This window comes from Sceloporus occidentalis, unplaced genomic scaffold (assembly GCF_023333645.1).
Source record: "Sceloporus occidentalis isolate IW3139 unplaced genomic scaffold, rSceOcc1.0.p SCAF_6, whole genome shotgun sequence".
Taxonomy (NCBI): Eukaryota; Metazoa; Chordata; class Lepidosauria; order Squamata; family Phrynosomatidae; genus Sceloporus; species Sceloporus occidentalis.
Window position 1 is genome coordinate 68,253,758 of NW_028316986.1, and position 144,179 is coordinate 68,397,936.

The 144,179-nt window shown below is 39.8% G+C and overlaps 1 protein-coding gene across 5 annotated transcripts; it reads left to right on the forward strand.

The window, feature by feature from the left end:
- The first annotated feature begins 24,675 nt into the window (after positions 1-24,675).
- On the forward strand, positions 24,676-112,493 carry GALNT2 (polypeptide N-acetylgalactosaminyltransferase 2). 5 transcript variants are annotated; one of them, XM_089529947.1, is made up of 18 exons: positions 24,754-24,820; positions 62,399-62,527; positions 74,237-74,327; positions 81,962-82,115; positions 90,331-90,429; positions 90,543-90,610; positions 91,164-91,229; positions 92,587-92,708; positions 93,787-93,906; positions 95,825-95,912; positions 99,740-99,827; positions 100,499-100,602; positions 101,573-101,699; positions 103,385-103,477; positions 103,908-103,991; positions 105,647-105,773; positions 108,196-108,315; positions 109,761-112,493. In XM_089529947.1, exons 2-18 carry the CDS (start codon positions 62,489-62,491, stop codon positions 109,914-109,916), a joined length of 1,746 nt encoding a protein of 581 aa, XP_089386073.1. In that variant the 5' UTR covers positions 24,754-24,820; positions 62,399-62,488; the 3' UTR covers positions 109,917-112,493. The 5 variants fall into 5 exon arrangements, 4 of the variants coding, with proteins under 4 accessions (XP_089386075.1, XP_089386072.1, XP_089386074.1 ...); XR_016281736.1 differs by lacking the exons at positions 62,399-62,527; positions 109,761-112,493 and adding an exon at positions 106,983-107,135 and having other exon boundaries at positions 24,676-24,820; positions 108,196-108,280; XM_089529946.1 differs by lacking the exon at positions 62,399-62,527 and having other exon boundaries at positions 24,681-24,820.
- The last annotated feature ends 31,686 nt before the right edge of the window (positions 112,494-144,179 follow it).

Below are 144,179 nucleotides of genomic sequence, written 5' to 3' on the forward strand. Positions count from 1 at the left end.
CACATGCACAAGCACACACTGGTTGGTTTTAAGTGGGCTCCAAATACTTGGCTGTGTTTGTTATTGACAAGTCAGCTTCAACTTGGCTATGTACATCTACTTTTAATTGACAATGATGCTGAATGTATGGTCTTTCACACCATACAATTATAGCACTTGAATACCACTTTGATTGCCATGATCGTACTGTATGGAATCCTGGGATTTGTAATTTGGTGAACCACTACAGGTCTGTGGCACAGATGTCTAAACATTTCATGAAACTACATATGTCAGCATTATACAGGGTAGAGCTATGGCTGTTAAAAGTGGAATCAAAGAGCTATAATTGTGTCGTGTGAAAGAAACCTATCAATTTAGCCATTGTTTCTATCTATCTGCTGGTTTTCAAATGAATAAGCTTTAGGTGGGTTTTACTGTGAATTTTCTATTTGACTTTGAATATGTTCTGTGATGATTCTGTGTTGTTAGCCCTCTTAAGAAGGCTGTTTTGGGTGTAAAATGTGGTATACATTTAAAATAAATAAATAAACGAGGCTTTTGAGGCAGAAGATGGATGGAAAATTATGAAAGGGCACTAAGATAACTGCTCATGAAGTTTGGCAGTGGGCCACATGGAGCCCACTCCCTGTGCTACCAAAATATTAATATTGGGGGGGGACACAGTGATAGGGTAGATGAACAAGAATGCATACAATGCAAGCAGTGCTGTCTAGGACTCATCCCTTTGCCACAACCATCCCCCTTGGTGCCTTGGTGTAGAGATCCTTACAAAGACTGCCCAGCAAACAATGATGCCATTGGAAAGAAGGATGGAGAGAATGCAACAAAGTAGAGTAAAGCTGCAGTACAAAATTAGTATTTAAGATTCCATGGAACAAGTTGATTTCAAGACTTGTTTGTGGTAGCAATGTTTTATTTAATGTCTGGAAAAATACCAAATTCCATTTTATATAAAAAAAAAAAAGGTCAGGATTCTCTCGCCGCTTGATGCAGGAGGAAAAAAGCAATCACATTATTGCTAGCATCTCTCCATTATATGTTGTCTAACCACCACCTTTGCTTCTGCTGCTACTTACCCCTGGCTTGCTTTTTTTCTCCCTCTTCCTCTGCCCCTTGTTTTGTAGCCTTCACATACCTCCTTACCTGCCCTCTGTTTATAGTACTAGGAGCTTTTGTATCCACTGCTGCTTTAGAAGGCAGGTAGGCAAGCAGGCAGGGAGGTAAACAGGCAGGCATCAATATAAGTGAAGTCAACGAAGAGGAGGGTTGGCATTGCAGTTGTGGCTGCAAGGCTAGGAAACCTGGCACAGGGGCAAGGTGAAGCAACCAGGGGCAAAAAAGGAGGTATGACAGTGGATGCAACATGTCAAAGAAGGGAGGTAGAGCAGCAATGAGGTGAGGAGAAATGGGAGCAGAAGGAACACAGGAATGGTGAGGCACTGAAGTGGCAAACTGTAGTGTGGGAGGGAGGGTTGGCAAAAATGTGAGGTAAGTCTGGGGAAAGGAAGTAAATGAAAGTGAGGAGTGTGGTGGCAGGCTGTAAGGAGCAGAATGATATAATCTTAGAGTTGGAAGAGACCACAAGGACTGTCCAGTCCAACCATTTCAACCTCCTGCCATGCAAGAATGCACAAGCAAAGGACCCCCACAGATGGCTATCCAGCCTCTGTTTAAAAACCTCCAAAGAAGGAGATGTTACCAGGATTCCACCAGGATTCTCCAAGGCAGCCTATGTCGCAGCTGAACTGTTATTGCCATCAGGCAGTTATTTGTAATGTTTAGGTGGAATCCATTGCTGTGTGTCTTAGGAGATTGCTACACATGGCTTTTACATTGTGATTATAGTACAAAATAGGGCCTTTAATGATACTTATTAGATGACATTGCCTCCAACTCATTGCTGCCATGTGGTTAGGGCATCCTCTTTCATTGATGGGGGAAATCTGTCAATAACTCCAAATGTGTGGCAATCCCAGGACTCCTGAAGTATAATACCCCAGAGGACAGGATCAAGATTCAAAATGACCTTGATAGATTGGAAAGCTAACAAAATGAATTTCAACATGGAGAAATGTAAGGTACTGCACTTAGGGCAGAAAAATGAAATGCACAGGTATAGGATGGGTGTCACCTGGATGAATGAAACTACGTGTGAAAGGGATCTGGGAGTCCAAGTAGACCACAAATTGAATACGAGTCAACAGTGCAATGCAGCAGCTAACAAGGCCAATGTGGTTTTAGGTTGCATCAATAGAAGTATAGTGTCTAGATCAAGGGAAGTAATAGTCCCACTCTATTCTGCTCTGGTCAGGCCCCACCTGGAATACTGTGTTCTGTTCTGGGCACCACAATTTAAAAAGGATGTTGAAAAACTGGACCGTGTCCAAAGGAGGGCGACTAAAATGGTGAAGGGTCTGGAAACCATGCCCTATGAGGAATGACTTATGGAGCTGGGTATGTTTAGCCTGGAGAAGAGAAGGTTAAGAGGTGATATGATAGCCCTGTTTAAATATTTGAAGGGATGTCATATTGAGGAGGGAGCAAGCTTGTTTTCTGCTGCTCTAAGGCCCGGAGCAATGGATGCAAGCTCCAGGAAAAGAGATTCCACCTCAACATTAGGAGGAACCTAATTTTTCAGCTTGAATAACTAGAATGCAAATTACTAATATGCATAATTATAATATATGTATAGTATATAATATAGATGACTGGATTTGAGGGGCTGGAATATGGCAACCCTACTTAACACCCATTTAGGACAGAACACCCTCCCTTGGTCTCTGGCTGGTGGTATAGGCTAAAGCATGCTTCTGTTTGGCTCGCCAGTTCCTCTCTTTGCCAATTCCAATACAAACTGGAATCAGAACTAATTGGACTGATGGGTAGATGGGAATATAATTATAAATTTTCATTTTGCAGTTCACCAGATTTCTTCCCCTTCTTGCAGTGTTCTTCCTGGGAATCAGGCAATGCAAAATCCAAGTTGCCCATGGCCACTTACGTGCATCCCTTCTGCTCTGCTATCTCAGGGCAATAGCATATTTGCTTTTTTAATGCATGAAAATGATGTTTATACTTGACAGTGTTGGAACTACAGATGTTACATCTCAGTGCTTGAGTTATGCAATTACTTGAGAGATGGAACCATTACAAATGCACAGATAAACAAGATGATCTGCCCCAAGAGGCCCTTGGAAAGTACTGTCCTTCATGCTTTGCAAACATATTTGCTAGAGAACTTGAAAATATTTAGGGCCTCACTCAAAAGAAAAATATCTAGATGCAACTATGAAAAATAGTGCACCACTTGTGAGATAGCAGGAGTAGGGGGAGAAACTAAAACATGACAATTATACTATGTTTCATGTTTTCGTAGACAAGCAGTCCTCTAAACAGGCCCAAAATGTAATAATTTGTTCCAGAAACTCACTAATACCAGATAATTGCAGCTACTTTTGGAACTAGCAAATAACTATATGTAGTACAATAAGATAGCCTGTCACAGTTAACAAACATACCTGGAAAGGAAAGGAAGCTAGGGGGTCCTGAATACTACAAGGTTGATCAGTTTTATTAACTGAAGTGTATCATTTAAGTCTCAAATATATTTTCATTAGACAAGAGTACCTAATAATGGTTGCGAATCTAAAGCAGCTTTTATTACCTTGGCGCTTTAACAATATTTGGATTACACTGGGCTAAAATGTGATCACATTTTTGCTAAGTGTCTTTAGGAATTTGTGTAGAAGTCTTATCATACCACTGTGATAGCAATGCATTGCTTCGATCTTATTGCATGATGCTGTTGCTCTTCTATAGTTCTCCTGTGGGAGAGCATTTGAAAACCATTTCTTTTTATTTACACAAAAAAATCAGTTAATGTTAATGTGAAGATTTTTATTGTTAGGTTTTAATTGATTCTTTTTGCAAGCTGTCTTGGATTTCACTCCAGGAGAAAGGTGGCATAAAAATTAACTAATCAATTAGTCAGTCTTCTACACTTCGAACTCAGTTTGTGCCAGAGGAAAAATGTGAGGAGCACAGAGAAAGTGGGACATTTTAAAAGCAGCTGGAAAAAGCGGGATGACAGAAGGGTTCATTGGGACTGTCCCTGCCAAATTGGTACATTTGAAAGATATCCTAGAAATGAGGTGTCTGAGGAAAAGTCTTAAAGTGGTAGAATTTGGGGGAGAGAAAAGAGGCAGGTTTCACTTCCATTGTTTCCCCCTCCATTCTGCTGTTTAGAATTGTGTGTGTATATGCCTTCAAGTTGCCTGTTGATGTAAGGTGACCTCTTGAAGTCACATGTTTTTCTTTGACAAGGAATACTCAGAGGTGATTTTGCCAGTTCCATCCTCTGAAATGTAGCCTACAGCACCTGGCGTTCATTAGCAGTCTTCCATTCAAGAACTAACCATGGCTATCCTTGCTTTGCTTCCAAGATCATATGAGATCTGATGGCTTTAGTGAATTTAGAGAATGTTTAGACCAGTGCTATTCAAAGTGGTATTTTTTGAACTTGTTCTATTTCATGAGCCATTGACTGCCAATCTACAGAGAGTTTCCAGGAAAGAAAGGAAAAGTTGTGACAAATATGGCACTAGTCTCTGACATGTTGGGGGTGGGTGGGTGGTACTGCTGGTTCCTCACATGAAATAGATACAAGAAACACTATTTCATGCTATTTTAAATTGTTGTTTTGCTGTCTGACCTCTATCCTGAGATCTTTTGATATAAGGGTAAGATATAAATATCAATAGATAAATAAAATAACCACCCCACCAGCTCCTTTTAGTGTTAAAAGTTAATCCTCTTTCTCTGACAAACCAGTGAGTGGATGTTTAATAAACAATTGTGCATTCTGGTTTGGCTCCTAGTGCTAGGTTGCAAAATCATGCTTTTAAAGAGCTATCCAGATGGTACTTTCCTCTGGTAAAGGGGAAATAATTCAACTACAGATGAAATAAGTGCTTAAGAGTTACCTGGAAGCTTTTGTTCATATTGCTACTCATTACGAAGAGTAACCATGCATAGTCCTGCTCTCCACAAATGGATCAAATCCCACATTAAAACCATCCAATTTGTTGATCCTGATCTCCAAGGAACAAATTTCATAATTTAATGACTAGATATGCTAGGGAAATTTGCCACAGAATTGGCTGGTAAGTGGATTTTCCATATTGCAAATGGGCAGCATCATTGCGATGCCAGACTGCCTTGTCTCAACCAAATCTGTGTCAGTAAGGCAGGGTCTGCTGCCCTCAAAATTTACAGAAATTTTTACTTATATGCCTATGAAAAATATTGCATTCAAAAGTGATGGGGATGATGAGGAAAGAAATATAAATAACAGGGAAGGGACAAACTTTTTGTGTATACAAATTTGTACCTTACAGAAAAATGCATATTATATTGTGCATTATTTTCCATCCCAAATCCAGCAGTGTGGGTAGCAAAAATTCAGAAAAAGCATTACAACTTGGATGTCAGCACAGTACTTGCTGAGACACTTGGAGGAAAGACTGTGATTCATTTCTACACCACAATTAATGTTGCCCCATGTGGAGAGGTGCTTTCTTTTATCTGTCCTGAATCTTGCACCATTCAGCTTGGCTCCAGGTTCTATTGTTTTGCAAGTGAAAGGAAGAATTCTCCCTGTCCGTATACTCCAAGGTATAATTTTATACACTTTTATCACCCACACCATTACAACTGTTTTTCTAAGCTAAACTGACCCTGACATTGCAACCTTTCCTCCAAAGGGAATTTCTCTAGTCTTTCCATCATTTTGGTTGCTCTTTGCTACACTGTCTTCAAACTTGCAATATCCTTCTTGAAGTTTAGACATTCAGAACTATTCATAGCATACCAAGTGTGGTCCACTTCTAGCAGGGACTCATGTTTGCTTAAGCTAGAGGTTGGTGATGATGAGCCAAAGAAAAGGAAAACAAAACAAAACAAAACAAGGACAGCTGGACCATATAACACAAAGGGAAAGTTTTGCATCAAGTGACAAATTTGAGGTGTAACTTGGAATCCAAAAATGTTGGACAGGGACAGTACCAAAACATATTGAGTCTTGCAGCATTGGTGACAGAAGAGAAATCCAAGATGGAATAGGATATGTATACTAACTGTGTCAGGAGTTGCTATAGCTAGAAATGGGAACGCTTCAACCCATTTGTGTGCACATACATGTATATGTGCATCTGTTCTCTGTGTTAGTTATCATTATTTTAGCTTGGATGAGCAAGGCGGTAAAGTACTCACAACTTTGGACTGTTCCTGTCCACCCTGGCTGCCTTGCCCTTGGACTTTTCTAGACAAGATGAAATACAAATGTTCTCCTCTTTGGACTGTGGTTGTGGTATATTTCTTTTATTTGTCATCTGTTACTTTTTGCAGTTTGTGATTAATCTCTGACAGTAGCGTATAAATCATCCATGACAGCCCAAGTTATTTCAGAACACTTAGTCTAGGGCTCTGTCATAAACAAGAAGTTTATTTTATTAATTAATTAATTAATTATTCATTAATTCATTAATTTATTCATTGATTCATTTATATACCCCCTTTATCCCAATTGTGGGACACAAGATGGCTAACAACATCTTTAAAAACAATGCAAATTAAAACTATACAAATATATATATATACACACACACACACATATATATATAGAGAGAGAGCTTTTTAAAAAGTAAATAAACAGTTGATCAAGCTGACACATTAAAATTTATTAAAATACCATATACAAACCTTAAAGACAGCACTGCACAGCACTAAAACCCCAGCACAATGGCCTGGTGTCAATATACTTGAAAACCATTGTCTGATGCAGCAACTCAAAGCACAGCTCACCAGGCTTGCCCATCTCGCTAAACAAATCTTGTTTTAGGAGTTTATCACACGGGGAAAAATTGGAAATTTAAAATGGTAAGAACCCATTATTAATTCACAATCGCACAAATGGTTTTCACATGCAAAGAACTGTTATCTTGTGCAGAATCCAAGATTAACCCACACTTGCACGCAAATACATGAATGGTTTTCATGACGGGACCAAATGTGTCTCCATCCCGATAATGATTAAAACACGTGCATCCCACAAAATCGAGCAAAAGCGCAAATGATTTTCACCGCATGTGAAAATCTCTCCTTCTTGCTCTCTCTCTGTGTCCCTGCTTTCCCTCAGCATCTGTTCCTTTAAGAGCCCTGGCTATGGGGGCTGAAGCTGGAGACAAATAGACATAAACAGGGAAAAGCGAGGGGGAACTCAGCCTTTTCTCTTTCTTGCTTGCTCTGTCCCTACCTTTGCCTCAGTAGCTGTTTCTTTAAGAGCTCTGGCTTGGAGGGAAGGCTGAAGCGATCCCCAAACTGTGCCCTTTAAGGGATTTTGGATTTCAGCTCTCAGAATCCTCAGCCATGTTGGACAATAGTCTGGGATTCTGGGAGCTGAAGTCCAAAATCCCTTAAAGGGGATTGCTGCGCTCTAGCTAGGAGAGAAGACTGAAGCAGGAGACAGAGAGGGCGGTGAGCAGACCGGAAGGCAAGCATTCATTCACTTTCCTCACTCTTTCTCTCTGCCCTTGCTGTTTGTTTTAAGAGTTCTGGCTACAAAGAAAGGTGAGTATTTATTTTAGGAACTTTCTAAGCGGTATTACAGTATTGCCCTGTATTGCCCCGCAGCACTGGAAGTAAATTTGCCCCAAAGAACCATGGGAAATCTGGCAACAAATACAAAAACAGGGTGAATGCTGTGAATAAACTGCAAATAGCTTTCACACTACAGCAATTGTGCAAAAAAAAAAAAACAAATTCATGAATGAAACGGAAATTCATGATATTTTCCCCAAAATGTCTATTGGCTGGCTTATGTCACTTTCCTGTTGGATTCTATGTGATTTGCGCTCAACATCATGTGAAAACCATTCGCACATTTGTGCCTAATATGCTGGATAATCACAGGTTCTTACCCATTTAAACTTCCAATTTTCTCCATGTGATAAACTTCATAGTACTATAGTGGAGTGAGGTTAAGGGGAAAACATTGACCTGTTGAAATATCACCCTCTAACACCCATTTTAAAGATATAGGAGCCTTTTTTTTCCTTTGAGGTCTGGTCACCATAATCTTAAGCTTCATTTGTACTGTAGAAATAATGCAGTTTGATACTGCATTAACTGCCATGGCTCAGTGCTATAGAATCCTAGGGTTTGTAGTTTATTGTGGCATCAGTGTAGACTGACAGAAAAGGATAAATATCTCACAAACTTATATTTTTTCCCATAGCATTGAACTATGGCAGTTTAAGTGGTGTCAAACTGCATTATTTCTGCAGTGTGGATGAGGCATTAATATTTTCTGCATTAGGGTCAGTGATAGTTGATGGCTTCCATGTTAAAGGGGTGATTATTCCACTCTAGGTTTTGGTCAGAATTTTAGACTTATCCATAATATTGGAGTGTGGTGTAGTGGTTTGAGCACTGCACTAAGACTCTGGAGGCTAGAGTTCAAATCCCCACTCAGCCATGAAAACCCACTGGATGATATTGGGCAAGTCACACTCTCTCAGCCTCAGAGCAGGCAAAGGCAAACCCCCTCTGGACAAATCTTGCCATGAAAATCCCATGACAGGTTTGTCTTAGGGTGGCCATATTTTGGAAATGACTTGAAGAGACAGAACAATGGTAGTGAACTGTCCCACCACCACCACCAAAAGGATTCACAGTTTGCATAGTTCTTCTAAAATTCAGGCTACAACCACACCACTGATGCAAGGAAGCACCAGTTGCCACTACTAAGGACTTGCATATGAGGTTCTACTTCTGAAGTTTCCAGTTTCATAGAATTTTTGATACTGTGAGCTATTTGTAATCAGAACATTAAAATCTAGAAAAGAGGGGAAGACTAAATCTGTATTTTTATTTTTATTTTGGATGGGTGTAGACAGAAACAACTCCATCGGGCCTACCCTTAAGAAGAAGCAGAGCCCTCCCTCCAGTCGATCTGCCTTGGTCCAGGCTTCAGAGGGAGATGAAATGCTGGACATAATACCCTTCCCCACCACCAATCCCTTCTCCTTTTGTGTCATGTCTTTTTAGATTGTAAGCCTGAGGGCAGGGAACCATCTTATTAAAAAGATTATATGTACAGCACTGTGTAAATGTACAGTGCTATATAAATAAAGCTTAATAATAATAATAATAATAATAATAATAATAATAATAATAATAGCAATAGCAAGCAATAGCAGGTACAGTGGACCTTTGTTATACGCTGGGGTTTGGTTCCAAGATCCCCCATGTATAACAAAATCCATGTATGCTCAAGTCCCATTAAATACAATGACATAGCAAAATGGTGCCCCTTATAAAAAATGAAAAATCAAGGTTTGATATTTGAAATTTATACTTTTTTTGAACATTTTCAAACCGTGGATGCTTGAATCCATGTATAAAAATCTGTGTATAAGAAGGGCCGACTGTACATTTCTATACCGCTTATCAGTGCACTTAAACACCCCCTAAGCGGTTTACAATGTGTAAGCTAATTTTCCCCAACAAGCTGAGTATTCAATTTAACAACTTCGGAAGGATGCAAGGCTGAGTTGGCCTTAAGCCCCTGGCTGGTATTGAATTCACAATATATTGAACTCTTATTTAAAATGGCTTTTTAAAATTCTGCTCCAGGAGACCTTATCCCAGTGGAAGGTAGATGGATGTCCCTCTTCTCTAGTGCTTCCCGTGTGTTTCTCTGGTCAGTCATTTTATGGCCTGGGAAAGAGGTCCTTTCGATTCTTGCAAGACTTGTCCCAGCTTGCAAAGCATGAAGTAATGCCACTGAACGCAGCAATACTTACTTCTGAGTAAACTTCTCTAGGATCTGCCAGTAAAGGCTGCAATCTTTTTATTCCTTCTATTGTTGTTGTTGCTATTCCTTCTATGATGAAGGTGATGGTGATGATTTAAAATCACTATGCTGGAAAAAGGAAATTGAATTTGTGGAAGAAAAACAGAAAACTAAATCTAGCAATCAAACAAGTGTAACTTTTATGAGTTACTGGTTTGGCCCAGTGGGTGGGGATACCCTAGGGAAAGAGGCTGTACTTGCCATTTGGGGTCAGGAAAAGAGGGAGGACACTAAGCAGGACAAGCAGAGGAATCCTGCAATCAAGTCCTGAACTGGCACCTCATTGGATGTATGGAACTTTTGTGACAGTGAATAGTTGTAAAATTCAACACACAATTTGTTATATTGTTGCTAATTATCCCCCTTATCTGAAATGCTCAGGACCAGAAGTGTTTTGTATTTTGGATTATTTTATTTTGGAATATTTGCATATATATATATAATGAAATATTTTGGAGATGGGACCGAATTCTAAACAAGAAATTCATTTATGTTTTATGTACACTTTATACACAGAGCCTGAAGTAATTTTATAATGATACACAATGATTTAAATAATTTTGTTCATGAAACAAAGTTTATGTACACTGAGCTATCAGCAAGCAAAGGTGTCACTATCCCAGCCATCCATGTGGACAATTTGGGGATGTTTTGTATTTTGGAATTCCAGATAAGGGAGACTCAACCTGTATAGGGACTTAAATTGTTATTGTGTTTGCGGTATTCAATTATAGTTGGTCCCACAGAACTCAGAAAGAAGCACACGCAAACCAAGATGCAAGTAAGTAAGCAGATAGGGAAGCAAAAGTGACACTTGGCTGACCCTGTCAATTTCAACCACAGCTCTCCATTTCCCTTTGAAGAAACAGCTTTTTGGAAATAGTGCACCAAAGGATGAGGATATGCAGAAATGTTTCATTTTTCTGTTCTGGTTGTGAAACTGATCAGATAAAGGATGGGTTGGGTTTGCAAATGACTGTAAAAATCAAGGAGGGATGTTTCTTAGAGAGGTTGTTAAAAGTGGGCAGAAAAACCAAAGGATGAATTTGAAAAAGGCATTCACATTGCACATTTATTGTAATGTTTGATCTCACTTTAACTGCTAAGTGCTATAGCTCTCTAACAGAATTCTGAATACCTTTTCCCAGGATGCAGCTATGACAGTGGGATGAAAGTGTTTTAATTATATAGTGCGGATACACCCTACAAAAAGCAAACAGGGAAGTTTTCCAGACAAGTAGTAAAACTCACCAGACATTGGCATCCCACCAAACAACTGCCATTCAGAATGCAAACAACAATGGTAAAGCCATTGTTCGCTTCTTTTATACTAAAGGTGGGCAACTGATACCAGCTGCATTGAAATTATTCCAGGCCAAGGTTCCTCACAATTATTGTGTGGTATCCCAGTGTGTATCTTAGCTTTCTCGTCAATAGTAGAATGAGCCCTTTCAGCATTCCTTAGAAAATTGTTTGCAGTGCCTAACTGTGTTCCAGCAATAGCTCTACTTCTTGAGGAAGGATGCCCATCATTTGAATGCACTGCATGGAAATAGACACTAGGGTACTGGTTGAGACTTATTTTTGTGGAGCCGGAGGCTAGATATGTTTATTTGATGCAAAGGGATACTTATACTACTCATCTTTTTACAGCCATAAAGGAAAAATTGCAGCTATTAGGTCTCTCAGATAAATTTCTCCTCACACTCAATTGGCCTAGATCAATGCTGATCTTTGCTCAACAGATTAAAGATATTGACACCCAACACTCAATTTCTGCAGCATGCACCACTTGCTCCCCCATAAGTTTGGGCCTGGGGTTCAATTCAAACAAGAGTGCAAATTATCTAAAATTCTAACAGTCCCTAAATATATAATGCCATTCAGCAAAGCCAGATTCAATGTGATACCATTGGCTGTATTAGAGGGATGTTTCCAGCAAATTGAGTACAAGGACCACATATGCCCTTGTGAGGAGGGACTAGTAGAATCTTTATCCCATATATAGTACTCCTTTTCTGTACATTTTATAAAGATGACAGATTAAGACTACTTACACCTCTTTTAAGTAAGTTCCCATGTAGAGCAGACTAGTTACATCTCTTTTAAGTAAGTTCCCATGTAGAATTTCAGAATGACATCTTATATATTTGCTAGAAGATACCATGGAGAAAAAATAACAGAAGAGATTGCAAAGTTCTTTTTTTCTGCAACCAAAACCTGAAGGACCATGCTCCATAAACATTAATAATTTAAGGATGGCCTTCTGGCCCAAACTATATGAGGTGCTAAATAGGAGTCATAGCCCCAGGAGTAAGAGGGATATCTAAGGTTTGCTTACTTTGCCATATTCTCTCTCTCTCTCTCTCTCTCTCTCTGCCTGTCTCGTATGTTAAAATATGTGTGTGTGTGTGTGTGTGTGTGTATTATAACACACACACACACACATATAGACTAAATATTTTATGTTTTCATTATATCTGCTTTGTCACAAATTTTAAATATATTTCACTAAGTTGTTTTTAAAATGCATTTATTTGCACTTAATTATACTGCACTATTCTATTTTAATATGGCTTGTTCTTATTCTTCAATATGGAGTGCCTATATTTTTGTGTTTAGGGTATAAGATGTATATAAGTGATGGGATGTTTTGGTTGATTTTGTTGTAGCTGTGTTGTCATCATTTTGCCTTATGGTTTAACTGTAATAAATGCTTTGATTGATTGATTGCTCTCTTAGAGCCTATGCAGACCAGCTTTAAAGGCCAGCTTGGGGGTGGAGTCTGGCTGTGGCGTCTACATGATGCATGCTCTGACTGCGCCTTCAGGGCGGTGTGATGCTGCATGCTTCTCCACATGGCCCATGGTGTCACGGCACTCCTTTAGTGCTGCATGCCAAAGGTGCACCTTAAAGCTGTGGTGCCGCAGCTATCATGCCCTTTCCAGATTGGGGCCACAGTGTGCGGTTGCCACAGCCCCAATCTGATTATAAATGGGGCAGCTGGAGGCCACCCCTTAAAGACTGTCTGCACAGTCCTTGAGAACATGTAGACACACAGTGCTAGGGAGCACCTTCTTTAAAATGACAATGGAAATGAATGTGGTCTTCACGACAGCTTAGGAAAGGAAGGAGACAAAACTGCCCACTCAGCCATATCCAGCTGCTACAATGTGGAAGATAAGTTATATGCACACACCAAAAAGTGCAAAAGCTCTGAAACCTGGGCAGTAAGTGGGAACTCCACTTTTAGCTTACAACAGAAGATTGCTATTGTTAGAAGCTGTCTGTCTGCATTGCACTGTGTATTTCATTATTGTACATCTCTTGCACTTTTGTTATTGTCACAAAAGAACATGACATGCTTGCAAGCAGCCTAGCCAGGAACACACACACACACATACACAACTACAGAAACACTACACTGATCCAGCAATGAGTACAGTGATCTCACTTGCAAAACCTCCAGTCCAGCTTAAAAAAAAATTAATTAACATATTGTTTTGCACAGATTTATTTTGCCATTCCAGCTAGTCCTGAACTCTAGGCAGCTCTTCCATACTTAAGATCAGTGAGTTAAACACTCCAAATTGACTGGCAAGAGAAAAGAATAACAGCCTGATTTACTAGTCAGGTCCTGGCTCTGACTTTTAGATGCATCACTCCAGGGCATAGACTCGTTACAAAAACATTAAAATCCAGGGCAGCTAATCACAGCACATGTCTCATTCTTTTCTAAACACTGTACTCTCTTAGGTGCTAGCCAAATTAATGGAGGGTGTAACCACTGGAAAATGTGTATTTTGAAGCCAAGTTCTGCCCCGATCATGCAGAAAGCTGGGATAGGGCCTGATTTAAACAACAAAAGAAATGCACAGCAAAGACGTACTAGAACACACCCCCACACAGTGGTGAAGTAGAACAAGGGCTTGTAAGGTGGAAGCAACAGGATGTTTAAGTTAGTAGGGCCTAGATACCCTAAGGGCATCAAATCCCATCTAACCTTGGAAGCTACGCAGGGTCAGTCCTAGTTAGTACTTGAATGAATAGTAGACTAAGGGGCTCCACATACTGCCCCTTCCCTGGTCAGATCGGGGCCACAGCAGCTTCAACGCTGCAGCCCAAATCTGGCCTTTGGAGGACACAAAAAGGAGCCACAAAAAGCAGCTCCATTTTGAACCCTCCAAATGATGCCATAGTCATGCCAGTGCAGCTGTATAGTGCCCCTTTGGTGCTGTGTCATCTGGATGCAGTGTTAGAGGTGCACCATGATGCCGCACACTGTCTGGTGCCATGGGGCAGAGTCAGGATGCTGCTCCTCAACTCCACCCACAGGCCGGTTTCGGGCCAATCTGTATAGGGCCTATATTTCAGAGAAAGGAACTGGCAAAATCACCTCTAAGTATTCCTTGCCTAAGGAATTCTTGGGGTCATCATAAATCAACAGGGAACCTGAAGGCCCATATATGCACAAGGGCAATTATGATATCTGACACCCCACTCAAAATTTCCTGTTCATGTTGATCTTGGTGGGAATTCTTATGGTTGCAAGATGGAGTGCAGCCAGTGTTGGATTGTCTCTTGAGCTATGTAGGCTTGGTGTCTGTCCTGGAAAACCAGGAAAATCCTGGATCGAAGCATCTGAAAAATGTCCCAGCCAGATGGGCCAGCTGAAATAGCAGATCCAGAACTCCTAAAGGCAGGAGTGCAATTTCATGAAAAGCCTCATCACCCCACCCTTGAGGCTCTGGGTGGTACTCCCAAGTATGCCAGACCCAAAGCCCAAAAGGTAGGAAGGGAAATGAAAGGAGATGAGTAGAAGACAGCTTGTGTTGTGTGCTGGTAGTGTGTAGTGACACTGCTTGAGGTAGTGGAACTTTCTTTCCAAGGGGGTACCATAGTAGGAAGGAATCACTCTTACTATGGTGGTTGCTTGGGAGCATCTGTCCTTCCCGAAAGGGGTGTGTGAAAAAGAGGGGAAGCCTTTGCTAAATTCCCTTCCAAGAGGATAGAATTCAGACACATAGCTGCTTTATCACACTAGGGGGCAAACAGAACTTAAATGAGAGTTAAATGAGAGTTAAACAGGAAATATCATGTGATAAACATCAGGCATTTCCTGTTTAACTCTTGTTTAAATCCTGTTTGCCCCCTAGTGTGATAAAGCAGATAGGTTTAATTTGCAATGCAGAAATAATGCAGTTTGACACTGCTTTAATTACCATGACTCAGTGCTATGGAATTCTGGAATTTGTAGTGTTTTGAGCCTCTGTCAGAGAGCTCTGGTGCAACAATAAACTACAAATGTATGACAATATATAATTAAACGACAACAATAACAACTGAAATGTGCAATAAAACAATGTTAAATGTTAAAATGTCTTGTGTATGAGTTTTTTGGGGTGGAGGTTGTCGATAAGCTGTCCAGTCCATATACTTTTTTCCCAGTTTTGTGGAAGAGAATTAACCTTATATTCATATTGCAAAGTGAAGTGCTGTATGACAGCTTGTTCTTGAAAAACAATTGAGACTCATTACAAAAGACCGGCTCCTCAAGAGAAAACCAGCTACAATTGGTTTGTTGACTTTGATGGAAAATGTTTCTCCTTACTGCTGGGAAAATAAACTCCTGGAACATCTTGTTCTGATGGTCTTATGCTGTTTGAGGATGACCATGTGGCCCTGGCCCTGCATGAACTGCACTGGCTTCCAATTTGCTTCAGAGCTCAATTCAAAGTTGCTGGTGTTGACCTTCAAAGCCTTAGGCAGCTTGGGGCCAAGATATCAGAAAGACTGCCTCTTCCTTTATGAGCCTGTCAGAAATTTGAGATCTTCACAGGAGGCCCTGTTGCATATCCCAACACCTCATGAGGTGAGTTTGGTGGGTTCATGTGACAGGGTTCTCTGTAGTAGCGCTCAACTATGGACATCCCTACCCAAGGAAGTTAGGCTGGCCACATCTGTTTTAAGCTTCAGCAGGCAGCCAAAACAGGGCTGTTCTGCATGGCATTCTGCGTTTGAAATTGCTGTTTTAACTGTTTCAGAACTGGATTCTAGGATTATTTTAGACTGCTTTTAGCACTTTTTAAAGAGTATTTTATTGTGTTTTAAAATGTTTTTATCTTTGTATTGTTTTAATTGGTTTTTATTTGTTTATCTCTTTGGGAACCCCTGTGGACTGGGAAACAATACATAAATGCTTAATTTTAAAAAAAAAATGTTACATCTCTCTCTTTTATTTTTCTTGTGCAATCTCAGCTTTCTTTACCGAAAGTCCAGCACACTGTCCTCAGTCAGTGCTCCTCTCCCTTAACACATTGTGTTATGATTCTCTGCTGATCTTAATAAATTGAATACTATGCCATCTACTGCTGCTTTTTGGTGGTAGTGGGGTTTGTGGATGTGTATATATGCTGTGTATGTTTTTGTGTACATGTGTAAGTCTGCCTATGCAGAGATGTTGTTATGTGCCTTCAAGTTGACTCTGAGTTATGGTGATCATTTCATAAAGCTTTCTTGGCAAGATTTATTCAGTTTTGTCATTGCCTCTCACTAAAGCTGAAGGAATGGGACTTGGCCAAGGTCACCCAGTAAGTTTCCATAGCTGAACAGGAATTTGAACCCTGGTGTCTCAAGAATCTAAGTCCAACACACAAATGACTACACCAATCTGTCTCATAGACTTTTTCTTTTGCTAAAAAAAAAGATGTCAAAGATATAGAACAAATATTTATATGTGCATCACTAACATCCCCGTGAGGATTTTGGGGCATTCTGTGGTGGCATGACTATGCAGCTATCATGATGAAGTCCTGAACTACTTTATTTTCCATTATGCTACTATTCTCATAATTTATTCCTATGCACTCTTATCACCAAGATGATTTTTCTCTATCTTCCTTCCAATACTGAAAGTAAGTTTGTCTGGAAGAAAATCACTCTCAGCACAGATTGCAGGAGGGTGATGTATGACTGAAGAACCTGCCCATCCATTTTGCTGTCTAAATTGTCCACTACTGCCTTTTTCATATAAATGCACAATGATCTGGGCTTGAAACACAAAGTACTGCTTCTGTCACATCTGGGTTGACCCCTGTTTATTTTGAAACCTATTAAAGAATTAAGTTCCCAGGTGAGAAAAAAAATGCTTACATCCCTAAAGTGTACACAGTGAGAAAAGATCACCAACATGATAGGGCTTGTGCCCTATAATTAAGTAGTCTGAAGGTGTGTACAATTATTTTTTAAAAACCAATTTTGGTTTAAAGAAGGAAAAAAAAACTGTCCAGACTATATTGCTGCCAAGTGGTGTTTAGGCTTTCTGCAAGACACACTAATTTTGACTGTCAAATTTACCTCCTGTTGGAATGCTAACATGCAATGCACTGTGGCAACAAGAGAAACATGTCTACCTCTCCTTTTTCCACTTCTGTGTGGATGAGTCAGTGAGTCAGAGAGACAGCCAGCCAATGTGTTGAGACAGGGCTGTTCCTGATGTTCAAGTCATATTCTGACTTACATACTCCTTCAACAGGAATGTTTTTAACTAAAATGAGCCAGGGCAGTGTAATGCGTTGAATTGGAAGCTCTCAGATTTTCTGTTTTGCATAAGCAATTGAGCAAACATCCCCAAATTGCTGGCACACACATGAATTAGACTATTGAAAAGAAAAGTGCAATGAAAAAAGGGAGTATTGGTCAGTTGACAACAGAGACATGTTTTGTTTCTCCCTTCAGCATGAAGACAATGAGAATTACTTGTTTGCTTAAGTGATGTAACCATCCAGCTAAATTTTAACTGATGGTCAGTGTGGTTGCATCTTATGTGGCTTTATTGTAGTACAAAGACTTATATTCCAGAACTGGAAAGAAAACTACTCACTATCCATCTTTCAGTGACTGAAAGATCTTACCTATATCTTCTAAAAGTTTTCAATCAATTTTTTTACATATGATCAGTTTATACACAGTATATACACATAACATACTATATAGTCATAGGCTAATTGTATAAATATCCTATATACTTCCAGTCTCTCTCTCCCATTACATAAAATGAAGTTAATGTATTTTTAAAATATTGGCTATGATATGGTTATCTGATGTCATTATGTCATCTTGCTCATAATATGATTTGCAACTGTTTAACATAATATGATGATGATCATAGAGAAATCCTGATTTTTGAATAACGGTACCAAATAAACAACAGGAAAAAAATCTCCTCCCCAACATGATATGTGGAAACTGACCTGAGATTAGAAAAAAGACAAAAGTAAGAAAATGATTAGGGAACACAGACCTTGGAAGAATCACAAGCAGAGAGACAGAAGTATAGAAAAGCCTATCTTTATTCTATATGTTGGCCTTCATTCAAAGTCCCACTGGGGTATGATGCACTCATCTCCAAAAATGTACCCATGCCTCTCTGTACGTTCTGGAAAATTTGCATTCAGCTATGACTCCATATGGGGCATGTGGGAATCTCTTCATTCATAAACAGAGCAGTCATTGTGTGTACTAGTGCTCCCACATCTTCTATGTACTAGTCAATGCACAATGATGCCAAGCAATACTAGGTCACCCAATCACCTCCCCTTCATGCAGAAAGCACAACTAGACAGCCAGAGAATAACTGCACTATCTCTCTTTCTACTTAACATATTGAGGGTCAGCTGTGTTGGCCATATAGGAAAGTACAATAACATCCAAAATCCACAAACCAGTGATACCTTTAGTGGACGAAACCAAAATGCACAATATACAAGTTGCAAGCTTATATATATACCCACTTTTTCCAGGCAAGCATTCTCTGAAGATGCTAGCCACAGATGCTGGTGAAAAGTCAGGAAGAAACTCTTCTAGAACATGGCCACATAGCCCGAAAAACCCACAAAAAGCTTTGCAAGCTTACTGAATATTTACATCTTTGCCTGATGAAGAAGCCAGTGTAGCTTCGAAAACCTGCAACATGTATATTGTTCATTTTGGTTTGCCCCATAAAGATTTCACTGTTTTGTGGATTTTGACTGTTTATTGTCTCTTTTTACTTGATACTATGAAAAAACAGGAAATCTGCATGAAAAATATAAACACAGTACTTCTGAAGAAAAGGTTTGAGCCTGTATGCAGTTAATTCCCATAACAAAGCACGTAGCATGTTTATTATATTTAGCACTGGTCCTCCTTCAAGGAAGCATTCATATCCTGACTTTTTTTTTTAAAGATTCAGTAGGAGCATGGAAGGGGAGTTTAAAAAAAAATCTCTTATTTCGTGTGGCCAGGGGCGATTTACTATATGAGGCTGCAGAGGGTTGAAGGCTTCTTCTTAAAAGTAGAAAAGAATCTTTGCTGTCACTAGCACTGACCTCATTCAGCAGACTGAGGCTACTGCCTCAGGTAGCAGATTTGGCACGTCATGAAAGAGCAGTAGATCATTTAGTTATTAAAATTGCATTTTGACTATCAGAGACAAGAACAGTTAGGTGTCCATGGGCTCCTCACTCTCTTAAAATGCTAAAATCATTTGTCTGTTTAGACACTAGTCACTTTGGCCTGAGTGTCTAGACATAAGCTGGCTCATTGTCTGCTCTGCTTCAGGCAGCCAAATGTCATGGGATGGCTCTGACCACAACTTCCAGGGCCAGCTGAGTTGTAATAATAAATATTAGCAGCAAATTAGCAGCACTCTTCATCAAGAATGGCCTCTGATGTGTCATGATGTAAGGTCATTCCTATGGTTGTTCCCTAAAGATGGCTGTTTCAACTCTCCAATAAGACCAAATCTCTGCTTTCTTGCTCAAGAAAGAGATCCCTGACCACATACAGGCAATTGATGTGGTATTTTTGATCTCCTAGGGATTTATCCCAAGAAGCACTACCATGTCCCCTATATAGAAGCTATCAGTCTGTGGAGCAGTAGAAGGGTGTATAACCTGGGCTAGATCTCTCTGGAAAGAGGCACTGATACACGGAGGACAGTATGATGAATGAAAAGCATATGAGAGTACAGTATGACAATTACAGTAGAAGAGGTGATGGGTGGGATGATGAATACAGAAAGTTTCTGACTTATGGTGACTCTAAAGTGAATTTACCATTGGATTTTCTTGGCACGATTTGTTCAGAGGTTCTTTTGAGGGTGAGAGAGTGGGACTTGCCCAAAGTTACCCAGCAGGTTTCCATGGCCCAGTGGGGATTCCAACCCTGCTTTCCCAAGGTCCTCATCCAGCACTCAAACCACTAAACCACGTTGGGTCCTTCTTTTTGGAAAGGATCAGTTCCACCAAATTTTGGACAGGACAAAGGATTCTATTTTGTAGACATCATTTCAGAAGTGTCAGTTTCTTTGCTCTGCTCTTCCCGTTTCTAACCTTTCTGTATAGGGAATGTAGTTCTTAGCTGTTTCAATTTTTCATCCCAATAGCAACTAATGAAAAATTAATCAAATGAATCTAATGAGAGCATTTTTATTCAGTACTTGAATGACTGTTGATTTCCATAAAAACAACAAATGTGTGTCATGGCATTCATTCATTTCTTTTTCTGTTCATTTTAAAAGTAGATAGCTGTCAACCCATACCACCGGAAACCTCTCATTCTGTCCAGCCCACTCATCCATCTAGGTACATACACCCATTTTCAGCTTGCTATGGATACATGTCATCCCATGGCACGGTAAGACCTCTTGCATTGTTTATGTGATTCTGGGATGGTGAATATCCTTGTCTTGGTGTATTCCCTACTGCTGGTACAAGGGTGTTACTAGTGTATATATAGCTCTTTACCACCATCATGCTCCACTCGCACAGAAGGGTTTATGAGTGTTCCTTTCTCCACTATCAGGGTAAGATTGTTCTGTTCCAAGTTTTAGAAATATTATCCTTGAAAATAAAACTTGCAAACGTTTTAAATCAGAGCTTAGAAACATTATTTTAAAGAGCAATGTATTTTTCACCAGACATTAATTCTTGAAAGCAATATGTTTTTATTAAATGTATTCATAAGGATGTTGACAAGCTGGAGTGTGTTCAGAGGATGGCATCCAAAATAGTGAAAGGTCTGAAAATCATAATGTATGAAGGAGCTGGGTATGTAGAGCCTAGGGAAGAGAAGTTTAAGAGGTGACATGACAGCCTTGTTTAAATAACTGAAGGGATGTCATACTGAAGATGAAGCACACTTGTTTTTTGCAGCTCCAGAGAACAGGACCTAGGCAATGGATTCAAACTATAGGAAAAGAGATTCCACCCAAGCGTTAGGGAGAACGTCCCGACAGTAACAGCTGTTCAGTAGTGGAATACACTGCCTGAGAGTGTGGTAGAGTTTCCTTTCTTTGGAGCCTTTTAAACAGAGGATGGATGGCCATCTGTCAAGAGTGCTTTGACTATGTCTTGGCAGATAGTTGGACTGGATCGCCTTTCCAACTCTATAGTTCTATTACTGCCATTATTTTATTTACAGTGATAAACTAAATTTTAAACTAATAAACTAAAAATGGCCTACCTGCCCCCAAATCCCACCAAAATGAATGATTCTGCATTGATAGATAAACATTACTTGGTATGTAAAACATCCTAACACTAACATCACTGTTCTAACACTTAAATGTAACATCTTGCCCCTTTAAAAAACACACACACACACAATGATTTATTTATTTATTTCATTTGCACGCTGCCTTTCGCCCAGAATGGGTAAATTAAAAAAAAACCCTTCACAATAAAGATTTTAAAACAATTAAAATCACCACACAAAAAAGGTTTAAAATCATTTAAAAGACATAAAGGCAAAGGCAAAGGTTTCCGCTTTGACGTCTGTCTAGTCATGCCCAATTATAAGACATGCAAAAGTTTTAAAAGATAAATAAAACATCTCAGTAAGGAGCTCCCCTGCTTGAACAAAAAGACCTTTGCTGGCCTGTGAAAGGAAAGCAGGGAGGGGGCCAGCATAGCCTTCTGTGGAAGGGCGTTTCAGAAGTTGGGAGCAGATGCTGAGAAGTTCCTCTTTCTTTCTTGTGTCCTCACCAAGTCAGCCAGTGATAGTGCTGGGACTAAAAGAAAGCCTTCCCCTGTAGATACTTCAAATGTGCCATCTACAACAATCCAAGGTATACTCCTGATATAGACAGAGTCTACTGAGATCAAGCCAAAGATATTTTACGGTTGTAAAAAAACAAGGTGGAGTCTCCCTCCAGCATACAAACAGAAACCCACTAGACTGGCAATTGAAACTTATTTCGATACTGACAATGGGATAAGGCAGCAAGGCACATCTCAAGGCAATGGACTGGTTTATATGGTGCAGGACTGGTGCTGTGGTCCCCACAGCTCTGTCCTTCAGGTGAAGGGAATGGACAGAGCCGGTCTCCCCAGTGTGCTTAATGGTGGGGCCAGGGATGTTTTTTAATAAAGTATTCATTACATTTATCAGGCTATTTCTGTTTGTTGTGAAGAAACAGGCACATCATCAAGTAAGTAATAACCAGATCAGCTAAGACAACACACCAGCTGAGAGGTTTGATAACGCATAATAATGCACAAGATTGAAGGAACAACTAAAAACCAGAATCAGGTATGCGAAAGCCTTTTGAAATCAAATCAAATAGCTAATAGCAATTAAATTAAATAATTTGTAAAACTCTACAAAGAATTGGGCTGCCAAAGCTCTAGTTAAAAAAAAACACCCAACTTCCTCCCCATCAGACCTACCTTTCCTACGCAGGCTACAATTAAAAGGATTATTAACTGTACCATCCTATAAATGTTTACTTCCAAGTGTTCAGTGTAGCTTCTCCTTAGGCAAGTATGACAGAATTCAAAGACTTTAACAGTATTAGTCTGGAAATGAGTCTGCAAAGGGATCTTGTAGCACCTTTGAGACGAACTGAAAGGGAGAAGTTGGTAGCATGAGCTTTCATAGACTTGAATCTATTTCCTCAGTTTCATCTGAGGAAGTGGACTCTAAACTGTCAGTCTAGTCAGTTTCTGTTTATATGCTGGAGGGAGGCTCCACCTTGTTCTTTACAACCGCAAAATATATTTGGCCTGGTCTCAGTAGACTCTGTCTATATAAGAAATATACCTTGAATCATTGAATTGTAGAATATAAATTTCCTAATTGCTCTAGGAAAGTTCATGCTATCAGCTTCTTTCTTTCCATTAGTATCAAAGGTGATACAAGATCCCTTTGCATTCAGTTACGTGCGGCAAGAAAGCCAGCATGTTGTAGTGGTTTGAGCATTGGATTGCGACTCTAGAGACCAGGGTTTGACTCCTGCTTGGCGATGAAAGCCACTAGGAGACCTTGGGCAACTCACACTCTATCAGCCTCAGAGGAAGGCAATGGCAAAACTCCTCTGAAGAAACCTTGCCAAGAAGATCCCATGAAAGGTTTGCCTTAGGGTTGCCACGAGTTGGAAATGACTTGGAGGCATACTTCACCACCAGAGATGCAGGCTGCACTCATATCCCCCTTTACACAGGACTAAATGCATCTGAGGAAGTAGACTGAAGTCTACAAAAGCTCATGCTGCCATCTAAGAAGTTATGTCTCAAAAGGTGCTACCAGATCTCTCTACAGATCATTTACACAGGAGTAAAGGCTCCCTCGAACTCAAGCCCTGAGAAAAGAGGGTTGGTGGACTGCGACGCATGCAGTTGACCTCTCTTGGAAGGGAGGCCACCACCAAGGCGACCAGACATCCTCCTTTTCCAGGACATGTCCTCCATTCCAGCCTTCTTTTGTCCAGGAGGAATTGCAAAAACGACCTCCATTTTGAGCATGACCAAGAAGCATGAAATTATATATATATATATATATATATATATATATATATATGAATTTTTTTTGAGCTTCTTGAACGTCCAACATTTTGCTGCACCTTGTCCTCCTTTGTGGTTATGAGGACACCTGGTCAGCCTAGGCACTACCAATTCTCATTCCTTTTGGAAGATTCGTCCAGGCCTCTTCTGCCTCTTGAAGGCACAGGCCTAACTCCAGCCCTTGTTGTTGTTGTTGTGCGCCTTCAACTCATTTCTGACTCATGGCCGCCCTGAGGCAACCCCATCATGGGCTTTTCTTGGCAAGACTTGTTCAGAGGAGAGGCTTGCCTTGACCTTCCCCTGAGGAGGCTGAGAGAGAGTGAGTTGCTTAAGGTCACCCAATGGGTTTTTATGGCTGAGCTGGGATTTGAACCCTGGTCCCCAGAGTCTCTGACCCATATTTATTTAGTACCCTGTACTTGGGACTCTTTCTTCACAGGGGCGCATCCATACTGGAGAAATAACCCGGTTTGGTACCACTTTAACTCTTTGTCTGACTCTTTGCTATGGAATTCTGGGAATTGGAGTTTGTTGTGGAGCCCAGAACGGAGCTTTGCTTTGCTCCGCTCTGGGCCCCACAACAAACTCCAACTCCCAGAATTCCATAGCCTTCAGACAGAAAGAGTTAAAGCGGTGCCAAACCGGGTTATCTCTCCAGTGTGGATGCGCCCCTGTGAAGAAAGAGCCCCAAGTCCCCGGATGTTCCCCTCCCTGCCCCTCCTCCTCCTCCTGGGAGGGACCCCTGGAGGCTCAGCGTGCTGCAACCATGGCGACGCGCCTGGCCCCGCCCCCCGAGGGGCTTGGCGCCCTGCGATTGGCCAAGGGGTGGGCGCGCGCCCTCTGCCCTCTGACCCTGCGCGGCGGCGGCGGCGGCGGAGGAGGAGGAGGAGGCAGCGGCAGCGGCTGCCGCCCGTTTCCTGGTGGCCTGTCGGCTGCTGCAGCGGCGGGCGGACGGACGGACGGAGGGAGGATGCGGCGCAAGTCCCGGCTGCTGCTGTGCTTCGCCTTCCTCTGGGTCCTGGGCATCGCCTACTACATGTACTCCGGGGGCAGCGCCGCGCTGGCCGGCGGAGCCAGGAAGGTGAGCGAGCTCAGCCCGCTGCCTCCGTCCCAGGCTCTCGCTTCCCCTGCCGCCTTGGCTCCTCACTCTCCCGGGAGAGGAAGGAACAGCTCCGGGGCCCGCGGTGGCAGCCTTCCCGCCGCGTGGAACCCGGGCCAGGCTGTTGCGCCTCCCTCCCTCCTTCCCTCCTTCGGTCGGGGAGCCAGGAACAGACCCCGACGCCCTCCCTCCTGCTTCTCCTTCCTCTCTTTCCTGCCTCCCTCCCTCCCTCTCTTCTTTCTTTCTTCCATTCCTTCCTCCTTTCTTTTCTGCCTGCCTTCCTTCCTGTCTGCCTTCGTTCTTCCCTCCAGCTCTCCCTTCCTTCCCCCTTGCCGCCCTCTGCCTTCCTTCCTCTTCCCTTCCTTTTTCCTCCCTCCCTTTCTCCCTTTTTCCTTCCCTCCTTTCCTTCCCTCCCTTTCTTCTTCTCTCCCTCCCTCCCTCCCTCCTTTCCTTCCTCTTTCCTCCTCTCCTTCCTTCCCCCGTGCCCCCTTTCCTTTCCTCCCTCCCTCCTTTTCTGCCTGCCTGCCTTCCCCTCCTTTCCTCCCTTCCTCCTGAGTAGATGCGGGGGATCTCCCCTTGCCCTCTCCTCCCCTCTCCGCCTGGAAGAGCCCAAAATCTCTCCCTGGCTCCGCTTCCGCCTCCTTCAGACACGAGGTCAGGCTGCGGCGGTGCCTCCCTCCCTCTCCCTCTCCCTCCTTTCCCGAGGAGCCAAAGCCTCCCCCCACATTGGAGGCTCCTTTCCTCCCCTGGGCTGCTCCAGAGAGACCGGGGGGGGGGGTCTGTTGAGATGCCTCTTCCTCCTCCAGAGCCTCTCCTTTCCTTCCTATCCGAAAGGCAGAGGATGGTGGCTCCTTTGTGGACTTGGGACTGAATCAACAGGATCCAGCCACGTCGCAGCCTCTGCCTTCTTCGGGGAGGTTCAAGCGTGGCTCCATCCATACTGGAGGGATAACCCGGTTTGGCACTGCTTTAACTCTTTGTCTGACTCTTAGCTATGGAATTCTGGGAGCTGGAGTTTGTTGTGGGCCCAGAGCGGAGCTAAGAGTCAGACAAAGAGTTAGTCCCTAGTCTACAAAAGCAATAGGCCACGGAAAGCCATGATAGAGTCGCCTTAGGGTCATGATAAGCCGGAATGGATTTGAATTCGCACCACCACCGCCAACAAATTAGAAGCATTAGCAATCCTTTATTCATCTTTATGCATCTGAGGAAGTAGGCTGAAGTCTAGGAAAGCTCATGCTGCCACTTCCTTTCCAAGGTGCTACAAGATCTCTCTACGAACTGATTGTACAGACTAACACGGCTATATCTTTGAACCCTTTATTCAGTGATGGACGTCCAAAATGGCCATTGATAGTCTTCTTCAGTTTCTTTGAGAATCAGGGTACTTATTCAATGAAGGGTTTAACAAAGGAATACTGGCTCATGCCCATGAACGCTGTTGTAGGCATTTTCATTCTTTGGAGAGTTGCCATATGACTGGGTTCTCTAAAGTGAAGAAATGGTAAAGTAATAGCCCTGTGGGGTTGAAAACGTGAGACCCCAAGTAGGGGAGATTAACAGCTACACATGTGTTGGCGATGCAGGATTTCTGGTTGCTATCGGGGAAGCATAACATTTAATCCCAACCTTCCAGAATGGTTGACTAATGGAAAGGAGAGGAAGAGGTGTGTAAATGTAATAGCTTTTGAAATTGTTGTAAGAGGCTGATTAACGTCGGACGTCAGACCTGGAAATAAAAATTGGGGCACTGTATACGTTGCAAATAGAAACCCTGCTGTTGGGAAATCAGGAAGTTAACCGATTAAGTTAACTGTTACTCTAATTACATATCAGGCAAATGGTTGCAACATTGAAATTTCAAATTTAGTTGATTGAAGTTTGGACCTTATGTTACAGGGCATGAAAATAAATTGCCATTTCAATGAATGTTAAGTTTGCAAATGTCTCTTTAATTCAGGAGAAGGTGTTTTAGAGTTCTGGCCCATTAAATTGCAAACTTCCGCCTGTTTGCTGCTGCTATTCCCCCTCCTTCCTTTTGATGTCAACTGCCTTCACTCTTGCCTCAGTTTTGACTGTTGATTTCTTATATTATTGTGCATACATGCAAAAATATCCTCAGGGTATGTGTAGACTGGCTGCCACTTGAAGCCATAAGGAGTAATAGGAAGGGGATAGTTTGCTGGTCTCTAGTTAGGAATGAGCTGCACAAAATTGAAAATGGTGGAATAAGTATTGATTACCTTTCTTTTCGGAGTGATTTTTGGATAGCATGCCATCCAAAAGGCATGACAGTTTTTGTCATCTGTCAAACCTCCCCAGTGCCTCCCCCTCACCCCCAGGTTTTGGCTGCAAATTGCAACTGTAAGTGACAGAGGTGTCTGAGGAGGTGCCAGTGTGGCTGCATGAGGGTGGGATAGGCCCTTACTAGCCATGCAGTTGGCCATGGTTGGCCTAGAATCACAAGTGAACTTTATGCCTGAGGTGGGATTTCAAAACATTTTGGTCCTCTTAGATCATGGGCTTAATTCTCTAAATTTCTACATCGTAGCTACTTACTAAAACCTTTTGTTGGAGTGGGGAACATGTATTCCTCCAGAAATTGGAGTACAGCTTCCAGCATTCCTCGTCATCACCTATGCTAGCTAAGGCTTCTTGGAGTTAGAGGTCTAATGATATCTACAGAGCCACAGGTTGCCCTCACTTGCCATAGTTCATAGAATCATAGAGTTGGAAGAGACCACAAGGGCCAGTCCAACCCCATTATGCCATGCAGGAACTCTCAATCAAAGCATGCCCAACAGATGGCCATCCAGCCTCTGCTTAAAGACCTCCAAAGAAGGAGACTGCACCACACTCCGAGGAAGGAGTTTGTTCCACTGTTGAACAGCCCTTACTGTCAGGAAGTTCTTCCTAATGTTGAGGTGGAATCTCTTTTTCTGTAGCTTGCATCCATTGTTCTGGGTCCTGTTCTCTGGAGCAGCAGAAAACAAGCTTGCTCCCTCCTCAATATGACATCCCTTCAAATATTTAAACAGGGGCTATCATATCACCTTTTATCCTTCTCTTCTCCAGGCTAAACATACCCAGTTCCCTAAGGCGTTCCTCATAGGGCATGGTTTCCAGACCCTTCATCATTTTAGTCACCCTCCTTTGGACCCACTCCTTCCTTATCCACGGATTCTTTATCCACAGGTTTAACCATCCACAGCTTGAAAGTATTCAAAAATATAAATTCTAAAAAGCAAACCATAAAATAAGGAGCACCATTTTACTATGCCATTGTATTTAATGGGACTTGAACATCCATGGATTTTGTTGTCCTTGGGTGGGGGGTTTCTGAAGCCAAACCACAGCGCATACCAAGGGCCCACTGTATTATATAATTAATTCATATTGAGAAGTTAAAGACATTGCATGTTTCTCCAGTGAAAACAACTTCACTGCATTTTTTTTAAATGAAAGACTAATTTAATTGATACAGATTGTACTTGTGGATAATGACTACTATTACATTAATATATCGTGCTGTCTTAATGGGGAAAATGAGTAATAATCTTACTTTTTCCTGTAGTGTTTATGCCAAATAAAACAGATTTATTTTGTTTCTATTAGTTTTACTTATTTTTCTTTAGATTTTTAAAAACTTTTGTACTGTCTTTCTGCCACAAATGGTATTCTGGGTAGCAAATGGTAAAAGTAAATAAAACAAATGCATTACTATAAAACGTATTAAAATATGATTAAAACATATCAGTACAAAAGAGTGCCCATTTAGATATAACCCAGTTTAGAGGCAGCTTAAACTGCTGCATTCAGATAACCATTCAGATATGATAAAGCATTTAGGCCATAGAAACATATCAACCACATGGAACCCTTTATGATAGTAGGAGAAATTACAGTGGATAGAGAGTAGTCATTCTGCCACATTACTATGATGAAACTTAAGATTTTTTTCCTTCTTTGCCTTGGGTAAGACAGTTGAACCCTTGATTCTGTGGCTCTTCTCTTGAAACTTTAAGATGAGAAGAAACAATCAAGTTTGAAAATAACTTTCAGTATCCATTAACTTGTCAGTGCCTTGTCTCATTGGAGTGGCAGTTCTGCAGGCAAGGGAGTGCATCTGATTTTTTTTTAATGTATGTGAGATCACTTGCACAATAGACCTTTTACATTTTCCTCTCCCCCTTTCCCCCCTCTGTTTTTCACTCCTTCAGAACAGATTTTGGAAGGTTTGGGAGGCTGCAGGTTGGAGAAAGAATCTGCTTTACCGGCAGATGCTGAGTCCATCAGTGGACAGACAGAACTGAATTTTGTCCAAGATTAAGAATGGTAGAATGCCTCTAAACTGGTTGTTTGGTTTTTGAATAAAGATAACTGTAGAGTACTTTTAAACATTTAAAAGACTTCAGGTGCAATGCAGGAAGGACTTCTTACAACCATGTAAAACAAGATGATGTTATTCCTCATAGGCGAGGTTACTGTGATTGAGAATGACTTTTTTAGTGAGTTCCACATCAAGGTGAATTTGGAACTAGGAATTTCCTGAATCACATTTCTGTCTCTTATCTGCATGTGTTAAGTAACTCTCTAAGATTCTTGGTGGCTATTCCATTCTTCAGGTAGTAGTAGCCTTGGGCCAAGATGTATAAGTTGCTGCCCAAATTCACTTCATGGTATCTACGTACAACATATGTTAGGGAAGGGCAACTTCTGATGGTCTGGGGGACAGTTTCCCTTCCTATGGACCTTAGTAGATTGCAATTCTCAAAGAAGCTGGGTGAATTGTGCCTCATAGCCCCTTTTCCAAAAAGTTTCTGGAGGATTGAAAGTACAGTACTTTGTTTATTTATTTAGGCTCTTCTTGGCTCACCCCCAATCTGTATCTGCAAACATACACATGAAATATGCCAGATCTGTGAAGGCATAGATCACCAGCCCTTATGTACTACAAGTCTGTCACTTAAAGCAAGCAGCTTTAGAATTATGGAGAATATGCATTTTCTTATGGCTTGACCATTAAATACAAAAGCCAGAGATATGTAACGGCATAGTACGTCAACTTCTACTTTTTTTTCTTGTATGACTGAAGGTATTGACAAAATATCAGACTTTGCTTTAAAACTTTAGGACCATCAAGGCCTAAATTTGTTTCAGGGCTGGTTTTATCTCACAGGCAATAAGTTAGTAGTCCCTATCTTTGTTTATATTGTGCTGTTGGGAACTTTCATGTAGTTTTAAACAGTTAACACAGTAGTTTCCACTTTGGTTTTCCTGCTTTTTGCCTTAAGTGTATTAATGCTTTCTTTAGTGTTGTGCTGTCATTTGAATTTGTTCTTAACGTTCTGTGTTTGAGAGAGTGCATTGGAATAATAGATTAGACAACTCTAGGATTGTTTGGTATAGGTAATAACTTATGCATGAATGAACTCAAAGAGAAATGGTTTAGTTTGAATCATATAATGGGAAAAATGCAACATGTAGAAGAGCAAAGATGTGAGAACAAGTTTGGAGTCAAGGTATTTAAAATAAAATATTGCTTAGATGAATGTTTATGTACCATGTAAAGACTGAGTTTACAGATATGTCTGTTTTAAAATACAATACTAGATATGTAATTTCTGGATATTTTGAAGCCATATGAAAATATTTCCCTCCAGTTTATCAATTAAATCAACACAATTTTGGAAAAAATAGTGGTATTAGTATCTTTTTCAGATTAAAGATTGCTTTGTTACTGTAAGAAATAAAATTGTTGCATACATTATATGATACAGTTACACAATTTTGTTTGACATAAAATTATAATGTTATTAAAAACACAGTTCAGGCAATAGTTACAAATTAAATCTCCTTTGTCTTAAAAATGTTACAAATAAAGCTACAGTACATGGCTCTGAACCTGTGAAGACCCTCTTTGGCCTTGCCACTTTATTAGAAGCAGACCCAAAAACTCAAAATGAAACAAAAACAACAAGAATTAAAAAAGGAAAGCATGAACACTAGTAAAACAGATAAAAATGATTTTGTATCCTTTAGTTTTTTGTAGTGTAAGAACATATAAATACTTATTGCAGAATACAAAACCAAAACAGTTGAAAAAGGAATATCAAGGCCAGGCATTCTCATGATTAGATACTGTACATTGTCTTACATTTTGTTCATCATTCTAACATTTATTCATCGTTCTGAAATAAAATATTCCTTAATCCATTTTCCTCCATTAAAAAAAAATTCTGAGGAAAAAAGGCTTTGGAAAAAATAGTGTATGACAGTACATGATCACACTTACAGCACAATCCTATCCAGCTTACCTTGGTAAAATAAAGAGCATGGTTGACTAACTGAAGTTCCTAGCAATATGAGATGTTGCTGTATGGGTGATATTACATCTTATGCCTTGGCTACTGCTAACTGAAGGCCCCAGCCATCCACATATTGATATTCAGCAAATTAATGAGATGTTAGGTTTTCTCCTTTTTGAAGGGCATGGAGTAATGTATGCACTGTGATATATTCTTGTTGAGCTTCCCACAAAATGGAATAATGTCCTCATACTGAACAGATAGCTGTCACTAAATATGATGCTAAAAATAAGTGGGCAAGTTGCAGATTGATGTACTATGTGTGTGCAAAACTTAGATTACTTAATTAACCAAAGATGAATCACTTGTCGCCACTGCAGCACGCAGGTGACTTATTTAGCTCTTGTACATGGATGTTTGCCAGGCAGGTGAATGGAGGCTTATCGAATGAGGCAGTTCTGGCATTTTTCCAGTGACCTGAAAAAATGGGTGAATTATTTCTCCCTTTTTTCAGCCTCTCTTATCAGAATAATTTTAAACATGCCACGGGTTTTTTTTTTGGGGGGGGGAATTCTTCAACTTTAATTTTGAATTAATTTATTGGTTAGGCTTGTTTAACAACGTGATAAAATTTAATTACCGGTGGTAATTTTCTAGTAATAGTTTGTTTTCATAGGATATTCCAGTTAATTTTTTGGTTACATTTGATACTTCCACAGCATGCAGTTCTTTTTGAACCTATTTTATAAGCAAATGGATGAGAATGTATTAGTTAAAATGATATCAAAGTAATTTAGTACATGTTATCCATACACTGTTATTCATTAAGAAATAGAAAAATGACTTATTCCTCCCCTTCCCCCCCCAGTTTTCTGCTAATCCATGAAGGAAAACTCTGACTTGTGGTAAATCTATTCAAGGGTAGCAGTGATACCTTTGAGGTGTTGATTAGAGGACCAGAAGTGATAGTTAATCTAAACTTTATGTGTAGGCAGGGGCCATATTCCAAAGAAGACAATAGTTTTCCAGGATAAATATATTTTGTGTCTAAATTATCACAGTTTGAGGGAAACATTATCAAAGGAGTGCTGACAATAGATAACATATCTTGATTATTTCTTGATCCACAGTTGGTCAACACCTTTATTAGAATCAACCAAAATGTAACAAAATAGTGGGCAAGCATTCAGGTTTTCCAGCATCCTTAAATCAGGCTGGATATTAAGTGAAGAAGTCAAGAGAAGAGGCTGGGTTGATACTGTAGCAACAGTGTCTGCATTTAGTCACAGTTTTAGGAGGTTACAGTTGGATGAAGCTCTACTAGCTACTCTGTAGGTTTTGTTTCACACCTTGGACTGCTAGGGAAAAAAGCACAGGATGACATGATCTTCCATCTTTGAATGTATAAAATCGAACATTAGCCTGAATCAGTATCCAGCTTTAAACAAAATACACAAGTTACTAAGTACCAGTGATGGATCGAAGAACAGAAGAAACATAAGAAGCAGCATACAGAATCAACTCAAAGGCTTGTTTTGTCCAGTGCTGTTCCATGTGGCAACCAGATAGCTGTGAGAAGCTCACAAGTAGAAAATAAGAATGTACATAAAGAGGAAAATGTCAGTTTTTATATTAGTGAAGATGGAAATTAATGGTAGGTGATATACAAGGTTTTTAAAAAGCAATTAAAAGTTGAATTAAATAGTGTAGCCAGGATTTGGGAAAAATGGGGAGCCTGCCTCCAGAGTCACTATACCTGGGAGGAGATGAGGAAAAGCAAATGGACTGAGTGAGGGTGAAGCAAGATGTTTTAAGGGGGGGCAACAGGTGGAGGGAGGATGACCTCAAAAGACACAGAGGTAAAAGGCATGGAGAACAGCACTTGAGAAGAGCGTTCAGAAGGAGCTGATGATAGAGGAGAAACACTTTGAGTTGCTAGTGAGCCAATTGACGTGCCCTGTGTGGCCATGAAAGTGGGTGACAGCCCAGTGCTGTGTGGCAGAAACCCAGATGGATTCTCCAACAGGAGTGAAGGATCTAATGCAGTGGTTCCCAACCTGTGGGTCGGGACCCCTTAGGGGGTCGAATGACCCTTTCATGGGGGTCGCCTAAGACCATTGGAAAACACCTATTTAATTACAGTTATGAAGTAGCAACGAAAATAATTTCATGGGTTTGGGTCACCACAACATGAGGACCTGTATTAAAGGGTCGCGGCATTAGGAAGATTGGGAACCACTGCTCTAATGTCAGCTTCCTCCTCTTTTTCTTTGATGGGAGCTAGGCCTGCCAGAGATGGATTAGGAGGAGGGACAGGTTGGCAAAGTGCCTCAGTGGCAGAAAACATGTGAGGTTGTGGTTGGGGCTGAGGGCTATTGATAGAGAAGCGTGAGTAGATGGAGAATAAGAAGGGTGTCCAGCTAATGACTGAAAGGAGCTGAGATGGAAGTGGCATTGAGCATGTAGACTTACTGGCTTTGAAGAGGAGGGTGGAGGAAGCAACCACTTAACTTTCCCCTAAGGGAAGAGCTCAATTTTCTATTGGGAAGGAACATTTAGGCTCTTTCTCTGCAACAGGTATGTCTGTCTCTAACCCTGAGCCCCCAACTAGGTACTTGTCATTTTTTTTGTTGCCTTAATAAAGTCTTCACCACTACTTACCAGTTGTCCTCATGATGGAAGCACAAGCAGGTGCAACATTCCCAAAAGGCCTGTCATAGCGAGCATTACCCAGCAGTTTGAAGGAATGTAACACCTAAAGCAGCCTTTTTGATCTTCCTTGTGAACTGCTAAAGTGAATATGTATTAAGTCCCACAGCACTGTATTTAAGCATTGAAGGACACCAGTGTTAGCAGTTCTAACTAGAATAGACCGCTGAATCAGTAGAACTCAAGTGTTGACTTACACAGTTCCAGCTGACTCAATATGTCTATTTTACTTGAAACTAACAATTGGATAAATGTATGATATCCACAAAGTAAAGTATACTAAAGCCTGCATACCACTTGGTACAGATTAATCCAATCAAGTCAGTAATCCCCACTGACTTTGTGGACGTAACAAGCTGGAGTAATTTGCCCTTTCTCTTTCCTCCCGCTTTGTTTAACATTCAGCCTGGTGAAAAGAGATGGAGGATTCAAAATATTGTTCACCTTTATATGACATTTAATTGGTCTCTATTGCTCTCCACTTAGATGCTGGAATTTTTCTTATGGACCAATATGGTTTCATTTTCTTTTTGCATAGCTTTAAGATTTAATCCAAAATGAATATGTTTTTGTTTGAAATAACTATTTAAAGTCATACTTGAGGAAACTAGATGCTGAAATACTTACTGGAAGTAGTAATGTAAAATTTAGTTTTGGCAAAAAAGTTCTTTTGCAAACAAAAATTCATTTCATACACATTTGGTTTTGAATATCAAAAGTAGTGACAAGTTTTGTCGTTGTTTTGGAAATTGTATGAAACAAGCTCCTGCTAGTACAAACTATTTATATTTCATGTTTGCTGGGTGTTTGCTTTAGTGTTTTTAAAGGAGCTTTAAAACTGTCCTACTTGTTCTAATTTGATTTAACCACATAGTGGTTTGGTTTGCATGGTTAATGAAGCCTCTTACTGCAATCTTGACTGTAATTAAGTAACTTGCAAGCATGAGTTAAACCTTTGTCACACATAGTAAAAAAATGTTGTATTAGAAGTGGCTTTCTAGTGTGAGTGTTATTCAGAACTACCATCAGTATTAATCAGAACTATTATTCAGAAAAATTACTGAAATATTGTTCTACAGTGCTTAACATTCTTCATGGCCTTAAACAAAAATTTAGTTGGTCATGCCCCCAGCCACAGCGATACTGTGTTTAAATAGTTATTCCAACCCATTGGCAACTGGTTTGAGGGGCAGCTGTTAGTGCTATATAGGTAGCTTAGTGGTTAATTGTGTTTTAAAAAGAACCTTTAATTAGTAAATGTTTTCTTCAGTTCTGTTAGTAAAACATCTGGCTTTCTTCTGATGTTCGTTCTAGGTGACAGCTGAATGACAAAATAATTGTTTAAAAATACAATAATAACCTGCTGTGAAAGACGGGAACTGTGTTTAATACTGAGCAGATTATTTTAATGTGATATTAATTACAGCACCTTATATTCTTGTCAGAAATATTCATGGATAGGCAAATATCTGCTGGTTACACAATTCTCTTTCCCTATGTTCTACATATTGCATCCTGAGATTCATTTGCTGCTCCTGTGCATTAATCTGAGGCAGTACTATTGACTATACACTTTAGTCTATTGTGTCTCCTGAGTGAAGGGCATAGCTCCATTGCCTACATCCAAAGCTTAGTTTTGACTCCTGCTGTCTTTTGAATCTGTTTCCCCAAGAAGCAGACCAGTCTCCCTGAGGGTCATGGGAGGGATGCATTCTCCTTTCAGTGCAGTCTATCATCCAATGATGGAGTCATTGTCCTGGGAGAGACAATGAATACATACTGCTTCCCTGTGAGACTTCAAAGTCATGCAAGTGGCAAAGTTTATTTATTTATTTATTTATTTAGGTATTTACATCCCGCCCTTCAGCCCTAATGGCTCTCAGGGCGGCTTACAATTATAATTTTTACTCAAACAGTTCCCATTGTTGCTATTTGTACAGTACTGTCTGGAGATGTGAAGGCCAATTCTGCCTCCCATCTCATTTTCCCCAAGCCCCCTTTTTACTACAAAAATTGAAAAAGTCCTGGTCTTGGTGGCCTTTTTTCAATTCTCTTTATGGGAAATAATGCTTTATGCCTGCTTGGCACTGCAGAAAACTCACAAAGATAAAATACAAGCATATCTCTTTTAACAAAGTTTTTATGTCTGATCAGTCCCCACTTTTTCCTTTTTGTCCTCTGTGTTGTTTTGTTACATTTTTAAGCAGCATTGGCACTGTGAGGATGGTGAAGGGGAGGGCCAGATTTTCATTGTTGGGTTGCACCAGTGTGTTTGCAATAAATAATGCAATAAAACTTGAACTCAGAAAGAATGAGATTACTCTAACTGATCCTGTTGCAACTGTGTGTGCATGCCTACAACAGATAAGGTGAATAGTAGCTGCCTTCAGAATCCTTTACTTGAAAATGTGTGAACAGCAAAACAGAAGAGAGGGAGACCAACTATTCTCAGAATATTACCACCCCCACCCCCCACAAATTGATGAGTTTGGACACCAAAATGGAAAACATTTTTTAAAAAAGGAGGCTAGTGAAAGAAAAACTCACCCTGGGTGCATTTTGAGAGAGGCCTTCAAGTGGTGTCAAAATGTTTTTTTTTTCAAGTTACGCAAGGTGTACCTGATCTGGTCAGTTTCATTTCACATGTGTGTATTGCCAGTTTTGGGTAAAAATGCTTGCTGACACATGTTGAATGGCTTTACTTTTTTGTAGTGTAGTAACCTTTCCCCATTTTTTCTCTGTTTCTGCCACTAGTACCAGATGTTCTCTTCAAGAAGGAATGCTCAGGAACACATCTGCTTTGTTCACTGAGGCTTCACCTGCACTGCAGAAATAATCCTGTTTGACACCACTTTAACTTCTTTGTCTCAGTGCTGGGAATTGTAGTTTGTGTGGTGGCACCAGAGTTCTCTGACAGAGAAGGCTAAATCTCTCACAAAACTACAGTTCCCAGAATTCCATAGCACTGAACCATGACAATTAAAATGGTGTCAAACTGGATTATTTCTGCAGTGCAGATGCAGACTGAGATATGCCTATGACTTTCTTCGTTTTATCATTGATGGTTTCTTTTGTTTTTATTCTTTTACCCTGCTCTTAACAGAGTGGCAAAACCAAAGAATTTCCTTACTGTTCAGGATTTTCCAGCTCCATTTGTAACAAAAACGTTAGGGGAAAAAAAAGGAACTATTTTCTATAGTTGGTACAGAAATTGTAATTATTTTCTTACTAAACTGCACTTTTAACATGCCAGATGTGATAACTTTGTGTAAAACAAAATTGTATAATTGTATCATGTATATAATATACAGTATTTTGTGTTCTTAAAGTAACAAAATGATTTTTGTGTAAAGGATGTTAATATCATAGCTTCCCTCTCCTGTTTTCTGAAAAACCCGATTTCCCCTCATTCCTGGATTCCCTCCTGAAAACAGTGTTTGTTTTTCTCCACAGTTGCAAGATTTCTGGCAATTTTAAAATGTGTTCATCCTACCTCTTGTTAGTCACACTGATAGGCTCTTAATTACTGTGTTGAAATAGAGGATTTTCCAGGTAGAAATTGCCTCGTATATAGCTACTTGATGCCTTTGGGAGAATAGTAATACTATATGGCTCAAAGAATAATTAGTATATTTAGTTAGTTAGTTAGTTAGTTACAGATATTAGATCAGGATTAGACCAATTATATCTTAGCTTTTAGATTGACCAGTGAGATCTGGAAATTCCAGAGCAGTGGCGGGATACAGACGGGCAAAATGGGGTGTATTCACGACGTCATGAAGGTAGAGCCTTCAGACGGGCCTTACCTGAATGCCGCCATGAACATGCCCCCCGCACGCCCCAAGCGGGAAGAAGCGGCATTAAAAAGGTGCTGCTTTTCTCCGCTTCTTTTCCGTTTGATGCGCAGCTCCGTCTGTAAGCTGCTGCACCGGTACGCCAGAATTGCTACGCCGCTAATTTAAGTTGCCCATTTAAAAGCTCCGTGTCTGCTGCGTCGCATAATGAGTCGGGGTCCTGGAACATGCGCAGTTTGCAGTCAGGCTTTAATTGCAGCGTCAGCTGCCATGCAGGTGTGGAAGCTGCAGCACAGCTGCAGCGCATTTTAAGACTCGTAACCCTAACCCTAACCCTAACCCTAGAGTAACATGTACGCATGCACTGCTAGAATTGGGGAAAGTTTGGACTTTAAAGTGAACCCCTACACACATTCCTGTGCCATTTTCACCTAACAATAAAAAATGCTAAAACTGTAAATATTTACATATATACAAGGGAGGTGATGGGGGATGGCAGGGGGACAGCGGTGGCAGCGGCGACAGCTGTGGCTGTGCATTGCAGATTCAGCAAGAGCGTGGGGACCAATGGAGAGGAGGCATCCATGATGCTGGTGACACTGGCAAAGTGCAAGCGGACAAGGATGCCAACACCAGCTGATCACCAGCTGGCAGGAGACCACCATTGTTCTGGGGCAGAGCAGGGGGGAAAGTTTTAAAGGGGCTTGGGCACTTTAAATGTGCCCATAGGCTTTCTGCCGCCGCTGCTTAGCACTGCAGCTGCGCAGCTGCGCACCCGCCAGCCGGCAAAAGAAAAAAAAAGCCCCGTTTTTGGCTGCCCGTGAGGAAGCTGCCTCTCTCTTTGCAGCGTCCTCCGAGGCGGTGGTTTGGAAACTCCGGGTCTGAAACGGCCCCAGGTGAGGCGTCTTCACTGCCCCCCGTGTGGAAGCCCCATCTCCTGAGCCACGCCCCCGGGGCGGGTGGTCTGGAGGCTCCGTATTCAGCAGAATACACCTCCAAGACGTCTTCCCCTGCCCGTCTGTATCCCGCCCAGTGTATAATAATTAAGACACAACAGTAGCAGGAAACACAAAATAAATATTTGCCTTATTGATGAAAACACAATCGGTTTGACTACATAGGAAAAGCTTGCAAAAATAGGTATATTTCAGCTCTGTCTAAAACTACACATTTTGGGAGCATGTTGAATTTCTGAGGGGTATTACATGTTGTTACCTCTGTTGGCATTGCCTGTGAAACTGAAAAAGGGCGCTGTGAACCTGGAAGGTAATAGATGATGAATAGATTCTGTCAGCTTCATTGTTAATGTTTGTATTACTATAGGAATCACTTGATTTTTATTTTATTTTTTTGTATGAAACTCATTGCCAGACTTGAACATTTGGTTCAGTAGGTTGCCAGTTAGTCAATCCTGGCTAAAACAATGGATAAAAATAAGAGTTGGAACTTAATAGGCGTCTTGGATATGGCAATCTCATTGTCCGTCTCTGCCAGAGTTTCTTGTGTGGTTGACAGGACAGAGCTTTTTAAAGATTGTTGCTAAATGTAGGCCTAAGCAGTACTGTTACAGAATTAGTTGGCACAGCTGACACATTCATTACCTTTTCTTTATTGATGGGGACTCAAACTTGGATTTGTATCAGTAACGACTAATGGATTTGTGAAAGACTTTTGAGGAACCTTGCCAAATGTTTGTAACAGCCAAGTTAGTCACAATATAAAAAAGAAATGCTGCAGTTACTGGATTCCCAAATAGTAGAGAATAGGTTTATACTGAATGTTGAGAACTACAACTGCTTCTTTATGGTTGGGATGAATTGACCTGTTTGTGACATAGACTGCTCATGAGAGAGGCTGTTCCATCTCACTATCTGTCTAGGAAGCTATTGATCTAAAGAGCTGTTATGCCTATATTGTTCTTCTGTTCCTTAAAAAGAGACCTTTGATCCAACTTGGCACCCAGCTACTAATTTCAGTGACAATACCAGCGGTGAGCTGGTATCATGGCTGTTGTCCTCTCAAGAAGTAATGATTCCACTCCCCTTCCCCTGAATCCTGCGAACAAGAAGGTAGAACCATGTAGGGTGATGATAATTCTCACTCGCTTTCAGTTGTTCTCACTATTCATCCATTCTATTGCTCTCTTCCCCCATTCTCTCTGCCACCTCCCCTACCTCCCCTACCTCATCACTTTTATGGCTTACAGTATTTTATTTATATTCTGCCCTTTTCCAAGTATGGGAGTCAAAGTGGCTCCCGATTATTTATTTCCCACCACTCCTCAAGGCTCAAGGTGGGAATGGGAGCCCTGGTGGTGCGGTGGTTAAATGCTGGGACTGCAGCCACTCACTCACAATCGCAAGGTTGGGCGTTCGATACTACCAGGAGCTCCAGGGTTGACTCAGCCTGGCATCCTTCCAAGGTGGCTAAAATGAGTACCCAGTTTATTGTGTCCAGTTCTGGGCACGACAATTCAAAAAGGATGTTGAGAAACTGGAGCATGTCCAAAGGAGGGCGACTAAAATGGTGAAGGGCCTGGAAACTATGCCCTATGAGGAACGACTTAGGGAGCTGGGGATGTTTAGCCTGGAGAAGAGAAGGTTATGAGGTGATATGATAGCCCTGTTTAAATATCTGAAAGGATGTCATATTGAGGAGGGAGCAAACTTGTTTTCTGCTGCTCCAGAGACTAGGATCCAGAGCAATGGATGCAAGCTACAGGAAAAGAGATTCCATCTCAACATTAGGAGGAACCTCCTGATAGTAAGATCTGTTCAACAGTGGAACACACTCCCTTCTTTGGAGGTCTTTAAACAGAGGCTGGATGGTCATCTGTCGGGGATGCTTTGATTGAGATTTCCTGCATGGCAGAATGGGGTTGGACTGGATGGCCCCTGTGGTCTCTTCCAACTCTATGATTCTATGATCCTTGTTTGTTTTGTTTATTTTATTCAGAGGTGAAGACTACCAATATTTAAATAAAAGTAGTAATTGTAAGCCACTCTGATAGCATTTAGGACAGAAGGGCGGGCTATAAATAGCGTAAATAAATAAAATATTTCAACATGTTTTATGCTATTACGCAACATAGTTAGGTTATCTGAAGTGTGTTGCTCACAGTCTATAATTGAGAATGGTAGTCTCAGGGATGCAATTTCAAAATAAACAAGAAGAATAAAATATTGCTTGGCTTCAGATAATACTTTTAGGTTTGGAACCATGGTAATTGTGCTTCTGAGCACTGAATCCTCATTGCTTTCTGTTTTGTGTACTATTCAAGTTGTTAATGTATCCAAATAGGTTATATCTGGCTTCTTTTTAAGAAGCATTCTAAATAGTGATGCTGCTGAAGTCCCTAGTTTCCTCATCTGGAATATGAAGTTGCCTAGTTTATAAATTATGAATGTAAAAATAGATTGTTTTTATTAACTGCCCTCAAGTTGACCCCAACTCATGGCAACCCTGTGCATGAGACATCTCCAAGCCCCTCTGTCCTCCAGTGCTTTGCACAGGTCCTGTAAATTCATACCTGTGACCTCCCCAATTGAGTCTATCCATGTAGCATAGGGTCTTCCTCTCTGCCTATTGCTCTCCACCTTTCGTAGCATTATTGTCTTTCCCAGTGAGTTAGTCTGGTGAGTTATGATGTGGCCAAAGTATGACAGTCTCAGTTTGATCATCATGGATTCCAGGGAGACTTCAATCTTGATCTGTTCTAGGACCCATTTGTTTGCTTTTGGGCTGTCCATGGTATCCTAAGCATGCTTTTCTAGCACCACATCTCCAATGAATTGATTTTCATTTTGTCTGCTTACTTCACTGTCCAGCTCTTGCATCTGTACATACTGATGGGGAATACAGTGGCTTGGACAATTCTAATGTTTGTTCTCAGTTGTACAGCATTACCCATTAGGATCTTTTCTAGCTCTTTCATGGCTGCCGTTCCCATTCGTAGTCTTCTTCTTATTTCTTTTCTGCACTCTCCATTCTGATCGATGTTTGATCCTATGTCCAGGAATTCTTTTTCTCATTGTGTAGGTAGACACAATGGTGTGGTTTTTATTTTTGTTTTCTTTATGTTCCGCATTAAGCCTGCCTTTGTGCTTTCTTCTTTAGACCTTCCTTAGTAATTGTTCCAGGTCCATGATGTTTTCCACTAGGAGTATGGTGTCGTCTGCGTATCTTAGATTCTTGATATGTCTTCCTCCTCCTTTTTTCGAGTCTAAGCCTGCTCTTTGTGTGATATTTTCTGTATACAAGCTGAATAGATAGGCTGATAGAATGCAGCCTTACCTGACCCCTTTGTCAATTTGGGTCCATTCTGTTTCTTCATGTTTTTATAACAGGTGTCTCATGTCCCGAATACAGATTTCTCCTCAGGACTATTATATATAGTGGCATTTCTTATTTTTAAGAGCATTCCATAGCTTTTTATTATCTGTGCAGTCAAAGGACTGTAAGTTGAAGAAATGGAGAAAAGATAGTGATAGAGCTAACAGAATTTGGAAAGATCTATAGAGCTTGGCCAAACAAGCTGAGAGACTACACACAGCAGTTGTATCTGGGCTTGTCTGGAGACTGACAGTTTCAAACTATAAAATCATTCTTTGGGGATGTTTGCTAAGGGCAGCCTGACCTGATATAATTATGCAGGATCTGGAATTTTAAAAAGCAGATACAATTTAAAGGCAGTATAATTTAGACCTTCTTGTGAGGTGTGTAAGCAGTCGGTATTTTCTTCCCACCAATTCTCTAGTGGTGCTTGCAGTTGCTGGTCCATTTTTGAATTTAACTAAAGTGAATTTACTTATTCTTACTTTTTAATAATTGCTCCCAGCCATCCATAAAGTTAAGCTGTGCTGCTTATTTCAGGGAAATGTGGAAAGAATTGCTACTCCAAGAAATATTTAAAGTGCTGTTTTGCTCGTTCTCCTGTAAATATGGAATAGGTATGGGGTGGTTTCTCAACACTTGCTCTTAGCATGATGAAAAGCTTGCATGCTTAACCATGCTTTTCTTGTTGAAAAGAAAAGAAAGGCAAACTTCGAGCATTGTAATTGCCACTTCAGAAATAGGCTGTAATCCATGAATGTTCATGGTAAAATAATCCTTAAAGCACTCTTTGTTTTAGATGCAGCAAACTAATATGCCTACCGTTTGAAAATTTGGGCATGCCAACATTATTGGCTCAAATTTTTGAGACAGAGATCTGATTAATTAAAATTACTGTATATACGCAACTATAAGTTGACCTCATGTATAAGTTGAGTGCAGATTTTAGGGCCAGAATTATGGATTTTGCTATGACCCATGGATAAGTCAGGGGTAAAACTTAGGGGCATGTAACAAAGGATCAAAAAGATGAAGCAAAGGAAAACAATGTCAATAAACTTACAAGATTCCAGAAGTCCTAACTGTTTGTGCTGTCACTAATGGCTGAATTGATGAGAGAGTAGAAAGGGGTCAGTGCTTCCAGAAAAGATTACACTCTTGCCTTTCACCAGGGGATAGTTCCTTTTTAAATATAAGAGTCAAAGTACAGTAGTTACATTCATCCGTGTATAGGTTGACTCGGGTTTTTTGGGTCAATTTTTGACTAAAATTTCTAGATGTATACATGAGTATATATAGTAAGATTATTCTGATATATAAATCTTGCAAACTGTTGTTTAATTGATTGAATTGATATAGGTAGCAATTTCTAAATTGATATTAAAATGTGTTCCTCCTGTTAAGGTGATAAAGAATGGTTCAGAAATTAGGATTCCTTGATTGTCTTCCATTCTGGCTTCCTTCTCCCTTTGCCAGGTTCTGAGGAAAACTGAAGTCAATGCAAAAAGATTTTTCTCAGAGTTAAGGCACTAGAAGTGAACTGCAGGCTATGCCATGGACCTGACATAAGCATATGAAAAGCTAGGTTTAACTCCTAAAATTATATATTCCATGTTGTCTTCCCAACAAAAAGGACCCTTCTCAATTAGTCACCTTTTGTTCAATGAGAAAGGTTCTTTAAAGGAAAAGGCCCCTTCCACAGTAGCCCCATATTAATGGAATGGAATAGGTTGCCATCTGGGATTAGTTAAGGCCCCTCATTGCAAATATTTAGACAATAATACAAAAACATATCTGTTTTCTTCTTATCCCTGAGTACATTTTATAGAACTGCAACTGTTTGCTTGTTTTTGTAAGATGTGCTTGTATTTTAGGTTTTACTGTTTGGCCTGGATGTTTTTATTTCTGTTGTTAGTTTTATTAATTTTTCCTGTTATATAGTTGCATAAGTATTTGTTCTATGGATTTTTACTATGTAAGTTATCTTAGGAGGGCTTTTACCCTTAAAGGAGGCCATGCAATATTAGAAATACATAAAATGTGGTGGATAATTATTGAGTTCTCTGCACTCTTCTACAGTCATTGCACTGAATAAGATAAAGAGCTAGATTTTTGCATTGCAAGAATGGTGTAATTGCCAGTCCTTTTCAGTCATGTTCCCATGCTGGTCTGATAGCAAATAAAGTCATGTGGGAAAGATCTGATAGATCAGCTATCGCTCCTGGCCTTTCCTGGTGGTACGGCAATGGATAACCACAGTATTTATTTGACCCACATGATTCACAGTACTGTATGTAACATGTAGGTTAGAACACAATCTTTTAAAGGTTAAATTAGTATGGAAGACAACCATTTTGATGACAGTTGTTTGCCAGATGTTGAGTGTCTTGCCCAGGTAGAACTCCACAAAGGATAATATAAACAAGGTAGAAGATGAACTTTATAGCCATACTTTTAGTGTGGCAACTTTGGCCTCTTCCTCAGCACTGTTGAAAGTAAATTAAAAGTGTTCTGTTGCTTCATCATTGTTTTGTATCACCATCATCATTTAAAACAGTGATTCCCACACTCTGGTCCTCCCGTTGTTTTGGACTCCATGAGGCCTGAGCCATCTTGGTGAATGGTCTGGGATTCTGGTACCCAAAGTCAAAAACATCTGGAAGGACAGAATTTGAGAATCTCTGCTTTAAAATTTCATTATTTTGTTGAAAATATTGTAAGAGGAGGAAGAGCAAGGCAAGAGGCCAAGCCTTCTATAGGGCATTTAAGAAGAAAAAAGAGGTACACTTGTGTGTTGGCTACAATTTTGACAAGTTTTGATGAAAGGGACCTGAGAAATTTAATAGCATTTTAATGAGTTGTATTATCACCTGGGGTTTCAGCAAATTGTAGCCATTCACAGACTGTTGGAGGATGAAAGCTAGAGTAAAAGTTACAGCTAGCAGCAAATTCTTTATAGCTTGTCTTTCTCTGTCTTCTCTATATTCTGAAATTTGCGGATTAGCAGATGAGACAGACATGTGGAGTGCATAGTTCAATTTTCATGATATCTTAATCCTCAATAGTAATCCAGCCACATGTATTCAAGGTAAAGCAAGAGTTCTATTAATAGAAAACTCAGTGGCCATTTCCCAAAATCTCAGGAGTAATTTCACCAAATCCATTTACTGACAGGTACTTGTTCTAAAGTTAATGTGGAATTTAACAAAATATTGCAAAGGCCTGCTCTTTTAGGAGAGAATCATTGCAAGAGGAAAGAAGTGACAGTTAAAGTAGATATTTTTGATTTGAGAAGCGTCTCCAGGTTTTCTTCCTCTCTGGAATGACAGAGGCTGTCAGAGCAGTTACAGCAGTGAGAAGAGGCAGAGTTGTCCATGGGGAAACATTCTCAGCCAAAGCTACTTTCCCCTATTCTGATACTTTCACTGTTTCTCTGCCCTCAGAATATTGCAACAGGTGAGTAGGGAATTTAGCACAACTGTGACCCAGTGGACTGCCAGCAAGGTGCTTATGTGTACAGTCGTCCCTCCATTTTCACGGACTTCGAGTCTACAGTCTAAGTCCTTCATGGACCGGTAAGCGGCAAGGGTTGAAATGGCGCGCGTCCGTGCCATGGCGCACAGCCATTCAAGCCAATGGGGCTTGAATATCAGCAAATCTCCATTTTGGAAATAGAAGGGATTACTGTATTTATATAGAAAATTGTTTCATTATGAAGGGAAATTTGCATGTGCAACTCTGGCTTCTAGCATTGTTGAGATGAAATGTCAGAAGGAACTCCTTCTTTTCTGTAAGGAAAAGAGGTCTTCTACTTTCTCACCCATTTGCTTTTGTGCTTTAAATGCTGACATTGTGATACAGAGGTAAAACAATAAGAAATACCCAAGTGTTAACTTAACCAAGTCCCCATTGATTGATTTGATTTACAGTACTGCTTTGGTGGCTAACAACTGAATTTAGAGCTACACATAGATTGACTGGGATGTGTGTTTAATGGCTTATTATTTAAATTCAATGTTCCCTCCACATTCGCTGCAGTTAGGGGTGAAAGATCCCTGTGAATGTGGAAAAAACTCATATAAAAAAACACCATTCTCCAATACATCTCTGTGAACAAGATCTGCCAGAAATTGACCATACAATCATGCTGGAGGGGCTACAAATACATAGAGAAGTGTTTTCTCTAGTAACCTAAGTCCTCCAGCACAACTCTATGATCAACATCTGGCAGAACTTCATTGGAGGATTAGAGATTCCTAGAGAGAACATATTAATCAAAACCACAAAATAACCAAAGCTGCAAAATTCAAAGCTGCAAATACGGAGGGCCAAGTGTACAGATGATATATTTAGGAACATTATTAAGAGAGATCAAAAAGTTTCTGAAGAAGCAGTGTAGAATATGGAATATGCTCTTTTCACCTACTGCAATGCCATTAAGGTGACTGCTAGCATGCATTCTTGAAAACCATCCTGCTATACCAAAATAATACAAAACTACCGTCAGTTAAAATCCTTTTGTACCTATTTTGAAGTATAGTGTTTCCAATGCTTGAATATCAAGTTCTTCCCCTGTTTCACATTGATATTGCCTCAGAATTTCAATATAAAACTACCACAAAGTTATTTCTGGATCTTTTATTCATTGGAATGGCACCCTGATATACATATAGAAGCTGGTAATAAACATGTTTAATTTATTATGGCAAGCTTTGTGTACCTAAAGTTCTAGACTTTGTTCTAATGTTTAAGAACTTAATCTTGGGGTAAATGCAATGAATTTATTTTATGTCTCGGTTTACCTAAAATTATACTTCTCCAATTTTGCTGGGTTTTACAGATTGAATAGATGTTTCAGTGAAAGCTGCCTGTGAAACAGGTGGTTTGCATTATTCTTTTTCCAAGCTAAAGCCTCACTCTGTCTTTTTGCTTTTCTGTCCCCTTCCTCCAGTTGGGAATTATTTGTCATTTAATAGCCTTCATCAAGTAATAGTAGTCTTTCTTCTAATTTTGTTGGATGTTGGACATAGGTGGACGTCTTTGCTGTGTTGTATGGGGGTGACCTTTTCTTTCTACAGCTCTTCAGTCTTCTTAAATGAATGACTAGTGGACAGCATAAGGTTTTTCTTTTGCGAAAATCAGTGAATCCAAGCATCTTCAACAGAATATGTATCACCCAGACTTTTGCTATAACACTTTGTTTGCCATCTACTTCTGACGCTGGACTGCAGCCAGTAGGTTTGTTGTTGAAACAGTAAAGAAATACTGTTAAACCAACAGAGACTTGTACTAGTTGTGTTTTAGGAGGCTTTTATGACAATCACTTCACATGAAAGATAGCATTTGGAACAAGAATTTGCTGAAGGCCAGAACAATGTACGACTCATATGAAGAAAGTATAACTTTTTCCACACATCCCCATTCTGTCTGAAAGAAGAAGGTCAAAGCAGGCAATTTACTGGGTCAGATGTGTTTAGCTTTGCCATAGAACTGTTTTATTTAGCACCAGGACATTCTGTGACCCCAGGATTCTTCCTTGATAACCTAGAGCCAGTTCATACCACTTGAGGTACTTTTCTTTTCTTTCACCTTTCTTTTTCTTTATCTCTAGAACTGGGAACAACTCAAGCTGGAAACCACACACTTGCTGTTACTGTTTAACCAAGCTTTGTATCACCTGGTTTCTGTCAGGAAAAAGCCACATGGGATATATAGTCACAAGAAATATAATATGTATATGAATGTATTTGAAAGTAACATGACACAGCAAAAGTTATTGAATTGTCACACAGGTGTTGTAAGTAATGTAATTAGAAGGTCCTGAAAGCCAAGGACATATGAGGCAATGACAAAGTGAAAAGGTGCAAATTGATATCACCTGAGAGTCATTGAGTGGACAGTAATGTATGATGCAATGTGAGGTCTAGATTGAGCCAAGTATGGTATGTCAATCATAATGTATGTACACGCCCAGGAGGTGGCAACTGTATAATGAATAGAGAGACAAATGTCTATATAAACAATAATGTATGGCAATACTTTTTGTGGGTATTGAGGAGTATAGTAGTGTGGGTATTGAGGAGTATAGTAGTGAGAGTTTTGTGAGTAGTGAATTGTTTTGTGCATAGTGTATATAGTAGAATAAAAGTAGATCTTTTTAAGAAGACTACTGTGTTGACTGGTGTCTTGAGAGCTGAACAAGAACCAGCAGACTCCAGAGAAGATTGGAAGACATCTTCAGCCAATTCTCAGAGCTACTGGTCAAACTGGTTGTTCTTCCGCTGACCAAGGGGGTGAGAGTGAAAGCCAGGAGAAGAGCTGCAACTCCCATCATCCCTAACAAGGGTTATGGGCCCAGCGCCAGTTACTGGAACACCCAGCATCCACAGAAGCTGAACTTTCCTGGAAGAGAAAGAAAGTTTTGTGGACGACCGATCAGAGCAAGCTGTGTACGCTGCACTGGTAAGCTCGTGAGTGAAGTGTTTTGTGTTTTGGAAAAGCCCGAGACGAGGCAGCTGTGCAAACTCAGGAAGGACTTTGCCAAATTGAGTCACTGCACAAGATAAGATGGAAGTGTTGAAGTTTAGCAAGTTAAACTCCCACAATTACTCCACCTGGAAAGTTTATGCACAGTCACTACTGATTAAAGAAGGTTTATGGGCCACAGTCGAGACGGGGCTAACAGCCGATGCAAATGCAGCCGCCAAAGAAAGAGATAGCAAGGCAAAAGCATGCTTGTATTTGATGCTCGAGGAGGACATGATAAACGATGTGAGAGATAAGGGCTCCGCAAAAGAAGTTTGGGAGACTCTTGAAAGGCTACATACTCCAACTACAGCTTTTGCCAAAATGCTTTGGTCTAAAAGAATCTATAGACAAAAGATGACTAAGGGACAGTGTGTAATTGAACATTTAAAGAAAATGCAAAACCTGTTTGTGGAGGCAGAATTAAGAGGTGTCCAAATAAACAAAGAACAGCAATGTTACATCCTAATAGAGTCTTTAGACAGTTCATGGGACTCCATCACTAACAGTCTTCAGAATCTGCCTGAGGCTGAACTAAGCAGAGACTTAATAGTAGCAAGAATTTTGGAGGAAAATCAGAGAAGATTGTCTGAAAAAGAAGACTCACAGAAATCAGCACCAAGACTGCACCAGGCTCCTGAGTTAAGAGAACACCAAGCAGCAGCTCCCGTGAGAGAAAAACGACGTTGTTACCACTGTGGAAAGGCAGGACATTTGCAAAGAAACTGTCAACAATTGGCTGCTGACCAGTACAGACAGAGAGATAACAGACCGCAGACGCGGAACTTTCAGCAACAGAGACAGAACAAGCCGACATTTTTCAGGGGCAGTTACAACAAGAAGGAACGTGCAACAATGATAAAAGAGAAACATAGAAAAGATTCTAAATGGTTAATAGATTCTGGTGCAACTAGTAATATGTGTAATGATATTGAGTTGATTGAAAATAGGAAATCTGCCAATATTAATGCAGTAATTCTAGCTAATGGCAATGAAGTAAGTTCAGTAAAAGAAATGGGATCTGTTTACATTCCGGGGTTAAAACAAGAATTTAATAATGTGCTACATGTGAGAGAGTTGGAAAACAATTTATTATCAGTCAGTAGATTAACAGACCAGGACTACACTGTAATTTTTGAAAAGAATTTTTGCAAGATAAAGTTAAATGGTGAGCTTTGCGGAATAGGGCTAAAGAAAGATAAGCTTTATTTTCTAGAGGAAAATGTTGATCATTACAAAGTAGAGAATGTAAACAATGTTGATAATGTTCCGTTACACAAGGATTGTATACATGAGTTACATAGAAAATTTGGTCATGCAAGCTTTAAATGCTTAAAGAACCTAATCAGTATGTGCCCTGATCTGAGAGTGGCAGACTGTAAAAATCATTTGGATTGTACCATTTGTAGTCAAGTGAAAATTAAGTCATATCCTGTAGCAAAAAAGACAAAAAGAATTGCACGAAGACCTTTTGAATTTGTACATGCTGACGTTGCCCACGCAAACTGTTTATCTATAGGAGGTTGCAAGTATTATTTGGTAATTGTGGACAGATACACTAGATTTACATTTGTCAGAATACTGAAAAATAAGTCAGACGCTGGGCAAAGCTTAAAATCTTGGATAAGAATGGTTGAAAGAAAATTTGATTTCAGAGTAGACACAATTATAACTGATAAAGGCGGGGAATTTTTATCTAATGAATTGTTTTATTGGTTTCAAAAGGTTGGCATAACACACCACACAACAAATCCTGCATGTCCTAGTGAGGATGGGCTTGCAGAGAGAAAGATTCAAGAAATCAAAAAGTTAACTGCTTGTATGATGGCTGACGCGGGTGTAAGTGATAATTTTTGGGGTGAAGCTGTTTTGACAGCTGTACACATAACCAATAGACTCTATCATTCAGTAATAGATGATATTCCTTATAGAGTTCTATATGGTAGAATTCCTAATTTTAAATACCTAAGAATCTTTGGTCAATATGCATATGTGTACACACCTGCATGCTTTAGAAACAAAGGTGAACCCAAGAGTAGAAGAATGATGTTTTTGGGGTATTCTGGAAACAGTTACAAATTCTATTTAGGAGGAAAAGAAGTGAGACATTCGAGATCTGCCAATTTTGAAAGATATGCTGGTTGGGAAAAACTCCATGCAAATAAGGAAGTGTTTGTGAAGTTAGGCAACTCAAGTGAGGCAGAGACTCAGACCCAAAGCCAAGCATCTCCAGGAAATGGAGGGGTTATAGTAAAACCAGAAGAACCATCCACGAGTAGCAGTGATAGCTCCTCAGATAGTGAAATGTCCAGACCAAAAACCACACGCATGACAGAGGACAAGAGATTCAGTAAGAAAGCCACAACTTCCAGTGTAGACAGAGATGAGGAAGAGAGAGGCAGAACAACAGAGTTAGTACCTAGACGTAGTCAAAGAACTAGAAAATCTCCTGACAGATTTGTGGTGACCAATGCAAAAGCTTGTTTGGTTTTTGAAGAACCAGAAAGTTTTGCTGAAATAGAAAATTTTCCTAAAGAGGAACAGGAGAAGTGGTGTGAAGCAATGGAGTGTGAATTTGATTGCTTAGAAAGGAAAGATGTTTTTGAAATAGTAGGAAGACCCAAGGATAAAAAAGTCATTGGTTGCAAGTGGGTTTATAAAAGGAAAGACATGCCTGATGGTAGTGTGAAATATAAGGCAAGGTTGGTAGCAAAAGGCTTTTCACAGGAACAGTTTGAAAATTATGACAAAACTTTTTCTCCAACCGCAAAAGCAGAGAGTTTAAGAATGGTATTAGCAGTTGCAGGAAAGAGAGATCTGATTGTAGAGCATTTTGATTTTGAGACGGCTTATTTAAATGCCAATTTAGAAGAAGAAATTTTCATGGAGCAACCTCAAGGTTTTGAAGTAGGTGGTAGTCAGAATGTATACAGGTTGAAGAAAGCATTGTACGGTCTCAAGCAAAGTGCAAGAGCTTGGAATATATGCATCAATGATGAATTGGAGAAGTTAGGTTACAAGAGAAGTGTTGCAGATGCTTGTGTATACACAAAAGGAGATGTAATTTTGTTGATCTATGTGGATGATTTGTGCGTTGCAGCCAAATCAAAGAAAGAAATTGAGTTGGTGAAAAATGAATTGTCAAAGAAATTTGTGTTGAAAGATTTAGGTATGTTGAAGTCTTACTTAGGGATAAATGTTGAATGGACTGAAGAAGGGCATTGTTTGCTGAGTCAAAGCAAGAAAATTGAAAGGTTAATTGAGAAATGTGGTTTACATAGTGCAAAGGTTGTGAAAACTCCGATGACTACAAGTTTTGTGTCAGAGGAAGTTACAAGAGCTTTTGAGGATAAAAGATTGTTTAGAAGTGTTGTTGGATCTTTACAGTTTATTTCTAGCCATACCAGACCAGACATCTCGTACGCGGTTCATGTTTTGGCCAGAAGAGTAAACGACCCGAGAATTGAGGATTGGACAGCAGTGAAACATTTGATTAGGTATCTGAAAGGAACCATAGACAAGAGGTTGATAATTAGAAAAAGCAATGCTGATTTGGATTGTTATGTAGATAGTTCATTTGCTTCGGAATCAGGGGACAAAAAGTCAGTGACTGGAATGATTATAAGATACAGCGAAAGTCCCATTGTGTGGAGAAGTAGAAAACAGACAAACGTAGCATTGAGCACTAGTGAGGCTGAGTTCGCAGCTTTGAATGAAGTCACAAATGAGGTACAGTGGATAGAACAATTATTGATTGATTTGAATGAAAGCTTTAAAATTCCTGTAGAAATTCATGAAGATTCGCAGTCCTGTATAGCAATGGCAGAAACAGAAAGTCTGAAAAACAGAACAAAGTACGTAGGTGTAAGATACCAGAACGTAAGAGAAATGGTCCAGAAAGGAGAAATAGAGTTAAAGTACATAGAGACACAACACAACATAGCAGACATTTTTACAAAGGCTTTGACAGTTGAAAAACACGAGAGATTGTCTCAGTTGATTGGAATGACAATATAATTCACATACAATATTCTATTTCGGAGGGGATTGTCAGGAAAAAGCCACATGGGATATATAGTCACAAGAAATATAATATGTATATGAATGTATTTGAAAGTAACATGACACAGCAAAAGTTATTGAATTGTCACACAGGTGTTGTAAGTAATGTAATTAGAAGGTCCTGAAAGCCAAGGACATATGAGGCAATGACAAAGTGAAAAGGTGCAAATTGATATCACCTGAGAGTCATTGAGTGGACAGTAATGTATGATGCAATGTGAGGTCTAGATTGAGCCAAGTATGGTATGTCAATCATAATGTATGTACACGCCCAGGAGGTGGCAACTGTATAATGAATAGAGAGACAAATGTCTATATAAACAATAATGTATGGCAATACTTTTTGTGGGTATTGAGGAGTATAGTAGTGTGGGTATTGAGGAGTATAGTAGTGAGAGTTTTGTGAGTAGTGAATTGTTTTGTGCATAGTGTATATAGTAGAATAAAAGTAGATCTTTTTAAGAAGACTACTGTGTTGACTGGTGTCTTGAGAGCTGAACAAGAACCAGCAGACTCCAGAGAAGATTGGAAGACATCTTCAGCCAATTCTCAGAGCTACTGGTCAAACTGGTTGTTCTTCCGCTGACCAAGGGGGTGAGAGTGAAAGCCAGGAGAAGAGCTGCAACTCCCATCATCCCTAACAGTTTCCACTATAACTATTCATCTGTTGCTCAGTCTACATTTTCCATAGCCCTCATTTAATTTATCTATATAAATGGTGGAGGGTCTGGAAACCTTGCCCTGTGAGGAGAGACTTAGGGAGCTGGATATATTTTCGCCTAGAGAAGAGAAGGTTAAGAGGCGATATGAAAGCCTTGTTTAAACATTTGAAGGGATGTCATATTGAGGATGGAGTAAGCTTGTTTTTGCTGCTCCAGAGAGTAGGACCCAGAGCAATGGATGCAAGCTGCAGGAAAAGAGATTCCAGCTCAACATTAAGAGGAACTTCCTGACAGTAAGAGCTGTTCGACAGTGGAACACACTCCCTCAGAGAGTGATGGCGTCTCCTTCTTTGGAGATTGGACTGGATGGCCCTTGCGGTTTCTTTCAGCTTGATGATTCTATGACTTTATATTCCACCTTCATACTGGATCCACTCCACTCAGCTAGCAAAAATTTATACCAGAAAAATAAAGTAAAGTTACTGAATAAAGACAGATGCAGAATTTGTAAAAAAATAAATAAAACAAAACAAATACCTCTATGGCAAAACAGTCATACAGTAAAAGGCTGTCAAAGGATTTTCCAACCTAACCCAGGATAAAGATTTCTACAATTTAGATGCATCCACTGAAAGGACTCCTATTATGTGATAGATCTTGTTGCAATTTCACTAATAAGTATTCAGTGTAAGTAGTGAAGCATTGACTGCAAGCAACTTAGGTAGCACAAAGTAACTTTTAGACTAACATATAAACAGAGTCATTATTTAGTTGGATCCCTCTGCTGATAAAGGGCTCCTTGCTCTAATGGACTCTTGTCTGTAGAATGGAGAGGGCTGTGTTTCTCAATAAGTTACATAGTTTGTTTTGAAGTACTAAAAATATAAAAAATCCCATCCATGGTGGTATAGGCAACCTTATGTAATAGAATGTAATGTATAATGGAGAGCTTTAGTAGTGAGAGGGGGAAATCATTACTTCAAAATATATTCCTTCTCTTACTGCTTTCAAAAATTGTTTTGCTATAATATACTGAATGACAATTTTAATCATATGATATTGTGGAATTGATCACTGCCTTCTTCTAGCTTGGCATCCCATAAGTGAGTAAACCTTGTTGGATTGAATTGGACTTGTTTTTTAGCATAGGGTTACAGCACAACAAATTCCTGGTAGAGTTAGTTTTCAATGTTAATTTCTCATTTAGTTGTACTGTGTTCTTTTATCTTCATGCAAACCTCATATTTCCTTAGTATAATGTGTTGCTCAGCAATATCTTTGGTCTGCCTTTTGGCAGAGCAAATTGAAACTTTGCCATTTCTAAATCCTGTGAAAAAGCAGCTGTTTAGTTACAGATTTTTCAGGAATTTAACAGCTCACTGACATAATAAAATCAACCCCTGAGGAAGCTCATTAAATCTTGTGTTAGTCTATTTTTAAGCCAAGCAAACATGCAGCCATATAATGCACTATGCTGTACTATGCCTATGCATTTTTAAATGACACAGTCATTGTTAAAATGTGCAGTCTATTTCTGTTTTGGAAAATTGGAAATTTGCTTTTGAAAATAAACAAATGAAGTGCAGCTCTATAATAATATGCTCAAGAAGCTGTATATTATATTTATATGATGCTTCTCTGTCAAAAAGTATTTCTGCAAGGTGCGTCAAAAATAAAGATGAAGAACCTCTCTCTACTCAAAGAAACAACTACAGAGGTACAACATAGAAATGCAGCAGTGAAGCAGAATTAACAAACTAACTGCAGGCTTAAGAAAACAAGCAACAGGGAGTGAAAGCAGGCACAATAGAAAAGAATTGAATTGACCTAATGTCTGAAAATTTAAAAGGAAGGAAGGCCAGTCTTGAGAAGAGAGAATATTTGAAAGACAACACTATGAATACTACAGTGAAGTTTGAATGAACTGAAACTAGCAAAATGTATTAAATTTCTCTGAAAAATAATCTTTTATGATGACTATTGAAGACAGTTTGGTAAGCAAGTTAATATCCACAATAGTAAGTGTTTATATTTAGACCTGCAATACATTGAGTACTTATTGCTATGCTTCATAATGGAGTCCATTCCCCATAGAAGGGAACTGTGCTGAAGGCTAGCTACAATGAAATCTAAAGACACATTTGGTTGGAATTCAAGCTTTAAAATATTTTGTTACTCTTCTGCATTGCCTTTAAAGGAGAAGTGTTTAGTTTTCCAAACATTATTGCCCTTGTCTAGCTTGTTGAAAATATAACAATGGTTTATTGATCTGCAGTTGGATTTGTTTGGAGAAGGGGTTTGACTTTCAGTTTGTAGCTATCCAATAAAGGCTTCAGTGTTTTGCTGCAGATGTTAGTATTGCCTGACTGAGATTCCTCATTATCTAATGTTCTTGGTAGTGTGTAGATCATGAAAAGACCTTTGCTCTGGTTTCTATGGGTTAGAGACAAGTTCCTTTTGAATGCCTTATTTTAAAAACTGTAAAGCACCCTGTACATTGAAGCTGCAGAAACTGATAATATTCTGAAGCCTAGCTTCCCCCAACATGACACCCTTGAGATGTATTAGACTATAGATGCTGTAATCCCCACCCAACTTGGTATAGATTTTTGGAGGGGGAGTTTGCATATCAGATCTCTAAGTCTGGGTTCATTTAGGAGCCTCTGAACTTGTCTAACTTTTTCAGTGTGGATGTGGAAAAAGCACTTGGGGATTGATGTATGGGACCTCCTTGCTTTTCACTCACTTGAACTGCTTTTGAGTGGTCTGCTGTTTCTTCAGTGCCTTGTTTTAACACAATAGTTTCTTTTCAGTGTCATTGCCTGATTTTTAGATTGCACATGAAGGTGATGACATCAGTAAGTTTATCCAATTATACTGTGACAATTGCCATGTGACAGTGAGAGGAAACTAAGCTGCATTGCCCTTAACCTGACGTCCAGTCCAGCTCTAATTGCATTAGAATTTGCACGGAGAAGGTGCATATCTTGTAGGCACTAAGACAGTGTAGATGCATAGCACTCTTCTGATACATATCCAGGCTGTCCCTCCTGTTCTGTTGCAGTCACCCAGTCCTCTAAAATCTAGAAATCTGAGAAACTCATAATCACCACGACAAAGAAGCTAACATGGAAGAACTGCCTATTGGCTAAGTACAGTAAGGTGCAAAACAGGCCACTCCTTCCAAAAACGTATTGAGGCTGCAGCAGCTTCACACCGCAGCCCCCAATTCACCTTTTTGCCAGCCAAAGAAGGAACAGCAGAGAGCTGCTCCTTTTTGCACCAGTAAAAAGCTGGCTTTTCCCGCCCTGCTGCAGATAATGCTGACTCTATCACCATGACAGCATTCGGCATGTAAAGACCAAGCTCTGAAGTCGCCTGAACAGCAACACAAAGGCACGGTCTGTTTCGCCCTAAAAGGCCAAGTGAGGCAGACATTGGGTCTGAGCCCAAAAAACAAAAGCACAGAAACAAACCTGGTGTTGCTTAGACACTCTTGGAAAGGGGGGGGGGGAGGGAACACCAGGCAAAACATGTCCAGCCTACTTAAAAAATATTTTTTAAAATAGGCAAAGTATTCACCATCGTAGAACGTGAATGTGCTTCTGTAGGAAAAACACTCCTTGTTACTGTTCCTCCTAGCACCCCTTATCTTACTTAATAAGCCCCTTTTTAACTTCCAGCACATTTGACTAACCAGCTCATGGTACTTCTTTTTTTCCCCTATGTTTCAATTATATTTGTGTCCCTTGTAGGAGCAGGTCTTTTGCTCATGTTTGCAGCATTGATAGCATTGCTTCTTCCTGTTGCCTACATTTCACTTGTGTTTGGTGTCTACTGTTTCTCTGATCTGATATATAGCTGCAAGAAAAGCACATTTTGTAATCTGAGAGTAGAAATTAAATAAGCAAAAGGAATATGCCCAGCTAAAGTGTTTTACTTTGTATCAAACTGTACCTCCTTTGTGTAGTTGATGTTATGTGGTTGGAAATTGTCCAACTGCGTTAGAATCATTGTTGGATCATTTATTTACTTCAAGACAACTGCAGGTTAGTGCTTACTTTGAAACTTCAAAATCATGTATTTATCAATTCCTGAGAAATAAGTGTGTGTGTGCGTGTGTGTGTGCGCGCGCGCACGCACACATGCGCTTTCAAGTTCCCTGTCAATTTATGGCAACACCATAAATTTCATCAGATTTTCTCAGATGTGGTTTTGCAGTTCCTTCCTCTGAAATATAGCTTTCTATATCTATATTTAACCATTAAATAAGAACAAGCCTGTTGGATCACACTAAAGGCCTGTTGGGTCCAGGATTCTCTTCACACAGTGGCCAATACTATGGGAATCCATGCAATAGGACATGAATGCAACTATACCCTCCATCTTATACTCTTCAGCAGCTAATCTATAGAAATCTTTAATACTAGAGGTAACGCTACAGGATGAACCATGCAGAGGAGGTCTTGAGAAGCCAGACCTGAAGTTATATATTTCACATCATGACCCATTTTTGGTGTAAATATTGGCTAACACTAGATAATGAAACACTAAATAATTAAATTGGAACTTGAGGGTCAAGACCTGAAGTTTGGCTGGCACAGGTACTTGTAGTACAGCAAATTTAAGGTGAGCATTGACTTTAATCATTTTGTCAGGTGAGATGGTCTAAGAATTTGGAATAGATATAAACATAGACTGTGTTCCAAAGCACCCTTATGGATCTCCACTCAAAAAGTGTTTTATAGGATGCGTAAGAAAGCACAGGAGGAGTGGCTGAAATATTATGACTTTTTAGTCTTAGAATAAGGTGAATTATGTAGTGGTTTGAGTGTTGGACTATGGTCCAAAATACACTGCAGAAAGTAATCTGGTTTGAGACTGCTTTAACTACCCTAGCTCAGTGCTAGGGAATCCTGGAAATTGTAGTTTATTGTAGCACCAGAGCTCTCTGACAGAAGGCTAAATGTCTCCCAAAACTACAGTTCCCAGAATTTTTTAGCATTGAGCTACGGCAGTTAAAACAGTCTCAGCTGGATTATTTCTGCATTGTGTTTTGGACTTAAGACTGGAGACCAGGGTTTGATTCCCAGCTTGGCCATGAAACCCACTGGGGACCTTTGCAAGTGACTTGCTCTCAGCCTCAGGGATGGCGAAGGCAAACCTCTGAACAAATCTTGTCAAGAAAATCCCATGAAAGTTTTGTCTTATGATCTCCATAAGAGGGAAATGATTTGAAGGCACACAGCACACCCAAACAGATTTAAAACTTAAAAGGATTGGCAGCTAATAGTCTGAACATACAATGGTACAGGTATAGACAATGGTGGAAAGATTTAGAATGGACGGGAAACCCTTTGGCTTTGAGAAGGAAAAAAATGAATTTGAAATTAAATTCTGTTCAGGTGATGAACACTTGCGAAAATTGGGCAAATTTACAAAGTGTTGTTAAAAGTAGAATTATAAGGAGATTTTGTGAAAGATTTGCATCAAGATTAGCAAAGATTATATGTTTAAATGGGTTGAAAACTTTGAATTTAATATAGATCTAGAACAATGGGAACGGATGTGGACCAAAGGATTTGAAGAGATTCAATGTAATGAGCTTAAGAAAATTTTGTCAAGATGATGTAGAGGTGGCACCTGACACCAGTAAGATTATCTAAAATGTATACAGCAGCAAAGAATGTCTGTAGGAAAGATCCTTCAATCACATGTGGTGGACATGTAACAAGGTCAAGAAATGTTGGAAACATACAGTTGTTGATGCAGGAGGTGTTTAAAACCAATATTAATTTGTTACCAAAATTATTTCTATAAGAAGTTGAATTATAAAGAGTTACATTACATGAGGGCACACAATAACAAATGTTAAAATTAATACTTTTTTTGTACTTTTTATTGGGTGAACCTTGAATTTGATTGCCCACAGATCACCATGTGCACAGCTTGTGCGCAGACACTTGGATGGCATCTGTGTGCACACATAGCCCCCATTGAATAATTTGGGGCATTTGTGGTTTTGCCATCCATGGGGAGGGGGACAACTGTATGGAAGGGGAAGGGTCCACTATATAAAGTTTGTATTTGTATATAATTTGTATATAATATGATTATTAAATTTCCAAGCTATAAAATAAACTTTTAGAAAATAATTAGAATTAGTCTTTTAGAAAAGAATTAGCAAATAACATTCAACTTACTGATTTAATTTCAAATTCATATAAATAAGTAGAGTTGAGGGTGGTCATTCGGAACATTTATACTCCTTTTCTGCAATGAGGAGGGAATCCTTCATGTTGGGTCTGTCTCTTCCCTCATGCTTCACAGGTAGGGCTTCAACCTGTCAATCAACCTTACCACCCTAAGAGGGAGGGCCGGTCCCACTTTTCCTGTAATGGTATGATAAAGTTATGGGAACCACCAGCAGCCATAAACAAACAGGACTTTCACCAGTCAGGGTGGAAAGAATTCCCTCTCCACAAGAGGGAGAGAAGAATGTTGGACCTGATCCCCCCACCACCGTTCCCTTCTCCTTTTGTGTCATGTCTTTTTAGATTGTGAGCCTGAGGGCAGGGAACTGTCTATTATCCCCTCTGTTGTAAGCTGCCTGGATTCCCAGTGATTGGGTGGCATATAAATAAATCCTATTATTATTGTTGTTGTTGTTGTTGTTGTTGTTATGTGCAGAAAAGGAATGTTCATGGTGAGTACCAATGTTCTGTTTTCCTGCAGTGTGGAGAGGCAGTACTTTATGTTGGGACCTACACATGCGGTCACCTCACAGGCGACTTCCAGATCACAATCACACAACCTGTTGCAGAACTCCCCTGCTAGAGAATGCCTCCGCAGGAGAAAACTTGTCTGTCCAGTGGTGTTTGGCAAAAGATGGTGGGGAAGACTGTTTGCCCTATAAATCTCTAACAGAGAATTTGCTATACTCAAGACTACAGAAAATAGCAGCACTATGAGTAGAGTGTACCTGAATCCCTTCTGGAACTGGTAAAGAACTGTAACTATAAACCAATTCAGTACATGGCTTTAGCGAATGAAGTTGAAAGAAGATATCCATCAACCTGTGGTCTTCTCTTGCAAATAAGCAAATAGTCCAATTTGTCAAACTCTTTAGTTCTTTCTAAGTAGAATTTAAGAGTGCTACTCTCATCTAATCTGTGCCACTCTTTCTCTTGTTGTGCTCTGGGAGGTGGACAAAAAAGATGGCAAAATGATCTGAAATCAGTGAAACATAGTATTCAGTTAAGGGATAAAGGAAGGATCTAACGTAAGAACAGCAGAATCCTTGTGAAAAATACACAACCCGTCACGCACTGATAGAACCCTCGATGCCGAGACTCTGCAAGCTAATGCAAGCTAACACTGACCCCTTGTACTATTCTTTTGAAACACCAGAGAGTTCAAAACCCATTCTCTCTGGTCCAGACTCTCACTCCTCTGACGATTCAGTTAACCCTTGAGATACTCCCTTCAGATAGAGAGGGGTGCAATAAATGCATCATTGCTCACATCAGGGATTGTAACCACACACACCCCTTGTTTATGTGGGCCTGGGTGGTCATGTTGTCTGTCCAGATCAACACATGCTTGCCCTGAGCCTCCAACTGTAGACTAACTGAGGACCACCATATGTACTGCTAGTAGCCAGCCGGTTGATGCTGTGATACCACCTTCCTCAGAGACACCAGTAAGACCTAATGCCAGAGCCTCATAAAGGAGCAACTGTTCTGAACTTTCTGTGTGTCCTACGGGTGCATGCTCAGACACACAGTCATTTACAGACTCCTCGTCTGATGAGAGATCTGAACTGCGTACACTCACCATGACATTTAAGCTGACCATGGCCTTTAAGGTGGTAAAGGCTGAGGCAAATAATGGTTCTACAACTGATGAAAGAACATGGAGCTGAGACTGACCATCCCTATTAGGGTGGTAAAGTCTCAGGTAGTTCAGCTAGTGATAATAACCCAATCTCATACTATAGCTGGAATGCTAAAAGCCCTGTTCTGACCCAAACTGAGGCAGGACAGAACTGGGAAGGTGGCGCTGACTCTCCTCCTTAGGTTGGCAAAGTTGATTAAGAAGTTGAAGCCCTACCTGTGATGCACAAGGGAAGAGACAGTCCCAGCATGAAGGACTGCCTCCCTATACTACAGGAAAACAATGGGTTCATTGTCTAGATCATGATTAGGACGGACCAAATTGCCCATTACCAAAACTATGTATATAAATGGCTAGAATATGATCTATATGGGCCTGACCTTGACAGGTCCGAACCATATACATATATATATATATATATATATATATATAAATCTGATTTTATTTATTAACTTATATATTTTTAAAGAAAAGCCTGGAATGTTCAGAAGGCTAGAACCCTGCAAGACAGGCCTTGCTTCCTAGCTGTTAGTAGCTTACATTTACAGAAATGTATGTTGCTTAATTATGGTACAAAGGCTTTTTGACCTTTCCAAGTTCTGTCAACATTTTATGGTCCTTATTTTCAGCTTCCTTACCAGTGTTTTGTTCTGAATATATTTGTGTTAATTAAGAATCGAAGCACATTTAGCAGATGGAAACTATTTGAGCAGGACTGAGTCAGCTTTTAAAAAGTGAGAAAGTTTTGAGATACATAAGCTTCTAATGGAAAAAAAAATAGCCACTGGCTTGGTTAAATTTTCTGTCTTTCTGATTTGGGCATATGCAAGGGAGGAAATTTTAATACATTTTAGACCTGCCTTCACTCTAGGGGCAATAGAATATTCTTGTGTTGTCTACTGGTTGTGTAAAGAAAATGTTTTACTACACTTTCAGATTCTTAATTGTATTTTTGATGGTGGGGCTTGGTATTTATCTGGTTCATCACTTGCCTTTAGCTAAAAATACTAGAATTGACAAGCAAAGGTCAGGTTCGAAAGAGCTTGTGTGTCAATGCAGAATATGTTTGTGTATATACAAAGTAAGAAGTGTTACATGCAGCTCCCAGGTTTAATTAAAAATCAGGTATTTTTAAAAATCAGATTTCCCCAATTTAAAACAGATTTTTAATTTTTTTCTTAAAACAGATAGTTAATAAAGTCTCTGCCAAAGATATTTTTTAATCTGCAATTTATGGAGACAGGTGATAGCCCAATCACTCCCTTTTTGCAGGTGGTGGATCTCAGTGCTACTCAGAGTGTTGGCTTATGGACCAGTGCCAGTTCCTAGAGTTTCCAGGAAAGAAAGAAACAGTTGTAACCAATGGGCACAAATAGAGTACCAGTCCATGGAACACTGGAAGTAAGTAACTGCCAGCTCCCACCAACACATGGTCCTTCTCTCTATGTGGAGAGATAGAGAAAGACATTGAATAGGAAATGTGAGGAGATGCAGAAACACGAGCATTTATTTATTATTTATTTTATTTTATGGAGGAATAGTATAAGTGCAATTGCAAGCGATCACCTTTTTTGATGAACTAAAAACAAATCTGAAAGCAATTCAAAATTTCTTAGTATGTACCTAAGGGGATGTGGTGGCTTAGTTGTTAAGACGCCAATTCTGAGGATTGGAAGATCAGAAGGTTAGCAGTTTGAGGCCCGTGTGCTGCATGATGGGGTGAGCTCCTGTCACTTGTCCCAGCATCTGCCAACCTAGCAGTTTGAAAGCATGCAAATGCAAGTAGATAAATAGGTACCACTTCTCAGTGGGAAGGTAAAAATGTTGGGTGCAGTAATGCTGGCCACATGATCACCAGAGCAGTCCTTGGACAACACGGGCTCTTTGGCTTAGAAACAGAGATGTGCACTGTCCCCTACAGTTGGTTATGACTAGACATTCATGTTAAGGGACTACCTACCTTCTAATGAAACCTGTATCTGTGATATGTACTGAGGTTCTGTTAAACCATTTTGTACTCCTATTTGAAACATTTAAACTGTGATTTAAATCATTAAAACTGAGTCCTTCACAGAAGTGATTTAAATTAAATCAGTCCTGGCAATTCCAGACAGTTCTTCAGATCAGTGATAGGAGGGGCTAGACAGGCTCCACTGTCTGTGAAAAAACAGTATGTGAGATCTCTGGGTCATTATCACTATTCTATTCTAGTGTTACAGAAGATTCAGAAGAAAGTATGTTATTAAGAATGTTAAGTAGTTAACTCTGTCCCACCTCCCTTCTAGTTAGGATAGAACTGTGCCTATGATAGTGCTGTATAGTTCAGCAATAATAGATGTTATTAGAGTTCAGTAGCAATTTCAAGTAGGCGTTGAAATATCACCCAGGATATGTTTTATCCTGTTATTAAGGAAATATAAAACAGTTTTGCAGTTTATCTTTCCCTTCTCTTTTCTTTGCGGTATGCTCCCCATACAATAGGATGAGGTTTGTTCCAGAACCTCCGGTGGATACTTGAATCCATGGATGTTCAAGTTCTATTATATATAGTGACATAGTGAAATTGTGTCCTTTGTATGAAATGTCAAAATCAAGGTTTGCTTTTTTGAATTTTTTTAAAAAAAATCCAGGTTACAAAGGGCCAACTATACATTGAGAAGTCTGTGTTGAAGGAAAACACAGGGTTTTCCCTGGGTTTTCCCTGGAGGTTGAAGCGGACAGTTATCCAAACTTATGTAGAGGCATCTTGTTCAGGAGAGGAACAGGAAAGGCAAAGGTTGATTATTTTAATGCTTCTTTCCTTATGCATTATTGAATAAAATTCAGTGAAATGCTCTAAAGAAAACCCACTTAGCCAATTTTTAAGTGTGTGATATGACTTTTGCTATTTAACTGCTAAAAACATAGAATTGCATTTGTAAACTGCCTTGTCATAGTATGTGCCATTTTTCAAGGTGCTCCATGCCACCCGGATTCTAGTCAACCAGTATTATATGATGCTTGCTCATCAATGAGATTTTTTAGAGGGTCCCGTTTGGTTTGTATTATTTTAAAAGAACTTCTGCAAGTTTGAGATACCCGTTCATTCCTCTCTTTTTGGGTTAAATGTAAACACATGTCTGATGTTAAATCTCTTGGAACCTTTGGAGCAATGAATAGTATTCTGGTAGCAATTGTCTACTTTTAAACTTTCCATATTTATGCTCCATTAATATAAACCTGTCATTGGGGTGAACAGACTCAAACAATTCAGTATTTGCAAAGGGACTGCTCATATTCATTAAAAGAAACTATGTGAACTTGAAAACACACCGAGAAGGCTATTTTAGGGTGAGAATATATATAATAGGACTTGAACATCCATGGATTTAAATTCCCTTCTGTTCTACTATATGTTGTATACTATTATACTACACATTCTGACTTTTCTAAAAATCTAGAAAGGTAATGGCATAGTGATGTGGCAACAGTGGCTTGGGTCTAGAGTAGCCAATCTGTTTGCAGAAGGGCTAACAGCCCAATGGTGGCTGCCTTTCGTGGTGGTGGTGGTATTTTCACCATTGTTGCCATTGCCCTTTTCTCTCGTACTGCCTCACATGATATTATGGTGGAACATATTTTGGCAGAGGATGGGGGATGCAGATAGGGCCTTATAGGAGAACTGGGAGCTTTTCTCCCCTGCTCTTCCATATGTAAACATTCACACATGATATAACAGTTCCAGGGATTTTTGGATTCAGTTGCACTATTTCAAATATTAGAAGTAGTCTTTGAAATATCAGCACTGTAGATATATAGCATAAGCTTTAGAACTTATGGCCTGTTACAGACTGCCAAAATAAAGCTGCTTCGGGTCTCTTTGGAGGTATGCTATTTAAATGATGCATGGGTCCTAAGAGTCCGGAGGTCACGCCAAAGACACACTCCATTCCTAAGCACTGGAGTGCAGCTTTGGTGCAGCTTCTGGATTCTTAGGGTGCATGCATCATTTAAACAGCATAGCTTCAAAGACACTCGAAGCAGCTTTATTTTGGCAATCTGTAACAGGCCAATAATGCAAAACTATCATGCCAGTGTCTTAAGAAAGCTGAGCTTACAATTTCATCTTTTCTTTTCTCCCCTCCATGAACTTCTGCTTTGTGAAGTAATATTGCAACAGAGGTTCTTTTTCATGCTCTCTGTGACTCACACATAGGTTGTGAGGTTGGGCAAGATAAAGTAGTTTTTAAATGTGTGCAGATGGGCTTTGATCTGCCTTTCTATGCTAGATGTTAAGGTTGCTGTTTCCTCAGATGTTCAGGATACTCCCCCCCCCCACACACACACTTAATTAGTAGCATATGATCTTGCATTTTATGTATCTTACTCCAGTCAATGTTCAATACCTGGATTACTCTTGTTCTTCTAATGCAGGGGTAGGCAACCTTTTTGAGCCGGGGGCCGGGTTGCTGTCCCTCAGACAACTGGGGGGCCAAAGCCAGGGGGTGGAGCTTCCACCCTCCAGGGGTGGAGCTGCACATGGGGGTGGGGCTTCCACCCTCTGGGGCGGAGCTGCATGCCAGGGCGGAGCTTCCACTATCCAGGGGCGGAGCCACATGTCAGGGGCGGAGTTTCCACCCTCCGGGGGCGGAGCCGCATAATAATAATAATATTTGCAAGAAGCTACTAGGCAATGCCATAACACAGGAAAAATGCATGCACACTGTCTCAACCCAGAAAAGAGCAAGCAAGTCCATGTGGGGGGATTTTGCAAAGAGAATACTAAAGGATAACAACAATAATAATAGCAATATCTGCAAGAATGGAAGCAACTAGGCAAAGCCACAAAACAGCAAAAAACGCATGCCACTGTCTCAACCCAGAAAAGAGCAAGCAAGTCCATGTGGGGGGATTTTGCAAAGAGAATACCAAAGGATAACAACAACAATAATAATAGCAATATTTGTAAGAATGGAAGCGACTAGGCAAGGCCACAAAACAGCAAAAAATGCATGCCACTGTCTCAAACCACTTTCTTTCTCTCCCTCCCTCCCTCTCACTCCCACCCTCCCACCCTCTCTCTCTCTCTCTCTCTCCTCCCCTCCCTCCCTCCCTCTCTGACCTCTCCCTCCCACCCTTTCTCTCTCTCTCTCTCCTCTCCCTCCCACCCTCTCTCTCTCTCTCCTCTCCCTCCCACCCTTTCTCTCTCTCTCTCTCTCTCTCCTCCCCTCCCTCCCTCTCTTTCCTCTCCCTCCCACCCTTTTTCTCTCTCTCCTCCCCTTCCTCCCTCCCTTCCTCCCTCTCTCTCCTCTCCCTCCCACCCTCCCACCCTTTCTCTCTCTCCTCCCCTCCCGCCCTCTCTCTCCTCTCCCTCCCACCCTCTCTCTCTCTCTCTCTCTCCTCCTCCCCTCCCTCCCTCCCTCCCTCTCTCTCTGCCTCCTCCTCCTTCCCCCCCGCCCCTCCATTTATAGGAGGGAGGAGGGAGGGCGGAGCCAGGAGGGAGGTGGGCGGTGCCCATTGGAAGGCCCGGTGCGGCTCCTGGAGCCCCGATTCAGGGCTTCGGCTGCGGCATCGGGCCTCCCAGAGGCCCGGTGCGGCTCCTGGAGCCCTGTTTCAAGGCTCCGGAGGCCGCAGCGGGCCTCCTAATGGGCGCTGCCATTTTGCCCTTCAAAATGATGGCCGGAGCGGCCGAAATCGGCGGCAATTTCGGCGGCAGGAGGGACCGGGGGCCGGCGGAAAGGCGCCCGCGGGCCGCATCCGGCCCATGGGCCGGAGGTTGCCGACCCCTGTTCTAATGTTTTAAGGGAAACTTCAAAGATGCTGTATAGCCCCTACTGTCCTCACAAAATTCCTATTAACATAGGAATCACAAATCTCCTGGGATCTTTGAATTTGTTCCTTTTTGCTTTCTGGAATGATTACAGAAATAAATTAATCCAGTCAAAATAATTTCTGCACATTTCTTCCAAGTGTAATCTATTTTGCTGGTACTGAATACATATGTATTCAAAATTTCTTGGTAATTTTGGAGAGAGCTAAGCAGAGAAAGACTTGATGTGTTGAATGTTGCTAGTGTACTGATAGACACTGGACTACTAGAGTTGTTTCCTCTTGCTTGTTCTGTCTTTTATATTCACAATGTCCTCACTAGTATTTCACTCCCATTTTTTTTTACTAGATTAGTGCTGGTGTCTGTTTGCTACTAGTTTGGTATCTTATTTTAAGTGTTTCATGTGTGTGTTCAGTATATGTTTGGTATTCCATGTACTATTTAGTCATAAATTGTGGGGAATAGTATTTTTGGATTGTATTATCTTTTTTGTGGGTGATTTGTTGCAATTTTTTTACTTACTCTTTTTCTATGTGCAAATGTCATGATGTTTGGTGCCTGAAAATTACATGAGCTATCCATTTTTATAATTCATTACAAATTGTTTCTTTTTAAAAAGCAAAATACTGGACATTATACAGAGCAATGGCAACAGCTTGAACTACATTATTTTATAGAAGCCAATCTTAAAGTATAATTCACATTCCAAGCAGTCTGGAAAAATTCAGTCATGCAAACCTTAGTAGCCAGCCAGCTGTCTGTATAATTCCTAAGATATGTGATGACTCTCTTTTTAGATGCAAACAATTATAGTGTATGGAGTATTTAACCCTCAATTGAAAATCTTGCTACATTAAGCTTCAGAGTTACAAAAGGAACATTTTTTTGGGTGATGACAGTGACATTGATTTAATCAAGCAGTGATAAGATCAGGGCAACATCAGGAAGTTTGGGATAGGATGGGGTGTTGGAAAAATACAATGGGGGTCTAGCAGAGAGATTGGCTTAACACTTTAGGCTGACAAACCTGTTTAACTTAAAGAGGAAATGCATACGGCAGGGGGTTGGGAAGCAGCAATATTTACAGGCATCAAGTTTACGCATGCCCTCAAGTCTTGTGACCTTTCATGAAAAGTTCACTTAAAGATCATCATGCCCTTTCCAGGTTCATGCCATTATAACAAAATATAACAAATTATTTGTACCCCAAAATAATGCAGGGTGTGGTATACAGAGCACTTTTACTGTATGTTAGTGTTTGAGCTGCTCAACAATTTTATTCTTGGGCTTTTTGGACTGTGGAAAGTTTTTCCATATGCAAACTTTATGTTATACTTAAAAAGATATATTTAAATAATAATTGACTATCTGTGCATGTATGCAAGCTATATTCTGCTGAAAAAATTACACACACCAAAACACACACTATTTACAAGGTGTTTTTAAAATCCTAACACATTGGTGTGCTCTGTTAGTTTTGGTTTAAGAAATGCACCACTATTAACCTGTTATTATTTCAACAATAATGAAACAATCATTTTTAAGATTTAAAAGTAGAAAAATTGGCCCATAGTCTCCCAGATGCCCCCAATACCATTTGGGAATTAACAAGTAAATACAGTCTCTCCTCCCCATATGTGGGGGATCTATTCCGCACACCCCCCCACCCCCCGTGTATGGGGAAAACAGCATATGCTCAAGCCCCATAGAAAATAATGGGGCGCATGCCTGCGGCGGTGCACAGGGTGTGTGGCGTGGGTACGTGCTCTATTATTTCTTCCGGGGCTTGCCTTCCACGTAAGCTCAAAGCCACAGAAGGCAAGCACGCCTATAAGGAGGGCAGACTGTATGAGTCTTTTCACTCCTGAATTTAGCACAATAAAGGCTATAGTTATGCTCTCATTCTCCCAAAATATGATACCTTCAAACTGATTGCTAGCAGCTTCTGCTGGAAGAAAAGCTCAGTGAAATTCATTCTAGGGAAGACTTTTAGTTTTCAACCTCTGTTGAATCAAAATGGTCTTTTCTTCCTTCAAGGGAATGCTTTCTTTTAAAGAAAGGGAATCTTCTGGACAGATATTTCCTGTAATCATGTTACATTAACAATATCAGTTGCAACTATCAGTTTCAATACTGACTGTTATTTACTTATGATTTGGCAATAGTATTGCACACATTTGATTAAAATAATGGTATTTATCATGAATGAGGAATACAGAGAGAACGCGAGAGAGAGCACATCAAGGTCTTCATTTTTTTAATGGAAAGTTATGAGTGCGCTGTCTGCTGTTGGTGTGGAAAGCCAAAATTTGGTAGGATACCCCTTTCCTTTCTTTCTGTTGCCCTCTTTGTACTATAACTTTCTCCCTCTTTCACATACTTTCCTACCTCCATTTGAACGCTTCCCTTCTGTCCATACACCCACCCCAATCCACCACCTCCTGTCCTTCTCCCTGCAGCCCACTTTGTGGTCTCTCCCATTTTGTTGTCATTCCCTCTTCTGTCTTCTTCAGGCACATTCATACAAGCTGATAGGACAAGAATAGAGTGATTTGTGTTTTTTTTTCATTGGCAGCTCATTTTCTTCTTTACTAGACTATGAATATAGTCTACCTTCCTTAGCATGCAAAATGGAAACAAAGCACAGAGCAATCTATTTCTCCTCCTAGTAGTTTGAGGAAAAGAGGCTGGTTACTAGGATCTATGCAGAAGCTGTCGCCAATAGTTCTTATCATAACAATATTGTTTGGAGGCCATCTTGATATTCCACACTGCAACCACATACCACAAGCAACCTGAAATACTATCATTATGAGTAATGTGTGCCTTGGTTTTCCTTCCAATCCCAGATGTTTTAATTCTGGAACAATTAGGAAATAGGACATACAGTGGGCCCTTGATATCTGGTGAGGTTTGGTTCCAGGACCCCCCCCCCAATGGATACCAAAATCCATGGTTGCTCCAGTCCCATTAAATACAGTGGCATAGTGAAATGTTGTCCCTTATATAAAATAGCAAATAAAGATCGGTCTTTTGGAATGTATATATTTTTTGAATATTTTCAAGCCATGGATGCTTGAATCCGTGAATAAAAAAATCCATGGGTACAGAGGGTTGACAGTAATTAGGAAATAGTAAATATTCTAGCTTGATTTAGGATACTGTGTATCATGTTAATTTCAGCACTTTGAAATAAAAAGTATTTACTAGCTTAGTCACTTACTACATAGAAAGTGAAAGAAAATTTGCAGGCAATTTTTTCATCTCTAACTGAAAATCATAACTTCAATCCTGAAGAACCGAATAGTCTTGGAATAAAGCATTTGACATGTTACATCAGCCATTATGTACATTGGCTGACGTAAATATATTTGCTGTACAAGATTGCATGAGAAGGATTATTCTAATTTGCAAGGCTTGTGCGTCATGCTGTCTTTGTCAGTTAATCTAACCACTTACAACTTCCGTTATATTTCTGCTTCAGGCTTGAATTTGCAGAAATTGGCTTCTCTGCTTTGTTTACTAGGGACTATTATTGAGAAACCGTTTGCTTCTGTTACCCCTTTTAACATTTCAAAGTTGTTCCTAGATCTAGAGCACTAATTGCTTTAGCACGTTCTTAAGTCAGTGTCTGTTTTCTTTTTAAAAAGTTTCCTTTTCTATTTCATGACCTTGAAAATTGTTGTATGGTGTCCTTGAGTGTCTTGCTTCCAATCCATTGTGATCATGGTAGAAGAGCAGTCTCTACTTAGTTTTCTTCTTCCCTTTTCCACTTGTGTGTCTCATGGGAAATAACAGCAATTAAAAAAAAAACTGGGCATACTAGCTACATATGGACAATATGGGTCTACACCAGGGATTGATAAAGCATGGTTCCCATGAGTGCCCACCCCAAATTTGGTGATCTGTGGATTTTTTTTAAATCTTCTAAACAGGTTACCACAGATTTCCCAAAACTGGTGTGTTAGCTAAGGCCTTCAAAATGAATACCACAGTAAGATTTTGAACCTAGTCTATCAACTTACCTAAGTTACCTACCATACAAGTACTTTGATTTTCTGTAGTTCGGTGGTAGGCTTGAACTTACACTGATGACCTGATTTTATCCAAAGTTGATATTTACACATAGGTTGTTGATATCTCAGGCAATTTCCATGCAAGTTCCTGACTGATCAGCAGGTGTCAGATTTAAGGGTTCTAGAATGCTATCAGTGCCAAACTCTTGTGTCATTCAATTCACGAATGAAACCATTGTCATCAATCTGGCTTGTAAATTTCCTAGTTTCCTCTAATTTATAAAATGCCTAAATACCCTAAAAAGGCCTTTATACCCTAAAGCCACTTGATCCCTTCTGATCCAGGAAGCTAAACAGGGTCAGCTCTAGTATTTGAATTAGAGACCACCAATGAATACCAAGTGATGTAGGATATATTTCAGAGGAAAGAACTGACAATACCACCTTTGGGGATTCCTTGCCTAAGAAAATCCTATGAAGTTCATTGGATCACTATAAGTTGACTGGCAACTCAAAGGCACAAAAACACACACACACACACACAATGATTTGTGGAGTTGGCTCAAAAGAAAATATGGTTAAAATTAATGAAATAAATAGGATGATTCTCATGCACCTTCAAGTTTACTCTGACTTGTGATAACCCTATCTTTTGGTTTACTTGACAAGTTTTATTCAGAGGACGTTTCTCATTGTCTTCCTCCAAGGTTGACAGAATGTGCCTTGCACAAGGTGGCCCAGTAGGCTTTCATGGCCAAGTGACAACTTGAACTTGGTCTCTCAAAATCCTAGTCCAACATTCAGATCACTACACCATGCTCAATTTTGTTTTATAAATGAGATGTACATTAACAAAATGTAAATTAACAACTTACTATGATAACAGATCATTTCATCTTTATGCTCATATTTGTGTAGTGACTGAGTCTCAACTATATTCAGTTTTGATCCATGTTATGCTTTCAGAAAGAAGGCCTCTTTTTTAAAAAAAGATACAAAAGCTTGTTACTTCTTTGTCAAAATTTATGCCCCATCATTGTATCTTTTGATTAAAGTATTTTGTTGCAAATGTTGGAGCACAGAATTGCAAGGCTATTATTATAAAAGAAACATAGTTTTATTTCCTGTTCCTTCCTCCATGGTACATAAAGCATACTTAGTGGAGAACATATGAATCCAGAAAGTCCCAGGTTCAATTCTTGACATATTTAGAAAAGGCCAGAGAGGATTTCTGTGTGAAATGTGTAGCTGTTGTCAGTCAGTGTAAAAAAATTGGAACTAATAATCTAACTTGGTCTAAGGTAGCTTCTTGTGTTCCAATTATATTATAATCTAACTTTTGGGGGAAAATGTTTCCTTTACTTGGGTGAAAATGAACTTTTATGACTTTTGATTTACTCAGGTCGATTTAACTCATGGTACATAATGAATTTAAGTGTACACCCAAAAACAATGTGTTAGAACAAAAATTCAAGTTTGGAGCCATCAGAATGTGAAAGCATCTTTCACTTTCTCAAATTCTGTGTCTTACACATAGGTTTATTTTAGAAACTTTGGCCCGTTACAGACCACCCAAAAGGGGCGGTTTTGGGCCGCTGCTGTTTGCTCCGTGAGGGAGCCGCAGCAGCCAAACCGTGCGACTCCCTCACGGAACAAAAAAGGAGCGCGCAAATCACGCTCCTTCCAGGAACCCGGAAGAGACGCCACGAGTGCCAAAGCGCGCACCCGCGACGTCTCTTCTGGGTTTGGACGTGCGGACGCAGAGCGTCCACTACGTCAAGATGGCGGCGCCCATCTGTATAAGGCGCCGCTATCTTGACGTATCGGTTACGCGCGAGGGGCAAGGCGCGTCCGGAAGCGCTGCCCCTCGCGCGTAATCGTGGTGCGAGGACGGTGCCTCTTAGGCCCGTCTGTAACGTGCCTTTAATCTCTTGAGGCTCAGCAGAACTGAGCCAAACTTTATGATTGTGGAAAGTGATTATAACCACAGATTAAAACATTAAGGCATGAGTTAAAGTTCATATATGAAAAGAATATCAGGCTAGCCAAGTCCATGGACCAAAACTATTTGATTTTTTAAAAGATATATAATTCTTTATGTTAATTTTCTGAAAATAACTTGAATTGATACTGGTTTTCAAAACAAAAGATTTACAAAGATTAGCTTTAATATGCTGGTAGTTTCTATATACAAGTGGTACAATACACTTATACTAGAGGGGAGAAATTTCAAATACTTTAAAATGTATGAAGCGATAAATCTATTAATTTGAACCATGTTCAAGCACTCAGTATGAAAGAGGTTCTTATGCATGAGTGGAATAAACATCAACATTCACATTGTGCTGTGTCCCCTTGGCCGAAGGGCAATTGGCACCCATCTGAATGGGATCTGTCACAAATAAGGAGAAGGCTCATTCCCTAACATGCATCAAGACACATTAGGATTTCCATAATTTTTTTCATGACTGTGTACCAGAGATCTGAAGGGCAATTTATAGGTTCTCTCTGATAGTGAGAGAAAACACAAAAGGATTTAGATGTCAACATTTTAATACTGCAAGTTTTCCAAAAACTTGTTGTCTCATCTCTTCTGTGGAAAATCAAAATGTTATGATACAGAAAACAACCAGCTCATGTTACAAACCCTGCATCTTAGAATTACTCAAATAGTAAAATTGTTTACTTATTTCTTTCTTGCTGGAAGGGAGGGGTGACTCAGAATTTTCTGGTTTCCATAGAAAACAGAACAAATAACAGATGTGTGATTAAGAAAGTTAACAAGCGATGTTGACCAACTTCCATGCTTCATAGAAAGAACATCATTACAGAACAGTTCAAATTCAGAATTTGATGGGGGGTGGGATGGGAAATGACTTATTCCATATAGGGAACAGCCCCCAATGTTTGTGGTTTGTTTTGTCAGTTTAGGTTTTGATTGCCCAGTCTATACACCTGTAAAATGCAATATTTTTTAGGCTTTTTCATAGTTTTCTAATTAATGACAAAACACCTTTACAATAACATTTTAGGATCTTCTTGGCAAATCTGCTGGATACAAATGGAAAAATGTATCACTTGCATTCCAGCAGATAGTTCAAATGAGTGAATATATGCTCTATTGTTCAGTAATTGTTGCTTGAGATTATCATTTCAGTTTCTATTATAATCATATGATTCCAAAAATGAAAGAGAGCCATTTTCCCCTTGTCAAAGAACCTTTTAAAAGTATGGATTTAATGATAATTTAATGATGGATTTAATGTTGGTTTCTTTTCCCCCCAGGAGGACCCAAATAGTATTTCATTAAACAAAAAAGATCAACGCAATAATAATGGAGATGAGAAGTCACAAAGCATGGAGACCCTACCTCCAGGTATTATTATTATTATTATTATTATTACTATTATTACTATTATTACTACTACTATCACCACACCACCACACACCATGTTTTGTCCAAGATTTAAACTCAAGGCAGCTTACAAATTAAAATGATTGCAATATAGTTAAAACTATACAAAAAGTTGACATTAAAATAGAATTAAACTATCAACAACATTAATACAATTACAAATATATACTTAAAAAGGATATAAACCAATTAATACATTACAATAATATAGCATCCTCTCACACACACTTTCCATAAAAGCCTTGGCTAAATTAATCTCCACCTGCTGGTAGAAGGACAGCACTACCCTTCATGGGGAGGAAGTTCCAGAGCCAAGGGGTAGCGACTTACAAGGCTCTATCTTGTGCACCGAAACAGTGTTTGTTATTTGAATAGTAACTTGCAATGGCACCAAGGATAGAAAAACTCTGGAGATCAGGGTTAGATTCCCCGCTTGGCCATGGAAACCTACTGGATTATTTATTTATATCCCACCTATCTCTCAAAGTTTGGACTCAAAAGTTTTGGTGTCACAAAGTGCTCTGCTGGGAGGGGAAGAAAGTCTTGATTTGTTTCCTTGCAGATTCTGAAGTAGGTCTTTGAATCTTGGCTAGTGCCTTCTTCACAGTGAAATTTATGAGCCCACAGACCTCAGAATCTTTCTTTTAAAACATCTCTAGTCTTTGTTTGGTGGAAAAGAGAGACTTGAAATGGAAGACTTTCTTAAAGGGTCAGAGATATTTTAAAACATCCCATCAACTACAGTATATTTCACATGATATTTCAGAATAAGCACAGCTGCATAATGAAATGGGATTTTTCCTGGATGTTGTGATTGACTGGACTATGCTTGTCTTCATTGCCAGGAGCAATCTCTGGATGATTAGATGCATTACTGATCAGATATTGGGGCCCTGAATGATTCTGAACTAATTGTGACAAACTCTGCCAGTACACATTTTTTGTGGGCGTAGTAGTACAAAAAATAAAAAGTTTGCACTCTAAAATAATAAAGGAAAAATAACTTGTAAGTTGTACTACGATTAGGATCCTGATTTAGAGCTTTACAAAAATGCACACCCCGCACAAATTCTCCTCCTTATTAGGGGATGGCAAAATAGAGAAGAGTATTTTGCTTTGTGTTTTCTAGTAGAGGTGAAGGTAGAATTCTCCATCTGTTTGAGAGTGTGGATTATTTCAATTTTTCCCCCTCAGAAATTTCATATTAGATAATACTAAATGAGATTGTCTCAGATTTTTCTCAAATCAGTATAATAATAATAATAATAATAATAATAATAATAATATTTATTATTTATAAACCGCTTTTCCAAATTTGATCAAAGCGGTGTACAACACAAAACAAAAATGTGAGACAATAAAACAAACCAATAACACACATCATCAATTAAAATTATATTAAAAAGTTTACAAATATTAAAACCCGGAAAAACAAACTAGCTGGATCATCCAATTGCATATCAAGGGGAGAACAGAATGGAATCAAGACACCTGGGGGAAAGCTTGTCGAAAAAGAAAGGTCTTAAGATTCTTCTTAAACATGTCAAGGGAGGAGACAGAGCGGAGCTCGTCAGGAAGGGAGTTCCAGATCTGCGGGGCCAAGGTAGAAAATGCCCTATGTGAAGACGAGGAGTATCTTGTCTTCGGAACCCTCAACAAATGCTTCCTGACCAATCTGAGAGTGTGGGGCGGATTATATGGGGAGAGGCGGTCCTCTAAGTACCCTGGGCCCAAGCCATTTGTATTTTGCAAATATATTGAGATACAACTGTTGTCATCCTCAACCATCATGTTAATGGGGGCAATGTGATTGTAGTCCAATACATCTTGGAGGGCACCAGGTTGAGAAAGGATGAACTGTATTGTGAGTTCACACTGGTACATGAAGCAGTAAGATAAGCTAGGAGACCTAGGAGTAAAATCTAAGATCCAAGCCAACTAATACGATGACGATGATGATACGCCAGCTGCGCCCCTACTTGGACTGGAGGGACCTTGAAACTGTTGTACATGCTCTGGTAACCTCTCGATTGGATTTCTGTAATGCGCTCTACATGGGGCAACCCTTGTACCAAACCCGGAAGCTACAGTTAGTGTAGAATATGGCAGCGAGATTGGTCGCTGGTGGCTCCAGGTCTGACCATATAACACCTATTTTGAAAGATCTTCACTGGCTGCCTATTCGCTTCCAGGCTCAATACAAGGTGTTGGTAATAACCTATAAAGCCCTTAATGGCTTGGGCCCAGGGTACTTGGAGGACCGCCTCTCCCCATATAATCTGCCCCGCACACTCAGGTCGACAGGGATGAAATTGTTGGAGGTCCCCACGACACGCTATGCGAGGACCTTCTATTGTGGCCTCTAAACTTTGGAATAGTCTCCCGGACGAGCTCCGCTCCACCACATCTCTAGTTCTTTTTAAAAAGAACTTGAAGACGTATTTCTTTTCCCAGGCCTTCCCACTGTGAAAAAATCATTTTATCCCTACCCTTTTACTGACGACCCTGGAATTGTACATTTTGATTCCCCCTCTCCATCTGGCCCTTTGCTGCTATGATCTCTATGCTGATTTTAATGCTGTTTTTAATTAGTTTTATTCGAATGTTTTATATTACAATTATACGCCGCTTTGATCATACAAGTTGGAAAAGCGAGTTACAAATATTATTATTATTGTTGTTGTTGTTGTTGTTATTATTATTATTATTATTATTATGGAACAATACAAGACTGGTTCCACAGCTGTGTATAAAACCCCTTATGCTGTTTCTAGACAGCAAACTGGGTGAGAGGATTATTCTGAATTTTTTTGTGGGTTTTTCGGGCTATGTGGCCATGTTCTAGAAGAGTTTCTTTCCTGTTGGTATCGTCAGGATGCACAGGGAAGCCATTGAAATCCACAAACACCTGGACAATTTCAACAGGAAAGAGGAAACTCTTAAAGTAAACAAGGTTTGGCTACCAGTCCTGAAAAATAGCAAGCTAAAGACTCAACAAATGCAAATGAGAAATCTCCCAGCAGACAATGAGTACTATCAAGCAGCAACAGAACAATACACATGCAAATCACTCCTTTCCAGGTCACACAATATATATACCCAGCTCCTTTCCAGACAAGCATTCTCTCTAGAACATGGCCACATAGCCCGAAAAACCCACAAAAAACTATGGATGCCGGCCATGAAAGCCTTCGACTTCACATTCTGAATATTCTCTTTGAGGCTGAAATATATCAGCCATTAAGAAGTGGCCTGGAAAAGAAGTTTGTCAAAAAATTATCTAATTTTTTTAAATGAGGATTGTCAGCCCAGCTTATCTTTATTATAGTTAAGCAGGCTGTATATTAAGTGTGTGTGTGTGTGTGTGTGTAGCATAATTTATGTACATATGGAATGAATATACATCCCCCTCCCAGTAGAAACATCACACTAATATAAAATGTGCTCTCTCTTCAATTTATTCTTTCTGGATAATTGTATGTTAGTGCTTGTTCATTCTGAATTAAAAAGTAAAAAGGTATGTTAATTAGTACTTAATTAAAAGGTGAACTGCAATGCTTCAGTTTAAAAAGTGTATGGTCATAAATTGTGAACACAGTTTAAAGATTTTACTAATACATATGGGCTGCGATGAATTGATTCACAAAGCTGGATATTCATCTTTTTAAGTTAAGTGTCAGGAGGTAAGTTCAGGTTTTTATATCCTGCGTGAGCTGACACTGCTTAATGTAGTGAACTATAATCTTCATGTTTTATTAACAGCAATGAGATCATCAAAAATGTTGTTTAGAGTTTTGAAAGGAAGAGTGTTTACTCTTTAGAAGTGAATGGCTATGCAAAAGCCTACATACTTTACCACTTGTTTGTGGTCTTTAAAGATAAAGCCAGATTATAACAGTGTGATTTCCAGAATTTTTGATCATGCCAAAAGCCTGGCAGATTGCATACAGTTTGAAGCCTTGGGAGCCCAATCTAAGTGCCAAACTGACCAAGTTAGCAGGAGGAAGAGTCATGTATCATAGTTTTCCTAAAGAGCTCTACCAAAAAAAAAAAAAAAAAAAAAATGTTGAAGCTGATATAAATGATATTCCAAAAATTCCATGCTAGTAATTTGATAAGTATGCAAAAGTACCTGATCCTTGCAACTATCAGATATGATTACTAGCAAATGACTTACAGAACACTCAAGGCTGTGAGAACATTGGGATCCTAATGACAAAACACAGAGAGGAGGTGTGTTGCAAGATCTATTTTGAGTGTCTGGAATGAATAGAGAGAGGAATATGGTTTTGCTCTAGAAATACATAAAAAGAACTCTGCACAAGCAGTAGGAGATTCCTGCTGCCTACCCCACCCTGAACTACATCCTTCAGAAAGGCATGAAATATGGTGCATGGACTGCAGTGACAGAAGGTGATTGGCAGGACCACCTTGTGTAGACAAGAGTGCCTCTTGCATGAGACCCTCCCTCCACATTGAAGATCATGCTGGCAAATATGCTTCTTTTCTCTCAGGTGTTTATACTGCTACCTTGCTGACATAAGAAAGTGACTATCAAGAACTGACCCAAATTCTATTTCAAAGGCGGGTTACAAACCGCCACTTGGGACGTCCACAGGATGTCCCATTTTAAAAAAGGGGCATCTCTTCTAGACGCCCCTGGCTCTAATACGGACTCTGTCTGTACAATATGGCGCCGGCCGTTCCACACGGCCGGCACCATCTTTACATATCGGACGCTGTGCATCCAAACGTGTCACAGAGGCGCCGCTTAAAGAAGCTCCATTTTGGAGCTTCTTTTTCGGTCCGTGCGGGAGCCGCGCGGTGTGGCTGCTGCAGCTCCCGCACAGAGCAAACGGCGGCGGTGGCAGACCGCCTCAAAGCGGCGGTTTATAACCCGCCAAAATCTACCAACCTGTATTCAAGGGTAAATCAAAGGTTTTGAGTATCCCTAGGCACAGTGAACCTGGTGTCTTGTGCTTGAAATAGTGTCACTGGATGTAGCTCCCTGTTGAATTAAAATACTGTTACATTCTCACTGTTGTTGACTTCCTATTTGTACAAATGTATAATGAACTCCAAATTCAAATTCTATGTTATCAAAATGGAGAGTTTACATAAAGTGACTACTGTATGCTAAATGAAACATTCTTACAGGAAGCTCTGAAACAGTAACTGAGATTAAATATGTACATTTAATTTTAGGTAAAGCCCATCTATTTCCCAAAACACATGATTGATACTGTGAGTTAATAACAAATGAATAATGAGAGTTTTTAAGAGTTGAAAAAATCAAATATATGGATGTTCTTAAGGTTACAGTGAAGTTCAATGGTGTGGTGTGAACAAAAAATGATGTTTTGGGTATTTTAATTGTTGTTATAGTATTCCTCACTGGCCTTTCAGTGTGAAAGATGGGAGCCATATGAGTTTTAAATAAATAAAAATATCCAGAACAGATTGCGATCCCAATCCCAGGTTGGTTTTCCTACTGACCAACAGTACTTCCATCTTGTTTGGATTAAGGCTCAGTCAGTTCACCCTCATCCTTTAGTGTATCCAGACACCAGTTCAGTACTACCACAGCCTCCTTGGCATCAGTTTGTAAAATCCCAAATTAAATTTAAAAGATATATTTTAAATTTTACCTGTGTTTTTTGAGTGAAATTGATAAGGCAAGGAGTCAAAGAAATTTAGGCAAAATGGAGATTTTTTTTCCAGTGTGATCCAGTCAGGGTGTATTGATATCTGACCATTTTATTCAGTTTTGTGTAACACTTTTTTGCCATTTTCATCTCAATAAACTGTTTTATCTGATTGTTGGATGCCTTGTTGGTTTGTTAGTCTTCCAGTTAGATCCTGTAATATCAGTTCATGCCCGCTGTGTTTAAAAATTTATATTAATGCCTGTTGTTTCAGATCATTTTTATTCACATTATTCCAGATATTTAACAATGTAATTCTAAAAAATTAATTAAATCCCTTGATGAAATTTCATATGTATATAATGGGGAGTGTAAGTAAAATTTCCCTCGTCTGGGAAAAATATATTGGCAGCAAGACTTTCAAATATTGTCCATCTCAAACATTTAATGTTAGGAGTTTATATTATTTAATTGAACAGGTATTTTCCTTCTTTTAGATAGTGAATTGTGTTGTGACATTCTTACATTTGTGATGTGAATTTATTTATTCTTTTATTTACTTATTTTACTCTAGCTTCTTTGGCTTTCTAATTAGGAGGGAAAATAGGGTAAAACACTGAAATTAATAGCTTATAAATGGTTTAAGAATCTGGGACGTAATTTCATACTGCTCTCCTTTAGTCTGATAGAATTTTAGTGCTAGCATAATGCAGAGTCCAAGGTGATCTAGAGGTTTGTAAGAATGAAAACGAAAATGAAAAATATGTTTCTTTAACAATCATAAGTGTATAGCTGAGGTTCAGTTCACCCCCAAATGTGGAAGAAGTCCTTTTTAATTCAGTAGTTCAGATACATTTGAGCTAAAATTAAATATTAAACAGTTTAACCTTACTCATGCTTTATAACCATTCGTGTTGATTCGTTTTTGATGAGAAGGCATTCTCAAGCTCAAATGAGCAATAGATCTGGCATAGTTCTTATCAGAATGCTTTGCTCCACTTGCTTCAGTTCATTAACTTGTAAGGCTAGAGTAGATGAATTTAAGCAGATTAAGCCCCACCAAGAGTCAGATGGATTTAAATCAAAGTATTTCATGTTCAGTGGTTTGTGGATATATCAGCATTAGGCAAAGATGCTATGGCATATATAGAGTGTTCTATAAGGTACTAAAATGGGTGTCAAGGCAGATGTATTTATGCATTTAAAGTTACTGATATGTGTAAAATAAAACCAGCAGCTCGCCTCTGGATTGGAACTGTCACAAGGAGAGAGCCTCCCACTCCCACCACAGTGCTATTGAAAATCTCTTCCAGTGTATTGCTGTGGGGAAGATTGCAGTTGGCTCTGATGCAGGGGTCAGAATCAAGTGGCCCTCCACAGGTTGTTGGATTGCAACTCTCAACAGTCACCACTGTTAGCTGTGCAGGCTGCTAGGACTTATAGCCCCAAAACATTTGGAGGGCCACACGATTCCCATTCCTGCTCTAGTATAAAAAGCAGCTGAAGAGTATGTGACCTCATTAGAACTAAGGTGGTGGAAGAGTTAACCCCCTCCCCCCAATATGCCATGTTGCTGATCCTAATTGAGCTTCACTGCAGCAGCTCTATTAGTTTACAAACTGAATCACATTAAATTCAATAATAGCTTATCCTTCTTTGTTTATCACAAGCAAATATATTATGTTTTAGATCTGTGCACCAGCTGCTCAGTGTGGGCTGAGAACATTAGAATAAAGCTCATAGGGCAGGTTGACTCAAGGGTGGAAATTCTATGCCGAGCTCAAGATACTCACTGTATGACAGGATGCCACTTGAGTGAATTGGAAGGATTTTTTTATTTTTTTACTTTTTAGGATTTGGAAGCTTTGCTATACTTTCTGTAAAGTGATTATTGTATGAAACAGTATTTTTGTGTTTAAATCTTTTAACAGCTGTATTTCTTTTTCTCAGGAAAGGTTAGGTGGCAGGAGTTTGACCAGGAAGCTTATATTGGAGTTACCATGGTCAAAGCTGGTCAAGACCCATATGCTCGTAATAAATTTAATCAAGTGGAGAGTGATAAACTGCGCATGGACAGAAGTGTACAAGATACTAGACATGATCAGTAAGTACCAAATAGCTCTCTAAATAGGTTTCTGTAGCGTATACCCCCTAAACTGAAAAGTGTGCTCTGTGTTAGAAAACAAGCAAGTAAGTAATTTAGTAATATTTAGTAATTTTTGAATTTAGTAATATTTCTTTAGTAATTTAGTAATATTGAATTTAGTAATATTTCTTACATTTTTAATTTTACCTTTTAAAAATCTCATTTTATTGATATGTAGCCAATTGTTGTGTAGTTTTAACTAACCTTGCCAACTCAAAAACCAAAGCCACCGTATATCTCTTGAACATTTTGGCTACTCTTAAAATTGGCTCTGTGGTAATTGTCCATCCACAGTCTATAGATTCAAGAATAAAGCTATGAGAATTTGGGAGAGGGTTGCACAGTAGGAGTGATGCACGGCCTGCTAAATTGTCATGTAACACGTTTTGCTGTACTTACTTGCTGTTTCCTGAAACTAATAAGTATTGATTTCTGAAAGATCTTGAGTATAAGTAAATCATTTGGTGTGATTTTAATCTGAGTTCATGTTAGTACTATCAGCATTTGGGTTCTTTGGCTTATGAGTTTATTGTTGATCTGATGGCATTCACACTATAATACCACTATGGTGGTTTAAGTCCAAAAGTAAAGAAGCAAACATGTTAGCTGGTGGAATTAATAATAATAATATAATAATAAATTTTATCTGTATACCGCTTTTCCAGAAGATCAAAGCAATTTACATAGAATTAAAACCAATTACAGACATATCATAAAATAGATAAAAACCAATAACACAATGTACAATATACAGATATAAAAACAATCATTGAATAGGGTGAGGCAGCGAGTCAATGGGATCAAGTAAATAACTTCATTTTCCAGGGGGGAAGGCTTTACAGAAGAGGAAGGTTTTAAGCCTCTTTTAAAATGTTTCCAGGGGGGTGATCAGATGGAGCTCCTCGGGGAGACTATTCCAGATTTGTGGGGCCGATACTGAGAAGGCCATCTGGGATGTAATAACATATTTAGAAGGTGGAATTTCCAGCAAATTCTTCCCGGTTGTTCTGAGTGTGCAGGGCGGATTATATGGGGAGATGCGGTCCCTCAAGTAACTCGGGCCCAAGCCATGTAGGGCTTTATAGGTAATAACCAACACTTTGTATTGTGCTCGGAAGCGAATAGGCAGCCAGTGCAGATCTTTCAGAATAGGTGTTATATGGTCAAACCTAGATGCACCGGTGACCAATCTGGCTGCCATATTTTGTACTAACTGAAGCTTCTGAGTTTGGTACAAGGGTTGCCCCATGTAGAGCGCATTACAGAAATCTAAGCGAGAGGTTACCAGAGCATGTACCACAGTTTCAAGGTCCCTTTGGCCCAGGTAGGGGTCGCAGTTGGCATATCAACCGAAGTTGATAGCAAGCACTTCTGACCGTTGCATCTACTTGAGATGTCAACTGCAGAGACGAGTCCAGAAGTACTCCTAGACTGCGAACTTCGTCCTTCAGGGGAAGTGTGACCCCATTCAGGACAGGTGGATAAATTTCCTTCCTTGGGCCTGGGGAATCTATTACAAGTACTTCCGTTTTCTCTGGATTCAAACTGAGTTTGTTTTCCCTCATCCAGCCCATTACCGACTCCAGGCAGGCATTCACAGGAGAGACTCCATCCTTAGTCACTGCATCAGTCGGAGGCGCAGAGAAGCATATTTGGGTGTCATCAGCATACTGATAACACCACGCCCCGTGTCTCCAGATGTTCTCTCCCAGCGGTTTCATGTAAATATTAAACAAAGTGGGGGACAAGAAAGCTCCCTGAGGGACACCAGATATCAGTTCCCTCTTAGAGGAGCAAGTGTCCCCCAACTGCACCATCTGGAATCTGCCCAAGAGGTAGGACTGGAACCACTGGAACGCAGTGCCCCCAATACCCAACTCCCTGAGGCGTTCCAGAAGGATACCATGGTCAATGGTATTGAAAGCCACTGAGATGTCCAAGAGCACCAACAAGGTCACACTTCCCCTGTCGATGCCCAGACGGAGATCATCGACTAAAGCGACCATGGCAGTCTCAACTCCATAACCCGCTCTGAAGCCAGTTTGAAATGGGTCCAGATAATCAGTTTCGTCCAAGACAGCTTGGAGTTGGAAGGCAACTGCTCTCTTGATCACCTCACCTAAAAATGGCAGTAGTGAGACCGGCCTATAGTTGTTTCTTATCAGGTGGTCCAGGGAGGGTTTTTTAAGCAATGGTTTAACTGTTGCTAATTTTAAACTAGATGGAAATTTTCCCTCCCTGAATGATGCATTAATTATGCGACACAATGATCGTGTAACCGTATCACCACCCTGGGCAGTCAGCCAAGAAGGACAGGGATTGAGAGAGCACGTCATCTTCCTAACACTTCCAAGAAGCTTGTCCACTTCATTGGTACCAACAAACTCAAAATGATCCAGTTTAATAGAGTCCGCAGAAGCTCTGGACACCTCTCCTATTGTGTCTGATGAAATGCCAGCATCGAGATCAGCCCTTATCCGAGAGATTTTATCTGCGAAGAAGTTGTTAAAGTCGTCACAGCAGGCCTTAGTTGGTTCTAAAATAGGGTTCAGGGCAGGGGAGAGCTGAGTTAGCTCCCTGAACAGCTCTGCTGGACGCGACTCCGCAGATGCAATACGTGCAGCATAGAAAGAATTTTTTGCTGCACCTATTGCCACTCCATAAGACTTCAAAAGAGCCTGATGGAGTGTCTTATCGGACAAGCACCGGTGTCTCCGCCAGCTGCGCTGTAGTCGTTGCGTGGCCCGCTTCATTTCCCTGAGATCTTCCATGTACCAGGGTTTTCTGTTAGAAGTGGGCCGGAAAGGACGCTTAGGAGCGATGCTGTGTACAGCCCTGGAGAGATCATTATCCCAGATGTTAGTCAGGGCATCAACAGAATCGCCATCAGATCCAACCATAAGCCCCTCTAAGGCATTTTGGAACCTTTTGGGTTCCATCAGCCTTCGAGGGTGGACCATTCTAATAGGTCCTCCACCCCCGGGGGGGATTTGGGTAGATGCCTTAAGTCGGACCTCAACCAGGAAATGATCCGTCCATGATAGGGCAGAGGTACTACAAACCTCTGCCCACGGATTGTCCCAATCCGTACTAAAGACGACATCGAGTGTATTACCTGCGCAATGCGTTGGTCCCGAGACTAATTGGGACAGGCCCATGGCCATCATGGAAGCCATGAACTCCCGAGCCGCACCTGTCAGATCTTGTGAGCCGGCCTCGAAAGGGATGTTGAGAACCCCCAGAACAAGAAGTCTGGGAGACTCCAACACCAGTTCCGAGACCAGCTGTGTCAGCTCGGCTAGGGAGTCTGTTAGCGCATGGGGTGGACGATAGACCAACAGAATCCCCAGACTGTCCCTAGCCTTCAGGGTCAGGTAAATACATTCAATGAAGTCTGTTTTCCGGATGGGGTTCCTGGTTAGGGTAAGAGTATTTTTATGGACTAAGGCAACACCTCCCCCCGCCCACATAACCTGGTCTGTTCCTTGACAGCGTACCCGGCTGGGAGAGCCTGTGCCCACACTGCAGTACTCTCAGCCCCCAGTCAGGTCTCAGTAATGCAAGCCAGGTCGCAGTTCTTATCATCCAAAAGATCATAAATAATATGGGTTCTTGATTGACCTGGCATTGCACAGGAGCAGAGACAGGGTCCGTGGCACGATTGGACTGACCCTCGGTTCTTTTGGGTTAGCAGGGTGGATGGAAGGCAGGATAGGTATTAAGCATTGATCCTGCCTTCCCTTATATTGTAATTCCACCCTCCTACCGCTAAATCTCCCCTTGCCCCACACTAAATTTCATCTCATTCTAGATGGAGTTCAAGGAGCAGACCTATGGATGTATTTGTCTGTTTGTGTAGTGTGTTTTGCATTTGTTGTTCTTAAAATAAGATAGTAATTAAAAAAACAGTTCACTTCTAACATATGAGATGGGCAACATCAAATAACTGAGTTGTATCTCTCTCTCCTTCCAAAATTAAAACTTGCCCTATATATGTGCAATATACATATTTCTCCAAATAAGGAGAAACAGAATGGTTACCAGTCAGCAAAGGAGTAAGTCAAGGATGCATTCTGTCACCCAATTTGTTCAACATGTGTGCAGAAAATATCATACACAGAGCAGGCTTAGACTCAGAAACAGGAAGAGTGAAGATTGGAGGAGGAAACTTTAATAACATAAGATACACAGATGACGCCATACTACTAGTAGAAAACAGCAAAGACCTGACACAATTACTAAAGAAAGTCAAATAAGAAAGTGATAAGGCAGGCTTAAGGCTGAATTTTAAGAAGGCAAAAATAATGACCACAGAAGAACTACATGAATTCATCCTAGATAACGATAAAATAGAAATAGTCAAAAAAATTCCCATACTGTGAATTAAACCAGAGTGGGGAATGCAGTCAAAAAGGCTAGGATTAGGAAGGATAGTTATAAAAGAACTATACAAGACCTTAAAGTGCAAAGATGTAACACTGAATGCTAAACTTGGATCATCCAAACCATTGTATTCCTCATCACTGTGTATGGATGTGAGAGCTGGACAATAAAGAAAGCAGACAGAAATAAAATAAACTCATTTGAGGTGTGGTGCTGGAGAAGAGTGCTGAGAATATTGTGAATACCCCCCCTCAAAAAAAAAAAAAAAAAAAAAAAAAACAATTGGGTCCTAGACCAGAATTGCCTGAACTCTCCTTGGGAGCCAGGATGGTGAAATTGAGTTTGTAGTACTTTGGACATCAAGAAGAAGAAAAGACTCGTTAGAAAAGGCAATGATGCTAGGAAAGGTGGAAGGCAGCAAAAAGAGAGGAAGATTGTAAATCAGATGGCTGGACTCGATCCGGGAGGTGATGGGCCTGAGCCTGCAGGACCTGAGCAGAGAGAAAGAGGATAGCAGGTCTTGGACATGTCTTATCCACAAAGTTGCCATGAGTCAAGGTTGACTCTAAAGCAGCTAACAGTAATATGTGCAAAGAGCATGCATTTGTTCATTCATTTTTTTATTTTAAATTGGATCAGATTCCTCAATGTTAAAAATGATTCTCCAGTCAAGCTAAATAGGAAAAGGATATAAATACAAAGACTAAAAGGGAACAATTTAAAATATGCCATACATGATATGAAGTAGGAGGCTCTTTACAAGTTTCATCACAAAATGTGTACCCAGTTGATTCAGTGAATCTCAGGGCTGGAGCAGGCAGGCAGGAAAAAGCAGCTTTATCCTGCTTTTTCTGAAAGTGGGTTGAAAACCTATGTCAAGTTGGGTACTTTTTTTCATCACCTCCCCAACATACATGTGCAACTTCACACAAACATACTGCCTACAACCTCCAACTACCTCCCACATCCTGCCCAGATGCCATTCCAATCACAGAGCCCCCCCCCCCCCCATACTGTCTGGTTTGTGTATGGTGTAATTACATCCATTGGAGTTGTTGCACTTTCATCTCTTTGCTTTGCCGCAGTCCTGCACTGGCACTGGGCTGTTTATATCAGGCGTGAGGATGCGCATTTTCCTCACTAAGCCAGAGTATCCCGGCTTCTACTTGTTTCAGTTTTTAGCCTTAGAGTGCAGCCTCGTTTTTATTTCCACCCGCTTTGGAAGCATGCATTATATAAATGCTCTGCCTTCGAAGCAGGTGGAAGCAGCTTTATTTTGCCTGTCTGTGGGCACCGTACAGACAGGCCAAAATAAAGCTGCTTCGGGTCACTTTGGAGGTATGCTGTTTAAATAATGCACGTGTCATATGAGTCCGAAAGCCACACCAAAGCTATGCTCTAGTTCTTACGACTAGAGTGTGGCTTTGGCATGGCTTCTGGCCACCCTGAGGGTTGTTGTCGGGGCCTCAGAGCACGCATCAGGCAAAGCCGGGGCTGGCTCGGGCTGGGTGGAGACGAACTCGCCCGCTGTCCTGGCTGCCTGACTGTCTGCCATAGTCTCGAGTGGGGAGGGAAGAAGCAGGGAAAGGAGAGAAGCAAGGTGTTTTTTTTAAAGGGAGGGGAAGTAGGGAAGGGAAGGAAGGAAGACAAGCCAGGAGAGTCTGGGGAGAGAAGTCTTGGATCCTGTATCCTTTGCTTGAGAGCAAGCACAAAAGTGTCCTACCAGGAGCTAGGCAGGAAGAAAACTGGGGTTCCCAGGGGTCGCTCCGCCAATCGGGGCGGGGTCAGGCCCCTGGTGCTTAGCTTTTTATCTTTCCCTGCCTACCAGGTGCCACTAGGCGGCGCTACCTGATGTTAAGGAGGCTCAGCTCCTTCTCTGCTGGGAAAGACCAAAGCACAAATTTGTTCATGTGAAACCTCCACTGCAGCCTGAAATGAAACAGGCACAGGTTTTACAGATTTCCCATCTAAGAGAAAACCATGGTGGAGCAGAGCAATATAAAAAAAAAGTGTGTGCTTCTACTTCGTCAGGAAGAGGGTGGAAATAATCTAGTTTCACTTAAAACAAAGCCCTATATGGCTCAGGTCCAGGCTATTTGGCAGACCGTATCTCCCTGCATGAACTGCTCAGGCTCTGAAATCTTCAGGAGAGGTCCTTCTGTCGGTCCCACCACCATCACAAGCACAGTTCATGGGGCTGTGAGAGAGGGCCTTCTCGGTAGCTGCCCCAGACTCTGAAATTCCCTTCCCAGGGAGACCAAAATGGTCCCCTCTTTGTTGTCCTTCTGCCAGAAGGCTAAGACTTTTTGTTCAGACAGGCTTTTAGAGCAGAAAGCTTTTAAAGACTGTCCTGGAGGTGCTGTACTGTTTTAAAGTGTATGGTTTTTAAGTGCTTTTAAAACTGTATTTTATTTTTCAACAAATGATCTATTTTAATATTGTAATGGTTTAATTATGTTTAACTTGTCACTTTTATAGATTTTAAATTGAACTGTGCTTTTAAACTGGAGGTTGCTTTGAGTCCCAGCTTTTTTGGGGAAAGTGAGATACAAACAACAAAAACAACAGTTGATTTTGTTTTTTAAAGAGTTGAAGCCAAGAGAAGTATGGTGTAGTTCTGAGATTGATATTTCATCTTCTACTCTATTTGTTATGTTAGGATTATTCTGGGTGGAGGTAGAAGTCTGAGGACCTATTCAAATATATAAAGTAGACTAAAAACAGAATTGTTGTATGTGAAAGAAAAACAATTTATGCTCTCTTGCTCCTATGTCATATGTTTAGAAGAGATCCAGAAATATGTGAAGCCTTTACCTGCACTGATTAATGCTGGAGAGGAATAAACAGAAGATTAACAGAGCTTTTCTGTCCTATTGCCAGCAAAACTTTTAAGCGGCTTAATTTTATATGGGTATAATAAATATTTGGGGATTTGATTCACTTTAGAAGACCTAGATTCAACTTGCTCTATTAAAGCAGTTGATTTTGATCAGCTTTAGAGGGAATATTATGCTATTATTGGTTGGATTAGACTTAAACATAACTGAATGGTGCACTAGAGTAAACTACAAATACTTCCCAATACTTTTTAAAAGCTGCCTATTTATTGAGGACCAAAGTGGATATGGCTTGCAGCCTTGACTTTATCCATTGTCAAGGACATTCTGAGTCATATAGATTTGCCCTCTCACTTTGCAGCTTCTTGAACATAATAAGTATCTGCCTTGCTAAAGTTGACCCCTGCCCCCAAGTGGGATAGTCAGTATAAATTGCAGTAAAAGATGGTGTGGAACTTTGGAATGGTAACATGAACTGATACCTGATCCACAATGTCAGAATCAAAAGCCAGTGAACTTCTTCAAAAGCATTCTTGAAAAACAAGATTTAAACACAAGTTCTAACATTGTTACTGCATTCAATAAGGCAAATGCTACATCTAGTAATGTACCAAAAGGTGTCAACAATACAAAAAATACTGCACACAAAATGAATGCCTACCAAAGATAGCTCCAGACCTTTCCAAAATAGATCCCTCTTCCCAATAAGTGATCCAAAGTGTTCAATCTTTTTCAAATCAGATAGTCAGTAATTGTCTTTATGTTTATTTTAAGATTTAGACTTATTTCATAAAATGGCAATTGTTTTTCTTCAGACATTATGTTCTTGTTTCTCTCTTAGAAGTTAAGATGTGAAAGCATGCTGTGAAAGTGAAATTTTAATAGGTGCCTAGATGGCATTGTTGAAGGTATAGAGCTAATATTTAAAAAAAATAATGGTTTTTATTTTTAAGGTGCCAGAGGAAGCAGTGGCGGGTAGATTTACCAGCAACTAGTGTGGTAATCACCTTTCATAATGAGGCACGGTCAGCTTTGCTTCGAACAGTTGTCAGGTATGTGTGAAACTGTTTTGTCTACAAGAAATCACTACAGTGTGTTAGTATAACAATTAAATAATAATTTTCATTTGACCATCTCTCTTCTTGTCTCTCTGTCTTTCTTAAAGTGTTCTCAAAAAAAGTCCACCCCATCTTATTAAAGAAATCATTTTGGTAGATGACTACAGTAATGATCGTAAGTACTGGCACAGGATTCCTGTAAGTCTCTCTTAAAATACAAAAATGCAATGTAGATAAAAAGACTTATTGGTTGTATATTAGATGTGTCATTGCAGTTTTGGCTGGTTGGTTTCTGTTCTTTAGTTGCAACACATATTTATCAACATGTGGTTATAGCTTGTCAACCGTTTGCTTTTTGATATGCATAGTCTAGCCTGTGACGAAAAGTAACAATAGCCTGTGATTGATCTTGGGCTGCTGAGTGTGTCTTCTATAATTTCAAGTTCTGTTGAGCTGAAATTCTCATCAGTATAAGAATGGTTTATTGATAGAACTGTTCTCTAAAAACAAAAATCCACCCTAGAATCTAGTTCTATTACTTCATAATCCAATTTGAGACCTATTTGTTCTCCTATTGCAAAGTAGGTTTAACTCAGCAAAGAAGTTACTTGATATCTTAAAAACTTGGAACCTATATGTGGTTTGACAAGGAAAAATAATCTTTCACATTTTTAACCTTGAGTTCAGATGAGTGCATGATTAATTAATGTTGCCTCTTTCTTTCCTAGCTGAGGATGGTGCTCTCTTAGGTAAAATTGAAAAAGTACGGATACTTAGAAATGATCGCAGGGAAGGTGAGCATTTTGTATGGACTGGAAAAAAAATGAAGACATAAATTCTATAGAGAAATACTTCTGTTAACAATAGCAGCAATTGCTTTTCCTGGAAGTCCTGTATGTGGAGGATATGAAATGTAACAAACTGCACAAAGGAGAGAACTATTCAGCCTGATAGCTTTTATTATTCTGTCTTCTGAATTACTTTCTAAATGTTCTCATTTCATGGTGGCAGAGGCCTCCTTAAACCAATACCTCCCTGGGTGCAAAGGCTTTAGAAGCTGAATGTAGAAAGCCAGTAGTCTAATTGCTTCACTGGACTACCATAAATTAGAGAGCTTGACAGTTGTTCCTATTGCAGTGAACTCTCTCCTAGGTACTTTTATTGAAAAACTGTTGACTAAGTTATCAGGCTTTCTATGAATCACTTGTAAATTCTAACATCATAGGCCAGAATCCAGAGGAGTGCTTTTGCTGTAGTATTTCTTTCTGTCAGCAGAAACAGGAATGAGACAATCCTCCCTCTGCTGTGTTGCCCCCACATATACCCACTAAACCACCATCTCTTGCTTTGTGTGGGATTACCTCCAGTCCAGCTTTGGTCCTAGGTCATAGATATATGCAAAACACTGTAAAAAGTAGTCCACCCAATATTCTAGCATTTTTCAATCAAATAGTGGGATAATGATGATGACGACAACAACAACAACAACAATAATGAAGTCTCATCTTCACTGCTTTCTTAGAATCCTAGAGTTGTAAGATACCACAAGGAGCATCCAATCCAACCCCCTGCAAGGCAGGAATACACCACCAAAAAAAACCCCTCCCAACAGATGGCCATCTAGCCTCTGTTTAAAACCCTCTAAGAAGCACTGTAAGGAAAGAAGGTTTCTTAATTCCACTACCAGCAGCTTCTAGGAAGTTAGTGATGGATGAGCCTGTCACCTGAGATTGATTCAAGATTGGGGTTGGCAAATAGAGCTATTTCCTGCAAACAAAAGCCCACACTAGAATCTAGTTCTGTTAGTTCAGAACCCAATTTGAACTCTTATTTGTTCTCCTGTTGATCTTGTGCCTCCTCCAAGCTTGCCGACATGGTAGCTGTGGCTGCTGTCAGAGCAGCATGGATAATGGCAGAGAGGGAGTGCTCTTATATGTTAGAAAACTTGTTTTGGGGAATTGAAGTGCCTCTGCAGCAAGATTCCAGGCCTCAAGAATGCTGTGAAGTTACATTCAAGGCATTCTTAGCACCAGGGAAGTTGATCAGTAAATGAATTGTTTTACCTTTGTAACTGGACTTGTCTTAGACTGCATCTTATGATGAAATGGTGAACATACAAGCAGTTGTCTAATGTGTCATCTTGATTTTTAGGTTTGATGCGTTCTCGTGTTCGAGGAGCAGATGCAGCCCAGGCTAAAGTACTAACATTCTTGGATAGTCACTGTGAATGCAATGAACACTGGCTGGAGCCTCTTCTGGAGAGGGTAGCTGAGGTTAGTTATGGGGAGCACAGACTACTGGGCCAGAAGTGGTCCTACTCAAATCCTGTGGTGCCTTTTAGAACATAATAGCTGTAATCAATTTTAAGCTAATGTCTACAAATGCTTCCATTAAAAAAAAACTCTTGTCTGTTAGTCTTTCAGATTTTATTTGAAACCATTTTAAAACTGAGACCAGGATGAGAACAGTTGCCACAGAAAGTGTATCTTCATTTCCCAGGCTTATAATGAGGGAGGGGGTTATGACACTATAATTATGGTGCATGCATAGCTTGGAATGATATTCTAAAGAGAAGAATTCTAACATCTGTTGGGCAGACATTTAGGTTTCTGTCCCAGAGGATGCAACTCATGTCTCATATTATTTACATATTGCCATTACTACCCCCTCCCACCAAATTGTGCTGTGGTTATGGGTTCCTCTTGAACCCAGTGGGGGTTGCAGCGCCCATCATGGCCAAAACCCACACTTCCTTCCTCATCCTTTCATCTTTCTTAATCCCTTTTTAAATTCTTTTTGAAAGCAAAATCCAAGCTGCTTGGGATAGGCATTTCTTCTTCAAAAAGGAGCAAGTGCTCTAGGAAGCCTTCCAGTAGTGCTTACGATATCATTCCTGAGAGTGCATCATTCTGTAGAGCTATAGATCTAGGACATTATAGTACTGTAGTTGTATAAGAGTCAGTGTGGTAATGGTTTGAGCATTGGACTACAACTCTGGAGAACAGGGTTTGAATCCCAGCTTGGTCACTAGATGACCTTGAACAAGTTGCACTCTCAGCCTCAGAGAAAGGCTCCGCTGAACAAATCTTGCCAGCAAAAGCTTTAGGGTTGCCATAAATCAAAGATGATTTGAAGGCAAACAATAACAAGTTCTGTAAAGCACCCTATCAGAAATTACACCATGAGCATTCCCAGTGATTATGGGCTTGGAGTAGCCTGTGTACATGAAAAGGCAGTTAGTACTGTAGATGTGTTTGTTTGTGTACCTTCAATTCATCTATTAACTTATGACAACCCCATGAATTTGATAGGTTTTCTTGGGCAAGAAGTACTCAAAGGTTGTTTTGTCAGTTCCTTCATCTGAAATATAGCCTACAGCACCTGGTATTCCTTGGCAGTCTCCCATCCAAGTACCAATCAGAGCTGATCCTGCTTAGCTTCCAAGATCAGATGGGACCTGGCGCCTTTAAGGTCTATATCTTGAATTATGGTAGAGCTGACATAAAATTTATTTCTCTGCAAAACAATTTTTTGTTACTTTTGTTTGGTGTTCCCTTTAATTTTAGGAAACTTCTATATAATATGTCATTGTTCTTATAGGCAGTGTTAGAAGCATGGCAAATGGTATACTTGTTAGATATAGCATGTTCTGCTTAGCAAGTACTATCTTGGACTTTGCAGTAATCATTTCCTTCTATGGCATTGCTTATGTGGCCAAATGGAACCACCTACACATGAAGTAGATATCAGCCTACTAATGGAAACCCTATGGTTCGAGAAATGTTAAATCTAATATAGCAGAAAAATCAGTGGGGGGAGTACTCTGAAGATTTTGGGTTATTTTCATGACTTAGTTTTTTGTGTGACTGTTTTAGGGATTTGGGAATAGATGAAATAGAATTAGCTATTCTGGAGGAGGGGACATTCCTGACTAGAATACCAAACAGAACCATTCCATGCTGTAGCATTTTGTTGGAGATTCACCCTGTAGGAGAAATGTTTTATTTCTAAATTCAGAGAGGTGTGGTGCTTTGGCTGGATTGTTGGCATTGGAATGTGGGAAACTTAAATTTGAATTCCTGCCTCCTGGACACAATTCAGTGGAGATTCCTTGAACAAGTCTTTTATCGGATGTCCTTCACTGGATACTTTGTAGGTTAAGGATGAGGTACAAATTTATTCACTACATATTTGTAAAATTTAAACCAGTTATTCATATCTAAACCAGTTCATTTGTTGCAGGAACAGGGGTTGTAACATGCTTTTGTAGTAATAGCACCATATATTTTTTTATAAAATAGTAGCTACTATATAAATAAGATATAACATTACCCAAATGGGAGTTAAACATGCAAGACAAATATATTTTCAGAGAAACATTTCCCTCCTAATACATTTTACTTTTTATTTATATGTGAAAACATGTCAAACCTGCTCCTCATCCTTGCAGATGACAGGGCAAAGCACAAATACAAATAAATCAGTACACAGTGCAGCTAACACACAGTGCAATCAAAATGGAAAAGGCAGAAAATACAACAGAACAAAATGAGCCATTTACAATTCCTAGGCAAGCAAAAAGGTTTTGAGTTGAAACAGCATTATGATGGGGAGGATATTCCTCATGCATGGTGCTGTAGCTGAGAAGCCATTCCTTTTTTGCCTCAAAATATACCTGAGGTACTTGCCAAAGAGCCTTCCCAAACAATCATATGTATTGGCCTGACTGGTAGAAAGAGAGGCATTCAAATAGATATTTCAGTCGTGAGCATTTTGAGTTTTGTTCAGACGTAAATAGACAACCAGTGAAGCCCCTTCAGATTCAGTGCACCATCATTCCCCCTTTAATTTGTATAATTTAATTTATATAATATTGTTTAATTTATATTTAATTTATATAATTTATATCATTCCTTCTTTAATTTATATTAAAGAAGATTTTATATTTTTGCATTTGTACATTTTTGTATCACTTCCATGTTACCTGTATTGTATTTTAAATTTATTACTGTTACTGTACTTTGTTTATATTTTACCTTAATTATATTGACATGTAGTGGATGATAGCTTTTAGCAATAAACAAACTGGTAACTTATTTCCCCTGGGGTACTGGTTACATGACTGATCAATGTATTCTGCACCAGGAAAGCTTCTGGATGAACTGCAGAGTTTGCCCCATATACAGCATATTACATTATTCCAGTTGGGAGGTTACTAGAGCAGGCACTATTCTAATCTGACAGTCTCTGTTCAGAGCTCTGTTTGGAGGGATGGGCAAGGAAAATGCCTTTGCATGGATTTTATGACATACATCTCATCATATCAAAAGTTTACCAGCCTTCCACATCTGAACATTATATACTAACTGTTGTTTCATTTGTTTTCCAGGACAGGACCCGAGTTGTGTCTCCTATAATTGATGTGATTAATATGGACAACTTCCAGTATGTGGGGGCATCAGCTGATTTGAAAGGCGGTATGTACCTGTACAAAATCCTTGCAATACCTCTATAGTTCAGGAGGTTTTGAATAAAGGCCTTGAAATGAAGTTGGCATTAGGTTCCTGATAATTGTGATAGAAATGAGAGACATCTTTTAAACTATTTTAGACTGAAAATATTTATTGTGTATTGTTGCAGTATGCACATACTTTACAAAATAGTAAGGCATTTGTTTCTAACCCTAAGAGGAACTTATCACAGGTTTTTCTTGGCAAGATTTGTTCAGAGGTTTTTTTTACCTTTGCCTTCCTCTGAGGCTGAGACAATGTAAGTTGCCCTAAGGTCACCCAGTGGGTTTCCATGTCAAGGTAGGGATTTGAACCCTGTTCTCCAGAGTCATAGTCCAGCACTCAGACCATTACACCTCATTGGCTTGGTAAGACATTATGTAAGTAACAAAAAAGAACTGATGCTCTCTCAGATTTAGAATTTTAAGGCCACATATGCAAGAGTAGCATTATACGATAACAGGGGAATCTATAGTAGATTGTTTCTGTGTAGTCAAGAAATGCTGATGTTCAGGTTTCTAGCCAGCCTAAAGCAGGAATCTTGTGTGTGAGTATTAATTTAGGGGTAAAGCAAAAGTAAAGGATATATTTTCTTTTCTATCTCCTTGAAGCCTTCCCAGTAGTGCAAAGAGTCTCAGCTATCAGGTGAGGAGTATTCTGGTGTGTGGTAGGCAACCTGTAGAGGGCACAACTACCACTGGTGTTTTAAAGAGCCACCCTGAACTCCTTGCTCCCATTTTGGCCCCCAAGCGCTCCAAAATGATTAATTGCACCCTGGCAGGTTCGAATTCCTGCTCGACTATAGAACCCACTGAGTGACCTTGGGCAAGTCAAACACTCTCAGCCTCAGCGGATGGCAGTGGCAAATCCAACTGCCAAGAAAACCTGGTGATAATGTTAACATAAATCGGAAATGATTTGGAAGCATACAACAACAACAAAATTAGTAACTATTTATTTCATTCTCAGGAAGGTGAGAAAGAGCATTCAGAAATATTTTTTAAATTCAGGTTTAAGTATTTTAGTAAGCCAACTCTGAGTATTCTCTTGTGTTTACAGTATATTGTAAATATAGTGAATTAAGAAAACTTAATTCTTAATTAAGAAAACTTACTCCAGAATGAAAATCTTGTTCTTTGAGGAAAACAAAAGAATACATTAAGGTCTAAAGATTGCAGACTAGGTAACATATCCATTCTTAGTATTGTCACCAGTAATCATTCCTGGGTAGCCTGTTCTATGGCAAAAGTAGTTGGTGAGCACTATCCAGTGACTTTTTATGATCACAGCAGTAGACATTTGAGGTGGCATGATTATTGAAATCGCTGTATTTGAAAGTACCATCAATTCATACATTACTTTTCTCCCCATAATTATCTGTAAGATCACATTGAAATCAAATGTAGTTGTGAGCTGGTTGAGAGAGAAGAACTTGAAGAAAAAAATTAAATTTTAGATAACTTTTACAAGCAGATGGTGGTGACCTGACTAATTTATGAAAAAAGGCAAAGATGATCTCCTTCCCATGCTTGTTTTTGCGCTATATAAATGATCTTGGTGCACACTTTGGTTTTAGCTTAACAATAAGTAGAACTGGTCTGATCAAAATGGTCTGATGCATTCATGTTAGATTACTGTCTAATTCCTCCGAGTCCTTCAGGATATTTTACATTCTGTTTTTGATTTTTGCTACAGAAGAGCCCCCTAATGTTTGCTCTAGTGTATACTAGTACAGGCTCAGTAATGTCTTTGAAGCAGTAGTAGCTTTTATCCTCACATTTTGGGTTAATGACATTGTTTGCCATGAAATATGCTTTATACCATTTTAAAAGATGTTCTACTGATCAAAGTATTTTACCTTCATTATTATTGTACTGTAATATTACTGTACATCATTCTTTTGTGCTGAAAAATACGTGGTGCAAAGAAGTTGAGGTTATATTTTCTTTTGATAGAAATTGGCTAAGCAGAAGAGAACTTAGCTATCATGAGCTTTATTTTCATTGGAAATAGAGGGTTTACAGTGCATGTAATAAATAAAATAAATGAAGAAATCTATGTGTACACATGTGGAAAAAATGGTAAAAACAGTTTTATCTTCTGCTGTCAAAATAATTAAAAGCCTGCTATGTTCATAGCCTTGTTGCATTGTTGTTGTTGTTTTACCACTGCCTTAATTTTCTGTTGAAATTATTTGCACATTTCTAATTGATGAGGTCAGTTTCCACTGCCTTTTTGCATAATCTGGCTAAAAAAGCATAAACCAGCCTTCATTCCTTAGACAGATAAAATGCTTATTTTATGATAACTCAAGTTATAAAGAAAATAAAAACCCTTCTGAACAGTGCTTAAATATGGCTTATATATTGTTTTTGCCACCCAGAATACATTTTTATCTGTACAACCAGCTTTGCACATTTAGCACTCAATTACTTTGTTTTCTTCTTCTTAATATCTGATAGCAGTCACACTGTGGTTAAGTAATACACCATTGTGGCACATGCAGAATATTGATATATTGCAAAAATGATTTTGCATAACATGTAGACGTTTTATTTATTATTTCTTATAAACAAATTATTTATATAATGTATTTGATACATTTATATAGAGAGCCAGTTTGAATGTTGGACCACTGATTTGAATGTTAGACCAGCATTCCAGAAGACCAGGGTTCAGTTCTTTGCTCCATCATAGAAACCGTAGAACAAGTCATATTCTCTTGCAATGTAATAGGAAGAGAAAGACAAACCTCCTATGAATAAATTTTGCTATGAAAATTCTATGATAGGTCACCATAAGTCAGAGTTGACTTGAAGACATATAATTTACCACATAATAGTCATGCAGTCAATGGTTGCCTTTTATCACAAGATCAAAATCTATAACAAAAAAATCTATTATCAATGCATTGTTAAGTGAACCTGAAATACAAAAATAGGGAAGACAAGCCATACACATTATGAACCTGAAATAAAGAAATATGGGTAGATGAACTTTCCCCACTCTGACACTCTGAAGATAATTTTGAGTACAACTCCTGCCCCCCAGACAGCTTGACAGGTATGTCAGGGCTGATGGGGGAACAACTAGAGGGCATAAATTATGAGATGTAAGCAAATAAGGAATCAGAACTTGCCCTTATTTAAGGAGAAATCATTGTAGCATTTTTACAGCCAGCCCTCCACCTTTGTGGTTTTGATGTTTGCGGATTTGAGTATTTGCAGATACAGTATTAATATTTTCTCTCTAAGAATCTCTAGATCCTTCTAGGTGCAGCTATTCCTGAAGTTGACCATAGAGTTGCACTGGGGGACCTAGAGATTCCTAGATAAAACATTTCTCTAGCCATTTGTAGGTTCTTCAGCATGATTCTTTGGTCAGCTTCTGGCAGATGTTGACCATAGAGTTGCTTTGGAGGACCTGGAGATTCCTAGAGAGCTGTATGTAATTTATTCCTAGAGAGATGTAGTGTATTTTTATTTGTGGTTTTTCCACATTTGCGAGGGTCCTGTGCCCCCAACCCAGTGAATGTGGAAGGACCACTGTACATGAACGTGAACTATAGTAGCAAAGAATTCCAGATAGTGAAGAGGGACTGTAGTTGTGTGTAGTTGGTTTGCACAGACTGACAGTTCCTGCTTCTGTCTTGCTTGCTGCTTTCTTACAATGTAATGCTGGAACAAGAGACTGATACAAGGCAAAGGAAACTCATTAATATAATATCTGACCTATGTATGTAATATCTGTTCTGTGCTATTGTTTCCCCCCCCCCCCTCGCCCCAACCTTTTAGGCTTTGATTGGAATTTGGTATTCAAGTGGGATTACATGACACCTGAACAAAGAAGAGCACGGCAAGGAAACCCAGTTGCTCCCATAAAGTATGTTCCTGCCATCACCCTTCCCCTCACAAAAAATGTTGTTGTTCTTAGTAAGTGTAACTTTGAGTTCCCACCTCCCAAGTTATTCTTGGCAGAGTGTTCTTGAATTACTATGCATACCATGAAATCTTAAATGTACAGACAATGTTGGATAATTCAAATTTGTAGCCCAGGATATGTGTTAGGGATATAGGGACAAAGCTGTACATTAGGACTCAGATAGTTCCTAAAAGTATCAGCTAAGAGCAAGAAAGGAAATCCACCAAGGACAATGTTTCTTTTTTTCCATTATTCGGGAGAGGGGGAGGACCCATACTGTAGGCTGGATCGAGACCCTTTATGGTCTGGATCAAGATCCTTTACAAGCTGGAGGACCCGTAGTTATTTTAAAGGACTTGGAAACAAACTTACAGCTGGTGCCATAGTGGTTTCACATGTGCATATTGCCTCACATTTGCAAATTTCTGAGAATAACCATTTCTTCTAAGGACCATGTTATTTGTGTGATAGACTCTTCTAAAGTGGTGGTTTATGCAGATGAGCAGAACTGAACAAAATGGTTTTATTTATGATACAAACAAAAAATTACTCAGTTCGAATTTTAATATATCTGATTGTCCTGTAGAAGTACATAATGTGCAATTCCACCCTTATCCTTTATCTCTCTTTAGAACACCAATGATAGCTGGCGGACTCTTTGTGATGGATAAACTTTACTTTGAAGAGCTCGGAAAATATGATATGATGATGGATGTGTGGGGTGGAGAAAATCTAGGTATGACTCTTTCCTGAGAATTACTTTTTTTGAAGAAAAGCAAATTATACTGTAACCTAATTTTGTGAGTTCATGGCCTTTAGATCTCTGTCTGGAGTGGATTAAAATGATAGTTAATACTTTAAGTGGATTATTGGCAAAAAGTCAACCACAGCAGGCCTCCATTCTAAAATCAGAGCTTTGTTGGCGTGGGGAAAGGAATTGAAGAGGGAGATTGTGACTTAGCTAGACATTGCCCAAGATTTTTTTAAAGGGTTATTTTTTAAAAGCTTCAAAAATCTTTCACTAATTAAACATAACTGCCAAAGTGTTTCATTTAAGAAAGTTTTAAAAGATGTTCCTCATATTTTGATGTTCCACATCAAAGAAAGGCATATAGCCCATAGGCCTAATCATTCTGTATGTATATTTTAAGAAATCTATTAGAAAATAGTTACCTGAGGGCTGAGCTAATTAATTTTGATTATCAGACCTAGTAGATACTTGGCACCTTAGTTCAAGATGGATTGTGATTTTATATCTCTTATTATCACATGTAAGATCATTCTTTTTGTGCTGACACTTTCATTATTGGTCCTTATTTCCAGTGTTCACGTAATTACATATGCCCATAAAGTCATTGTTAGCTATTAAATACTGAATTTTAAATATTTTTAGTCATTTTAAACAGCAAGGGTAAAAAGTGCTTGTTCTTTTTGAAGGGACATATTTAATAATTGTATAGATAACATAAGCTTCTCAGTTTTAAAAAAGAATACAGACAAAATTTAGGCTTCTTCTAAATTCCCTTCTATTAGATATAATGACATCCAGTAAAATTTTCACACATCGTTTTAAAAGGTAATATGTAATTAGAGACCAAAAAGCCTCACATGAGTCTGGGAAAGAGAAAGAAAAATGTCTGAATGTTGTGTTTTTTTTGTATGTGATTTTATTACTCTCTCTCCTCTCCCCCCCATTCCCATGACAGAGATTTCATTCCGTGTGTGGCAGTGTGGTGGAAGCCTTGAAATAGTCCCATGCAGCAGGGTTGGCCATGTCTTTCGTAAACAACATCCTTATACCTTTCCAGGAGGAAGTGGTACTGTTTTTGCAAGGTAATTTGTCTTCAAGTTAAATGATGAAAACTAGGATTTAGTCCTTATCCAAAGAAATGGCAAGTGAAATTAAAGTTCATTACTATCTTTTCAGGTCACATAACTGATTTTTATTTTACTTTACTTTATTTTATTTTATTTGGCATGTTTCTACTAGCATGAGACCCAAGGCAAATTAAAAACTTGATAATAAAAAAGTTAAAGCACAGTTAAACAGTCATAACATCATTCAGTTTTTTTAATGTATAAAATTATTTTTAGAACTCAATGATAAAAGCAAAAAAAAATCAGCATCCCCCCCACTTACTTGAAAAGCTTCCATGACAAGCCTGTTTGAATAAAAAGATGATGTGGAGCTCCTTATCAATCAGAATATTGCAAACAGGTTATACATTTAATTGCTTTATCTAGTATTTTGCATTTTTAGATACCAATGCTATCTTTAGAATTCACAAGTGGATATCAAGACTGTATCCATAAGCTCTCTCTCTTTCACACACACATGTATGTAGATCTGTATTGGCCTGCTTGTTGTCTGCATAAGTATTGCATCTATCCATGTCTGAAAGACAGGGATGAGGACTTTGTGGCCCTCTAAAAGTTGCTGGACAGCTCCCATCATACTTTACAGTCATTCTTCAGTCAGAACATTTGGAAGGCCACATATTCCAATCCCCTGTGGTAAGAAGCATGGAGTCTTGCATTTAAAATGCTACATATATTCCCCATGGAATCTCTCTTATTTCTATGATTTGGACAATGCTAAGTATATGCCCATGCAAGGTGATTCACACTTGAATTATGGTTCCATTCACTTTCCCATACCACCCCTAAAACATATTATAATCTGTAATACAACCTCCTGAATGGATTATAGATGTGACAATCCTAATGGACAGCAGTATTAAAATAGAGGGGAAAGATTAGGAAATAGTGAGATTTACAGATTGAAATTCAGAACTTCTGGTGGGGGGGGGCGGGGACAGTTCTGTTAGTATAGGTGTTCTGGAAGAAATTTCAAATGGACTACAAAACGTCTGATCACAGTAGCAGAGTTCCAGAAAGTGACACTACTTGGAATGTGCTAGTTTATCATTAATTCCTGGATTCTTAACAGAATCCCAATCAATATTGGCACAAAACTCAATTCAGTAGCACCTGGTAGGGTGTGAAATTGATGGTGATCAAAGTTACAACTGAAATCTTTTACACAGAATTAGTTGTTTTGATTCTGTATTTGAAGGAGTCCTCATCCTGTGAAGACAAACCCTAATCAAAGGAGTTAAAAGAAGATTAGGAGAAGAAATGGCATGTAGCATCACACATCTTGGCCTGTTCTTGCAGTGTTCTAAGTAGCAAAAGATCTGACTCAAAATACTCAAAAGTAAGAAAGAAAGCTTAGGAAAGTCAGAATTTTGTGGTGGCCAGGAGTACATTTGCACAATTAAAACTAGTCTGTCAACTGACTAGTATTACTATTTGGTATGATTTTCTCAGTTAAGGAGGTTCTTTTGGGATGGAAAATAAATTTTTGCTTTGGAGAATGACTCCAGTGGCCACAGAAAATACCTTGATGGCCACTTGTGATCTATGGGCTTCAGTACACCCACCCTGTAATGAAGAAGTAAGGAAACTACTTCAGTGATAAGAGTAGAAATAAATTCTGTATTATGAACTGTTAACAGAAATACACGTAGAGCAGCAGAAGTCTGGATGGATGAATACAAAAACTTCTATTATGCAGCAGTGCCTTCAGCCAGAAATGTACCTTATGGCAAGTAAGTAATTGATTTTGAACTATTCAATATATTTTAGGTTTCTTGATTTTAAAATTGCATATACAAGATACCTATTAATTGAGAGCCAGCATGACGTAGTGCTTTGAGTGTTGGACTGTAACTCTGGAGACAAGGATTTGAATCCCAACTTGACCATGCAACTCACTAGGTGATCTTGGGTGAGTCACACTCCCTCAGACACGGAGGTTGGCAATGGCAACCTTGACAAGAAAACCTCATGACAGGTTTGCCTTAGGGTCACCATAAGTTGGAAACAACTTGAGGGCACACAACAATATTAATTGTTAGCTCTCTTAAGGCCCTTTGTTAAACAATTTTAACTATGGAAATAACAGTGCAGAGACTGTGTCAGTTTTTAAAGATAGTTGTTTAAAAAATTAAATAAACAGTGCTTTTCTTCTCTCAATAGTATTCAAAGCCGATTGGAGTTGAGAAAGAGACTTAACTGCAAACCATTCAAGTGGTATCTTGAAAATGTGTACCCTGAGTTAAGGTGCGTATCTTATTGTGTGTGCAGGTCAAGATTTTTCATCTACACTAGATTAGGAAATTTATTTCCATCTCTCTTTGTCATTTGAGCTTCATTTTATTCTGACTTTTTTCAGTGTACTCTTAAGAGCCTTAGTACTTGGTACGTATATCAAATATAAAATGGTGTTTCTTGGAATAGGCTACCTACTTCATGTCAATGCCAAAGAGAGATTGTGGGAGCCATGCCTAATGGGGTTGTGAAAAAGTTGCACAGTAATTGCCAAGATAAGATCAGATATTTGGGAGTACAATACATAGGCATTTCTGCACTTTCGGTCAAGCCTAGCCATTTCAGCAACAGGCCTGATGCTTCCTGGCAGTCACAAAATCTGATGTTTTGTATCTATACTCCCATCTGCCAGTAAAGTGGGGCCTAAGGGCTATGTATATGCACTCATGGGAATTATACTGTGCTAAGTCCTGGCCAGGAAACTCCTGGTTGAGGCCATGGCTTTCTAATTCAATAGAAAACCAAATGGAAAAAAAAATCCATACTATATTCCAGTGATGGCGAACCTTTTAGAGACTGAGTGCCCAAACTACAATCCAAAACTTACTTATTTATTGCAAAGTGCCACATGCCTCTGGCTTTCTAGTAACAAACTCTGGCAAATCTGTGCTGAGGCGATGGCACGCGTTCCCACAAAGAGGGTTCTGCATGGCCCCTCTGGCATGAATGCCACCACTGCTATATTCATTTGCTTCTGTGAAAGTACCACTTGAGCCTAGCACTCAGTCTTAATTAATCTGGAAGAACTATTACTATACAATGACTAAAGTATGCATAATCTTTTTTTCACTGTTCATGTAACAGGGTGATTAAAAGGTGTTAAAAATAGCTCATTTAAGCTACAACAGGAACGCATCCTGAGCTGACAAGAGACAGAAAAACCTTTTCCTTTTTCTGGGGCAGGGAAACCTTTTCCCCTTAAGGGATGTCCCGCCAAAGAAAGTCTGCTGGGGTCAATGGAACCTATGTTAGAAAAAGCTAATGGTGGATGGGGTTTGCATAGCTCTTCACTTGTCTCACTTGATGGATGAAAGTAGTTCCACGGATACGGTACCAGGAACTCAACAGCATGAAGGGCTGCTTGGAGTTAGGCTGTTTATACATATAGAGAAAAAGAATTCTTTTAACCAGACCAACCTGTGGCAAAATGTTTATACTTATCAGAATCTTGTTTGAGATACAACAATCTTTCTTTTAGGTCAGTCTGAATGTATATTAAAGGGAGAAGGTGGGTCTTGCAAGAATAATTTGTGTGCTGAAATTAAATGGTGCATGCCCAATACATTTGAGTTACTTTGAATGTATATCTGTATTAGTAGCTCCTTGCATTCTCATGCCCCCTCCATAACTATTTTTGAACTCGTCTAAACTCAAAGTCTTGCTCATTGAGAAATTGCCTCTTTGCAGTTTCTTACTTTTATTATACCCTTGAAACTTTTAGGAATTAAAAAAAAACAGTCTGTAGATTTGCTGAGAGAATTGCTAATGAGAACGCTGTAGAAAATAATTGTATTGTATTGTGTACAAGCACCTCTGAGTTGCTCTCAAGGCAGAGTGAGTTTTAATATTGACGTTTGGTCAGAATTAAAAGGTTTCTTGTTTTTCAGGGTACCTGATCACCAAGATATAGCTTTTGGGGCCTTGCAACAAGGAACCAATTGCCTTGACACTTTAGGCCATTTTGCAGATGGCGTTGTTGGCGTCTATGAATGTCATAATGCTGGGGGAAACCAGGTTAGTATAGTAATTAGTAGTTTGTAAATGACAAGAAGAAATCATCCTGATTTCTAGCTCTTTATTGCACCTCAATGAAAATATATGTCTTAGTACAACCTTCTTTACCTTTTGGAGGATTTTTCTAAACTTTGTCTACTTTCTGTGATTTGCCAAAGCTGGAATTTCTTTTGTTTTAAGAATCTGTTTTGCAACCCAGTGATTGCTATTGATTTCTGCAAATGTCCTAGCAGTCTGCAATATCTTATATACTCATGTATAAATTGACTTTATGTATAGGTTGAGGGCAGGTTTGGCCCCAAAGTAACGGGTTTTGATGTGACCCGTGGATAAGTTGAGGGTAAAACTTAGGGGTATGTAACTCAGGCTATAAAGGAAGCATAGGAAAAAATGCCAAAGAACTTGAAGAATTCTGGCAGGCATAATTCCTTAAATTCCACCTTAAAGATAGATGAGGTGGAAAACTATGGTAAATGGTGGCTGTGTGTTGTGCAGGGGATTTGACCAGGTGCAGATGGGGCATTCAAAAAAGCCTTTCACTACTCTGATCAGAGAAAGGGATGGTTTTCTTTTTGATAAAAGTTAAGGGTATGCTATTAACTCTTATTAAAAAAGAACCATTCCCTTCTCTGAGTAGAGTAATGAAAGGCAAGAGCTCAGTCTGCCCAAGAGAACCTAAAAGAAGCACTGACCCCCTCCCATATATGATATAGCATATGGATGATTTAGCTAAATAAAAATCAATAAGATATCTGTTATGAATACTGAAACAGAAATTCCATAGCTCAGAGGGAAAATATTTTCAAACTGAATAGTATGGTTTTGATGTATAACAGTCTGTATGCAATGCAGGGTTAAAGTAGTTGTGTTTGTACAAATTTCACTTGCAGCAGAATTGCAAACAAATCCCAATTAGAGTAGACCAGTTGACTGTAAGTGTTGATTTAGCAAGTTCCTGTTGGTTTAGTGGGTTTACTCTAACATCCTCTTTTTGGAAAGGTTAAGCAATCTCATATGTATCATCATTTATGAAGTCTTCAAAAATGATACCTTGGTATGGCATTGATTAGAGGTATATGGAACATTGTGTAAACTGAAATTTGGAAAATTGTCTAGCCGCCTTGATCATGCATTTGGTAAGGCAGGGTAAAAATAAAAATTATTATTATTATTATTATTAGGTAGAAATGATAAATTCTTGTTTTAAAGGTCAAAATGAAGTTACCAATACAGTTATGTTGACCTGTTTAAACCCACATCCAACAACATTCAAAATAGAAGAAAATGCTGAAAAAGTGAATTTAGCTGCCGTAATTATTGGGACAGAATTCTCCAATTGGAAATAGCAGATCATATGGGGAAGTAAGAATGCACTGATATAGCGAAGGCAAAATAATGTATATGTATTAATTTACGGTTTGGAAGAGATCTTGGATGTGATCATTTTCAACATGTCATGCTTCATGTGATTGTCACTGTCACTAAGTGGTTTCTTTACCTAACCCATTTGCCACGTCACCTTGGGGGATTTCTTTGGCCTACGGTAGTTTCAGTCATGATTCCAAATGGTGACATCTGTCACATGTAGACTTCAGAAGCATATCCACTGTATATGTTTTGAATAATGTAAATGGGATCTTCTGGGTCCAACTGAAGGCAGAAGTTAGTAATATACAGGTATCTTGGGGGCTATTTGGATGGGAGCGTAAACCTTAGTTAGGAAAAAATCACACTGAAACAAAATGAATTCAACATATTTTCAGGAAACAAGAGGGAAATATTGCGATATTGATATTCTCCAGTGTTAGAAAATGTCACCTTATGATAAAGCAGAGATGGGACAAATTCGTCTGTATATTCAGAGGTTTGGGGGGGAACATGAATCAGTAGTGACCTGATATATGTGCTGAATATATTAAGGTTTTGCAGGAAAAGCAGTTATAAAATGTCATAGGTAAATCTGCATGCCTGTTCTGTCCCTTAGTTTATTGTGGATGAAGCAAAATGAGAAAAAGACCAACCTGTATTTTCTAATCACATGGGTTTATATGTTCCCCTGACACTTGGCTGCTGAAATCTGGTTTCACTTGGTTAGATACTATTGTGTGGTAGAACCAGCAGAGGGTAGTATAGGGTAATGTTAAAGCATAGTTGCAGCACTAAATTTTTTGAAAAAAAGTTAATGCTGAGCTTCCAATGAATCACACCAAATCTCTTTGGCAAATTACTGAATTTTTTTTGCTATATAGAAAAAATGAGAGATATCAGTGACTTTCATCTCAATTCAGATCCTTGTTTCTAAAACATTTCTGTCTTTGTGGCTTTCCCAAGTGTAGCAGGTACTTGATAGCAAATTAAAACAGATGAATGTTTTTAAGCATTGTGCACATAGATGTAACTGTATGTTGTTTCTGTTTTTCAGGAATGGGCCTTAACAAAGGACAAGTCAGTGAAACACATGGATTTGTGCCTTACTGTTGTAGACCGAGCTCCTGGCTCACTCATAAAACTTCAGGGCTGTAGAGAAAATGATGGTAGACAGGTCAGTATCTGGGGTGTAGGCATGCATAAGTAATATATTTAGTTCTCTTCCCAGCAACTGGATGCACTCATCTGTAGCCAGAATAAAAAACAGGCATTGAAAGCACAAGATTCCTAATCAGTTCATTTGGCCAAGAAAAGGAAAAAAGGATTTTCCCTCTGCCCTGCAAATTGGCTCATTCACTTTCCTGCAAAATTATCCCAATATCCTTTGTCTCCAATAACAAGGAGTGGAGGAGCCTGCAAAACATAAATCCAGTGACATTTTCATTTGAACATTTTCCTTTTTAAGTGAACCTTTGCAGTGTAATTTATATTTTTAGCCCAAAGCTGGTTGCAAAATTGTGATAATAGGCCAAAGGGACAGTGGTCATAGAATAGTGGTGTTTATTAACTTGTCCATGTAAGCAGTAATATGAGATGTTTTTTATCCCTCAGATCCATTCTTTAGAAATAGGTCACCTCTTTCAAGGGAACCATCCTATTTCAGTGAAACTTGAAATGTGACACCTTGAATCTCTGAATGAAAAGGAACTTGATTACCTTATGCTGTTCATATCTGGCCAGTATGTCAAGAGTTATCAGTTCTGAAAGTTACATTTTAAGATCAATACCATAGTCAGCAACTCTATAGACTCTGAAATATTGCATGATCAATGCAATGCATCACCAATGTTGTGCACAAGTCACACAGCATTTCTTGAGTTATGGAGTGAAATCTTCTCATATATCCATAGTCACTTTCTCCTATTCAGCTTCTTGCAGAACCTGGACAACTTTTTACATACAGGTAGTGTGTGCTTTCTGTAAGATTCTTCTGTGAAGCACAGTCATTTTTAGTATAGTTTAGTATAAATGTTTTTAGTATATTGAGTATACATTTAGTATATTGAGTATATCTTAGTGTATGAGAATATTTTGGGAAGGAGGGAGCATTATCCTTTCTAGGTTCATTGGAGAACTGGAATCACAGCTACTTAGTTTCCTTTGTTTGCCATTTAACCCCAGCATTCATAGTTCTGCCTTTTCCATTCCTTATCATACACCAGTCACTTCACTCATTTATTCAGTAGCTTTCCCAGGGTGATCTTACAGCATTATAAAATTATTCAAACTTTACACCACTCTGCTATAGTTCCCAATTATTAATTGTACTACAGTGTCCTCATTTTTATTATTTATAGAATATTGCCCTCCTTTATGATCCTGATGTTAGCAAACAACGTTAACAACGTTTTTGTTTTACTAGTCCAGTTTCAACTTTTTTCTGCTACAATCTTAGCCATCTTTCATTCCCATCATTTAAGGCAGACTGTCTGGCCATGTAGAAAGGGCAGTCCATACTGTATGTTAGAAAGGAAATTTATGGTAGAGTAGGGGGAAAAACTGTTTCTTTTATTCTTATTTATTGAATCTGAGTAATTTCTGTTTTGTTTTATCTCTTAGAAATGGGAACAAATTGAAAGCAATGCCAAACTGAGGCACGTGGGCAGTAACCTGTGTTTAGACAGCCGAAATGCCAAAAATGGTGGTCTGACTGTTGAAGTTTGCAGTCCTTCACTATCACAGCAGTGGAAATTCACACTTAATCTACAACAGTAGAAGGGCTCGCACAGATATACTGTCTCATTTCCTAAACCTTGGGCAACATTTTGATTGCATTACTGATAACTTTATATACCTCAGTATTCCATCTTTGTCTGAAAGTAGGTGATGACAACTAAAGTGAACAAAAGGGAAGCAAGTGAACTGGGGACCCTGCCATTGTCTGTAGCTGCAGCACAGCTCACTCCTTCCGCCACGAAGGCTTACCAGTTCCTTTCCAGCTTCAAGCTAATACTTACACAGCAGATGATTAACATCCCTAGAAACAACAGATGTACAATAGAAAACTGCTTTCAACACACAGGAGGAGGGAGGGAGGGAATGGTTGGGAGGGAATAAAATTGTTCGGAGAAGATCATTGGCAGTCTCCATTTACATAGAAATCGGTGTTTGTGGTTTCCAGAAATCAAAGAATCATTTTGAAGGTTTTGCCATGTGTACTTTGTATATTTGACCATGGACTTTTCTATGACAGGACTCCAAATATAAACATTATATAAATAAATATATATAAATATATATTGTCAAACTTTACAACTTTCTATCAATTTTTCATCATCCTGTAATTTATCAAGAAAGCATTTTAACACTTTACTGGAAAGTGGATTGGACAGTTGAAGTAGAAGAACAAAACTCTGTGAAGATGCAGGTTTGTGCTGCTGAGTTGTGTTCATGCAAACACTGGATGCTTTTGCTTTGTAAAGTGTGCCTACTTTGTGTTTCATTCTTTTGGGAAACTCCAGGCCTCTGTAAAGATGGTGATGGAATGGCAGAAAGAGGCTTGCAAGCTTCATCTCACCAGCATTGTCACCTCCAGCTGAGGAATTCATGCAGTGTGCTCTGGATATCTGTAAACTTGGTCTTTATGTTGGGCAATTCTAGACTCCTTTGTCTTAAAAGAATGGTTGTGTCTTTTAAAAAAAATAATAATGCAGCTGTAAGGGTTTAGTCCTTAGATTGTGTTCACAATATGATTTTCTTTTCTTTTTCCTGTTTAAAAATTGTCAGAATGACAGATAGCACAAGACCACAGTAGCCTTTTCATGGAAGCGTGAGCAGCTAGCAACTAAATATCAGCATTGCAGCTGTTCTGCACCTGCTCTTGGATTATCATGATTTGGGATTTCTCTTTGTGTCCTAACTAATGCTCCAGAATGGGCTGTAGGACTATAATGTGGGTGCAAGTGGTACATCAAAAGCAGTCATTTCAGTCTGCTATTTTTATGTCAGAGTGATGTCAGAGGTGGCTGCCAGTTTTGACTGTTCTCCCCCTCCTTCCCACTGCCAGATATAGGCTTCTGAGGTGAAAAACAGCTTTATGTAAGATTTTAAAATGAAAAATGAAAGCAGCACTCCTAAGATGCCCTCTGGTGATTACAAAATGACAAAGACAAATTATTATGCAATCATGTCTTGACAGTGTTCTCTTTTGGGCCATATGGATCTGAGAGTATTTTATGAGCTGCATTTCTCCTGACAGCTGCAGTATTTGCAACAAAATGTGAGCATCCCTCCATGCAAACAAGGACTTAAAATTTTAGTACCCTGTTTGAAATAGGCTGGTATACATTTGGATTTGTATGGCATGCTTGTGGTTTCTGCAGGTACTGTTTTGAGATGTTGTATGAACATTACATGGTTTGGACCTCCAGCACGTGTTTTGTTTTGTTTTGTTTTGTTTTGTTTTTTTTTGGGCTGAGGAATATGGATATAATCCTTTTTCATCTCAAATTTCCCTTCTCCCTATTGAAACTCAAATATGAGCTTGGCAGCAAAAAATAGGTGTTCTTCTTTAGCAACCCAAGGCTTGCCATAAAGATGACAATTCTTTGAAGAAGTCATTAATTTGAAGAGGAGTTAGCATTGGACTTTTAACTTTTAACAGCAAATTAGCTATATAATCCAGTGCTTCAGAGAAAAACATAGTAGTAAAAATAAAGGTGCACATTTAATACCTTTCTCCTTGTGATTCAGAAATCTGGCCAGCATACTAACTGTTGTTTACTAGAGTTCTGGAAAAGTACTTTCTTTATTGTTCCCTAACCAGATTCACTAATAAATGTTCTTAATGTCTCCCCACTCCAGAAAGTTCTAAATGTGAGGTATGTTTTTCCTCCCATATCCTAGACATGTCATGCAGAAAAGATCTCGATATTGAGACTGTAGGCGATACTGAGTGCTCCCTTGCTCAGAACAGAAACATGGTGGTATGATAGATATGTTTACATGACACAGTGTGCCAAAGTTATTTACTGTGACTTCATTCTTTTAAGAAAAGTCTTTGGTTTTCAGGTGTAGTATACCAAGGCTGTCAAACACAACCTCTGGGCAGTGGGTTTTACTAAGGGGTCCTGTTCAGAAACCTTTGAAATGAAGTGAGGGTATGTAATGGCAGCCAATGGTGAATATTAATTTTAGATATTTAAAGTAGCCAAATACTCTCCTCTTCCCGGCCCCCCAGCCCCAAACAAATTGCAATGCAATGTTGTCTTTGTTCTAACCTTAGCTTTTTCAAAGCAAAAATGATGGTGGTACATGTGAATTTCATTTTTCAAATTAAATATAGTTTTGGAACTGTCGTTTCAGTTGATTCTTTAAAATCTGCTGTACAGAGCTTGTATTTTGTTCATTTTATAGATGGAAACCATCCTTGAAAAAAACCTGTTTGTTTAACTTAAGAAAATAAATACTTTATAGATAAGATACCAATGTTTGCTGTCATTCTGTTTTTTGTGTGTGCACTTCAAACCTGGAATCTGAATACTTCAATTTTAGCTTAGGATTTCTTGATCTGTTTGGTCAGCCTGTTCTTATGTAACACACCTGTAAATCAGAGTTTGGAGCAATGCTGTTTTATGGAGGGGGGGCGGTTACACTAAAACTCCTAGCTATATGAGCTTGGAAACTGGGAGTTGTATTCTCAGAAAGTAAACTTCCAAGCTCTAATGTCAACTACTGTTAAAGATTCAAACAGATGTTTTTGAGTTGCCGAAAGGGTTGGCTGCATCTGGTTGGTTGTTTTGTGAGTGTGCTGGATTTTCTGTTTTTTATTTATTTTGAACTGCAAAGCCTACTCCTGTAATCATATAAATGTTCCATATTTCCAGAAAGATTTGCTGTGGTTCCTGACAAGTGAGTACTTTCTCAAAAACACAGGGTTGTTGCAACGAAGGGAATTTCAAATTTGGTGCATGACATTTTAAATTCAAGTGTATGCTTTATATTTTATAACAGACTTCAGCTATGGCCACAGGAAAGTATTGTTATAGAGGGACATGAAAGATATACTGTTCTTTTCACCAGAAATATCCTGTTTCGTCCACCTCCAATTTTTGTCATGCTTAGCCTATCTGTAATAACAACCACAGTTACTCAAGCCTTAAAAACAGTTGTTGCCCAACATCCTGCATCAAGAGATGTAGCTATGGAGGGATAACTGCATCTGCGTAGTTGATCTCCTGATTCTATGCACTTGTTGTTGTGTGCCTTCAAATCATTTGTGATTTATGTTCATACTAAGGTGAACCTATCATAGGGTTTTCTTGGCAAGATTTGTTCAGAGGTTTGCCATCGTCTTCCCTTGAGGCTGAGAGCACGTGACTTGCCCAAATTCATCCAGTGGGTTTCGTGGCCAAGTGAGGAATCGAACCCTGGTCTCCAGAGTCCTAGTCCAACACTCAGACTACTATGCCATGCTGTGCAGTGCAGCCCCTTAAAAATGGTGTATTAATCATATTTGTTTTTGCCTTCTGATCCATATCTTAATATTTCAACCAAAGAGACCTTTTGGCAACATCATTAGAAAAAATTGTTCTAGCTGAAAAAGGTGTAGCATCATAACTTAAATCCCTTATGTATTGGTAGAAGCCTATCCAACTTTCTATAAAGTTTGGGCAGATACATCATCCAAATTTAACACCTCTTGAATCCATAATATTCGTGCTCTGGCTAACACTGAAACAGCCATAGGTGCTCTTAATGATCGAGCTGCTGCTTCATAACCCTTTTTTTAATGCTGTGTCACCTCTCTTCTTATCCATATCTTTTTAAACAGTGTCATGTTTCCTAGAAAGGGCTGAATTAGATAACAGTCCAGATATTTACAGCGCTTTATAAATAAAGATTAATCATCATCATCATCATCATCATCATCATCATCATCATCAATTAATGGCCCAGCTAATTGATCTATTAACCACTTGTCAAGTAAATACAGCTTTTTGCAAAAAAATATTTAATCCCCTATTATTATCTGGCCTTTCCCATTCTGATTCTAATACTCTTTTAAATGTCTCAGGCAATGGATTTTGCATGTCTTGGGTAGGCATCTGTTGCTTTATTGAGGCCAGTCTATTAGCCTTTTGATTTCCACTGTCATTGACAGAAGAACTCTCAGATAAATTTAAATCCAAACAAATAAGTACTTCCTTTAATAATCCTTTAAAATGATCCACCAAAATAATGTACTTCCACTAGATTCTTTTTCTTATTCTTTCTCAGAATCCAAGTCTGAATCATTTTCAATAATCTCTAAATCATCCTGTGAACCTGACTTCAGATCCTGAGTAGACTCCTAGTCCGTGAAGCATCCTTATTAGAAATATGTTTAACTTTTTTTTTCTCTGCACGTTACAGGCTGACTGAAAATAGAGCTGTTAGCCTCTCCTGAATCTGCCCATCTCAGCATCTACTCACTTGGACATCTGCTTGCTTTATTTTGCTTGCTTTATGGCTATTTAGTGTTGCTGGACAGTAGGAAAATGAGCAGGGAAATGTGTCTTTTTCAGTAGTTGGACATGCTATAACACATTTGCCGGAACCTCATCCTATAGAGGTGCCGCTGTCATTCACAGACCTTCACAGCCTTCACGTTTTTCAAATGTTCCACAAGGAAGGATTTTAAATAAATAAATCTCGAATTTCATTCCCAAACAGAAACTGCCAAAGGTTTTCTTGACTTTTCCTGACTAAAGAAGTTAAGGGAGATCCAGTGTGGGGTAGTGATTTGAGCACTGGAATATGATTGGAGACCAGGGCTCCAATCCCCACTCAGCCATGGAAGGAAATTCATGGACAAATCACACTCTCTCAGCCTCAGAGGGAGAGAAGTGCAAACACCTCTGAACAGATCTTGCCAAGAAAACCCCATGATAAAGTCAGAAATGAATTGAAGGCACACAACAACAAAATGGATAAGGTCACAGTTGCCCACTAATAGCATGGTTTATGGAAATACCACAGTTGCATCAAACACAAGCATCTTAATAAAAGACATCTTGAGTCATTTTCCCCCTTTAATCTTTATTGAAATTTATTTCATTTGTACAATAATATTTATAATTAATTCTGTACAGCGATCATCATAAAATTAGATCTTACAGGTCTTGCATCTGGCTAATTTCTTACATTATCAAAACAAGGCAATACTGTAATTCTCCAGTAATTGATTCCCTCTTATTGCTGTCAATTCTTTACTCAATTTTCATATATATAAGAAAAAAAATTATAACAACATTAAATTAACGCTGATCTTGAGTCATTTATACATACACACAAATAAAACTGGAAAATGAATGCTGATGTTTTAAAGGTCAATAATTCCTCTACTCTGCCAACAGCAGTTTTACTGAAGTGTCAGTATTTGCAAGAGGGGATCCTTATATTTATCCTCATTTCCATTGCAGCTGTTTGCCTTTGGATGTTTTTCTTGCATATAAAGAGATTCCACCTTAAACATTAGGAAGAACTTCCTGCTGGTAAAAGCTGTTTGGCAGTAAAAACTGCTTCCTTGAAGAGTGATGGAATCTCATTCCTTGGAGGTTTTAAACAGAGGCTGGTTGGCTTTCTGTTGGGAGTGCTTTGATAGTGCATGCAATGGGGTTGGACTAGATGTCCCTTGTCATCTCTTCCAACTCAATCATTCTATATGAGACTTGGATTACCGCCCTGTCTATATACAGTAGGCATAGCAGTTTATCTTCCTCAAAAGGCTGGCAAGAGGAATGAGACTCAACTGGTTTGCTTACATGGAGAAAGTCAGTTTCACTTGGTCAAAGCATGGCAAATTTCTTCACACAAACAGCTTTCTTTCCAGTCTGCCACACATATGGAAGAACAATGATTCGGTTTGCTGACCATGTGCCCCCCCCCCCAAGATGTTGTCAGACTACAACTCCCTGTAGTCCTAGACAGCACAGTCAATAGTGGGAAAGGCCACTATTTGCAGTTCTGACAACATCTAGAGTGCTACATGATTCCCACCCATAAGCAAAAGTATTTTGGATCCAATATTATTGTTTTGATTCCTTTTTTTTATTTCCAAAGTAAATGATATGCTATATGGGCCCCTGAGAATAGAAGCTATATTACTTTGCATGTTTTCTAGTCTAGGATAACATTGATTCCAGAAACTTTCAAGCTTGGCATGGAATTTAATAAACTATTTCTATAAATCATAAAAACCTGGCGCTATTGCCCAGGTGAAAGAAACAAGTAGAATCAGTCCACAGCAGTGCAAAGGGATTGTTGAACAATAGTGGGCTGGCCTGTCAGGCAGTACATTTCACTATTGTTCCCATTACGTTTTGAGCTTGCACCCGCTTCTTATGCAGTTGTACCACATTTGTACCGTTGACACTCAATGCTTGCTGTGAAAACCCATTCTCCTTAAATAACCTGTGGTGGTAGGTTTTCTCCTTTTTCCACAAGCGGGAAATTAAAATGCCAGGCACATAGACCACAGAGCTTTGCCATTCCTCTCTGGAAAATGCAGGATTGTTTGGTGTATAATTGTACTTTGAACCAATATATAGACTGTGACCCTTAATACTTACAGTTTATGATGTTGCATATAGAACAAAATGAGACATTGCAAATGTATCTTTAATTCTTCTGGGGATGAATTTATTGGCGGGCAAGATGAAGTGTTATATTAGCTATGACTTGAAAATATTGCAACAAAGAGGAAGAACAATTTTCTTTCATTTGTAGATTTCCTAAAGCAAGTTCATAAATTTGCACTCTTGGATGAAATCCATTATCATCAAATAGCACAGTAAACAGGAGACAATAAATACATATGGATGAAGCTACTTTGGTATTCCCTAAAGATCCATCTCTTAAAATGTTGTAGCTTAGTAAAATATGCTTTCCAGACTTAATTCAACTTAACTTTAAAGATGCAAATATCTGTCTTGTTACTGTTTGCCTGTGCATGCTGGAATTGGTCTCAGCTGTTTTCTATCTAGCACAAATACTGATGAAAGTCTGATGCCAACAGTTGATAAATTTGCATCCATAGGTTGACACCATCCTCTCTTCCACGCCCCTCCATTATTTTGAATAATCCATGGGTCTATTCTTTGCATTTCTAGAATGGACATAAAAAGATTTTCACTTTGCTGTGTAACCTTTAATACCACAAATTTCTGGCTTGAGATATAACTTCAATGTATTTAATGAAAGTAATTTATCCTGCTGGTATATGAAAGCCTCTCCTAAATAATCTACTTAGCTCTTCAAGGACATTTTCCCCCTTGAAGGTCCACCAGTTTTGTTTCATAAAATATCACTTTTTATTTGTCATATAAAGCTCTTTCTGCTTATTTCTGAAAGGTTGTTGTTGTTGTTGTTTGTTGCCTCTTATGAAACCATAGAAGTAGAAGAGAAATAAAGGGATGCTATCCAGTAAGCAAAATATTTTATGTCTTAGGACCCCAGTGGATGCTGAAGTCTCTCTTTAGGGATAAATGTGTGTACTAGTGGGTTTAGTTCTTCAGGGTTAAGCTAGTGTGATCACGGGGAAGGAGCAAAGAGCCATTGCCAGGAGTGAACTTTCACCTCCTGACAATGGAAATCCTACATGTTTTTATCCAGAGATGGACAATTTTATGGTTCTCTAGGTGTTTTTGATTGTACCTCCCTTAATATTGTATTATTGGTTATGCTGACTAGGACTGATGGAAATTGCAGCTCAGCAACATCTGAAGGACGAATAGATGCCACCCCTGCTTTTACCCTTCACTCCTCCTGGCTATCTATGACTCCTCTGACATGAACTTTCCCCTTACACATCTTCATAGGATTACTCTGCCCGGGTGGATTCTGTTTAGAATGTAGGGTCCTATGTTCAATCAGTACCCATCTTCTATTTGTCTCGTGTGACAGGCCAGTTGCGTAGAGATAGTTCTCTTGTTTACCATGCAGCATGACACCTGAATGGGCATATGTCGGCAGTTGTCAGTTGTACACTAAAATAGTTAATGTAGGGCAGGTTTAAATGGGTAACATGGATCTTGTTTGGGTTGGTTGGTTTTATTATAAGTTCCCTTGAAACAGGAAACAGATATTGTAAACAAGGCCTTTCACAAATTCTGACCTCACTATGGATCAGCCTGGGAATCTAGTCTTGGTCTTAACAGTTAAGCTGTGGGGGAATGTAAAGTGGTTGCCTTGGAATGCCTGGGGAAAGCCGGTGCATGCATGCAGCCCCCAAATCCCACTTTTGCACACACATTTGCCCTCCACTAAATCTCCCCCCAAAAACCTTTGGGGTTTTTCCCCCACACAAAAGCTCACACAAACATGGAGCTTTGCTGTGCTACACCCTACAAACACCATTCTTTTTGAAGCCATAAATTGGTTGAAAATGGTGTCAAGAAGTAACACAATATCACTCCTGATGCATCTGGATGTGGTGGGGCAGCCTTCCAGCGGCACATGAATAAAAACTGGTATATGATCCCTGACAGTTGCTCATCCTTGATGTAGAATGCATGTCTCTTGCCTAGAATCCAGCAGTATGCCATGTCTCAAGAACAATGTGTGGACCCTGGATGTCCTTTTCTCTTTAAAGGGAAACCTTTATGTTCACATAAGTGCTGCTGCAGTTGTTAACAGTTGCCAATCCAAAATGTGACAAAGCACATGAATGACAGATGGAGATCTAGTTAAGAAATGTGTCCATTTGAGAGTAAGAATTCAGTGGCTCAGATCCAATTGTTAGTCCCAGAGAAGATGGACCAATTGAATCTGTAGAACTTACATCAAATATTGACTTACAAATTTCATTTGATTCAGTGGGGCAAATCTAGTTGGAGCTAACAATTGGATTTAGGCCTGAAGATGAAATATCTTAGAAAATAACTGACAATCCTACTATCTCGGGAAAAGAGGGACTCGAGAGACTCCTTGTCCCTCATATTCTGCTCTCAAACCAGGTGTAATTCTAGGTCCCCACAGAACTTTTTTTTCATGCCGAATAGTGACACACATTAGTGCTATTAGATAAGCTTTGGTAGTGATAAATGATGCAGCATGTGCTATTCAGCAGAAAAGCATTCTAGCTCTTTTGCTGATGGCATCCTCACAGCCATTGGGCCCCTAACCAACTAATTCTATCTTATAATAATAATTAATAATAATTTGTTTTATTTATATACCGCTATTCCAAAGATCATAGCGGTGAACAGCAAATAAGCTAATTAGCAAGTAAGCTAATTTGCCCCCAACAGTCTGGGTACTCATTTTAGCGACCTCGGAAGGATGCAAGCCTGAGTCGAGCTTGGGCCCTTTTGCTGGTCTTGAACTCGCAACCTTGTGGTTTTGAGTGAATGGCTGCAGTGCCATTCACCAGGGCTCCCATCTTAAACTATTCCTGGCTGGCAAACCAATTCTTCATCACTGGCTAAAGGGGGTGCCCCTGGATTGGTGTGCCTCCCATAAGACCAAGAGAAGATGGACTTCCCAGGGCTATACAGTGCAGAAGCATCAAAGGTCTAAGTGCACAGGCATAAGCCATCCCCCCTTCCTCTATAAGAATTATGCAAGCAGGTATCAGAGGAAAATTCCACCCCTCCCCAGTCCATTCCTAGCCTTCACGTCTTTTTCCAGCCTCAAACTGCCAAGCTGGCCTTGATACTAACAAGAACTCTAAAGCTCATATGCCTGGTGGCAAAGACTCAACCCATTTGTTTCTTCCCCATGGAATAAAAAGTCCTGAAATGGTGAAAGAAAAGTTTAGTTTTTGATTGGAAAGTCTATGACGGGAATTAGCTCAGTACAAACAATAACCTGACTTGTCCAGATTACCTAAATGAAACCAGTGTGGCCTAGTGGTTTGAGTATTGGCCTATGGTTCTGGAGAGCAGGGTTTGAATCCCCATTTAACCATGAAAACCTACTGGGTGACCTTGGGCAAGCTGTATTGTACTGTCAGTGCATCCTTTCAGCCTAAGTTAAGAACAGGCCCTCAAAATCAATACAAGGGCCTCAAGATTCCCATCTATCTTACATGGTAAAGTTAATTTTTAAATATATTTTCATCTCATCCCATCCCATCACCTCCCACCTCTCTCTCATACACACATACACCACCACCGGCTTGTAATTCCTATAAAAAAAATCAAACCAGACCAAGTAAGTAATCTATATTTGACTGTATTTCAAAGTTGTTGATTGTAAACAAACTTTGTTGAATGGGGAAAAGAATCACATGACAAGAAATCAGAGTGATACTATAAATCCATTTAGTTGTTTGGTTACCACACTTCACATTTTGGAACTCAGAATTTAGCTCATGGTGTAGAAAACTTGTAAAAATTTATTGCAAGCGTGCCTTTGTGTAGAACAAAAACTATAGTCACAAAGATAGGTCCTCATTTGAACCAAGGAGTCAGAAATACAGGTGGGAACTTTACTCGTGTGTAGGAGTCCACACATGCATTTCCTGAACATATACATATGTATAAAATTGATCTTAAAAACCGAATGATAAAACAGCACTGCACGTTTAACCCACCATTGACACTGTTGAACAGAACGTCTTGTTTTTAACACACTCTGGGGAGGAAAATGGAAGCTTGCAACTGAACTGCAATCATATTTGTGTGTGTGTGTTGTGAGCATAGCCTGAAAACACACAGGTAGTAGAATACACTTTTTTTTTTTACAATAACAACACTACAATAGTGTTCTGTACAGTCACTTCAATTGATGGAATGTCAGTTGCAGAAGATGGAAGGTGAAATGGTTTTAAAACATAATAATTGTACTTCATAGGGCTTCCTTTCAGAGTATGTAGTCCTTTCCCCTATGGTGACTTTGTTTAAGTAACATTGACTCCCGAGTTCTTGCTGTAATGCATTGACTGGTTGTGTAACAGCCTTGACTTTGTGGCATACAGAGATGGGGAAACCAAGATGGGCCTGTGTGCTTTGGAAAAACTACTTTTTGTAATTCCATTGCCCAAGATCCCCCATGGTGAGGTTGGTTAGGGGATACTAGGAACCACAATAAAAACAAGTAATTTTTCCAAACTTAGTTTACAGCAATAGCACTTAAGCACTCCCTAAGCGATTTACAATGTGTAAGCTAATTTCCCCCAACAAGCTGAGTACTCATTTTAGTGACCAATGGAAAGATGCAAAGCTGAGTGGACCCTGGAGCCCTGGGATTGAACTCACAACTTGTGGCTCTGAATGGATGCAGTACCAGCATTTAACCACTGCGCCACCATGGCTCCCTTTAGAGGGGTTTATTCTACCAAAGACTAGGGCCTTTTTTTTTCAATCAGTTGAGGAGCAGTTTCTAAACCGCAACAAGCTAGAATTTCAAACTCTCTTCATCTCAGATCTGAGGGAAGCCACTGTTCAGATTTCTGAATTGCTTTCTCCTGCCAATTAATTCTTCTTGGCTTTGGTAAATTCTACTGTTGCTGCCCAGTTTACAAATTGATTTTAAAAAAGCAGCTCTATCCATGCCATATTAACAATAGGCTAGAATTAGCATACTACAAGCAATAAACAAGGTAACCTGTAGACCAGTGCAGCACCTTCTAGCTTATTGCACAACACCTCCCATTACACCCCTATCATGGCCGATGGTCAAAGGTGGTGGAGTTGTAGTCCAAAACCTCTGGAAAGCATCACATATGGGGTGATAACTGTAAACCAGATATGGAAGTCATGTAGCCTCCCAATATTTTTGGATTGCAACCCCCAGCGTTCCACACCATTATATATGTTGGCTAGAGCTGCTGAGATTCTCAGGATAATATCTAGAGCAGTGGACTGCAACCTCTTTGGGGGTTGAACGACTCTTTCACAGAGGTCGCCTAAGACCATTGGAAAACACATAGTTATGAAGTAGCAACAAAAATAATTTTATGGTTGGGGTTCACCACAACATGAGGAACTGTATTAAAGGGTTGCAGCATTAGAAAGGTTGAGAACCACTAGAAGGCCATATTATTCTCACCTCTGTCATAGACAATCTAGTAATTGCTAATAGCCTCATCCTTATACCAATATATAAATAGCATAATTCTAGTATGAAGTGGGAGGCCTTTGTTAACTGAGCACTTTGACACATATTTGCAAATGTCCCTGCAATATCATTCTGAGAACAAGTGCATAGTTGAGTTTGATCATTCTTTGAATGACTGGTGTCTTCAAGATATCTTCTCTTGACATTCTACAGTAATGGCACTAAGTGCTCTGTTTAGAAGTGTAAAAGACTGGCACTCTCTCTCAATAGCCATTCCCTGAGCTGCTATTAGATGTTTGTGAGTGTTGTCTTCTACTTTGCATTCCACTTGCATCATCTCCCTTTCCTTGCATGAAAACCTTTGAAAGATTGGTGGTGGAAGAAACTCAAAAGCTGCTTCTCAGTTCTTGCAACTTCTTCCTTGGCTGGAGGAAATGAGTTTGGTGTCTCTTGTATCCATCCTGAATAATACAAATTTGCTAAGTACTTGAAATCAAATAGCCCAGCCAGTCAATAGGATGCCAAAGCACTACATCACTCACTTAGCTGAGGTTAATGCACTCTACTCTGTACAGACACGATAGCAAATATCCCTGTTTGCAGTAACAGGAGAGTGATGTTTCTTTTCACACAAATGTTGTGCAAGCTATTTTAATATTGATTAAAGTTCTACTTCATAAAGAATTATATGCTAACACGCTCAGTGCTGATACACAGTGATTTTTCATCTAGTTCAGCAAAGTGGCTGCTGTCGCATGCTCCTAAAAAGAGCATACCAAATTCCCTTGAGTAACATCAGATTTTCTGAAATATGCTGCTTGCCATAAAAATCATGGTGGTATCTGCTGGTCTAGGACCTTTACTCTGGACCTACATGTCATTGGATAGTCTCACTGTAGACTCACAGTCACAGTGCTTGCCATCAATCTACCCTTTCATCATACCTGTCTGTAGGTAAAATGCCCCAAGTCCAATGTTAAAAAATGATTGCCTTTTTCTTTTTGAACACTTGTTTGGATCATATGGAGAACTTTTCACCTTTGAACTGTTTTGGACTACAGTTCCCACATACTCCCTTGCCATTGGCCATGCTGGGCAGGTCTTATGAAAGCTGTAGGCCAAATGTTTGGAGATCAAAGGATCTCCAACCCATATTTATCAGAAGGCACAAGCAGTCACAATTAATTAGACTATAATTATCCAAGGTGAAGCTCTTGATGTTCTGAAAATAAAAGATGACATGCACATGTTAGGGTCATTCACACAGAAATTATAAAATTAAAAGAAGAAAGAAAACAAACTTCTGCTAGTAGAGATTTTTCCAATGCATATACCAGTGCCACCCTTGTACTCAGCTGCAATTTGTTGCTTTAGCCACCTAATGAATTCTGTCAGCCTGTGCCAAAGATAGCTTAATCTAGTGAAGGAAAAGTAGGTAGAACTGGTAAAATTAAGCAAGGCAAATCAGAGTTGATTACTCGGAAGCATTTCCCAATATTAACATTTCTCTAGAAACACCACCAGAGAGAGAAAATAGACTGCTCACACCAAGGGTCAGTTGAATACTACAGAATAGCATGTTAATGAAGTAAGTTCCAGTAGCTAAAAGGAATATGCGCCATTAAAAGTTTACTGGAATCCCTCGATCAAGGGGTAACTCTGGGTCTAATACAATGCTTTTTAAGCTATCTGACTGGGAAACCAGCAATATTTTCCCCAGTGTGCCAGGGAATAGCACCGTATTTGTGTCCATTGTCTATAAGGGTTTCTCTCTTTCCTGGAAACATTTCAGAAACCAGCAATAGGTTGCCTGTGGTCTGGCACTGGTTCATGAAACATTATTTTGAGTAGCACTAGTTGGACAAAAATGCCATTGGGGCTGGACACAAATGCTTACTTTTATTTTTATTTTATTTATTTTTGATGGCTGGAACCCCAAATTTGCATGCACTTAAATGAGTAGCAGGAGCACTAAAAACCTGGTTATTGAATTGCAAAGATGTGTAATGAAACACCAGCAAGAGAGTGACCAATGCACATCAGGAACCGGATTTGCATTGGGGACCCTAGCCAATGAGTCCTGATTTGCTTAGGTCCCTTTGCCAGCAATGTTATGTAGTTACATAACAGTAGACATCTATTGGATATGGATGTTGTGCATCTTCACACTTCTATTTCCCATAGATGCAATTCCACTTCTAAACAATGCAGTACCCCAACAGGATTCCAGTCATTCTTTTGTGTGTGTGTGTGTGTGTGTGTGTGTGTGTGTAGGAATCTTTGTACAACAAAATGCTAAATGGTGTAATGCAAAATGCTAAATGAGGAAATAATTCCTAAGCAATTGCATTATGCACCAGGGAAGCTAAAACAAACTTCATTTTTATTTCTCTTGTCAAGATGGCGTTATGATTTAAGTCATTTCGAAGTGCAAAATTACATATGGACAATGCTCTTAAAAATAGGAATGAGGAAGTCTCATAACGTTTGTATTTTGTTCTAATGTATTAGGACTCCAAGAAAGAGTTGCAAAGCATGGAATGACAGAATCAGATGGGAGTGAAGAGTTGTGTGCATCACAATTTATAATATGCAGAGCTTTTTAACTGGCCTGTAAGACATCCTCATTCCAGGGTCTAAAACTAATTCATAGTATCACTGTTAAATAATAAAACTATATTGAGAGTGGAGTTGGGAGCATTTAATGCTATTGTTAACGTCTCAGACACAATACTCTTGTTTAGAACTAAGCTCCATAAACCTAATTCTGAACAAACAAACACGATGGAGCTGTGACTCTTAATGAAAAAATATGTTGAAGGAAAATTTTGTTTCTACAGGTTTTATGACCTATATATGTTAAGCCTCTGGAAAACACGTTGCTAGACCATTTAAACTCGCTTCAAATCCAGACTGATACCGATGTAGCAATAAGGATGTGCACATTTTTCAGTGTGCTTCTACAGTACTTTTGGATGTTTTCTTGCCTGCCCCCCCCCCCCTCCTCCAGAGTGGTGGAGTTTTATGTTTCTAACAAGGCAGCTGCTGCATCTTTGGCTGCATGACTGGCTTATCTCTTTTTGATTTTACAGCTGTTCCTCTTCCATTTGCTCCAAGTTGTGCTGGAGCTGGACTGTATCCTGAAAAAGCTTTGGCACCAAAGAACTCCTGTACAATTTGGAACAGCTGCTGTAGGGGAGCAGCTGTAAAACTGAATGTAGATTTGGTGACCCCCTCAGCAACAGATCCACTGGATGCCCTACTTTCTTAGGAGCTGCTATTTGCTACTAGATATCTGGGGTATCAGCAAGTGGAAGACTGGTTTGTAATATCAAGAGACATTGCCCATGTGCCACAGTAAGTGTATATCTTGTAGCCCCTTATGGCTCCCTCAATGCAGTGAGTCACTCTCTTTCTGCAGATAGCAGTTCAGAAATGCCTCATTGCTTTGGCATGCTGTCCAACTGATTTTTCAATGTTTTAGGTTAGCCCTTCTGAAATCTGGTAGCAGATTGCTTAGGATGGCCTCAAAACTCCCCTGTGAAACTGATAATTAGTATGTGGAATATTGCTGGCTTCACCTCTCTTTCCTTAACTGTGTGGTCTCATCTCTCCTCCTTCCGTTTCATCCCCGATTGTGAAGGTCATTTTAGGAAAAGTGATTTTATTTTATAGGTAACAAATCAGAGCATCTTAAAAATGTATTTAAAAATAATAATTAAGAGCCTGGAAATATTACTTGACTGGACTACAACTCCCCCCCTGCCCCCAGCCAGTATGGTCACTAGTCAAAAAAGTCAATTCTGTGACTGGAAGGCATAATAGAAGTGCAAAATGCAGAAATAGCAGTGCCTTCTGATCTTTATTTGCTATTGAAGTCTGCCCCATTGCTCACTGACTACCTGGGGGAAGCACAAGAGTAAGCTGGAACAGATTCTCATTAGCTGTCAGTGATGATCCCATTAGAAGAATGAGCCCTTTGCAGGAGAATCAGTCAAAGGCTTTATAAAAATGTGTATTTTTTAGTCACTGTCTTTTCACAGCACTATAGAAATATCAAACTGCATAGGTTAAACATACAGGAATGTGAAATAATGATATCCCCAAACAAATTAAATGGCATAGGAGAACAAGATAAAAGAAATGGGATTTCTAAAAAGACACATATTTTAAAAATGGAACACAAACAGTAACTAGAAAAGGTGGCTGCAGACCAGCGTCCAAAAAAACAAAACAAAAGGAAAATAAAGGAAAACAAAGATTTCTGCTAACGGCCTTCTAAATTGTAAAGCAAGTAAGCAAGGAGATAAAGGTACAGAAGTCAGTGCTCCAGTGAATATTCGTAATAATTTCCTAAAATGGAATGTATTACAGTACAATATGTATTTTGCACTGATGGTTAGCTTTGGTGGTAGTGCTTAATGTTATACTTCATAATAAGACATTTTACAGATTGCATAAGAAAGCAGAACAGACCTTGGGAGAAAAAGGTACTCTGCACAGGTCAGCACCCTCAACCTGGTCACCTCCAAGATGTTCCAGAAGATCAGAGAAGAGCAAATGTTGTCCCCATCTTCAAAAAGTGGGGAAAAGAGGACCCAAACAATTATGGCTCAGTCAGCCTGACATCAATACTAGGAAATATTCTAAAGCAGATAATGAACTAGGGTCTAGGACATGGAGCAATGGAATCAAACTATAGGAAAAGAGATTCCACCTAAACATTAGGAAGAACTTCCTGGTGGTAAGAGCTGTGGAACAGTAAAATAAGCTGCCTTGGAATGTGGTGGCATCTCCTTCTTTGGAGGTTTTTAAATAGTCTGGATGGCCATCTGTTGGGAATCCTTTGATTGTATATTCCTGCATGTTAGGGGATTGGCCTGGATGACCCTTGTGGTCTTTTCCAACTCTATGAGTCTAAGATTTCGTTGGACTATCACTCTCATGATCCCATGGTATCTGAAATGATGGAATTGTAGTCCATCATATCTGGACAGTACCAAGTTGGCAATGGCTGGCACAGTGTGAAACATCTGTAGAACATGGTCTTGATAGTTCTTAAAGGTAATGTGGCAGAGATGCTCTGGCCCTGATCCAAAACTAGTCATGGGTATCAGGCTGTGTGTGTTGACTGATGGAGAAAAGTGTTGTACAGTTGCATTTGAAGATGCCTCGTGGCATAACAGTACAGTGCCGTACGCTGGCTCACTATACACGGACTTGAGCTCATGCGGATGGTGAGCCCTAATATGGTGACTGGGGCATGTGTCACGGGGGCATGCCCCATTCAAACAAATAGGGCTTGAGCATATGCTCAATTTGCCTTACACGGGTGTGTGTGTGGTGGGTGTGTTCTGGAACAGATTCCCCCGTGTAAGGCAAGGGTGGACTGCAGAAGCTGAATGAGCATCACAAGGTAGATCAGAGATGATGAAAGTGTGGCCCTCCAGATGTTGTTGGACTGAAACTTTTCTCATTGCTCCACACTGGTAAGGCTGGCTTAAACTGATGGAAGCTGGAGTCCCTCATCACCTAGCAGACTGTACATTGCTTACTCCAACATAGCTAGGGTTATACACGCAGACATTTGCTCTCATACATGCATGTCCTTTTCTGGATCTAGGTAACAGATTGTTTGGGAGCAACTATGGAACTCCAGATATTTTTTGGCCCTAAGCTCTAACCAGTATAGCCAATGATGAATCATGGAAGTTGCAGTTCAAAAATATTTGGTGGGCTACAGTTGCCCACTTGTGGTTGAAGAGATGAAAAGAAATCACCTAAAAGAACATAGCCCTTTTGTTTTCCACCACCATAATGTCTTCAGTCAACTTTACTTTTAGTGACTCTCAACACTCAAACAACAAGCTTGTCATCTCCAATCCTGCCTCCCTGACTTGAATAATTTCAAGATAGGAGAATGACAAAAATCCTTGCTGACACTCCACATGATTACTACAGTTGTTCAACACAGCTACTATGGTTATTGTGTCCAAAGATAACTGCAAGCATCTAACAGCAAATCTTATGCATGTTTATTCCAGGATAAGCACACACAAAAATTCAGCTTCCTCTGAGTTCATCCTCTGGAAATGTGGCAGACATATTAACCTGACTCTCCCAACTGGCCAACAGATGTTGGACATAAGGGTTCCATCTTGTATGTAGGACCATGCAAATACATATTCAATGGGGATTAAAAACAACCAAAATCAGTGCAGCCCAGCACTGCAAGGTTGCTTCTGCAGCCCACAACCACTCCAACCCCTGCCCAACTAGTCTTTTCTTGGCCAAAAAGAAAGGATGAATTGTCTTTCCTAGCAACCTCCAGGAGTGGCAATTCACCTTTAAAATGGCTGCAGCCTCCCACCCCATGACAGTTTATCATGAAAAAAACACCAGTTTTTTAAACCCGAGGTGCACTGGTGTAGAATAAGGTTATCACAACCTACTCTTCACCTTCTACCCCTGCCTGCATGCCATCTATAACACATGTGGACAGGTGCCATGTTCTGGAAGGCCACCTAGTCAAACATTATGGCACGAAAGCATATTGATTTCCTGTTGAATTCTGTGCATAGTGCTGCTGAGGAATATAGGACATAGCCCTTTTCAAATAAGCAAGGATGGCTGGAATCTGTTGGGCAGTTACTATGAATATGTAACCTGCTGTTAAGTTCAGGACTTATGGAGGAACTGTGAAAGTCCCCCAAACCACACGTATAGTAAGCAGCCACTAGGACTGGTAGGGATTCATTCCCCTGTCGATCAAAAGGTAGTTGCCTGCCATCCCCCCTTCCAGTGTGAGCGATCTTTGGCACAAGGGAGATTTGTGAGGAGGTCCTTCTTCTGCCTGTTGTGCTGGATATTGTTCATGGAGGGAGTGGGAATGCCAGGCAGCTGCTTCTTGATCAACAGAACAGACCCCTGTTTCAGTGGCTGCTTACTAGTAACTGGGATTTGGCGGAAAGGGATCTGGCCAAAATACATTGTGTAGTACCATAGTTACAGTGCTATGTAGTATGTAATGGTCATCCAGGATTCTGGCACATGCTAATAATCAGTTCTTGGGGGGCAGATGGAGCACAGAAACTAAGAACCTTATCGCATTATTAAACAAGCCCAGGAGGCAAATGAAAAGACACGTGTGTTTTTCCTTCCCTCCGCATGACTTTGTTCTTTTTGTTCTCTTCCGGTTGTAAAACCGTGGGAGTCATAAAAGTGTCCCATCTGCCAAGCTGTAATAATCTGTTTTGGCAAAAAGAAGGCTTTTATAACTCTCTCCCACATGTTTATAACCTGAAGAAAAAGAAGAGTCATGGGGAGGGAGGGGGGAAAAGCACATCTTTTTGTTTGTCTGCTGGGTTTGTTTAATAAGGCAATAAGGCTCTATGTGCCATCCCCACATACTCAAACACAAACTGGGGCCAGTTACTGTAATCTGACCAGTGCTACCTATCTACATAGTCTTCGCTCCAGCACTCTCATGTAGCTGGATCAGGGCCTGAATAGTGCCATCCTATGTGACTCAGCAGGCCTGAAACCTAGGCAGGACATACATTTTAAAAATAATTGTGGTTCATTTGTTTGTTTTTGTTTGGGGTTTTTTTGGAGGGAGTATCAAGGGAGAAATTACATTCCTCTGAAAAAAATTTAACTGTGAACATGTCAGGATTTAAAGAGGAGGGCATAATGCTGACATCCTGTTAGTGATATACATGGATGTAGGTTGCACTATGCATGCATAGCAATTTTTTTCGACAATATACAAGGATCATATTTAGCTGAAGGCAGTGTAGCAACATTGGGTATGTGGGAGGGTTGGGTATGTGGTAGTTCATGAAAGTACACCACATGGTGTGTGAACGTGCATTATCTGTATGCATTACCCATGTGTTTTGCAATTGTGGAAGAGGTTGTCAGCCATGTGCAATGAGCACGAATCCACATATGTAGTGCTACATTGATATTCAGTGGAGGGGTTGTCTACCAGTGAATGTTTACACTATGCTGAGGCAATGTAGGATTTTGACCATGGAGTAGCATTTCCTCATTATTTTTAAACATCATCCCTGTTCAAAAGTCATTCAAGGAATTTCATAGGCATTTGGGCACTGGGAAGTAACTTAAAACAATAAAAGGTAATGCATAAGCAATACCGTGGATGCCATTCCATTGGTAAATTATAATAGTGTTAACTGGATTTAACCCATTAAGTTCACTTTTGTTGTTATTGCAGAGGGTAGAATTCTATAGTGACTGCACAGCTATCAAAATCCTCCCCAAACTGGCCATTTCCATGATGTTGGAGAGTGGGAGAATAGCAGACAAGCATCTAGATAACTTCCTGTGATGCAGTCCAAAGCAATGACACAAACTACTGGGATGAGTGTAGGACCCCCTGCCACTCCCACCCACCCACTCCCCAGCTCTAGGAAAATAGCGAGACTCTTGTCTGTTCTTCCCCTTGACTCTCTAATGACACAGAAATGGTCGGGGGCTTGGAATCGAGAAAAAACAGAGGGGGGTAGGGTTGGACAGGAGACTATCACAGCTATGTCATATATATGTCTCCTGATGCAGCATTACAGCCACTATGACTAAGCAACATCCATGGGCTACTATGAATACTACTACGAATACCATACTGCTAGCAAAAAATACCAAAGACTTGGAACAATTACTGAAGAAAGTCAAGGAAGAAAGTGCAAAGGCAGGCTTCCAGCTGGACATAAAGAAACCAAAAATAATGACCACAGATGACTCAAGTAACTTCAAAACAGACAATTAAGATACTGAAATAGTTCAAGATTTTCCATGCCTTGGCTCAGTCATTAATTAGAATGGAGACAGCAGTCAAGAAATCAGAAGAAGACTAGAATTTGAAAGGGCAGCTATAAAGCAAGTAGACAAGATCTTCAAGTGTAAAAACTATATCATTAAATACTAAAATTAGGATTGTCCATGCCATTGTATTTCCCATTTCTATGTATGGTTGTGAAACCTGGACAGTGAAGAAAGTGGATAGAAAGAGAATCAACTCATTTGAGATGTGATGCTGGGGAAGAGTTCTGTGGATAATGTTGGACTGCTAAAAGGACTAACAAAATGGTCCTAGAGCTAATCAAACCTGAACAGTCCCTAAAAACCATGATGACTAAATGGAGACTGTTATACATATCATGGCAAGACATGACTCCCATACAATAATGTTTACTAAAGTAAAAAGCAGCAAGAGAATGGGAAGACCACATTCTAGATGGACAGACTCAATCAAGCCCTGAGTCTGCAAGACCTGAGTGAGGTGGTATAAGTCAAGGTTGACTTCATGGCAACAAAGAAAGAATTACTTTTTGAAGTGAAAAAGTAATACTAATGTATTAAGCCTCTACTGTTTCCAAGGTTTGTTCCCATTTATGCAGACATAGGACTGGAGCCTTAGACTTTAAATAGGGCTCTTCCTTGGTTTTGTTACAACAGACTATTCATCATCCAGTCACAAATATGTTTACTCTCAATGCACTTTAAGCATCTCCTTGTATGAAGTGCACATGCGAATTTTCTCTCCATTATCACCAAAGCAAGTTCAGGTGAGGAGAGGAGTTTAATGCAGCTTCAGTCTCTCATGGTATAGCACTTACAACTTGCACTCAGGATTCATTCTAGGAAACAGGCAATGGACTGCTCCTGGAACTGTATCAGTGTTGAAAGCTTTAGGGAAGGTGCCCTTGAGACTTTACCCAATTCAATCCAGATACAGTAACATTTGCACTATAGGACTCCCCCCCTCCCAAAAAGTACAATTTTACTAGTAGGGAGAGCAACTAAAGGGGTCTTTTGTAAGAAGAGGAATAAGCAACGGGGGAACTGCAAGGAGGCAACATTATCTCAACTAGAAAAGACAAGATTTCTTCAGACAAGGAGAAACATTTTTTCCACACACTGTTAACACCACTTGGGGGTAGGGAAAGAAGTGGCCATTAGTTCTCCCTTGATTCCAGCTATGCTTGAAAAAGAAAATTAGTACAAGAGTCAACTAAAGATCAGTGCCTTTCCACACTATGCTATATCATGATTTCTTTCCTGAGGCAATACCTGGACTTGAAAAAGAAGTGTTAATAGCCTGTTATGTTCCAGTGATTTGCCTCCTTGGAGGCTAGAAATGGAAGGTTTAAGGGGATGGTCAGAAAAAATGACTCATTTGGGTTAATTTTCAATGAAGTAATCTTATGGGTCTCTTGCAGCATAAAAAGAAGGATGGGAGGGGGAGGGAAAAATGAGGCAGCCCCTTTAAGGTTTTTATTTTAGAATAAACTTAAATTTGGATTAGGCCAGGAAACATGTCTCTGGGTGAACATGCTGAAATCTGGAAGAACATGTTGAAGTCTGAGCCAGACTGAAGACAAATGCAGAGAGCTGAATTTGCGCTCAGAAAGCATTTCATCATCATGATTTTCTCCATAGAGAATTTTAATAGGAGCAGTAGAAATAGGTTTTTCCCCCACACTGAATTACAGCAATTTGATATCACTGTAGCATGGCTCCACTGTTGTTCAAAAGGTCATCTCTGATCTTGGAAGCATAACAGGATCAACCTGCTCGGTACATGGATGGGAGACTGTCATCATTGTGCCTTTGTGTTCTCAGACTCCTTTCTCACTGCTTAGAGAAGCAGGGCAAATGCAACCATATAGGTGTTAAAAAATTTTGTTTCTTTTATGGAATATCTCATTTTAGGAAACTATAGCATGGGAATAAAGAAAGTGTCAAGTGAAGGATTCAAAGCTATTTAAGAGTATGGGTTCCATTTTGTTGTGGGGGATTTATGTAATTTATGCTTTGATATAATGAGTCCACTAAGGTTGATGGTAAGACTGCCTTCCTCAATGGGATTTTAATTTAGTCCTAGCACAGGACTAAGGGGGCAGATTGATCACTGATGAGATGGAGAGCTGGAGCCAATGAACAACAATAACAATTTACAGCACAAAAAGGCTCCACTGGCATTTCCTGCAGGGGAAATGACTGCATGTTACATTCTCTCCAATGATCTCAAAGAACAACAAAGGAACATGAATGTGCTGAGTGAAATATCTTTCCATGGCAGTAGCAGGAGCCTTGGTAGTGGCTACCTTATGTTGTTAATGGTAGAAGGAGAAGCAGCAGCAGTATGGCCAACTGCCTCGTGACTCTGTTGGGGCCACTGCACTCCCCTCCCCTTGTATTGTCATTGCATAAGGACAACATGTCCTAGAAAGTGTCCTGTTGTCACACATCATGATCACTGCACAGCAGCCATGCTGCTTGCTCAACTTGTACAATGGTCTCAATGATGCAGATGCAACAATCCTCCTCTCCTGGAAATATGATTCTTGCACAGTACCACAGTTCTAAACTATGTAAACATAAGTTGGGTTACAATGTTGTAAATTCCCAACAGCATGACAGCCCTTATTTCATTTTTCTAAAAGGAAATGTTTGGACAGAGACCTGTCTACTATGGTCTTCTATGCATGACAAACTGATCTACAAGCGTTCATAATCTCTTGCACCAAAATTCACATTTGAAACATATCATGGGATTAAAAGTTCCTGCCGAATTGCACAATTTTAATTGTACGCAAATTCTTCATACAAGAATATGGCTTCAGGCTGTGCAATGCTGTGTGTGGTGTGCTATTTTGAGTGTGATGTGTGACATGACGTCTTTTTTTTTAACAAAGCTTTAGAGATGGTTAATCAAATATCAGTTTGTCAATTATGATTTATTCTAGTGATTATAAATTGTTTGCAAAAGGTCCATGCCACTGCAAAATGTTTGCAATACATACTGCAGCTGCAATCTGTTTGCAAGGGAGCAGCAGAACACTCAAAGTGCTTTGGAGGGCTATCTGGGAAAATTGGTCTTATAGAACTAAAGCTGAGGCTGCAACGTAGCTTTATGATGGCAATCAGACTCAAAGCAGCCATCACTGCAGAATGTGAACACTGGAATTAATTTACTCATAGAACTGTAGAACTATGGCTTAGGTCCAAACTATCTGAAAGACCATATCTCCCCATACAACCCCCCCAGGGTTCTAAGATCTTCAGGGGAAGGATTTATCTCAGTCCCACTACTATCACAGGTTCATTTGGTGAAGACATGAGAGAGAGCCTTCTCAATGGCTGCTTCCACCCTTTGAAACTCCCTTCAACAGAAAGCTAGCCTGGTCCCCTCCCTGCTTTCCTTTTGCCCCCAGGCAAAGACCTTTTTATTTAAGCAGGCTTTTAATGTATGAACAACGGAAGCTTTTTTATCAGGACGTGTTATTTTTCTTTTTAAACGGTGTATGTCTACTAAATAATTTTATATTGTTTTATGTGATGATTTAATTTTTTTTAAAAAAAATATTATTATTTTAGTAACTCTTTTTCAGAGCTGCCATGGGTCCCATTCTGAGAGAAAGTCAGCATACTAACGAAATAAAATAAACTTTGCTGTGTTTTCTTTGCCTTGGTAGCCTTCTCTGCCCCCCTTTTTTCAGACATCTAAACTCTACAGTTGGCCCTCCGTTTTCATGGGAGAATCCATTCCACAACCCCCCACGGAAACAAACACTTGCCTATATTCAAGCCCCCTAGGCTTGAATGGGGCACATGCCCACGAGTGCGAGCAGGGGGTGTGGCTCACTGAAAATGACGGAGTCACCCCTCCATGATATTCAAGACCATGGACATCAAGTCCTCGAGAAAGGAAAGGTGACTGTATTTCTAAATGCTCAACTGAAGTTTTAAATTACCACAATGCTAGAAATTTGAGGACAGAAGGAAAATTTCATTGGCAGAATTTTATAGGGGCAATGACTTCATTTTGTCCCTGTAGCTACACCTTGTATTCACCAACAATGTGAAACCCACTATTCATATGTAGCTGAATGCTATATAATATTGTCAGATAGTCTGGAAATATGTATACATACATTTTCGTGTTTCTTAAGCAGATCTAGAAAGGCTAAATCTCTTTCAGAAAGTGTTGGAATTTTTAGAAGAGTAAATAGAACCCATTTGTTTCAAAATATAATGTATCTCAGTACACAGTTCCATAAATGTACCATCAGCCCCCAATCCTGCCACAGGGGGCTGGAGTTCTGGAGGGCTTTGGTGTCTGGGGGTTTGGACAGTGAAAAAATAAGCAATACATTAAAAATAAATGTTGGTATCTCAACAGCCTAGAAAGTGGCTATCAAGTCTGTTGCTAACTCAGGGAGGGGGCCTGATAACACATCTTGGTTTCGTCTCTGGCCCAGCTCTCAGTTGCCCTGACTGTGACATCTTTTTGATATATAATTCTCATCAGCCCTAGCCAGGAAAGACAGGGAGAATCGTTGAGCTGTAGTCCAAAAACATTTAGAGGCCTGAATTGTCCACCTCTACAAGAATACCTTTCAGTAATCAACAAAGATAAAGTTGAATAAGGTGTCCCTGTCCCTTTTAGTTGAATGTTCTAAAAGGTCAGTCCAAACGAACAGTTCAAGAGGGAGAAGTATTTCTCATTGCCTAAGGTAACTAGAAGCAATACTCCCTGATACTTGCTTTACACATTCAACTGACAGCCAGAGAGATTTTAGAAAAGAGTTGAAAATGGACATCCTTGTGTTAAACTCTTTGAGTTATGGATTTAAGCTGTGATGTCGTGATGAAAGAACAACTCATTCAGTGTGTGAGTTTCCTTATTTTCCCTGCTGGCTTCCTTTCTGAAAATCTATCATTGAATCTGGTAGTTACTGGGCAGTGATTCCAGTGATTTATGGAGAGTCCCTATTACAATGCTTACTCAGAAGAAACACATTTTTATATTTCTCCTACCATGTCTGTGTCAAATTGGCTTTAAAAACAAAACCAACCTGACCCACCATAACACATTTTAGTACATAACTGTTATGAATAGACACTCCCTTCTAACCAGTCCTACAGAACATCTCAAGTGTGCTAATACAAAACATGTTTCTGTAAGTGGTCTATTATTTCCTGTAAAGTTTGTGCAAGTATTAAATTAAAGATGTCTAGAAAATCAGTCTTGATTTTGGAGGATGTCAGGGTTGGGGCGGGGAGAGAAAATGGAAGGAATTGCATAGGGTATTATGAATTCAATTCAAAGAGGCTCTCACATGACAAAAGCATTGTGTGCTACAAGTACTATATGAATGGAAAATTAATAAATGGGCAATACGTTCATGTTGATGCTAAGAAAGGTAAGTGGGAAAATCACCTTCCTGTATTCTATGCCCACATTCTATGGTGACTGATGGAGCACTGCAAAGCTGCTCGCCATGTGGTCAGGTGGGTGGCATGACACTGGCTTGGGGGCAGCATCAAAGCATGCTGCCTCTAAATGTCATGCTCTGACACAAGAGGCCATTTGTTTCACCCCTTAGTTTGCTTGCATGCAACAATCTCCTGCAATGGTAAACAGGCCTCTGAATTTGTTTGCTTTTGCATGTGCTGTGGGATCTCTGATTAGGTTTGCACACAGGGTACAGCACACAAACTACAGGATCCCTGGATTGGACCACATATGTTTACACAAACTCAGATAAACCTTTGTCATTCTCATACTATGTCATGGGATTCAGTTTTGGAAAAGAGGTGGGACATACTGTTAACAATTAAATTATTGTCTTTAATGTTCCTAAAATGGTATCATGAAAGTCAATCCCAAAGTTTGCAATGACTTTAGAAGTGGAAAAATGACTTTTGATTTGATTGGTAAGCTCCTTGATTGGTAAGCTCCAGTTTCTGACCATTGATTTATATAAAAAATTGCCATTATTTACCCCATGATTCAAAAGCACTGCAAGAAAATAAAATCTTCACCAACCCACTAAGCCTTCGTTGCTGTCACCTAACGATAGGCTTGCAAAATAGATTTATACATTTTTCAATATTTCTCTCCTAGAGATCTCTGAGTGACCCTTCCCCAGGTGGTTAAGCCTTTGCAGCCCCAAGACAGCACATCTCGTTTGACACTGTGTGTTGATCACACAATTAAAAGATGAACATACATTGCCCAGTTTCAGATGTCAAGCTGTGTTAGTGTGGGGGCAATGGGGGAGGAAAGGGGGCTCACAACAACTAACACCCTGTTTGACAAATAGTATTAAGAAATAGCTACGAACATAAATTCACTTCGGATGCACAAGTGCCCACGGTGCATTCATATGTGCAGCTTTCAGGAGGTGCTCCCATTAGGGCCCTCTGCATATCAGCTGAGCCTTTGTCAAAGACCCCAAACACCTGAATGGTTTCCCTGGTCATTTTGTGATGCTTCTTATTTTGGCATTTCAGAATCTCCTTCTCCTCAGTCTCCTCTTCCTCTCTTGACCTAAGCCATCAGGAACAATCCATCAATGACAAGGTGAACTATCCTCCAAGCCTAGCAGCTCCTTTACAAGTCTCTCACCGAACTGCACTCGGCTGTATTTTTTCACATGGTAAGCATCGGACATTTTGTACAAGATGTAGGCATTGTTAATGGCGATGCTGATGACAAACCAGAAGACTTGTTGCCATGTCTTGTTTGGTTTATGCGAAATGAAGTACCTGGAAAAAGGAAAGAGAGAGAAAGAGGAGATGTGGTCCAGAAAACATTTATAAGACAAGAAAGTAGCCATGCATCTTTAAAATGACAAATGCAGCATGCAATAGACAATGCCACTTTCTGTGGCACTCGGATGCATAATTCAAATGGCTGCTATTAACCTGCAATATCCTTGAACGGTTATACACTAAAGGTGGGGATTCTTTTTTTCTATGCAGGGCCACTGATGATTGGAAAAATGAATCAGGACACAGCTCATGGTGAGTAGGAACTGAACAAAAAATGGGTGAAATCTGCAGAAAAGTGATATTGCCCAAATTCAGCTGAGAATTTTCTCCCTCCACATAGCTACACACCTCCCTGTGGGACCCTCCTGAAGTTCTCCATAGGTCCTGGAGGATTACATCAGTGCTGTGCATCCAGCTATCAGAACACTCACTTCAAGTCATTTTCAACTAATGGCAAATCTAAAGCAAACCTATCATGGGGTTTTCTGAGCCTGAGAATTGTGACTTGCCTAAGGTCACCAAGTGGATTTCCATGGCTGATTAGGGATTCAAACCCTGGTCTCTGGAGTCATAGTCCAGTGCTCAAACTACTAAGCCACACTGGCTCGGAACATGGCAGGACACATTTCTGCTACTCCCCTGCTCTCCACTGTCCAGTAAACTGATTATGTGTGCAGCAGCTAAAGGTGGGTTTTAGGGAGCGTATAGTTATTGTACACTACAAAGTTGGTAGGGAATTCTGAGCTCCACAACACCAAAAAAAAGAACGACTTATGCCAGTGTAAACTGGACTTAAATTTGTGTAAATCACTAACAGCATGACAGTCATGAACTTTCATATACCATGTAGCCCATGTATCAGTATCTATAGTCCACAAAACACATAGTATAATATACTTGCTATGGTTAAATCCAATTGTTAATCCCAAATAAAATAGCAATGTTGACTCATTGAGAACTTGGCAAGTTAACATTGATTAAAATGCCACTTGTTGATTCAACAAAGCTTCGCCGACTGGAATGAACAATTTACCCCTTTGTCTTTAAAAAGTATCATAGGACTTTTTATTGATTTTACTTTGGATGCTGCTGGTCATATTACTTGATTTAACACTATTTGTGTATTCCATAGTGGTGATTTCCTAACAACATGTCTGCTTTGTCACTATTGTAAAAGACCTGCATAATAGATTTCAATGGTACCATGAGGCAGTGGTCTCAATGAGGAAGTCCTTGAATTGGATTTGCCAAGTCCTTGCCCCATTCTACAGAGACCCATGCCAAACGGCAGCTTCTCACATCCTGCCCTTCCTTCTGTCCCATTTCTCTGCCTGCAGCATACTCTGCTTACAAGGGTTTTTTTTGTTTTTTTTTTTGGAGGGGGAGGTGGTTATCACATGCCTCTCCTCTCTGCATTGTCACTATTGGTGCTCTCTTTTCAACTGAGGTCCTTTTAAGAAAAGCACTACTTTGATTTCTTGTTGAAATCAAAATATGTCAGAGAGGACTAGGGATTATTTTTCTCCTTTTTTAAAAAGTGCACTTGCTCCATAATATGAAAAACATGGGCCCTGTACAGACTGGCACTTTCAGCCAGGGAGATGGAAGTTGTAGTCCCACAACATCTATAAACCATGTGTTTCCAATTCTTGCTTTAGGGTGCCACAGGAAGCTTACTGTAGAACCTTACGTCTGCAATAAACCTTTTACTTTGGAAAGAAGAAAAGGATTGGTTAATAGAATGATAGGAAACATGTGAATCTCTTGCTGTTGGACTGCATTTCCAACCATATTTTGCCAAGGGCTATGTGGCTGCAGTCCAACAACATCTGAAAGGCCACACTGTTTCCACATGTATGAAAGAAATATGAAAGAAATATTTTGCTGCTTACAGTGAGTGTTCCCTCAACACTTCTGCTTCCGTTTTACAGTGCCAAAACTCCATTTTGGGAGCCAGGAAATCTTGCAAAATTGCCAGCTGTCCTAGAACCTGTGTGCACCATTTACTTGCTCTAATCCTCTCTCCCACAGCCAGGGAATGAGCGTGTGAATTCTGGCCAAGGCTGTCTTTGTGGCGTTCCCAATTGAAATGCTAATCAGTTTGTTGCCGGGCAGAGATGTGTTGCTAGACCGCTCCTGGGCTGATGTGATGAATGCTGTGTCCCATTCCCACTGCCTTTCCCACAAGCCTATCCTGTGATGGGGTCCATGTTACAAGTGTCAGAACCATATGGCACACTGGTCTGAAAATGACATGGATGTGGCCACTAGGAGGAACTGGAGCAGAGGTTACTACAGTTCAAGTGACAGGTGCATGAATTGGCATTTGGTGAGTTATGCATCATGGGAAGTCTGATGCAACATGAACAGTAGGGGTGAAGTCAGCCAGCAGTGCATCATGGGTAGTATTCTGATGCAACAGGTACTGGGTATGAAACCAGCCAGGTTTCATTGGTGGCATGACTGTCACATGGCTTCCAAGAAGACCACCTATATAAGGGAGAAGGTGACTATCCCTGTTGTTGGGTTGTTGTGGTCGGTGGTTGGCAAAGCACTTTGTTAGTCTGTATAGTATGAGTATTCAAGATGGTTGTCTGGTACTCAGTGTAATCTTTGTAAATAGTTGGCAACAAAGACATATTTACTTGCTGCCAGTATACAATCAGCCTTCCACTTTCATGGGGGTTAGGGCACAGGACCCCCAAGTTTCTGTCCCATGCCTCAGCCAGCTGGTCCCAGCTGACTGAAACATGGGAAGGGTCAGAGCAATGCGTGCACACCCTTTCTGGCTGCTCCCTCCCTCCTGGGCTTCCCACTGTCCCAAGGGGAAAAGCCCAGGAGGGAGGAGGAGGAGGAGGAGTGCGCACACACACAGCATGACACTTACGAATAATCAAATTCGTGAGGGTCAAAGCCACAAAAGTGGAGGGACCACTGTACACTGATACAGCCTAGGAAGGACTGAACTTCATTCTATTTCTTCATAATACACGCTATTTCGACATACTACATTTTTCTAGCTTGCACCTGAGAGTAGTTACTCTCTGGTGCTTCAAATCAGCTGCTTCAACAACCTTCCCATGACCCACCCCACAAGATGATTCCCAAGGCAAATTAGCTCTGTGCTTGATTTTGGTGCCAGAGCTAACTAAAGTCTATTAAAGTAACATTAGTAGTCTCGGTTCATCTGAAAATCCGAGAAGACCCATTATTCCAACATTATGGTGTTCCTCTTTATCCCATTTTACTGCTTACTTACTTGCTGTATTTGTCGTCATATTTGCAAATATAACTAAGGTGAGCAGCAAAAGCTTCTACTGCTAGTGGGCAGGGTATCTCTCCACTTTTCCTCTTAATTATAACACCTGTTTCAATAAAAAAAAACACAAAAACACCATTTGATGTCAGTTGTAGTAAGCCATTGCAATATTAGTTGACACACAGCTATGAAACCATCAGAAGATCATGTCACTATGCCCCAGTCTTTCTTCTACCAAATTAGAAGTTAAATTCTACTTTGTACATAGGCCTAAACCCAACTGTGAGTCACAAATGAAATAAACCACTGAATCAGTGGAACTTAACATATGTATTGCACTTGCCAAGTTCCTGCTGATCCAATGGGTTTACTGGAGCTGGGACAAACAACTGAGTTAGCCTGCAGAGAGTTTGGTAAGTAATTCTGGGTAAAGAAACCTAGGAGCAGGAAGAAGACTTCGGTGGTTTTCAAACCATTAGATAGTCTTTAGAAAGCAAAGTAAAGAGATGAGTGAATTTATGTTGCAGGGAGGTAGATTTAAATTATTGTATATACTTGACTATAAGTCAATCTCATGTGTAAGTCGAGGGCAAGTGGGGCCAAAATTATGGATTTTGATATTACCTGTGGATAGGTCGAGTGTAAAACTTGGAGGCTCCTTCAGTGTGTGCATGCAAGCAGCAAAAGGGAAGCAGCAATCAATATGAGGCTTCGATGTTTCAGCCTTCCCTCAGGGAGACAGCAGGTGGGAGAGGGACTGCTAAACAAACAGCAATCAATCAATCACCAAGGACTCTGGCGTTTATCAAACGGGGTTTTACCAGCTCAGATCCAGGGTGACTGTGAATCCAATTATGCGGATTCATGTTACAACGTTAATGTATTATCATACCCAATTCCTTTCAGTGGGAGCTCCTTGCGTGGTGCTTCCAGAGTGAATCCTTACTGACTCCTCATTTTGGAGAATTCGCTAAAATAGTGAGTTCACAGATTCGCATTCAAGCTCGCTTCGAATTCATTGCGGATTGGTCTGGTGTGGAATGCAACTTTACTTGTGCTCTGGTACACCACCGCAAACCCCCCAGGTTGCAAATTTCCTATGATGCCATGCTGCAATTTTGCCCCATTTGCTTCCGGTGCTCCCCCCTGAATGAATGCATTCACATTTTAAAGTGGACAGGACACATGCTGGTGAGGAGGGGGGAGATGGGAGGGAAGAGAAAGGGAAAAGAGAGGGGGCATAGAGAGAGAGTGGGGTTAGTAAAGTTTCTAAAGTACTCTTTGGGGGTGGGGGGCAGGATGTCCTCCAAAGTGGGGCCAAGGTGGAGGCAGGAGCATCACACACAGCCCTGATCCCACTCCCAGACCCGCAGGGATGTTTTAAGTTGGACGATCCCCTTCCCCAAAAAGTCACTTTTGCTGGCCACGGTGAGTAGGTGTGTCCTCTCCACAAAAGTGGAGGACGTTCAAGAAAAAACAGACATGCCTCAAAGAAAGGATTATTTCCCAGCACAGGCTAGCATTCACATGAAACTGGAAAGGGATGGAGGGTAGATTTAAATTCAGATGACAGATGTGAAGGAAATGAAACAGGAGGCTGGAGGGAGAGATGGAACTCCCAGAATTCCATAGTCTCGAGCCAAGGACCCCACAACAAACTCCAACTCCCATAATAATAATAATAATAATAATAATAATAATATATTTTAAAATATTATTATTATTATTATTATTAACAATAATAATAATAATTTAAGTTATTAGTTTGCTGAGGCACCAGAGCTCTCTGACAGAGAAGGCTCAATGTCTCACGACACTACAGTTCCCAGAATTCCATAGCACTGAGCCAGGACACTTGAAATCAAACCGGATTATTTCTCAGTGCAGATGCAGAGGCTAGCATTCACATGAAACTGGTAAGGAATGGAGGGTAGATTTAAATCCAGATGACAGATGTGAAGGAAATGAAACAGGAGGCTGGAGAGAGAGATAGAACTCACAGAATTCCATAGCTTCAAGCCAAGGACCCCACAACAAACTCCAACTCCCATAATAATAATAATAATAATAATAAAATTTTAAAATAATAATAATAATTTATTATTTTAAAATAATAATAATTTAATAATAATAATAATAATAATAATAATAATAATTTAAGTTATTAGTTTGCTGAGGCACCATAGCTCTCTGGCAGAGAAGGCTCAATGTCTCAGGACAGTTAAAGTGGAGTTAAACCGGATTATCTCCCCAGTGTGGATGCAATTTAAGATAAGGCAAATGTTACAAAGGGAAGGAGAGATGTAAATGAAATAGATGAGGAGAATGACAGGATAGATGTGAATGTGGCTGAAATTGATGGGGGCTCTGAGACGGAGGACCCCTTTGAATTTGCCTGCCAGGGATGGGAAAATAGAAGGGAGGAAGAAAGGTGAAGCTGTCATTCAGGTGAGGCTAGCATTCATGTGAAAGTGGAACCAGGCTCCCTTCTTCACCCCGGAAGTGCAAAAGTTCAGGATGCATTCAGACCCCACTGAGCATGTGCAAGGGTCCCAATTCGAACAGTTGAATCCGCATGGTATGCACCGGTGTGGAAATACAATTTGCACTCACTCCGCTTTGCCTGAATCCGCATCACATGGCTTGCCTTGGATTCGATTCCCCCTCAGTTCAGAAGGGTGTGATAAAACATTCACGTTACGACATGAATCCGCATCGTTACACCCGAAGTCACCCCATATCTGAGCTCCAATAACCTCTGTGTGATAAACGCCTCTGTCTGCTTGGCTCAGGACAGAAAGAAACTACATGGGGAAATCTGAAAGAGCTGCTATCACATTACCATACTGACCCATAAATAAGTCAACCTAGGATTTTGGAGTCAATTTTTGGCCATAAATTTTTAGACTTATAGGCGAGTATATATGATAAATAGTTTTGCCAATAAGTCCCCAGGTTCGACCAGTCCTCCTCCTCCTCCTACCACACACACAGAGACACTTTAAAAAAAACTTCCCCTGCTTGGGCACCCAGAGGCAATGATTACTCAATCTGTGCACAAAAGTGGAAAACCTTTGTTCTAGTTAGTAGAGCTTCATGCTCTTAGGGGTCATCTGTTGGGGACTGTATCCTGGTGGTGAGTGACATTC

Bases quoted from the DNA above. Each gene is read 5' to 3' on its own strand.
- GALNT2 (XM_089529946.1), top strand. From the start codon at position 24,710: ATGCGGCGCAAGTCCCGGCTGCTGCTGTGCTTCGCCTTCCTCTGGGTC. The intron at 95,913-99,739 runs GTATGTACCTGT...CCAACCTTTTAG, and splicing joins ATCAGCTGATTTGAAAGGCG to GCTTTGATTGGAATTTGGTA. The intron at 103,992-105,646 runs GTGCGTATCTTA...CTTGTTTTTCAG, and splicing joins AATGTGTACCCTGAGTTAAG to GGTACCTGATCACCAAGATA.